At 44.0% G+C, this 109,415-nt stretch overlaps 1 protein-coding gene across 5 annotated transcripts; it reads left to right on the top strand.

The window, feature by feature from the left end:
- The first annotated feature begins 981 nt into the window (after window positions 1–981).
- On the top strand, window positions 982–95,032 carry LOC138959559 (la-related protein 4-like). 5 transcript variants are annotated; one of them, XM_070331090.1, is made up of 17 exons: window positions 982–1,172; window positions 16,353–16,406; window positions 43,880–43,979; window positions 49,080–49,634; window positions 50,298–50,424; window positions 53,677–53,813; window positions 57,217–57,320; window positions 60,221–60,385; window positions 60,841–61,026; window positions 61,419–61,502; window positions 62,073–62,164; window positions 62,536–62,910; window positions 64,631–64,709; window positions 66,186–66,281; window positions 78,622–78,992; window positions 86,175–86,325; window positions 86,689–95,032. In XM_070331090.1, exons 2-17 carry the CDS (start codon window positions 16,368–16,370, stop codon window positions 87,064–87,066), a joined length of 3,039 nt encoding a protein of 1,012 aa, XP_070187191.1. In that variant the 5' UTR covers window positions 982–1,172; window positions 16,353–16,367; the 3' UTR covers window positions 87,067–95,032. The 5 variants fall into 5 exon arrangements, with proteins under 5 accessions (XP_070187191.1, XP_070187192.1, XP_070187190.1 ...); XM_070331091.1 differs by lacking the exon at window positions 982–1,172 and adding an exon at window positions 1,665–1,754; XM_070331089.1 differs by lacking the exons at window positions 982–1,172; window positions 16,353–16,406 and adding an exon at window positions 21,311–22,491 and having other exon boundaries at window positions 64,655–64,709.
- The last annotated feature ends 14,383 nt before the right edge of the window (window positions 95,033–109,415 follow it).

Below are 109,415 nucleotides of genomic sequence, written 5' to 3'. Positions count from 1 at the left end.
AGAGAGAGAGAGAGAGAGAGAGAGAGAGAGAGAGAGAGAGAAACATTCCAAGTGATTTTACAACTTATCCTGAAAAAACTCGCTTAAGCCGAACTGCAGGGTAATTTCTCCGGGAAAGGTTTGGCTTATCCGAACTCGGATAAGCGAAACGATTTTTCATTCCCCGGGCGAGTTCGGCTTAACGTGTTTGACTGTATATCCTTGTTTATTTTTTTGTTTACAAAGAGAATCCTTCTTCTCTTCTTCTTTGTTCATGGGCTGAAACTCCCACATTTACTCATGGTTTTGCACGAGCGGGAAACCATGTTTTGATTCCGGTGCCCGTGTCCATTAATTAGGCCGCCTTCTCCATTTGGTCACCTCGCCTTTACCAGAGACATAGATAAATGTATGACTCTGCCTTTACTCGGCATCACAGTGCATACTCTCATGGAATGTATCGATGCACTGAAATAAGTGTTTTATAATGTGTCTCTGTGCGCGGCTTCTTGGAAGCTCATGCCCCGGCTGCGTCCGTCGCGACTACACCATAAATGGTTTGCACCGAAAAGACTCATGCAATGATCCACCAAACGTGTGTATTTACAAACAATTTGAACTTGTATTAATCGGCTTGCTAACGTCGGTGGTATTATTTTACCTCTAGAACTTAAAACGAAATAAACTTCAGACACTTTTTCGTACCAGAGACATACACATCTATGTCTCTGTTCGTACAAAACACTAACGCGCGCACAACGCGACCTTGAGACACACCGGTTTCCGACCCACTCGCGCCGCGCCACAAAGCGGATATCCCTACGAGGGTTGTGAACCGGTCGTGTCCTGGCGCATGAACTCTGATCCTGAAAATTATTAACAATCGGGTTATAACGTGTTCAATTGAAAATTTTATTTTTATGCTTATTATTTATTTACAAAAGAAATTATCCCGTACCAATTAAGACATTATTTGCTATGTCATGAGAACGGTTGCCATGTTGGATGGGGTCGCCCATGTGACACAGTGCAGTGGTGTTCTCACAGTCTTGGATTTGGAATAGGCCAGTGTTTTTCGTTTTTCTATCTTCATGCAGAACCCATTTCCAATGATTTTAGTGTAGATCAAGTCGGTGACTAATATTTATCAACGTCGAGTCACCGTGTGTGTCTAAGCCTCATTCGGAAGGAAGGTAATGGTATGATGCAAAAGCATTTTTCTTGCTATGCGTATTCAGTCTGTATGCCCGCCATGTTACATTGCATGCTTGCTGAATCTCCCACACGTGCTGTTTGTAGGTCGTGTCTGTAGCACTGATTTGTCAGATAAGAGCAACATGCACGGCTAATAGATCAACACATGAATCTGCCACGTCCTTTAATTTTTTAATCTTTGTGAAAGGTATTACTGGTTACCAGCATTTGACATTGACTGTACAAGCATGAGGCACGCTCTTGATCCTACAATAAAACTCTTATTCCAGACATTCATAAGTTTTGCGACTTGCTGGGATGCAGTAGTTTAGAATTCGGGAGGGATAATTTGATGCTCCGATAGGTTTTCTAGACTCATAGGGACATAATCAGTCATTTAATTCACTACACGTGGCCAGGTCTCCGTTCATTACGAAGTGCAAGGCCACAGGGAGGGGATCTTTTTTTAGTCACCCAGAACGGAAGAAGATGGCGGCGCCCATATTCTGTGGTCATTTTTGACATTTTGACACTTTAATCCATGATTGCTGCTCTATTGATGGTTTCAAGTAGCTCAGATCGTAAGATTATCAACAATTCTTTTAACTAGAATCTAATTTACATATTAAGATTTTTACTTGCAGTCGTTTTTACAGCGTAGGAAATATTCGACTCGGCCTAAGCAAACGAAGGACGACTGTCTGTCGTTGGGCTCGGTGGAGCATTCTGAGAGGCACATTGTCAAGAAATATGCTGTTTGTTGTTGTAATTTCTATTGTGTTGTTTGTTGTTGTGATTTCTTGTGTGTTTACCTATGTTATATATATAAATTAATAATACAGATTTTAGTTGGCAAGCGATTCACAGAGCGCGCTGTGCAGCGTGGCGATTCACAGAGCGCGGCGCGTTGTGCAGCGCAGCGATTCCCAGAGCGCGGCTATTGCTCTCACCAGCGCAGATTGTTGACGCGCTTTATTTTTGTACATGCATGATTATCAGCAACATTTTACACTCTTTCTTTGGACACTCAAAAGCAACTTCAGGGCTGCAAGACTACAAAATTGCACTTTCTGCAGACTGAATATATATACGCGTTCAAATCAACCGGAAAAAAACCCCACTGAAAAAACGATCTGCGCACGCGCGAATTCCCAAATGACTGCTGAAGTGTTAACTGGTGTGACACCGATTAACAGTTCCGCGGCACTGTACTCGGATAATTGTTTAAAAACGTCATCCCAGTTTAAAAACTCAGCTCCTTTCCATATAGTAGAAGCCATTGCAATGACATGTAGTGATATGACTGCCAAATATTCAAGGCCGGTGTCACGAACTCGGAAAACTCTGCCTGAACAATCCTTCTCATTGTGGTCAATGCGCATGCGCTAACATGGGGAGATTAATCAGGTCATGAACAACCTAACCCTAACCCTTATCCTAACCCGAACCCTAACCCAGGGTTCGATCGGTCAAAGGGTCGCATTTTGTAAGTCCAAGATTGGCGCAGGCGCACGCAATGAGGATTGTTCAGCAGAGGTAGGCACGTTTTTACATCAGCGCAGCGATATATGGTGAATTCAGTTGAAAGAGTGAGAGAGAGAATGGAGCTCTGTTTTTTGTTTTATTGACAGTTTTATTTCTCAAATAGATCAGATAGATGTAGTTGTTGTGATTTTGCGATTGTGAAGGAAATGTATCGGCAGAATACATCGCGCGTTGTAAATCGCAACGCTGCACAACGCGCCGCGCGCTGTGAATCCACTTCGTATTCTTAAAGTTGGATAACTTTTATGCAGAATGTGGTTATTTTGTTGTCAGTTCAGTTTAAATTTTGTTGCCGATGCATGCTGCTCAATTAAGGTCTGTAGTTTTGTACTATAGCGGTTAATCTTGAGTGCCCTGTGGGGGGCAGATGGGCAAATGTACTATACTGTATACAACCATTCACCGATTCAGACAAAAGACAGTCGCCAGGTTTGCTAACAAAAAGAGCGTAGACAATGTTTACAGGCACTGACACGTTTTGCAGATCTGTCTGGGTGTGTATCATTCAAACCGCTCTCACCATTTGAACTATGCACATTATTGCAGACCTGTTTACAGTTTAGTTTACCATATGTTTTGGCCAGAGTTATTAGGCCCCCCCCCCAAAAAAGGTGTTAAGGTAACATAGCCAAAAAAAATAGTGTAGGAAGGTAGGCAATCACGTTTTTTTTTGTTTAAATTTTTTTTACTAATGTGTACAAATTAAACCTACTTGACAGGGAAATAAGTGTGCGACTCAAGCGCTTTCGCTTTGATTGCGTTTTCTGCACTGGGTTTTTATTTTTTTTTATTTATTTTTTTTTTTTAAAACCTTTTGGACAAATGTAATAAAAAGTTATAGGGTCGGCCCCTAAAAATAGGGTAGGTCGGGTTACCGTAACCACACCTATTTTTTTTTTAGGCCTTATGGATTCAGACACCAAATTGGGCAATTGCGGTCAGCTGGTGAAAATTCTGGTCATGTCAATGTTTGGATCGTGGTAGAGGTTCCGCTAGTGCATAACTATGAACACAGGCACAGAACAAAGCATGCATGCACACACAGAAGACACGTACAGATTCACTTAAACATTTTTAGGGTTTAGCCTTGGAGAAAAAGACAATAGGACATTTGTCCCCCCTCAACCAAATTCTGATGGGACATTACATAGTCGAAGGCAAAAAACGCAAAGCAGGCTAGGCGGTCCGAAAATGCTTTTGTCGAAAGATGCAAAATAATTCTATTTGGTGCCATATGATGATATATAGAATGTGCATGTGTATCAGGTTAGTAGTGTGTGTGTGATTGTGTGTGTGTGTGAGAGAGAGAAACAAGACAAAATAGTTCAAGCAAGTTGTTCGACATTTTCGCTGCTTTCGACGCCATCTTCTGTTGTTTCAATGCGAACATCACCTGAGGTTGATGGGCGAGGCAGTTGAAAGGATATCTTTCCTTGACCGGGAAGTAACTTTACTTTTTGAGTCACTTGAGAAAAAGTGACTCTATGTAATCGGTCAGTGTTAGTCTGTCCGGCCGGCCGGCCGTCCGTAGACACCACCTTAACGTTGGACTTTTCTCGGAAACTATCAAAGCGATCGGGCTCATATTTTGTTTAGTCGTGACCTCCAATGACCTCTACACTTTAACGATGGTTTCGTTGACCTTTGACCTTTTTCAAGGTCACAGGTCAGCGTCAAAGGAAAAATTAGACATTAAATTACATATTCTTACTCCGAATCACATAAAAGCATTGACGCAGTCTAACATGCTAAGATCTGAAAAGGCTACCCGTCTTAAAGAATTTTAAAGGGAAGCAACCCAACACAAAAAGTGTAAACACAGGCAAGGTAATGACTGTCTACCCGGGGAGTTACCTCCCATCCGGGGTTACATGACGTCACTTCCCCTGTAAACACCACGTGTAGCTCATACGACATTTCAGCCTACACTTGGAAGGTCGTGAAAATTTTGGCTCCGTGAGTGACTGCTTGCAGGTGTTTTTTGGGCACCCACCGGTCACCTAACCCGTCTTTTGGCTTGCCACTACGTTTTTGGTGAGCTCTTTCCAATTTTGTCTTATTGTTGACAGGAATTTTCATTGTTATTGACAAATTTTCGTCCTTGTTTGGACTTGTTAAAATTTTTTGCTCAGTAACTTTGTGTTGTGCTGTGTTTTGCGCGTTAGTCATTATGGCTGATAGCGATAAGAAACGCGGTAAGGGTGATGCCAAGGGCCGGATTAAGGCAAAGTCTTCCTCAGATAAACCTCTGCCTAAAAGTTCTCCGCTCGTTTTGGTTTCTGACAAAGATAAAAACGTACTCTTGTCGGTTCCCATTTCTGCCCCCGTTAGCCTTAATGCTGGGGGGCAGCCTAGCATTCCCGTTACAACTGTGTCTGTGTCAGCTCGCCCGGTCGCAGTTTCTAGCGCGGGGCAAGCTGACATGGTTTCGTCGATTTTGCGTTCGCTGGTTCCAGAAATTCGTACCCTGGTGCGTGACGAATTACACCGAGCCACGCCGGCTCTCAGCGCTCCGCTTTCATCGGCAGTGGGTGGCGTTCACTCCTTGGCATCTTTTGTGTGCCTGTCGGAGACGCCCGCCCGTGATGTTGGTTCACTCTCGTCTTCTACTGCTCTTGCTTGGAGCTCAGACGGTAAGTCGAACTGCTCCGCCGGCTTTCGCGAAGCCACCGGACGCTCTCTTTTGAGCAACAGTTCTTGGTCGCAGGCTCGCTACCTGCAAACTTCCTGCCAGTCAGGATATGCTGCTCCGTCTAGTTCCGATCGTACAGCGAGTAGGGCTATGACGGAGCAAGGGCGGCTTCCGCTTGCGGAAGTCGCGTTTCCGGGTTTTCCCGGAAACGAAGGTCAATCTGGCACACCCACGAAGGTCCCTGCTGGTGTCGACTGTGGACTGGCCTTTCGGCCACCGGGCTTCCGGCCCCAGTCCTCGCAGCAGACGTTTCCGCTGTACGCGGCTCCGTCGGCAGCGCTTCCGGCTCCGCCCGGTTTTCCTAGTCTCTCGCACACTGCTCCTACACGAATGTCAGTGGGTGAGAGACCGGGTACGTCCTTTGAGCTTCCGGGACAGTCTTCACAGCACTTGTCTAGTGCGATGTCGACTTCCGGTTCAGTTCCGGCGGCAATGGTGACTGCGTCTTCCGGCTCTGCGTTTCCTGTTGATCAGGATATGAGCCAGGATGATTTCCGGCTTACCGGTTCTCCGGTTTCCGGTTTTCCTGCACACCATACTGCCGCTGGTTCATTGGGCTATGATCGGGACGCTTCGCTCGACTATGCAGACACGCAGTCTGTAGTCAGTGAAGCTGCTCGTTCTGGATTTCCGTCTCAGCTTCGACTGGCGCTTGAGGACGCGGCGGAAGTTACATCCAGATACTTTGCAGAGGGGGCAGTGGCTTTGCCTACGTCGGCTTCTGCCGCTCCCTCCGCGATGGCGGATTTTCGGTACGAGAAGGAGGATGCTTCCCGCTTTCGTTTCGCCGAATCCCCATCAGTCGCCTACCAGCTTTCTCAGGTGCTGGCGCGACCCTCTCCTGCGGGACGGTCGCAGCCGGGCATCGCTGTTCCTCTGCTGGTACCTTACGGACCGGCTCCGGAACTGGCTCGGGCTTGGCTGGCTTCGGATACGCAAGCGTCTTCTTTTGTGCCCACACATCACAAGAAGTTTGCTTTACCGAAGACAGGTCGCTCTTGGCTTGCTCCTTTTGCCCTTCCGCGTGCACCGCTTCCGGTCACGCCGGAGTTGGCTTCGTTGCTGGCAAAGCCTATCAAGAGTGATTCGGGGATTGTTCTCCCCGAACATACCCTCATGGCATCGGAGGAGATTAGTCGTCAGCTTTTAGAGTTGGCTTCGATCTCCGAGACGCTCCTGCGTTCCCTTACCAGGGCTATGACCGAGACGCTGGACCCCTTTGTCCTCGCAGTCGAGCAGGACGCTGATGACATCTCAACTCTTCTTTCGGCTCTGGCTAGAGTCAATGAAGAGCAAATGAGGTTGTCAGCGATGCAGTACGCACATACGGTCATGAGCAGGAGAGATCTTTTTCTGGGTCACTCTCAGTTCACGGACCAGTCCACTTGTGACACACTGCGGGCGTCTCCCATGACAGAGGGCTCTCTGTTTGGCCGTCTGGCGTTCGACGCCAGGAAGACTGAAATACAGATGAACAGGGATTCTCAGTTCTCTGATTTCTCTCTGCAGGCGTTCAAGCAGGCCAAGCCTTCACAGGCTCAGCCCGCTCCGCCTAAACAGCCTCAGGCCTCTGGTTCTTCCAGGCCTGCCGGACAGAAGAAGGCCAGATCGGCTTCTCGTGGCTCGAGAAAAAGATCGGCGCCCGGCAAGGGGCGAGGCGGCTCTGGTAGCAAGCCTCACCCCCAATGAAGTGCTCCCGGTCCCACCACCCCCCCGCCCTCCACTCTGGTGATGGCGGGGGGCCCTTCAAGGGCACTTTCTCACTGGGCGGCCCTAGTGCACAGCCAGTGGATCGTGGGCGTCGTGGGATCGGGCTTTCGTCTGCTTTGGGGCGAAAGAAAGGCACCTCTGTCGCGGCGTCTGCCGGGCTTCAAGCCTCCCTCCTCGCCAGAAGCAAGGTCCGTCCTCCAGGCGGAAATCGTTGCTCTGGTGCAGAAGGGCGCGGTGGAGAGGGTCTTAGACCACACGTCCCTCGGCTTTTACGGGCGGCTGTTTGCCGTCCCAAAGGCCTCGGGGGCGTGGCGTCCCGTCCTGGACCTATCGCATCTCAATACTTTCCTGAGAACGATACGGTTCAAGATGGAGACGCCCGCGTCGGTCAGAGACTCCCTCCGCCCGGGAGACTGGGCGACCTCCATAGACCTGACGGATGCATACTTCCATATTCTGGTGCATCCGTCCGACCGGAAATGGCTCCGTTTCCGGTGGGACGATCAGGTCTACCAGTTCCGCGCTCTGCCTTTCGGGCTGTCTCTCGCACCTTGGGTCTTCACCATGGTCGTGAGACAGTTATGCGCACTGGTGAGGTCGCAGGGTATACGGCTGAGAGCATACCTGGACGATTGGCTGGTTCTGAACCAAAGCCAGTCTGGGTGCTCCAGTCATACCCAGGCGGTTCTTCGTCAAGCCCACCAGCTGGGTTTTTCGATCAACCGGACAAAGTCGGAGTTGGTGCCGTCACAGACGTTCACTTATCTGGGGATGTCTTTCTGCACGGTTACATGGACGGTCCGGCCTTCTCAGAGGAGGGTGGACAAGCTCCAAACCATTATCCGCGCCACTTTGTCTCTCCCGAGGGCTTCCCTCCGGACGCTGGCCTCCATCTTGGGACAGATGGAGTCCATGGCTCTCTTGGTGCCTCTGGGCAGGGTACACAAACGCCCGTTTCAGCTTGCACTGAAACCGTATGTGGACTCTGCCTGCGTGGACTGGGACGTCCTCATCCCTTTGCAGGGATGGTTCCAGTCAGCGACCCTTCCGTGGTTGGACACGGCATGGGTCTGCAGGGGCGTGCCGATTGTCCTGCCCCCCCCAGACACAGACCTCTTTACGGATGCGTCTCTGATGGGCTGGGGTGCACACACAGACCGACAGACTGCGTCGGGCCTGTGGTCGGCAGAGCAGAGCCATTGGCACATAAACTTGCTGGAGCTAGAGGCCGTGGCCCTGGCTCTGGCGGAGTTTCGGCCCTCCCTTCACGCCAAGCATGTTCGTCTGTTCACAGACAACACGACTGTGGCAGCTTATCTGAACAAGCAGGGAGGGTCGCGGTCCCCGTCTCTCTCGGGCAGGACCTGCGAGATTCTGACCTGGTGCTGGCAACACCAGATCACTCTCTCGGCCAGGTACCTCCCGGGGAGTTTGAACACTCTGGCGGACGCGCTCAGTCGCTCCGACAGAGTGCTTCAATCAGAGTGGACGATCACTCACGGGGCACTGCTTCGTCTCTGGGCCCTTGTCCCAAAGCCTCTGGTGGACCTCTTTGCCACCCGCTTTTCGAAGAGGCTGCCGATCTTCGTCTCGCCATTCCCGGACCCCGAGGCTTGGCAGACGGATGCATTGGCCTTTCCGTGGACAAGGCTCCAGGCCTACGCCTTTCCTCCCTTCCAGTTACTCGACCGAGTGATCCGGAAGGCGGAAATGGAGGGTCCGGATCTTCTCCTGGTTGCGCCCCTGTGGCCCTCACAGGCGTGGTTCCCGGACCTTCTGAGGCTCGCTCACGGCCCACCAATCCCTCTCGCTCTCGCAAGAGGAGAGTTGGTTCAGCCTCGCACCGGCATTCCACACGAGGATCCCTCAATCCTGAAACTTCACGTGTGGAAGTTGTCCGGTCTTCACTGAGGCGTTCCGGTGCTTCTGAGCAGACATTGGACCTGGTGGAACGCTCTCATAGGGCTTCCACTTCGTCGGTGTACTCGTCTCACTGGAAGGCCTGGGCGACCTGGTGTCAGGCCCGTGGTTTGGACGCGCTGGCTCCTCGTTCCATGCACGTCGCGAACCACCTTGCGTTTCTTTCCTCTCAAGGAGCGTCTGCTTCCTCCTTGAGGGTGCGAAGATCCGCCATCGCCGTCACGCTACGGCAGCTGGGACGCTCGATCGACGTCACTGGCGTCATCTCAAGGGTGATCAAGGGCGCTGCTCTCAAAGAGTCCGCTTCTCGTTCTTCCCTCCCGAAGTGGGATCTCTTTCTGGTACTCGAATTTCTTCGTTCCGCAGAATTTGAACCTTTGGCCGCGGCTAGTTTCGCTAGCCTTACGCGCAAAACGCTTTTTCTCCTGCTTGTAGCTACGGCTCGCAGGGGAAGTGAGATTCACGCCCTGTCAGGGGACCCGGCGGACATCTCTAACGAGCCCGACGGCTCTATTAGCTTGCGTTTCCGGCCTAACTTCCTGGCAAAGAATCAGGCCCCTGACCAGGCCTCTCCGCTGGTCTGCGTCAAGCCTTTGACTTCCATTCTGGCTCCCGGAGACCCGGACGCGGTTAATTGCCCGGTCCGAGCTCTTGGCATCTACCTGGCCCGCGCTCAGCCGCTTAGGTCCAAATTTCAAAAGCTTCTGTTCATCTCTATGAACACGTTACGAAATAGGGATATTGCCAAAACCACAATGGCTCGTTGGGTGTCCATGCTCATCAAGCAAGCTTACGTGTGGAGCCTGGAAAACAAAGGGGGGGGGCTGCCTGCCTTCCCCATGGACTCTGCCCGGGCCCATGAAACCAGGGCTTGGGCGTCCTCTTTGGCCGTCCTTCGGTCTCACAAGCTGGACGAAGTCCTACGCACGGCGTACTGGCGTTCCGAGGACGTGTTTCTCAACTATTACCTCAGGGACGTCTCCTCCGTGAGGCAAGATGGCTCTAGAACTTTCCCCGCGCTCATAGCAGGGGGTCAGTTCCTTGCAAGGGTTTGAGGTGAGTTTGGATTTTTATTTCATTCCCACCGCCTTGTTGAAGCTATCTGCTTTTATGTGATTCGGAGTAAGAATATGTAATTTAATCGAAAATTTTTAAGTAAATTTTCATTTCATTAATATACTTACCCGAATCACATAGTGTATTCCCTCCCGCCAACCCCGCATATGATTTTTTAGTCTATTAAGTCGTATGAGCTACACGTGGTGTTTACAGGGGAAGTGACGTCATGTAACCCCGGATGGGAGGTAACTCCCCGGGTAGACAGTCATTACCTTGCCTGTGTTTACACTTTTTGTGTTGGGTTGCTTCCCTTTAAAATTCTTTAAGACGGGTAGCCTTTTCAGATCTTAGCATGTTAGACTGCGTCAATGCTTTTATGTGATTCGGGTAAGTATATTAATGAAATGAAAATTTACTTAAAAATTTTCGATTTTATATCTTTGACAAAGTTCATCGGATGTGATTGAAACTTTGTAGGATTATTCTTTACATCAAAGTATTTACATCTGTAGCCTTTTACGAACGTTATCAGAAAAACAAGGGAGATAACTAGCCTTTTCTGTTCGGCAACACACAACTTAACGTTGGGCTTTTCTCGGAAACTATAAAAGTGACCGGGCTCAAATTTTATGTGAACGTGACTCCCAGTGACCTCTACACTTTGACGTCTGCTTTGGTGACCTTTGACCTTTTTCAAGGTCACAGGTATGTCTTGAATTCTTCAGGTATGCATTGTGTTGTGAATAGCAATTTCTTCCTGTCCATCTGATGCCTCATATAATATTCAGAACTGCGAAAGTGACTCGATCGAGCGTTTGCTCTTCTTGTTTTCTTTGGAGGCATTGCTATTTTACGTGGGTCTGTGTTTTTATTGATATCGCTTGTGTTGACAGTTTCCACAGGTAAACGTGCAAGCACAGATTGGTCTCGCACAGATAGTTCGCAGGATTGGTTGAATCAGGGATCGCGCTAGCTTTTTAAAAAACGCGTAAGTCATACGCAACGAAACGAAAAAAACGCGTCACGGACCAATATTTTTGCGTACTACGAAAACACGTACAGACACAAACAAAACACGCACGAAAGACTTAAAGACACTCCTTACCTAAATACGGCGAGTTTTCCTGTCGAACTCCGCGCACGCCTGTCGAATAACACCCCTGCTGTCTCCAACCTTCGGGCCTTGCGAGTTTGTTTCCCGCTCTAATACGACTAGACACACTTTCCGCCTTTTGGAAGCGCGAGATGGGAGAGCAGCTAATGTCTGTTTCATTATCCGACAAGACATTATCTGGTAATACCCTCGTTACGTTCGTTTGCGATACTTCGATGCAAAAAGAAACGGACTTTAGTTTTGACGCGCAGATTTCATGTGTGTCGTCACTTCTCGAGCCCTATAGTCAGTTTCAGGATCGGGTGATTATTAAGTCAGAGCAAAAGCGCTGCCTGAAGACAAGAAAAAGTTACAATATTTTTGCGTATGGCTTACGCGGCGCGGCGAAAAAAACGCGTCAGCGACTTTTAAAATGCGTCAAATACGCAAAAATCGTGCGTAAACGCGATCCCTGTTGAATACTAATGAATTACATTTTAAAAACCAATCACAGCGCGTTTCACAAACTCGCAAGTTGCTTGGCTTGGCACGCGTTTTTGCTTAGGTCTTTCCAAAAACTACTCCCGTGAAAAGTGTGCATGGGGTGGCACGTAATCTCAGTGCGCCCTTTGACGCACTGAAGGGAATTCCAATGGGACATTTTGAGATGTTATGCGCCAATGGTACAAGGTATACTTGTAAATGAAACCCTGCGTTTTGCAGTGATAGATTCACATCAGCTACGCTTAAATTTAGTTCATCTAAGACGCCATTTTGGAAAGTTTTCTGATGATTTGGACCTTTTAAAAGTCCACTGCTCTGAAACTAGGCCAAATAATTAAAATAAAGGAATTTTAATCAGTGAGCGGTTTGCTTCGCCCAGCTCTCCTGCGTCAGGAATCCGGACTTCCGTTTGTCATCATACTTTATTTAGTTTTCATAGATACTCGTTTGTCAAAGCAGATTAAACACTAATTCTAATTTAAGATCTTTTTCGTATGTGTTATCTGTGCAACACACAAAACGAACTCGGTAGCTTTTGTACTCAATTTAATTCAACTTCAAATCTGTATCTTTAGGAACACTCAGGGGCAAAAGCTTAGGACAAAAATTATGCAGAAAGGCATCACAATAAGAATTATCAGGGATTGGCTTGGGATTTGTCCACTAAAGGTCCATTGACTGACTCGGCCATGAGTCAATCAGTCATTTTGCAAACCAATCAACTCAACTCAACTCAAATTTTATTGGCTTCAATTTTCATAGAAGAATTTGTCTTGCGCTTGGGAGAAAGTAAGAGTATAACATATAAAAACAGCATTCATATCACATTTCATGTATCACACACAGTAATCACTAGTATAAGCCTACAATTATCACATTTGTACCTGTATCATACATGCAAATAAATAGTATCACATTTCCACGTATCACACACAATATATACATTACATAACATACAGCAAGCTTCCATCTCCCGCGCCCCCCCCCCCCCTCCCACACATATATATCCTCGCACGTGCGTCGACTCCATACAAATGACATCATCAGTCCATTAACTAAAATGCACAATAACTAGTAGTGGGTACATAATACTTAATACGTGCTCAACTAGACCTGCTAACTAAAATAATAACAGAAACAAAAACAAGGACTGGGCACAACATTTACACGTGTGTGACCTACTTACATCAGGTGCCTGTGATCTATAAATAACAATGATTGCGTTTAAAGTAAAACATGAATAATGCCGATGTTTACTAACAATAAATACATAACAACTAAGATAAAAATGTATGTGCTTTCATAATATGATTATTTTATAAAACACAGTCAAGAAAAAAACCTTCCGCCACAGGACTGCCGCAATTCTGCATTACGGCAGTGAGGAGAAACTTCTGAAAGTTGTTTACATAAATTACAATGTACAAATGAGAGGAAAATTTAATACCATTTTTTATTTTCCTGTGTATTTTCCAAATCCAATAGACCTTTCATGAAGAGGAATAAAAGGTCTGAGGGCACAATAACAAACAGAAAAGTTATCAAAACAACTTGATGGGCAGAAAAACAACTTTTTTTGATCAACTCCACAGACAATGTCTGTCTTTCCTCTCTCATACACTCACTAGATTGGCATATTGACTAGAATGGCACTTCAGGGGTTACATTGGCATACTGAAGTGAAATAGTACATTTAACTTGACCAGAATGGCACTTCAGGGTTAGATTCAAGATTGGCACATTATTTATTTTAAGTTAGGAAGGGGAAAAAAAAGAACAAGACAGCAGTTGTTTAAGAAAAATCATACTAAGATTAAGAAAACTAAATGTCTCCCATCCAATGATGTTGGTTGCATTGGTGTTTTTTTCTTCTTTAGTAACCCCTCCAACCCCCACCACCACAGCTGTTCACATCGGTTGTCTGCAATCTGATAAATGTGGCTTCAAAGTTTGGTTCAAACTTATTGCACAAATAGAAGATTCTTATTTTTTTCTATTTCTCTGTGAAATTTCATTTAATTTGGTTAATGCAAACGTGCACTAAAAATAAAAATCACCTGCGGCAGGTGTGGGTACATCCCCCCGCGGGTTAGGGGGAAGAATTTACCCGATGCTCCCCAGCATGTCTGCTCCCCAGCATGTCGTAAGAGGCGACTAACGGATTCTGTTTCTCCTTTTACCCTTGTTAAGTGTTTCTTGTATAGAATATAGTCAATTTTTGTAAAGATTTTAGTCAAGCAGTATGCAAGAAATGTAAAGTCTTTTGTACTGGAAACTTGCATTCTTCCAGTAAGGTAATATATTGTACTACGTTGCAAGCCCCTGGAGCAAATTTTTGATTAGTGCTTTTGTGAACAAGAAACAATTGACAAGTGGCTCTATCCAATCTCCCCCCTTTCCCCGTCGCAATATAACCTTGAATGGTTGAAAACGACGTTAAACACCAAATAAAGAAAGAAAGAAAGTGTGGGTACAGCCGATTCCCCAAACATCGTCATCTGTCCGGGAAACAACTTTTTTTATCTTTTTCGGCGCTGGATGTGGACGCTGGGGTGTTCCTAGAAATTTGGCTTTGCTGGTCAAATGACCACCTCTCCAAAAAAACACTGGTCATTTGACCAGCTGATGCAAAAAGTGTCGGTCATGCGGCCCAGTCACGATTGATCCTTAGAAAATAGTTTAAACTGTATCATATTTGTTGCTAATTATAATTTGCTCATATTGTTTAAACTTACTAATAACATATATGCTGCTTAAGAAATTATAAAAATCTTGAATATTTGGTATTCATTAGCTTTGTACATTGACTTGCAAGCGCACACTCACACATATTTGAGTTAAAAAAACCACACAAATTTAAACATAACTATTTAATGAACAAACTACTGCAACAATCATTGAACATTTAATGAGTGACAACTCAAAACTGGCTTGTTCACACACTCACTGACACACACACACACACAAACACACACACAAGCCAGAAAAAATAATAAAGATATATCTAAATAACAGCAGTGATGTACATTTTTCTAGCAGCCTTTAGGACAATTGTCCTGAAGACTGAAAATCAATAGGACACAGTGTCCTGAGATTGCAATTTCAATAGGACAAAAACACGACTCGTAAAACCGCATTCAAAAAGATTTTTCAGTTTAAATTCTTCCACCTTCCGCGACTGTCATGACTAGATACTCAAAGGATTGAATCACATTTCAAAGTTATTTGAACAGTTGTCGGGTTTTTTTCACTGCCCATCTGTCGACAATGTTTTTCAGGTAGGCATCTGACGGTTTTCTTTTTTTCTTCTTGATCCAACTTGAGGATAAATTAATTCAAAGAATCAGATCCCATATGGTGCCTCGTTCACTCAACAAACTGGTCACACGAAGTGCATACTTTCGCTTGGCAAAACCGAAACCAGCTTTCCCCACGCAGTGTTTACTTTCGCTTGGCAAAACCGAAACAAGCTTTCCTCTTGAAAATTGAACAGTCCGCATGTCCGCTTCATTGTCAAAAACGATCGGACCCTTGACCACTTCTTCTGTAGGTTAATCGGACCTGTGTCCTGCTGGGGTTAAAGCTATAGGTCCTGGGGAAATTGGATTGGTCAGAGACCGGAGACCGACTAAAATGTACATCACTGTAACAGTTTAAATTGTTCTATCTTAAACAACTTGATCTTCATACCCTCAAGTTAAACTATCATTTAAATTTAAATGTTCATACCAAGGAGTACTTGGTTCATACTCACTCTCTGAATCTACTTTCGTTTCATCGGTTGCCGCGTTCTCTGTCATTCTCACAACTTCCTCCCTCACCTGATTTGTTCACATGCTGCTGCACTGCTCGATGAGGTGCTGAAAACGTAAGCTTTCGTTGCTTTGGGTCAGTTTTTAACTTTTTTTGGAAAGACATGAGGATGACGTACGGTTTGCTTTGCACACAAATATGTCGTCTGCTTCAATCAATGTCGCAAAAATCGTAAGTTCTCAAACGGCGAAGTTGAAATTGGTTCACTACTTCGGCTATCATTGACTTCCGGTTTTTCAATCGAAAACAAGTGATCGATTTTTATGTGATAAGAGCATGATTTCAGTTTCTGGTTTCACTCGAAGTAGAAGTTGTACACATAACAAACTGTTAGGTAGCCTTACTCTTCTGTGCAGAGTGGGATTTTTTTGGTCTGAATTAATTTTACAGATTGACATAAGTACAATGGTGTCCTTACATTTCAGGTGGCCTGTCACGACAGGTATATTTTTTGTAAAGATTATTAAATATGAAGAGACAACAGACTATGTCCTCTTGTTGGAGGTTTCCTCTTATTGGACACGGAGGGTTTCGTATTGCGGGCACCACTGTATATCTATTACAAATAAAAGCCTGAGCAGCTCTGTGGTAGTGTATTTGATCGCTAACATTTTACACAGGGATTTCCCCAAGATGTTGAGTGTTGGGTCTCAAGTCGTGGGTTTTGGTCACTGGCTACAACTCCGATCAAAGGGTCGAGACGTTTTCAGACGAATAGAAGAGAACACTGATATTAATACCCACACACACACACGGAGGCACACCAACACACTTTTACACATATTTGAACATTTTCATTGGTGGGTAAAACAAAAGTTTCAGTTTTGTTTTGTTTGGTTGCAGGTTATTCGTCTTGACATGACATCGGACCGGCAGGATTCCGATTTGAAGAATTCTGTGAGTAACACCACAAGGAATGCTTTTCTGTGTCAACTTTTTAACATATATTTGTATTTGTCATATTTTTACAAGCACATGATCTTACACGCCCCCGACCACCATTATGTGCGGTGATACACGTGCCCTTTGACCTTCTCTACAAATCCTGGACTAAAAATAGCATACAGGATTGAGGTAAAGCTGTTCAAGGGCACTAACGCACTTTATTAGAAGGGGATGTGAACTTCACACGATCTGACCTAACCTTGACCCCTGATCTGGTCTACATACCACACAGGACACAAACCAGTCACCTGTTTTTACCCCCCCAAAACCCACCACCACCCGTTTTCTTTGGATACACACTTTAACTACATACGTGCCGACGAAATGTTGATCATTGCTTCAATACTTTGAAGCTTTTGCTTGAATAATAACCAGGTAAAATTAGTATTTCGGTGTTCAGTCAAATGTTAAAGTTTCTACCACAGACATACATACATACATACATACATACATACATACATACATACATACATACATACATACATACATACATACATACATACATACATACATACATACATACATACATACATACATACATACATACATACATACATACATACATACATACATACATACATACATACATGTACATACATACATATACATACGCACGCACGCACGCACAGACAGGCAAAAGTTAGCATCGCATACGCTACACTTACGTGAGCCAAAAAGAGGTTAGTCTCTCGTGTAATACAGATGACTTACTGTTATTACTATTCTTGAATTGTTCCAATTCAGAGATTTTCCATTATCTCAGTCAGAAGGATTCATGACTGAGTTTTAAAAATAAGTTTGAAACTGATTCCTTGACAATAAATTTTCTTGTAAAGGTCAATCACATCTGACCAGGTTATGAGTCTGCACTGGTTTTCATGAAATTGATGAAAAGCATGGGAGCTTCTGTTGCAGCTAACCCATCTTGGTAAAAAAAAAAAAAAAAAAAGTTATTGCTGACTTGATATTTCACCAGTTCACGGTTACCCTCTTTTTTTGCTGAAACATGCAGATTGTCATCAGAAGTTTATGGAACAACAAACAAAGGCAGTTTGTATTATTTTAGCAGAATGATAGTCCAAGTCTGATGCTTCATTATTTGGGACAAGAACAAGTGGATGTTTTCTCACTAATAAAGTTGATTTTTCTTTCCAAGTCTTGTTCAGTGCAGGTAAATATCACCTGCTGAATAGGTTAATGGTTTTGAAAAGAGATTATGCAAATTGCAAAGAGAAGATAGGTACAGCAGAAGTTCATGTTGGCTGGCTGAACGGTTTCTCTGTTGAGGTTAACACATTGTGGGTATGTGAGGTGAGGTCAGTGTGTGTGTATACTGTCTTACTGACATGTATGTAAATGGGAGGGTGTCCTTGTGATTTCAATTCAAAGAATAAGATTCCAATTCAGAATTGGAATCTCTGGAACCTCAGATGTTTGTTTGTCAGGTTGCCTTGTGGGTGGAATGTTCTCCGGTGCTAAGGGAAGCAATGGAAGCTCCAGTATGTTTTCTATGCATGGTTTTTATGTGCTATTGGGGTGGTTGTCTCCCTTGATTCACACGCAAAACAGAGTGGTCTGATGCAATTGACCTGAATTTTGCACGACATGGTTAACTCCATCAGTTTTTTTTTTTTTTTTTTTTTTTTTTCCATCAGTTTTGGGCTTCTGCAAACTTTGCACAGATAACAAAGCATGGGAGCAGTCATGGTTTTGCTATTTTCTGATGCATGAATTTAGGGATGACCCTCTTGTCACTGCTTGGCAATTTTAGTTGGGTTTCATTTATCAGCGAGGAGTGGACAAAAGCATACTTTTGGCATGGGATGGGTTCTTTGTTTTTTTAATATTCAGTTCATTTTGAATATTTGTGGGTGTCTATGTAGGAAATAGTGTCATGGAGATTATTCACAAGTTGATTTGAGTTTGGTTCATTATCAGGTCACACACACACACACACACACACACACACACACACACACACACACACACACACACACACACACACACACACACACAAATCTAACACTGACATTGGTGCATCAATGAAACCAATGTTTGGAACTGTTAGTTTCTGAGAGCTGGCAGTGAGCAGTGTCTGGCTATTTAACACTGAACATTATTGATCATAATGTGAAGGGATGACACTGACAGAGAGAGTAGGAAAGTTATGTAGAGTTGCTGTGAATTGCCTTCAGGGGCGGAAGGTTCGATGGGGTGTCAAAAGTTTATTTGATGTGAGGATGATATACTAGGGAATAAAATGTGCTACATGGGTGTAAAATGTTTACCCTTAGCTGTCTGGTTGTGCATATTTTTTGTATGTGTACTTGTCAGAGAACGGTTAAAGTTATGTACAGTGGAGTCCAGCTATAACGAACCTGGGTATAACGAAATCCCTCTTTTAACAAACTGCCACAAATTTCCCGGCAGACAGCCTTCTATTTCTTACTTGTTACTTTCCGGCTACATCGAACCTTTTGAACTCATTTGCATAACGAACCCCTCTTTCATCGCCCCAGAGCCGTTTTGTCTCTAAAAGTCACAAGGCTACAACGAACTGATGTCAATAATTGTCTCCAAAGACACTTTATACACAAACACATGTGCACATCGCGTGATGAGCGAACTCTGAACAAACTAACAGCGGGAGGTGCACGGAACAGATCGAACCAAAACCGAAAGTTGTGGTGACGTCATGACATTTTGCGATGTACGTCAGCGAAGCTCGTGCACATGTGGTCTCGAAATCTGGAACTGTTTTTTTGTTTTCTCCGATCCGTGACCGAGTGACGCGATATAGAACCACGCGTTCGTTTGAATCAATACTCTCCTCAGGCAGTGAAGTCTCCTAAATTGCTCAACACTGTGGACAGTCCGGAGTGCAGTTATGTCCCGTGAATGAGTGAGTCAAAGTTTTATCGTGAAAACTGACGATTTTCATGCACCTCACGCTGTTAGTTTGCCTCTCTCTATGGATTATATTATGAAGCTGTTGAAAACATGTAGAGATTATACTCTCCAAGGAAAGATCGATGGGACGATCATTTGAAGGTGATTGGGAAAACTTGTCTTGAGGCCATTTAGGGTTGAAAACTCTACAGCGAATTACTGATATAACGAACTAAAGATTCGTTGTACCCGGACTCCACTGTAACACTATTCTGTGAGATTGTGAATGACCCAGAAATGTAATGTCACATGCTGATTTAACACCATCAGTCTATTCATCCTCTTTCTGTTTTTTCTTCTTCTCACTTCTGCAATAGTGATCCCAATGATTGCAATAAGCAATAAGCAAGTGTCTGCAGTCTTTTAACAAAAAGTAAACACTGATTGTTAGATCTGGCCAAGGTTTTACATGTACTAGGGATAAGTCTTTAAGGACCATCCCTTTGTCACATGTATACCGAAACAGCCTGAGTGCTCTCTGTGCACAGTGGGTAATTAGCCACATTTGCCACAGTGGGCCCAACTGTTAAGGCAAAAAAAAAAGTCTGTTTACGGTATCCCGACCGACCCCATTTTTTCGCGCAACCTTAGACTTTTTTTTTGCATTTGGGGAGATTTTTTTTTTGGGGGGGGGGGGGGGGGGGGAGCAGAGCAAAATAACTTAAAAATGTGTTTTTTTGGAATAAAAAACCCAACCTACCGACCCTATTTTTGTTGCCTATGTTACCGTAAACAGACTATTTTTTGTGTGTGCCTAAGATGGGAAGGAGTGTGCCTCTAACTTTAAAGGCACAGTAAGCCTCCCGTAAACCATCACAGATACTGTCAGGCTTTTACACACAGTACAAACACCCTTCAAGAAAGAGTCAAGAATATGCTCTATTATGTTGTTGTTCTTTTCACCTGTCCACACCCCATCCCAACGAACACCTGGGAAATTAAAATCACCCATAATACATACTTTGTCGTACTGTGCCACTTCATTTGACTTCATCATTTGGAATAGTTTGTTATCATTCTCCTCAGAGCTGGTGTTAGGACTACGATAAATACAGCCCAACAGAACACTTTCCTTGTTTGCACTGTTAAAGGTGCAAAAAACACTTTCCTCAAAGTTACTTACGTTAACATCATCGCACTCTCGTGCGTTCAACTTACTATCCACATACAAGGCTACACCTCTTTTGTGATTCTTGTTCATAAACATATCATAGTTGGGAATTATAAACTCTCCCTCATTAAAAGTTTGTGAATTTTTTGCCTTAATTTCTGTGAGTGCAATAATCTTTGGCTTAATTTGGTCAATGCGAGTCATAAACTCATCCTTCTTGTTCAAGAAACCATCAACAATTGAGTAAACAACTTTACATGCGTCTGTACCACTATTTACCTTCTGTTTTTTTCTTTTTGTTTCCTTTAGTTTTATGTACACTATTTACATTTCTTTTGTTCAGTCATTCGGGACGGCCATTGGACGTGCCTTTGCAGGCAGCAGTGGCGTCGTCCTTCACGGCAGTCTGTTCGTTGTTGTCAACAGTCTTGGTCTTATCGACAGATATGCTTTTAGTTCAAAATTTGGACACTGGCTAAGTCCATTTGCCGTCCAAGGCCGAAGGAAGGATCAACGGAATGAAGTTTCGGTTGTCTTTGAGTTTGAGCGTGGGTGGGAGTGGCAGAACCAGATTGGTAGTTACGTCAGCAGTCAGCTGACCTCAGTCAGCGCCGTACACATAACTGTGCTGGGATTTACTGTTCGCTTCTGAATTGCCGTGTTCAGCTATGGCATCTCTTCGATCTCAGTTGCATACATGGACTAGCAGTTTATTGTGCACGGTGTTCGTTTGATAAACGCCGGCAATAGGAGCGAGCGTGTACAGCTTTCATGGCGACCACCGTATGCTGATGGCACAGGCGCACCACGGTTCTCGCATTTAGTTCCTCCACCGAGTCGATCAGTGCTGCTACTTGTGCTGGCTCAGCTTTGATAATTGCTGTTCGCAATACCGTCGTCTGCTTGTGGAAACTGCAAGGTTGGCTTTGCGGGGGTGTTGCTGATTATTCCTGGTGGGGGCTTTTCGGCTTGGATGAGCGGTCAGTGGTAAAAATACAATCGTGGATCGTCGCCATCTGGCAAGCGAGACGTGGACCCTGATTGAATCGTGGATCGTCGCCATCTGGCAAGCAAGACGTGGACCCTGATTGTTTGCTCGTGCTACTCGTGCCGCACAGCTCCTCGGCTTTCCTGACAGTCCCAGATTGCTGGCTTCACTGGCGCTCGTCGTCGTCACTTGCCTCTGTTGTTGACGTTGTGTCGGTGTATTGTGTCGAGTCGCGTGGACTGTCTCTGTTGTCTCCGCGTCGTGCAGTTGGTGGGGAGGGAGACGACAGAGAGGAGGCAAGCAGCCAGCCAGCCACACGCACACACAACCACTTTAGCTGTGATAGCGCGACTACTACTGCAAGCCTGCGCTTTGAGAGCGGCCAACTTTCCTTCCTTCCATGTGGCAACGTACACACACAACACTCTCTCGGCTCTACTGCCTACCGCTCTCATTCATTATGACTAGCAGTGGCCGCGACGCAGCACGGGCCCTGTGCTAATATTTATTTGTGCCACTGTCAATCTGCGTGTCCCCCTGTCTCCTGGCAGTTTGACTCCTGTTTTGACCCTGTGCCTGTGTTCTGGACACAGCCCTCGCCCTAGAAGCTCCGGGGGTGTTCGCTTCGGGGGGCTGGAGGAGAGGTGACACGGTGTGACTGTCCTACTGGTCATGTCACAGCTGCCGTTGCTGTGCGCTCGGGCCACACAAGCCGTTGCCTCGTACCTACCATATGGTAGCTCGCTCTTCAGCATCCCGCTGCTTGTCCGCTCGGCCACCAAGCTGCCCTGCTGCCGCCCACTGAAGACAGGTCCCTGCCGTCTGTGCTCGCCGTTCTGGGGTTCGAATCCCGCGAATTTTCGCCACCTAGGCTGTTAGAGAGTCGGGGGTTGTCACCTGGGTTGCTTGTTCACATGCTGCCTGGCGATGTCTACTACTATTCGGCCAACTCGTGCGTTCTGTGCGTCAAGAGAGGCCAGCTGAAGAAGGTGAGTGCAGTCTGACACAATATGCTGCTTTCTCTCGCTGGCACCAGTTGATACACGTGGACCTTACCATTTTCTTTCTATGTCATATATTATTACTTTTTACATTTAGTCAAGTTTTGACTAAATGTTTTAACGTAGAGGGGGGAATCGAGACGAGGGTGTGGTGTGTGTGTCTGTCTGTCTGTCTGTGTGTGTGTGTAGAGCGATTCAGACCAAACTACTGGACCGATCTTTATGAAATTTTACATGAGAGTTCCTGGGAATGATATCCCCGGACATTTTTTTCTTTTTTTCGATAAATGTCTTTGATGATGTCATATCTGGCTTTTTGTAAAAGTTGAGGCGGCACTGTCAAACCCTCATTTTTCAATCAAATTGATTGAAATTTTGGCCAAGCAATCTTCGACGAAGGCCGGACTTCGGTATTGCATTTCAGCATGGTGGCTTAAAAATTAATTTATGACTTTGGTCATTAAAAATCTGAAAATTGTAAAAAAAATAAAAAAAATTATAAAACGATCCAAATGTACGTTCATCTTATTCTTCATCATTTTCTGATTCCAAAAACATATAAATATGTTATATTTGGATTAAAAACAAGCTCTGAACATTAAAAATATAAAAATTATGATTAAAATTAAATTTTCGAAATCGTTTTAAAAACTATTTCATCTTATTCCTTGTCGGTTCCTGATTCCAAAAACATATAGATATGATATGTTTGGATTAAAAACACGCTCAGAAAGTTAAAACGAAGAGAGGTACAGTAAAGTGTGCTATGAAGCACAGCGCAACCGCTACCGCGCCAAACAGGCTCGTCACTTTCACTGCCTTTTGCACTAGTGGCGGATTATGTTCAGTTTCATTCTGTGAGTTCCACAGCTTGACTAAATGTAGTAATTTCGCCTTGCGCGACTTATTTTATTTCTGGAGAGGCTATTTTGTCACGATTTCGTCCCTGAAGGACATCGGTAGACAAGCAAAAGTGTCGCTGTCACTTAAGGATGGAAGTTGTCCCATTCACAAGCCAGCATACAGGGGCGTTTGTGACAGTTGCTTTTTACTGTCCACACGGAAATCTGCTCTTCGTGTGTCTCATAGTCGTGCAGGAATGCGTGTAGTGAAGCTGGGTGGTAGTGGTAGGGACTGGATTGGTATCCATAAGCCTCACGTTTTTGTTTTTTTAGCGTCCCATCTCATGATCAAATTTGTTTTAGGTCAATCATATTAACATACTCAAAGTTGAAAACGACGTTAAACACCAAATAACGAAAGAAAGAACATACTCAAAATCGTTGACTCAATATCAATTATTGTACAAATAAAGTGACTCAGTCTTAAGTTTTTGTTAGTCCAGCAGATTTTTGAAAGTGTTAATGGTTTGTGCATTTTTAACAATGTCAGATTGTGTGTTTGTGTATTTGTTGATGTGTGTGGAGTTGGGTAGTCCAGACACAGGAACGTTTATCACACAAGCTGCGAATCCAAGAAACCCTTAGACAGGTATCTCATCAACAAGGCACCCAAATGGGAACCCATGTGTGTGTGAATGGACATGTATGCAGTTTCATCGGTGACAACTAAACTTGCAATTTGCAAACAACATTTCTTTGTTTTGATTGCGCAAACAATACTGAGTTAGAATGGTCCATTAGTATAAAAAAAGATCCCCCCAAAAACTGGATATATATAACAACAGTATACTGCAAGAGAAGGGAAGACTGCTTTTAGGCATCTGTACTTGCTGTATGGAGATAAAACGTGGGGAAATGCAGACTATGTTCCTTGAATAAAAATGATGGGACTTGGTAGGTGTAACATTGAAGAGTAAGAGAGAGCCTTGAATCACATCTCCAATGGGAAAATGCTTTACATTTTTTCTGTGATTTTGCAGATAGTGGATTTTCTTTTTAACTCAAGCATGGTTGTCGTTTGGCTGCTGTTTTTATCCTGTTGGGTTTGTCCCGTTTCATGTCCAACAGTAGTTGTGCAATGTGATTTCAGAAAGTTCCTCCTTCCGCTATTTTCCTGTGACTCACAAGAAACTAACTTTGACTTCTGTCCTAGGTCATTGTTTGTGCCTTTTGACAGGAAAACCAACCAGCAAATAGAACTTTGTGAAACTCGGTGATTATGGTATATTAGCAACTTCTAAAACTGCACAGTCAGCATTTTGTATGATCATGCTTGTAAAGTTTTCAAAAGTCCCTATTTTTGATAATCTCAGTATTATGTCTACAAAGTGAAATGATTTAGTGTGCATTGGTAAGATTCTCCAAGCAGTGATCAGTCATCACATTCTTTGAAACATTGTTTTAAAAGTCCCTTTTGTCTCCCTTGTAACTTCTGTTTGTTCTAGCGTTTATGCATTTTATTTTGTAGATATGGGGGAGAGAGAGAAAAATAATGTTCAGTTCCTTGGACGTGAGATTTGAATGTCATGTTAAATGTATCACTATCAGTTGGTAGTTGTCGATTCACGCATTTTGAAACGGTTTTAGTGATAAATAAGAATAAGAATATTTTATTATCTCATAGAGAAATTCAGGCGTGGTACATAACAATAATACAAACAGGACATTGTTTTTACATAAGACATATAGCACTATATAACAGGGCAGGTTATAAACACACCTCCCACATACCTTCTGGCCATTCCTTGCATTGTGCTTACGCATTCAGTCATGAACACATCCATGTCTCACTTACACATCGCACACATGGACATTCTTATACGCTCAACTTACCCATTCACACATGGACATTCAACCACGCTCCACTTACACATTCTTATACGCTCCACTTACACATTCACACATGGGCATTCTTATATGCTCCACTTACACATTCCCACATGGACATTCGACTACGCCCACTTACACATTCCCACATGGACATCTTTAAAGCACTGCGCTACATATTCTCGCACACATATATATGCGTATAACGGACTATGGCTAAACATCATTGCAAAAAATCATAGCATACAATATATCACAGAAAATATACGGACGTACATAAGGCAAAAAAAAAAAATAGGTGTGGTTACGGTAACATAGCCAAAAAAAATAGGGTAGGTAGGTAGGCAATCACTTTTTTTTTTTTTAAACTTTTTTTTCTAATGTGTACAAATTAAACCTACTTGACAGGGAAATAAGTGTGCGACACGGGCGCTTTCGCTTTCATTGCGTTTTTTGCACTCGGTTTTTTTTTTTTTTTTTTTTTTTTTTTACAAATGTAATAAAAAGTTATAGGATCGGCCCCTAAAAATAGGGTAGGTCGGGTTACCGTAACCACACCTATTTTTTTTTTAGGCCTAAAACCAATACATACATGTACATTACTACTGATTGCACTGGCAGAAGAGGGGCTGAGTCGGGTATGTGGATGTGTTTACATGTTGCCAAGGGTGATGGATTTGGGGATAAAGCTGTTTTGCAGCCTGAGTGTCCTAGCTTTGTGCGTGCGAAGTCTACGGCCAGAGGGACGGAGTTCATAGAGGTGGGCAAGGACATGGGACCTATCTGAAGCTATCCGCCTACTCTTTCTCACCACAGGCTTTTCATACAGGGACTCCACACTTGCTTGCTGCCTGCCAATCACCTTGCTACTGACATTCACCATTCGCACTAAGACATTCCTGTTCTTCACACTCAGACCTCCATACCAGGACACAAAACCAAAAGTGATGACAGACTCGATGAAAGAGCGGTAGAAAGTTTGAAGGATAGAAGGGTTCACATTCAACTTCCTAAGTTTCTGAAGGCAGTAGATGCGTGACTGACATTTTTTGTGTATGAGGGTGGTGTTTGCATTGAAGGACAGCTTATCATCGATAACTGTGCCAAGATACTTATATTCAGTCACACGCTCAACAGTCACACCATCAATCATCAGGTCAGGGACAGGGGCAGGGTTTCTTCTAAGGCAAAAAAAAAAAAATAGGTGTGGTTACGGTAACATAGCCAAAAAAAATAGGGTAGGTAGGTAGGCAATCACTTTTTTTTTTTTTTACCTTTTTTTTCTAATGTGTACAAATTAAACCTACTTGACAGGGAAATAAGTGTGCGACACGGGCGCTTTCGCTTTCATTGCGTTTTTTGCACTGGGTTTTTTTGTTTTTGTTTTTGACAAATGTAATAAAAAGTTATAGGATCGGCCCCTAAAAATAGGGTAGGTCGGGTTACCGTAACCACACCTTTTTTTTTTTTTAGGCCTAAAGTCTATCAGAAGTTCTTTGGTCTTTGTCACATTTAGGTCTAAAAAGTTGTCTTTACACCAGGCGTTGAAACGTTCTACTTCTGCAAAGTAAGTTGCGTCACTATTGGAGAGATCTTCTAGCGCTGTATCATCTGAATATTTGATAAGAAGGGTGGAGTCAGTGCCACTGCAGTCGTTAGTGTAGAGTGTGAACAACACAGGGGAGATAACTGTACCCTGTGGAGAGCCTATGGAGGTGGACCTAAGGGAAGAGAGAGCTGTCTGAAAGCGGACTGCACTGACTGGGTTCTGTTAACGAGAAAGTTGATAATCCACAGGATAAGCCTTGGAGTCACGCTGTTGCGGAGAAGTTTCTGGGCCATGAGGCAGGGTTGGATAGTGTTGAAGGCAGAAGAGAAGTCTATGAAAAGAATGCGTACAAAAGAGCCAGGTTTTTCTAAGTGTGTGTATGGTTGTGTAAGAGTGTGAGTGTGGCGTCATCTGTGCATCTGTTCTGCTTGTATGCAAACTGGAAGGGATCCTGATGGGGCTTGACCTGATGGAGCAGTCTAAAGAGGACAATGCGCTCAAAGCACTTCATAACAATAGAGGTGAGAGCTACAGGGCGATAGTCATTCAGGGTTTTGGGCTTGTTGTTCTTGGGGACAGGGCTGATCGTAGAGTTTTTCCAGAGTCTAGGCACAGTGCAATCTTTCAGAGACCAACTAAACAAACGGCTAAAAACAACGGACAACTGACAGGCACATGATCTCAAAACTCGTCCACCGATGTTATCAGGACCAACTGCTTTCTTTACATTCAACTTGCTAAAAACCTTCTCAACAGTCTTGCCTTGAACTTCAAAGTCCTCCTCATCACCTGCCATATCTACCTTAACACTATTGTGACTAGCACTGCCACGGCGTTTACGTCCTGCCTGCCCAAGCTTGCCACCAAGAAACTTCCCAAAAATCAGTAACTGTAAAGAAATCTGTCTAGCAAGCTTGAATTAAGTCCAATCACCACCAAATTGTGTGTACTAATTCAAAAATGGATGCCCAGTTCAGTCGTGCTATTTATAAGTTTGTCACGCGATTTGTTTTAGCAAAGGGGGGTGAAAGGGGGGTGAAAGGGGGATAATTTGTGTTTTTTAACGTTTTTTTGTGTGTGTTTTATTTTCTACTGCTTTTTTTAAAAGTTATTTTTTAACAGAAAGTATTATAAATAATGTTATAACCAAACAAGGTGTAAAACCTATGAATTAGCTGAAATATTGTTAACATTGTACACAGAAATAAGGAGACAGTACAAAGAAAAAAACAAGCAAATCACGCATTCACTCACAGCATCCTGACTCAAATGAAACAAAACTGTAGATCTAACACTCACCAAATGATGTCTAGGTAATCCATATTGAATATAAGTCACATTTTCACAACAAAGTACCAACTGTACACCTATGAACAATTCCAAAAGGATTTGAAGGCTCCAGCCATCCATTGTTATCAGTGCTGCCACGCCCCCATAGCTCCTGCACGATTCCGAGATACATGTTCGTCTAGCAGTATCACCGCCAACCACGTGTAGTTTGCCGACTCGTACTAGCAACAACGGGACTGTTTCTTCCTCACTTTCACTGCTTGTATCGCTTTCGTGAGGCGAAAACGATACGTCCGAATCATGCTCTACGGGATCCTCTAGGTCCAACATCCGAAGAATCTCCTCCCGAGACAAGGCTCGCCTTTGATTCATTTTTTTTCCTCAAAAACGCACACAAATCAGGCGGATTTGCAAATGGCAGAAGGGGACGCCAAGTGTATCAAGGGAAACAACTCAATTTATTTGCAAGCTTCAAAAACCGGGAAGCAATCACGAGTCGTGTACCTTGTATGTCTAATACTAAAATAGTCGCTTCCCGTCCGTGGGCGTTGCAGCGCTATTACTAATATAGTCGCATCCCGTCACGAAAGTGTTAAGCTGGGAAGTCACGCTGTCTAAATCATCCTTCAAATCATCTTTCTCGAATCTACAATAGAACTCGTTTAATTTCTCAGAAAATTCAACCTGTTCTTTCATCGGCATGCTATTGCTACTGGATTTTGATTTGGCCTGTCCTGACAAAGTTTTAAGTCCTTTCCATGCGTCTGCTAAGCTACCTGATTCAAACTGTGACTCTACTTTCTCTTTGTACTGTCTCTTCGCTTCCAAAATTTCTTTCCTCCATTTGTTCTGTACTACTTTCTTTTCTACTCTGTCTCCTGTCTGAAATGCTACCTTTTTCTCGTTGAGTGTGGCTTTGAGAGACTTTGAAATCCAAGGTTTGTTGTTGGGGTACAATTTCACTGTCTTAGATGGGACAATCATATCCTCACAAAAATTGACATAGTCAGAAATCACTTCAGTAGCTTCGTCTACACTAACACTAGAATCAAGAAACATGTCAAGTTATAGGGGCAGTAGGAGTTTAAAACAAGTCGCGTAAGGCGAAATTAGAACATTTAGTCAAGCTGTCGAACTAACAGAATGAAACTGAACTCACTGCATTTTTACAGCAAGAGCGTATACTCGTAGCATCAGTCCACCGCTCGATGCACAGGCAGTGAAATTGACAAGAAGAGCGGGGTAGTAGTTGCGCTGAGAAGGATAGCACGCTTTTCTTTATCTCTATTCTTTTTAACTTTCTGAGCGTGTTTTTAATCCGAACATATCACATCTATATGTTTTTGGAATCAGGAAGCCACAAGGAATAAGATGAAATTGTTTTTAAATCGATTTCGGAAATTTTATTTTAATAATAATTTTTATATTTTTAATTTTCAGAGCTTGTTTTTAATCCGAATATAACATATTTATATGTTTTTGGAATCAGAAAATGATGAAGAATAAGATGAACGTAAATTTGGATCGTTTTAAAAACAATTTTTTTTTTTTTTACAATTTTCAGATTTTTAATGACCAAAGTCATCAATGAATTTTTAAGCCACCAAGCTGATATGCAATACCGAAGTCCGGCCTTCGTCGAAGATTGCTGGGCCAAAATTTCAATCAATTTGATTGAAAAATGAGGGTGTGACAGTGCCGCCTCAACTTTTACAAAAAGCCGGATATGACGTCATCAAAGGTATTTATCGAAAAAACGAAAAAAACGTCCGGGGATATCATTCCCAGGAACTCTCATGTCAAATTTCATAAAGATCGGTCCAGTAGTTTGGTCTGAATCGCTCTACACACACACACACACACACACACACACACACACACACACACACACACACACAGACAGACAGACAGACACCCGGCATGTAAACACACACACACACACACACACACAGACACACACACACACACACACCACAACCCTCGTCTCGATTCCCCCCTCTACGTTAAAACATTTAGTCAAAACTTGACTAAATGTAAAAAAGGGTCTTCCTCATTCACCCCACATAGGAATAAGGTAAGTATCTGTGGGGTGACATACTCTGCGAGCTATGGGACAGCCTTGGTTTTGCCCCAGTAGCTCAGCGACCAACGTGGTGGTGTCGGTGTGGATTTATTAGAAGTGGGAATGCCATTCATCATGACAGACAGAAGCTTCTGTGTTGTGTTTGGCAAGCTCATTTCCTCCTCTACATCATGCTGGCCCAAGTAGCTCGTTAACCTCGCCTTGCTTGCTCGCCACTGCGGCTAATGTCAGATCACTGTTGACAATCACATCTACTTTTTGCGCTCTGTCCTCACTACGCCTCGCAATGCTTTCAGCCCCACTGTCTGCCTGTGCGTTTTGCATGCGCGCGCGTGTGTTCATGTGTGTGTGTGTGTGTGTCTTTTTGTGTCCTTTTTTGGTTGTGCATATGTGCAGTTTATTGTCCCCGAGTACGCTAGTACAAGGGTCCAGCAGACTTTAATTGTCTGTCTGTGTGTCTGTGTGTGTGTCTCGACTTAACAGCTATGTGTGTGTGTGTGTGTGTGTGTGTGTGTGTGAGAGAGAGAGGGGGAGAGGGAAGGAGTGAGGGAGAGAGAGTGTGTGTGTGTGTGTGTGAATGTCTGGAGAGTACTCGGGTCCAGCGCGAGCGTTTTTTATTCGTTTCTGCGTGTCACTGAGCAGTTTGGTAAACGTTTGCGCGTGCGGTTTGTTTTCCGTCCGAGGAAAGCATGATGCTGTCATAATGTTGATGATATCAGCGCTAGTTATAGTTCTTACAAAATTCCCTAAAATGATTTTTGTTTGTTTGTTTGCTTAACGCCCAGCCGACCACGAAGGGCCATATCAGGGCGGTCCCTAAAATGATATTTTTCAGATAAGTGGATGGCTGGCATTTACTAGGATTGGTTTTCAGTGGAGGATTTCAGGTCCATCTATACACATTAGACCATGTTCTGTGTTGAGTACCTAATATGTGATTTTTAATTCTCTCTCTCTCTCTCTCTCTCTCTCTCTCTCTCTCTCTCTCTCTCTCATATCTCTATATATATATATATATATATACGACTAGTGTCTGTGTGTCTGTCTGTCTGTGCGCGATGCATGGCCAAAGTTCTCGATGGATCTGCTTCAAATTTGGTGGGCTTATTCAGAGAGACCCCGGACACAACCTCATCGATGAGATATTTCAACACGTGCTCTCAGCGCACAGCGCTGAACCGATTTTGGTTCCACCTGAGCTACCCGGGCCCCCATACTGACACACCAAAGCCGCTAGACCACATCACAACGCCAAAGTTCTCGGTGGATCTTTTTCAAATTTGGACACCGTATTCAGCTACACCCCGGACACAACCTCATCGACTGAGATATTTCAAGACGTGCTCTCAGCGCGCAGCGCTGAACCGATTTTGGTTTTTCTGTTCATTTCACCATTCCCAGTAACTCTTCCTTATCTTCTTCAGTGTTTTGCGTTTATCTCCCTACCTTCGTGTGGCTTCAATCCATATTCCCGTTACTACGTTACTATTTTTAGAATGTCACTGCGCTGTCCAGAACGCTTCCCTTGCACCCGTAAGTTGTTCTTACTGTCAAAGTGAAAAGGTCGAATCAATTTATAGCCACGCGAAAAATACACTGTCACCTATCTCTATATATTTATAGATATACAAATACATATATATATACGGCTTCTCTGTGTGTGTTTGTGTGTGTGTGTGGGCAACACCTGTGGATTGTAGAGTTCTGTTTGTGATGTGGTCTGGCGGCATTGGTGTGTGTCTATATATGTTCAGGCCTTCCTTCCAGAAGCCATAACAGTTATTCTCAATCCCGTTTGAGTGGACTTCGGCTTCACATATGATTGTGGTGTTTCGGCACTCGGTTACATTTGGCCACGCTGTCTGTCTCTGTCTCGCGATTCACCCCGGCTTTGCCGGGTGTTCCTCTAGTAATATATATATATATTCAAATCACCAACGAGCTTGAAATCAGAGTGACTCTGGGGAAAAAAAAGTCAGGTTCACTTTGCCTCTTATTAAGATGATCCTGGTTATGAACCATCATAACTTACATCCCAGCGTTTGTAGTGGGGTTGTTAATGGGAAATGGTGCTCCGGATACTCGGTGTAGCTGCAGGTCCTTCGGAACATGGTGATCGTCGGTTTTCTCTTCTGTGCATTTCTGTCAGAATGGCACTCTTTTGACCCTGTCTTCGGATGACCAACACGTCTTGGTCCATCCTGAACTCAGGTCAAAATGAGTTCGGCTCATTTTCTCCCTGACCGGACCTTACAGTCCTACGCGAATTTATCAAAACAAAAATACAGAGTTATCTCCCATATGGTTTTCGCGAGCACTGATCTCAAATTTGAGATCAGTGTTCGCGAGACGAAAATGATTGCAGATTGGCCGACTTCGACAGTGATATCCGTTCTGTTCTTCACAGTTATGATAAAGACATCGTTCTAAGGTCAAAACAAGTCGACATTTTGGGACTGCTGCCGGAAGGAGACCGTAATATATGGTTTCATCACTGTCAACTGGTTACAGAAAAAATCGTCTGCTCCAGTTAGCGCCGAAACCAAACGGTTGATTATCACGTGACACTTTTGCCATATTTAGAGTTGTTTGCACAGTAAATACAGCCGCAAAAAATAGCTCGCTTGAAACTGTCTTACTTATCAATTCCTTTGTAATTTAAAAATTACAAAACACCATGAAAAATCATTATCGACGATCGCGAATCTGCTTATATCAATAATACATTACAAAAAGCTCTAAATATGTTTAAAAAAAAAAAAAAATCGGTTACCCAAGGCATCCTGTCAGGGAGAGAATGAGCCGAACTCATTTTGACCCGAGTTCAGGATGGTCTTGGTCCAGAGCAAACTGATGTCCTTCTTCCCCTCCTCACAACCCTCCCCCACCCCCGCCTCTCTCTCTCTCTCCACCCCCCCCCCCCCCCCCCCTCTCTCTCGAAAAAAAACACCCCAAACAAACAAGGAGAGCAAGAGAGGACTAAACTCGAAATATCTCTTGTCAAATTCGTGTTGTGATTGTATGTCTCGGAAGATATTCTGCGGTCACCTTTGGGGAGTTATCCAAACCGTAGGTTTCAGCCCCGTCACTGTCCTTGTCCTTACTTCAACAATCGTGTTATCCTCCACACCCTTGCTACCAGTTTTCCTCCTAATTTTTCCCTTTATCCTGTAGCCTTTTTGGTTGTGCAGCACACGACTGATTTTTTTGTATTGTAGTAATGCTTACCGATTGCGTGCCTGTAATGATCTTCAGCTTGAGTTTGAAAAGTCATGTAGCTGGTAATTAAGAGCCAGCCGCGCAGCAATGTCGACAGATGGAGGGTCAGCGCGTCATTGTCAAGTTAATTGCTAAGGGCAAGAGCGTGTTCAGGGGATTCCCAATACAACCGGAAAGCCGTCGTTTTATGTGTACGTGCAAAGTGGTCTTGTGACGAAGAGACTTTCTGTTCCTGCGAGGAAGTTTTGTTTTGTAGTCCTTATTTCCTTTATAGACATGAGTTCCGTTATTTAGATTAGTGTTAAACTCGCATGATGCTTGTGAACATCTCAGCACTGCAACGTCATCGCATCCCCACCACCATTAGCATTACCGCTACTGTTGTGAACTCTCCTTCGCGCAGCGATCTGTTGTGTCTGCTTGGTTCCCTTGCCCCCCAGCAAGTATTTGTCTCAAGGTTCGATTGGCCAATCTGTGGTATCGGTGTCGACATCACCCGCCCGTCCCGAATGAACTCGCTGGCTATCTTCATTTTCCTCTGCTGAAACGCTGAGGTTATGGTTGTCGACAGCGATCATTCCGGCATGGGTGGCCCAGTTGTTCACACACAAAAATGAATGTAAATGATCACACATAAGAACAGAGATCATAAGAAAATATATTAGTAGAAGTTGACACATGAATTCAGATGTGATTTATTAAGTGTCAGTGTTTTAGTCGAGGAGTTGGTACACATTGATTCAGATGTCTGTGTTTAACAAGTGTCATTGTGTAGGCCAAAGAGCCAGTCACCTGTCATTATCTTTCTGTCTAGTCTGGTTTTCACTGAACTGTGTACGATGTTTATCATGCTCCCAAGGACGATAAATTATACTTCTGTCAGTCTGCATGCTCGAGAAAAGGGAATATGTCTGTGGGTTGACGTGTACGATGAATTGTAAGTTGTAACCATGCGCTACTCTTCTAGCCTCTGCATCTAAGAATACTCCCGATTGACTTGGTGAATGACGTCAACGGGGGCTGTCGCATACACGTTTCCCAGTGCAGGCAATTTGCCTGTGCACAGCTATTTTGCCTTGGGCTCTGAGAACTTTTTCTCTAACCTTTGTTATAGCTCTGAAATTAATGTTTATGTACCGGCAGATTCCAGCAGCATGGTGTGTGTTGCATTGCTGGCATCTCTAGTCGTCACCAGAGACTGCTTCGATTTGCTTTGCTTTGTGTACATTTAGAAACTATACAATGTGAAATTGTAAAGGTCCTTGTCTACATTTTTATACCGAAATCGCCATTTGACCATTAAAATGCAGAGTCTATTATCTACAAATATCAACAATACACCCCCTTTCGATCAGGAAAGACGAAGCCAGTGTAGCCGTTTGAAAATTCATTGTAGTATTCCAGCGTAGTACTCGTAGTAGGATATCCTTATTTGGAAAATGCCAAGCGCAAAACTCCTCTCAAATCCCGTGCATTTAAAAAAAAGCGTGGAGAGCGCTCCAGTGTCAAACTGTTGCTGCACTTGTTTGGGCGTGGCTATAAGCATAGTGACATGAATTTGATTGGTCAGTATTTTTAGGCAAAGCACATGTTCTCAGCAAACAGAAAACAAAATATTGGAAGCGTGAGTCACGCTACCCAAAAATAAAATCTTTTTTTACATATTTTTTTTTCTATAACTTTTTTCCCCACATGGTTCATTCATCATTTGACATAATTTTGTATCGAAATCTAACCATAAGATTATTGAAAAAAAGCAAAAATGTAGACGACCACCTTTAAGATCTGTTCACTGTTCTGTAAACTGACTTTCCTTTTGGGACTCGCTTCCTTGTCAGACCTGCTTTCTCAGATTATGGGCAGACTTAAAAAAAAAGAAAAGGCGTGGAATGCAGTGGGATGGATGCATATATGGAACTTGTTCTGTCTCTCCATCGATTCTCGTGCATGACACAGACAAGTGACGATATTTTTTTCCTGTTTTTAGCTTCGTTGAAGCGTTTTCACGTACGCACGCATGCTTCGTTAAATACCAGTCTGATCTCTTACCTGTGTGACAGTCGATAGATCGGTTACCTTCGCTGCAGGTGCAGTGCTTGTTTTTTTGCGTGTGTGAGGTGAGGTGTCAACAGGTTTGACGGTGCAGGTTTGCGTTGAGCTGCTGCATTCTCTTGTCACCTGCTACCGGTCCTTCTCTAGCACTCGTTCTGCCTGTGGCCTTGAAGGAAACACACTAAAACGTTTCATCTGGTAGGCAGTTGTCACTTGTGCGACATTATGCTTCGGTATTCTTGTCAACCCATGCACCTGCCATTTCCTGAGGCGAGAAAAATGTATGGTGAGCGTATTGTTGTGGTCATGTGAATAATCAACAGTTTATGACCGCCCTCGCCCAGCCATTATTTCATAGGCGGTTGTGTCAGCCTTTTGTTCATTATTCATGGAGTGGCGGCCAATTTGTCTTATAATAGGATAATCAAAATACCGACATGTGTACGCCTCTTGTCGTTTTGATCCGGGTTACGTGGAGCCTGATTAACAGTGCTCTTTTTTCATTCACGACGAGTGCATGTCTTAAATTCTCACGCAATCAACTGGTTTATGCTACTTCTAACTTGCTACCTTATAATTTGTTTCAAAACAAGACTGAGCAAAATACCAATGAGTTGAGTTCCGCAGTGAATACTAATAAGTTCCGCAGAAAGTACTAATAAGTTCCGCAGTCTTTTTGTTTAATTTTACCTAGGTGACGGGTTAGTGTTTCATTTTCCGTTTTCAGTGTCAGGTAATGCTGGGAACATGTCTGCTAATGGAACTGGCGATTTTACTTACGGTAGTAGTGGTTGTGTGAGAGCTTACACCTGTGAATGCAGATAAATAGGACACTAACAGGATGAATCAATGAAAGGAGATTCGGACAAATGGACTGCACATGGCGACAGATCAGAGAAAATAATTACAGAATATGAAACTCAGATTGTTAAACTTTATGTTAGTTGTCTTGGCAATGAAGTCAGTTGTCTTGGCAATGAAGTCAGGAGGTAATCTTGAGCTGGACAATTCATGCTTTCACGATGAACAGTACTCGTGTAAGCCGCAGCACCACCAGTAGGTTCTCCAACTGTTGGACAAAACTAAATCGACATGTCCAACACCAAGACGTTTTTTTATAAAATGCCACGGTAGTAAAATAAACAAAATGAAAAGAAAAGGATGGATGAGGGGAAATAGCGGAGGGAGTTAGATGAGATGTCTGTGCAGAAAATGGCACCTAATTGGTTTTCCCCAAAGGCCTCTGTCGACCTACCTTGACTGTAGATGGCCACGCGTTGCTCAGACACTCGGGCCTAATGATATGTGTTGCTTCCTGTGTGATTGTGACAGGATGAAGAGAGACAGAGTGTGTGCGTGCGTGTGTGAGAGAGAGATAGAGAGGGGGGGGGGGGGGGGGGGTGTGGGGTGTGTGTGAGATGATGAGAGATGATGAGAACTGGAGTGTCAACGAAGACAGAAATCCCGAGGGGAGACATAGGCCAGTTACATGTACCACGTTTTTGCCTTGCCCGCCAACATAGCTATGTTGCTGCATAAACCCCGACTTTCCGCTGGCTACCAGGGTTTGAATCTGAGAGCCCAATTGACAGTGTGACAGTGTTAGGTAAATGGCAATGCACATCCCCTTGGCAACGCATTTTTTCCCCAGACAGAGCAAACCAATACACGATCAGACCACAACATGTTCACAATGAGGCATGTAGGTGAAACAGAAGAAATTACTTTTAATTATTGTTTTTATATCTACCTTTTTTTGGACTTTGTGAAGATTAGAAGCAGTTTGGGTTGTTTGGCGGTTAGGATGCAATTTGTTCTTTGTTCCGATTAGTCGCCGCTAATAACTTTTGTTTGGGTTTCGAGTTTGAATTTGTTGTTGCAGGTGTTCTTTTATTTTCCACTTCTTGTTCTTATTTTATAGCTAACCCCGAGAGGTATGGTTTTTAGGTAGTCCAACGGGTGAATGGGAAAGGATGTGTTGAAGGGAAGAGGCCGGCGCCACTTGGCCAGGTGCGCATTGGAAAAAATGCAAAAGTTAGACCAGCCATCTCGCTTCTTCCCCGTTACATCGCACACAGCAACAGTAGCACAGATCCTAGGTTAAGTACAAGAGCCTCCTGAAACAACCTCAGAGCTTTGATCAGAGGCAACACTGAGCTGGTGCTCCTGTTAAGTGTCAAGCGGGCTATATTTGACTTGCAGGGTCACTTGCTTGCCTGCAGCTCTTGCCGTAAATAACCCAGTTATTCCCCCGTAAGTCCGGGGCTATTGATCTATCATGTGGGTTGATATTGAAGGCGAGTTGAGATTTATTGTTGTATTGACTGGACTAGGTGTCAGCGATTGGATGATATGACATTTAAAACTGTAGTAGCCGATTTGGAATTGAAGTGATTTGAGGAGGTCCTCAGAGAGAGAGAGGGTGAGAGTGTGTGAGTTGCACGTGCGTGTACAGGAGCGCCCTGAGCGTTGTTGTAGTCGTATCTGGTGGCCTCTCATAGATAGGTCTATCACCTATAGAAATCATAGATTAAAAAGAGGTAAGGTCCGATGATCCTGCACTCATTTTTTCCCCCGTTTTGCACTGTTTAAATTCGATGGGCTGAGTATTCAACAACAAAAAACACACACGCCACGTTAGTAAACACATACCAAAGTGGATCACATTCTTTAATCCAGCCCTTTCCGCCAGTATTTCTTTCTTCTGTTTCTTCGCGTCTTCATCCTCCTGCCTCTCCGCCTCCTCTTCCCTGTCCTCCCAATTATCCTCCCTGTGCTACTCCTCTCTGCTTGTTTTGCTCCCTTCAGCGCTAGTGTTGGCCAAGGGACATTTTCCTCTCGCTTACGCAAGAAGTCAATCGCCAGATAACATGACCTGTCCTGGGTCAGCTGCTGCAAAGACCATGAAAATATGCTGGCTGCTGGCATTTGTTTGAAGTATTGATAAGCGTGTTTGGCTGACGGATGACTGTAACTGTCACCGTGTTGACAGTTGGCACACAGACACTACAAGCTGTAGTCAGTTGAGGGGGGGGGGGGGGGGGGATAGTTGAAGGATGTCAAGGTAGTTGGAAATATCCCGAGTGATTTGTGTGTGTGTGCCTGTTTTTTTTTCTCTCTGTTCTTTATCTGTTTTTTCCCTTCTCCTGGTCACTTGGGGAAGAAAAAAAGACGCAAAAGCTTTATGTCCCAATACTGTTGTCAACAAGTGGCTTACAATCGACAGGTCTCTTGGCTTACTGTAAGAAGTGTTCAGACGAAAACAACTTTCTTTTGTCATTCATCCGGCGGGTTACGCCATTTGTCACAAACACAATGTGAAGGGTTGTCAGACATGGAAAGTGCTCTCTCTCTCTCTCTCTCTCTCTCTCTCTCTCTCTCTCTCTCTCTCTCTCTCTCTCTCTCTCTCTCTCTCTCTCTCTCTCTCTCTCTCTCTCTCTCTCTCTCTCTCTCTCTCTCTCTCTCTCTCTCTCTCTCTCTCTCTCTCTCTCTCTCTCTCCCTCTCCCTCTCTCCATCTCCAAACAACATTGTGTATGGTGAATTGGGAAGACATGTGCTGTACAGTGTATATTAACTCTGCAGTCAGATGTGTGAAATACTGGTTTACACTGCTGAAGCAACCTGATTCAAGATATTCCAAGATTGCATATAAAGCATTATGTAATTTGGCATCAAGGGCCACACAAATTGGGTCTCACATGTGCAGAGTCTTTTATGTTGTAATGGTTTTGCTGCTGTGTGGATGTACGGAATGGTTGGGAATGAGAAGTGTTTCTTACAAGAGTTTAAAAGACGTTTAGAAGATTGTTTTTGTCAAGAATGGTTCTCCTTTTTAGAATGCACAGGCATGGGAATTGTCCGCCGAATTATTTTTTTTGTTCCGCCGAAAATGCAAAAGTGTCCGCCGAAAAAATAAAGGGGGGAGGCACACAAAAAAAGCACTGGTTACTTTGGCCTTTGCGCAAAAGCCCGCAAAAACTTTCTGTACTTTGTTCACGCACTGCTACCGCCCGCCTCAGTTACTTGAACTTTTATGTTTGAAAGTAAACCAGATTGCACAGATTGTGTTACAAGTTACATTTTCCTGTTTGTCTCAACAGATCAATTTTTTTTAACAAATTTAAACCATATAATACATGTATATATTTTTTTTCTTCAAAAAAGCAAAAATTGGTACATTTTTGTACTAAAAACTCTGGTTCTAAAAACAGAATTTAATGGCAAACTTGGAGCTCAGATGACACCAGATTGCACCATCTGGGTTTTGCACCATCTGGGTTCTTTGAAGAAATTTTTTTTCCGAGGGAGCATGCCCCCGGACCCCCCTAGTAAGGCTAGGCGCTTTGCGCCGTTGTTTTGACGCTTCGCGTCTTCAGTTATAAATATTCAGCATTTTTTACAATTTTCAATTCCCATGCCTGAATGCAGTGAACCTTTCGACATTTATAATTGTTACAAAACATGCTTGGAAAAAGAGAAATACATTGAATTAATCGAAGATATTATTATTAAGTACAGAGTTGCTCTTACTCGTTTACGCGCAGGAGTATCCGAAATCAACGCTCACAAGTTTCGGTATGCACCAAACCAAACGACAAGAAACTGTCCTCTCTGTACAGCTGATAAAGAAGATGAACACCATGTTGTATTTTTATGTCCTTTTTATCAAGACCTTCGAGCAAAGTATTTGAAAATCTCGAACTATAAGACGCCGCAACGACAACTTGTGTATTTCTGTGGCAGTAATGAGGATAATGTGATGAACAGCTTCAGCAGATTTGTGTTCTTCATGTTACAGAAGAGACGAACCCTTATATATATTAGGGTCTGATGCTCCCAATAGGCTGTCTGTGAAGGGATACTTATTTCTCTCTCTATCTCTGCTAAGAGATTTTAACAAATCTCGGAAGAAAGTCTCTGCTGACTTTTAATTGTTTCTTTCACAATTTCTGATGTTTTATATATATATATATATATATATATATATATATAAATCAGGTTCAGTGACATGTCATCAGGGTCTTAATGTATTTGTTGAATTTTATGCGTGACTATAATTTATAACTGCAGATACTATTGCTGTTATTTTAACCACTATTGTAAGGGGCTGTGGCCTTAGACAATTAAAGATTTGTTCTTGTTCTTGTTCTCTCTCTCACACACACAAAACCAAAAGTTGAATCTGTGTGAATGAGTAACTGTCGCGACTCGTGAGTGACTGGGCAAATATATTTTTTCGTTTTTGGGAATGAATGGCTCTTTTTGACTCACATGCGAAGCAAAAGTGAGTCTATGTACTCACCCGAGTCGTCCGTCCGGACGTCCGTCCGGAAAACTTTAACGTTGGATATTTCTTGGACACTATTCAGTCTATCAGTACCAAATTTGGCAAGATGGTGTATGATGACAAGGCCCCCAAAAACATACATAGCATCTTGACCTTACTTCAAGGTCAAGGTCGCAGGGGCCATAAATGTTGTCTAAAAAACAGCTATTTTTCACATTTTTCCCATTTTCTCTGAAGTTTTTGAGATTGAATACCTCACCTATATATGATATATAGGGCAAAGTAAGCCCCATCTTTTGATACCAGTTTGGTTTACCTTGCTTCAAGGTCAAGGTCACAGGAGCTCTTCAAAGTTGGATTGTATGCATATTTTGAAGTGACCTTGACCCTGAACTATGGAAGATAACCGTTTCAAACTTAAAAATTATGTGGGGCACATGTTATGCTTTCATCATGAGACACATTTGGTCACATATGATCAAGGTCAAGGTCACTTTGACCCTTATGAAATGTGACCAAAATAAGGTAGTGAACCACTAAAAGTGACCATATCTCATGGTAGAAAGAGCCAATAAGCACCATTGTACTTCCTATGTCTTGAATTAACAGCTTTGTGTTGCATGACCTTGGATGACCTTGACCTTGGGTCAAGGTCACATGTATTTTGGTAGGAAAAATGTGTCAAGCAGTTCTTTGTGTATGATGTCATTGCTAGGTTTAGTTAAGGTCAAGATGTGAGTCGTATGGGCTTTGCCCTTCTTGTTTATTCTTGCTCGCTCACAGCACAGCTGCATAACAGAGTATACACACATAATAGTGTGTGTGTCTGACAGAGAGAGGGACAGAGAGAGTCAAATGGCAATCACGTTTTGAAGGGGCAACACTGCAAACTCAGCTGACAGGTAGCAGCTTGGAAAGGATAGGGTGCTTTGGGTTAATTATTGTTTATGCTATGCCGGCAGATAGCCTCCAGATGGGCAGAGGTACAAAGTGTGTTCCCGCCATATGGGCGCATGGTGTCAAATTGTTGAAACTGCAATTATTTGTAATTCGCTCTTAACAGGGGGGAGGGGGGGGGGGGGGAGATTTGCTATTGCTGACAAATGCAAAAAGGGTGTTTCTTAATTTTATGTGAGTTTCAGTTTAGTTTCATCGCACAAGGAAGCTAGTCAACGCTCTAAACTGTTGTGACCAGAAGCAACATACATTAGACCACCACCACCAACCACCCTCCCCCCCTCCCCTTTAAGTGTTGCAGCGCTTTTTTTCCCTCTGTGATTGAGAAAGTAAAAGTTATACTCGCTGTTTTTCTAATTAAAGTGCTTAAGTGTTGGTTTTTGAACTTCCCTGCGTACACAATCACATTGACATGCTTTCGTTGGGGGGGGGGGGGGGGGGGGGGTATAGTTTTGGTGACTTACAGTGTTAAAACTGTAACTAATGGTATTGCTTGATAAACTGTTCCCTAAATCCCTAAATGTAAGGAAGTCAACACTCCCTTGATTATTTCACAACAGAGACCCACTCGAGAGGACATGACGGCATACGCACTGAAACACAGTGATACGGAAAAGCAACGCTGTTCCTACCAGTTGCGTAAAAAAGCTCAAGAGAAAGGTTCGGGTCATTCACCTTGAACGGCTTTCCACCAACCCACCCCCACTACGTATACCTAGGTGGAATTTAGCACCGTTAATCTGCACTCGTGTTGCTAGCTACTCATGCAAGCTAGGTCAAGATTTTTAGCCGGCGAGATAGAGGTCACGTGTATGTCTGATCAAAAAGTGGAGACAGATTCGAGACACTTAGAGAGACTGACTTATTTTGACACAGCACTTTGTTTCTTCTGTCTTTCACCTGTGCATCATTGCATGGACTGTCGACTGAGAAGGGTGTATGGATACAGAAGTGCGGGTGTACGGTGACTAATTGTACGGTAACTGTGTCATTTCGGAGTGTGACCAGGACAGCAAGGTGAACTTGGTGATCAGTAAAAAAGAATGCCATTCAGTGAATTAGGATTGTCCTATTCAAAAGGGAGTTTCATCATCACTGCAGAAATAGGGACAGCATGGTAATTCACGGGGTGCTGTACTCTCTCTTTCTGAGTCTCCCTCTTTCTCGCTCTCTCACTCTCACTCACTCACTCACTCTCAGAGAGTGGGATAGAGGGAGAATCAGAAAGAGAGAGAGAGAGAAAGAGTGTGTGTGACTGTGTGAGAGAGAGAGGTTTTGTCATGTTTACTTACAAGTTACATGAATCGTTTAATTCAATCAATCAATAGGAAGCTTATATAGCGCGTATTCCGTGGGTACAGTTCTAAGCGCTTGTCGAAGAGTTGTCAACACAGGTCACTCCTTGTCTCATTCCCTCTCCCCCACTCTCTCTACCCGTTCCTCACTCCCTTCCGTTCTCACTGTTTATGTAAGTTCCAGTAGGCTGTCCTTTCCAGCTCCTACCCCCCTCTGTCCCTGTCATGTCTCTTGCTATCATGTCTCTTGCTATCATGTCTCTTGCTATCATGTCCCAAGGCCAAAACATATTGTTGCTTCTGCATCATACAGTTATGGCTATTGAGTAATATGAACAATGTAAACTAGTATTGATGGCTGGTGGTTCTATCAGCGTAATTAAGAGTGAGGTTTCTTGCCTCCTTATTTCCACAGCAGTAAGTTAAGCGGTATTATTGATCATGGATGACCTATTCTTACTCTTAAGTGGTAGTGAGGTGATTGACTGAGAGAGGATTCAGGGTGTGTGCTTTGCAGGAAACAAGTCTATCCGTTTCGCTTTGTGGATTTGTTTGTTTATCAGTGCAGAGTTTGAATTGCTCCCTTCTCCCAGACACCAAACCCATTACTAGTACCTGGAGGTTGCCAGTACAATGTACAGTGGTACCTGGCATGTGGGGCCCTTCCAATAAGATAACACCTTCCATGGAAGGGCAGGTTCTGTTCTCCGTGTTTCTATTAATATTATCTTGACCAAAATAAATGTGTCATGGCAAGCCACCTGCAATGTAGGGATACTTTGGGCTGATCCCAAGGATGTCTGTCTTTTCATTGTTCACAACACCCAAATGTCATTCTGTACGATAACAGTTGTTGTATTTAAAGGAATTTATGCATGTTTTTAAATGGCCCATTTTCATTTGTGTGTTCACAGGTGCAAAAGACTGGAACTGGGTTAAACCCTAATGCTGACACCTTTTTCTATCACAAGGCAGTAACTCCAACTGTAGACAAGGGCTGGGAACCTGGTGAAGGTAAGATATCGGGGAAAGTTTTAGAGTGCGAGACAGTTCACTGTCATTTTAAATTTGTATGATAATTGATAATGTTACTCTTTAGAGTGCAGGGGTCGACACTAACTTATTTGGCCTGGGGCCACACTGGCCCCAGAGATGGAAATTGCTGGGGCGGAAAACAAAAACCTGGGGCCCACTCTCAGTATTCACGTGCGGCAATGCATTGTCTGTTTTTCTTCATCGTACACATTCTTTCAACCATTTGACATTGAAATTACGACAGCGCTTCGCGCTTTTGGCTGCATCGGTCTCCTTTTTTCGTTTCTCTCCACCCTGTTCTTCATCTTCATTTCCATGTTTTTTCTACACCAGGGATATGTTGCCACATATTGCGTTTGGCATTTGAAGGCGATACTTATCTGTCACGCTAGAGAGCGCAATCTGGGAGTTATTTCCCTTGCGGCATTGTCCTTCGACGATTTCAATGTTTTTTTTTTCTTGACTGCGGCATTGATCGTAACGCAAATTTCAGTGATGACTTTGACTGGCGATTTTTAGTGATTGGCTCTGGCATTAGAATTTTCGGTTTGTCATTGTTGGAATTTATCCTCGGGCGGAGTGGGCCCCAAGCTTCGGCAATGTTTGGGGCGGAACACAAAACTCTGGGGTGTTCCGCCCCCCGCCCCCGCTAGTGTCGAACCCTGGAGTGTGTATAAGTACGCAAGATTGCAGGTGAGCAGTAAAGGGTTCAAGAGGTATTTTCTTTTCTTTTCTTCATTGTGAAGGACAGGCAAGGCTAAACTGTTGAATTTCAGATAGTGAAAATGCTGCTGAAACCTTATCGTACCCCAAAGCAAAACAAAACCAAAACAACTTTTATTTTAAGCACAAGGTGAATAAAATAACAAGGCGAATAAAAATAACTTGAAAGAGGGAGATACTGATAGTGTGTTTACAGGTTCTTTAAGGCTGCCAGCTTCCTGACAGGTTTTATTGCTGCATATATAATATTCATGAGAAATGAAAGTCATTTAAGTGCCCTGGGGGGAAAGGATGCTGGGGGGGGGGGGGGGGGGGGGGGGGTTCTGTCTGACTTGGGTGTTGGATGCAGATCCTCACATGAATGTGATCCCAAGTTTGTCAACTTGCCTGTCAGGTGGCAGCTTTTTATGGGGCTTGCCAGGGTTGGCTGTAAGGTCAGCGCTGGTGATGAGGTCTCCTTCTGGACAGTTAACTGGCATTCTTGGGTCTTCCCTTGTCTGCCAAGAGGATGTTTTTGTTCAACAGCTCATTTTTTACATTTAGTCAAGTTTTGACTAAATGTTTTAACGTAGAGGGGGGAATCGAGACGAGGGTGTGGCGTATGTGTGTGTGCGTGTGCGTGTGTGTGTGTAGAGCGATTGAGAGTAAACTACTGGACCGATCTTTATGAAATTTGACATGAGAGTTCCTGGGTATGACATCCCCGGACGTTTTTTTTCATTTTTTCGATAAATGTCTTTGATGACGTCATATCCGGCTTTTTGTAAAAGTTGAGGCGGCACTGTCACACCCTCATTTTTCAATCAAATTGATTGAAATTTTGGCCAAGCAATCTTCGACGAAGCCCGGGGTTTGGTATTGCATTTCAGCTTGGTGGCTTAAAAATTAATTAATGACTTTGGTCATTAAAAATCTGAAAATTGTAATTAAAATTATTTTTTTATAAAACGATCCAAATCTTATTCTTCATCATTTTCTGATTCCAAAAACATATAAATATGTTATATTAGGATTAAAAACAAGGTCTGAAAATTAAACATATAAAAATTATTATCAAAATCAAATTTCCGAAATCGATTTAAAAACACTTTCATCTTATTCCTTGGCGGTTCCTGATTCCAAAAACATATAGATATGATATGTTTGGATTAAAAACACGCTCAGAAAGTTAAAACGAAGAGAGGTACAGAAAAGCGTGCTATCCTTCTCAGCGCAACTACTACCCCGCTCTTCTTGTCAATTTCACTGCCTTTGGTGGACTGACGATGCTACGAGTATACGGTCTTGCTGAAAAATTGCATTGCGTTCAGTTTCATTCTGTGAGTTCGACAGCTTGACTAAATGTTGTATTTTCGCCTTACGCGACTTGTTTTGTGGTTTCACTGGCTAATCATTCTGCTGAGCTCAAACTTAATGTCTGCCATGCATTAAACACACAAAGAAAGAGGACTATTTTTATGTTATATAAAAAAGTAAAACGATTGGAATTTTTTTTTGAAGGAGTCAATCAATCAATCAATATGAGGCTTATATCGCGCGTATTCCGTGGGTACAGTTCTAAGCGCAGGGATTTATTTTTTTATTTTTTAATATTTTAATTTTTATTTTATGCAATTTATATCGCGCACATATTCAAGGCCGAGGGATTTATTTATGCCGTGTGAGATGGAATTTTTTTTTACACAATACATCACGCATTCACATCGGCCAGCAGATCGCAGCCATTTCGGCGCATATCCTACTTTTCACGGCCTATTATTCCAAGTCACACGGGTATTTTGGTGGACATTTTTATCTATGCCTATACAATTTTGGCAGGAAAGACCCTTTTGTCAATCGTGGGATCTTAACGTGCACACCCCAATGTAGTGTACACGAAGGGACCTCGGTTTTTCGTCTCATCCGAAAGACTAGCACTTGAACCCACCACCTAGGTTAGGAAAGGGGGGAGAAAATTGCTAACGCCCTGACCCAGTGTCGAACTCGCAACCTCTCGCTTCCCAGCGCAAGTGCCTTACCACTCGGCCACCCAGTCAGTCACATTATGTGTGCATTTGTATGTGGTACTTTGAACAAATGTCAGGGTAGTTGATCATGCACATTGGTTTTGGCAGGGTTTTTAAAGAATTACTCCTCTCTGGTTAGAACCGCTGACAACCTTAACATCAGGGCAGGAATGAAATACATGTTAACGTTGTTTTGTTTTTACATTTAGTCAAGTTTTGACTACCCGGTAAATGTTTTAACATAGAGGAGGGAATCGAGACGAGGGTCGTTGTGTGTGTGTGTGTGGAGAGCGATTCAAAGTAAACTACTGGACCGATCTTTATGAAATTTTTCATGAGAGTTCCTGAGTATGATATCCCCAGACGTTTTTTTCAGTTTTTCGATAAATGTCTTTGATGACGTCATATCTGGCATTTTGTAAAAGTTGAGGCGGCACTGTCACACCCTCATTTTTGAGTCACTTGAGAAAAAGTGACTCTATGTAATCGGTCAGTGTTAGTCTGTCCGGCCGGCCGGCCGTCCGTCCGGCCGGCCGGCCGGCCGGCCGTAGACACCACCTTAACGTTGGACTTTTCTCGGAAACTATCAAAGCGATCGGGCTCATATTTTGTTTAGTCGTGACCTCCAATGACCTCTACACTTTAACGATGGTTTCATTGACCTTTGACCTTTTTCAAGGTCACAGGTCAGCGTCAAAGGAAAAATTAGACATTTTATATCTTTGACAGGAAACTATCAAAGCGATCGGGCTCATATTTTGTTTAGTCGTGACCTCCAATGACCTCTACACTTTAACGATGGTTTCGTTGACCTTTGACCTTTTTCAAGGTCACAGGTCAGCGTCAAAGGAAAAATTAGACATTTTATATCTTTGACAAAGTTCATCGGATGTGATTGAAACTTTGTAGGATTATTCTTTACATCAAAGTATTTACATCTGTAGCCTTTTACGAACGTTATCAGAAAAAAAAGGGAGATAACTAGCCTTTTCTGTTCGGCAACACACAACTTAACGTTGGGCTTTTCTCGGAAACTATAAAAGTGACCGGGCTCAAATTTTATGTGAACGTGACTCATTGTGTTGTGAATAGCAATTTCTTCCTGTCCATCTGATGCCTCATATAATATTCAGAACTGCGAAAGTGACTCGATCGAGCGTTTGCTCTTCTTGTTCAATAAAATTGATTGAAATTTTGGCCAAGCAATCTTCGACGAAGGCCGGACTTTTGGTATTGCATTTCAGCTTGGAGGCTTCAAAATTAATTCATGACTTTGGTCATTACAAATCTGAAAATTGTAATTAAAATTAATTTTTTATAAAACGATCCAAAATTACGTTTATTGTATTCTTCATCATTTTCTGATTCCAAAAACATATAAATATGTTATATTTGGATTAAAAACAAGCTCTGAAAATTAAAAATATAAAAATTATGATTAAAATTAAATTTCCGAAATCGATTTAAAAACAATTTCATCTTATTCCTTGTCCGTTCCTGATTCCAAAAACATATAGATATATGTTTGGATTAAAAACACGTTCAGAGAGTTAAAAAGAATAGAGATATAGAAAAGCGTGCTATCTTCCTCAGCGCAACCGCTACCGCGCTTTTTTGGATTGTTAATTTCACTGCCTTTGCCACGAGGGGTGGACAGACGATGCTACGAGTGTACGGTCTTGCGGAAAAAATGCAATGCGTTGAGTTTCATTCTGTGAGTTCGACTGAGCTTGACTAAATGTTGTATTTTTGCCTTACGCGACTTGTTTTGATTGTTATTGTCATTATTTTGCAAGAAGTCTAGGTGTGATTTATAGTACAGTGTAATTACAGGTTGACTGCATGTGGTTAAACTCCATGTCTCTTTTGATTACACGCTTCTTGGGTGGGGCATTGGGAACTAAGATTCAGAGTCTACCTGGACTGATCATGAGCATCTGACTTGACTTTGCCAGTCTGTAAAGTCTTGTGGACTGATCTGTCTCAATGTTGTTAGTTTGAGTGATGTCTGATGATATGAGGAAATCTGACTTGAACCCTGTTGTTGGCATTATCAGCTTGGCTAGTATTTGCAGTGTGAGACAGTCTGCATTAAACTTATTGCATACACCGTTACAGTGGAACCCACTTTTGAGGCCACAAATATCTGAGAAGATAAGGGTATGAAAAAAGAGCGTTTCTTAAAATAAAGGTCAAAATACCGATTTAATGAACAGAAAAATTTAGAAAGCAGGGTCTTGAAAGACGATTAAGTTTTCAGTTGCAGGGGATCATTAGAGAGGATTTCTTTCCACTGTGCTTATTTTCGCCCCCACCCCCGAGTTGATTCCCAGAATATTTCCCTTTGCAGAATTTCTAACCAATGGGGACATAAAGCAGGATGAGGTGGGGGGCGGGTTCTCACCTGGAGATTCTCCGGTGTCGGACAGCCCCCCTGCCCCGATGGTGGAAGACGGCCTGGATCTTGGGCCCCCACCCCAGGAGTTTGTGCCAGCCAGGTCCCCACCCCAGGAGTTTGTGCCAGCTAGACCCCCACCCCAGGAGTTTGTGCCAGCCAGGCCTCCACCCCAGGAGTTTGTACCAGCAAGACGTCCACCCCAGGAGTTTGTGCCAGCCAGACCCCTACCCCAGGAGTTTGTGCCAGCCAGGCTCCCACCCCAGGAGTTTGTGCCAGCCAGGTCCCCACCCCAGGAGTTTGTGCCGGCGGAACCCATGGTGGGAACCCAGGATGGCATCACCATGGTGATGGGAGGCGAGGCTCCTGTGGTGCTGGTGGATGAAGAGGGTGGTGTGGGCGCCGATCAGGTCATGGTGGATGTGCCTCTGCCCCAAGGAGACCTGGTGGGCCCGCCTCCACCGCCACCCGCAGTGTCCACAGCTTCAGCCCCCTTGGCCAATGGATATGGTGAGTGGTTCAAGTCTTTTGTGGTCTTTTATCCCTTGTTTTGTGTACTAGCTTGGTTCGAATGTGTGGTACAATGTATGCATAGTATCTTCTTCTTCGTTCATGGGCTGAAACTCCCACGTTCACCCATGGTTATGCACAAGTGTGTTTTTACGTGTATGACCGTTTTTACCCCGCCATTCAGGCAGCCATACTGATACACTGCTTTCGGAGGAATATGCACAGTATGAAGTTGAACTACTTTTCTTCTCAGTATCATGAGATGCTTGGTGTGGAGTGTTTGTAATGTGTTCAGTGGTGATGGGTTGGCAAGACAAATAAATCGGAGGTGTTTTACTTGAGAAAAAGGCACAATGTTACCTTTAAAGTTTGTTTTACTTGGAAAACAAATAACCTTGGGTGTTATAGTATAGTGCTCTCTTTTTCTTCCTTTTTATACTGATGCTCATGCATGTTTTTGTGGGTTTTTTCTTCTCCAAATTCTGACTGCTTGAGTGCAGGCATACACATGCATATACATATCTGTTGTGTATTTGGAGGGAGTTCCCATATGCTTTTTAGGGGGGCTCTCCATTGCTTCATTTTTTTTCATGACAAAAATGAAAACAATGACAGGTGGTTGCAGCATAGGTATGAAAACTATGATTTGAATTCTTCCATCAGGGCCAGGCCCACAGGACAGTCAGGAGGCGGGAGCCCTAGGAACCCAAGTACCTGAGACCAGCGTGCCCACTTCTCCCACAGAGATTCGGAAACTGCTTTTGGCCCAGCTGGAGTACTACTTCTCAAGGTTAGTAATAGTATTCTGTGTGAGTGTGACTGTGAGACTGAGGGTGAGAGCACACTCTTGTCTAATCAACTGTTTTCTCACATCCTCGCCAGTGTGTGTGCGGGCGGAAGAGAGAAAGAGAGAAAGGCATGCCCAATCAATGTCTTGCTCACATCCTTCAATATAGCTATTCTGATGGACACGTGGGGGAATTCGGGGGCTGTGATTGGATGGTCTCGACATCATCATCAAAGCATAATGCTACGGAAGTCGGCCATTTTTGCCAATATCCAAAAGCATATTGGCAATAACAAAGACGCATGGTTCCGGTTTACCCATCTGTACCACACGATGTTAACAATCGACAACAGCATACACTGACAACTTGAAATTATTCTCGGGAATGATTTTCAGCTTTACAAATGTCGATAGCATACCCTTTTCTGCTAACTTCCCGATGAAACAGGACTAAACCAATTATTTTCTTATCCTAAACACCATAAAATGCCCAAAGTTGAAAGATGTACAAACAGGGGAGTAAAACGGAACAGCCGTTTTTGTGTGCCTGTGTGAGCTCAGTTGCCCACTGACACAAACTTTCGCATTCGGCTTTTCTTATCTCGTAACTCCACACTAAATACCCCACTACCCATGGCACTAACATTCATGTAGTCGTTTATAACTGAGGTTGAAAAATTCGCTTCATGACGAGACAAGTATAAATGCCATTCACCCAAACTGAAAACGTCGCTGCCGTCTGCTCGCGTTGTACGGATTAGCTGTTCTCTTCTCCTCCCCTTGTTGCATCCTAGTTCTTCAGTTGTTTCTAGTTTTCCGTTGATGTTGTGTTTTGGTCTTCTTCATAAGTAGTCTTGTTCAAAATTTAAAAAAACCCTTCTTTTTGTTGTATACGAATGAACTAATAAAACGCTGTTTAACAGCTGTGTTGTCAAAATTGAGTTCCAAAGTCAGTGTGGCGCCTGCGCAAAACTAATGCGCATAAGAAACGGCGTCTGCTATCAAAACCTGAGATCAACGCATCGACGCAAAAACTGTCATTTTGTAAGTTTGGAACAACAAATCTAGGTCAAAACAGCTATATAATTGCTATTGTATTTTCAGCGTAGCAGTAGGGTCCGATATTTAGACTCGAACAAGTATAATGCGACGAGTCTTCGACTCGTCGGCATTATTCTTGTCTCATCTAAATATCGGACCCTATTGCTACACTGAAAACACAATAGCTGTTACCAGGCTTGGGAATTGTCCGCCGAATGGCGGCAAATTTTTTTTGTTCCGCCAAAAAAGCAAAAGTGTCCGCCGAAAAAATAAAGGGGGGAGGCACACAAAAAAAGCATCGGTTACTTTGGCCTTTGCGCAAAAGCCCGCAAAAACTTTCCGTACTTTGTTCACGCACTGCTACCGCCCGCCTCAGTTACTTGAACTTTTATGTTTGAAAGTAAACCAGATTGTGTTACAAGTTACATTTTCCTGTTTGTCTCAACAGATCAATTTTTTAACAAATTTAAACCATATAATACATGTATTTATATTTTTTCTTCAAAAAAGCAAAAATTGGTACTAAAAACTCTGATTCTAAAAACAGAAACTAATGGCAAACTTGCAGCTCAGATGACAACAGATTGCACCATCTGGGTTCTTTGGAGAACATTTTTTTTTTCTTCAACATTTTTTATTCAGGCATGCAAGAATTAATTGTCAAACAATTCAAGGTACATAAATATTTGACAAAACAACATGATACATAATTTATATGGCAGCTAATAATGCATTATATGGAGCCCATTTAAGGGTAAACTGATATTGTTTCATATGAATACTGTAAACATATTGGTCAATTTTATGTAGATAAGATAATTCTTTCAAAAATACACGTAAACATGGTCTGATGTTATTGATTCTACATTTATAAACAAAAAATTTAGCGTTCAAGAGTATGAAATCAAAGCCTTGATCTGTCTTTATGTTACTGTCAAAACCAAAAAGTATCAAGTTATCAGTAAGGTTTAGTCTAATACAGTTGTCACATTTCCATTTTAGAAAGAGTTCAGTTATACATTTTCAGCCTTTTTTACAATTTTCAATTCCCATGCCTGTGTTACTCATTGCCTAGTTTCACATAGTAAACAAACTTCCCGAAAGAGCAAAGTGGAAATTGCTCATTTTGAATTTGGCCTTCATAAAACTGGCCTATTGTGTTGTTAGTGACCTTTTAAGTAGTATCTTACTCAGTTGCTGTTGTATTGTGTATGGACTTATGAATGATAACCCACTGGGGCCTGTACAGTAAAACATCTGTGTAAAGACCAGTTTAAAGTTTAGTTATTTCACGTTTATGTCCAGATTTTCTCTTCTTCTTTTACTGAACCTGTCTCCTCTCTGTTCTAATTTTTGAGTCACTTGAGAAAAAGTGACTATGTAATCGGTCAGTGTTAGTCTGTCCGGCCGTCCGGCCGGCCGTCCGTAGACACCACCTTAACGTTGGACTTTTCTCGGAAACTATCAAAGCGATCGGGCTCATATTTTGTTTAGTCGTGACCTCCAATGACCTCTACACTTTAACGGTGGTTTCGTTGACCTTTGACCTTTTTCAAGGTCACAGGTCAGCGTCAAAGGAAAAATTTTGACAAAGTTCATCGGATGTGATTGAAACTTTGTAGGATTATTCTTTACATCAAAGTATTTACATCTGTAGCCTTTTACGAACGTTATCAGAAAAACAAGGGAGATAACTAGCCTTTTCTGTTCGGCAACACACAACTTAACGTTGGGCTTTTCTCGGAAACTATAAAAGTGACCGGGCTCAAATTTTATGTGAACGTGACTCATTGTGTTGTGAATAGCAATTTCTTCCTGTCCATCTGATGCCTCATATAATATTCAGAACTGCGAAAGTGACTCGATCGAGCGTTTGCTCTTCTTGTTTTTTTTTAGACTTTTGAAGATCTTCAGATAGATACTGTAATTTCATACGCAGAGAACAAGCACTTCAGATTTATAATTATGTTTCATGGCACTCTGAAACCTGTTGTAAGACCTCAACAACACAAAAAGTGGAAAAAATAAGGTTTCATTTCGGAGGCAGTAAATTATTGGTAGCAAATGTACAGACTTTATAAAAAATATAATCTTTGGAAACAAGGTTTGAAAACAAAGGGTATTATTACAATAGGTTTCACTGTAGTAACAAAAACAGCTTATTCAGCCATTGGCAGTTTTTCATGAACAAGGCTGGTGCGCTTTGCTTTTCAGGGTCAATTTGGTCCAGGACCACTACCTTCAGTCACAAATGGATGGTGACCAGTATGTACCCATCTCCACCATTGCCAACTTCAACCAGGTGGTCAAGCTCACCAGAGACTATGATCTCATCGTGGAAATACTGAGAAGTGAGTTTTTCATGATTGAGTTAAATGCTTGAGTGTGGGTTTTGTTTGTGTCTGTCTTGTCTGTGTGTGTCTGTCACTGTATGTATGTGTCACTGTCTTGTCTCTCATTGTGTGTGTGTGTGTGTAAGAATAAGATGCACTGCACTCATCTTATTTTCATTGATTTTTGTTTTCCGTGGTTGGTGTAGCAACACTAATAGGGGAAGAACTGTGTGTATGTCATAAGGAAACTGAAAGCAGTGCGACTCTTTCTTCTCTCATTTGATACACATACATGTTTCCTGCTCCTGATTGACAGGGAAGAGTGATGCAGAAAAATAATTGCTGTTGCCTCACCCTCGCCCCCACCCCCTCCTAAACTCACCCCTTTTCTGTTGTTTATTGTTGGTCAGAAGGGTGATAGATTGTAAAGGCAGTGTATTGATTTAATGTGAATGCAAAAGGAGAGAGTGCATCCAGGGGTGTACCTTAACTTTTTTTGCTACCGGCCAGGGGGGCCGGTAAGTCAAAAATTGAACCGGCCCCCCCAAATCCCAACCGGCCCCCAACTTGCCGGGATTTCTTACAAGCGCCCCAGCGGCTCGTCGCTTGCTAACCACATACACAAAAGACGTACATTCATACTTATAATGCATACATGTGGATTTGCACTACTAATAACTACCACAAACACACAGAAAACTTGATGACTAAAATGCTATGTTTTAATATAATGATAATTAACCTTGTTTTAATAAAGAATTTAAAATAAAAGCCGCCACAAAGAAACAAGAAATCAAAACCACATTCACACCCTGTCACACAATCACACACTAAACCTCACTAAAAGTTACCCCCTTTATGTACCCCAACCACACAATTTACAAAGTAATTTACTATGGAACTTTACTTACCACATAAACACACACTACAAAAGAGTAAATCAGCATTTTTTTTAATTTAAATTATGTTTTTTGTTGTATAAAACCAAGTATAAAAAACTGACTACAAACAAAACATTTTTCTAAGTTGCTTTCTTGTTTTGTTTCTTTTTCTTTATGTCTGTGTTATTAATATTACTGTAAAAGTTGCATACCAGCCAAATTTACCACAGCTTAAGTCATAAATAATCAAAAGCATTACATTTCATTTCTATTTCCTAATGAAAACAAACAGATGTTCAGATTTCCTGATCCTAGAATTGTTCACAGGTGATCTTTATGCTTTTGATTCAGCAGAGTTGCATCCCTTGTCCTATTGTTGAAGGTCTGTCTTTTCTTCTTTATATAGTGGATCTGGGTGGGTTTTTTTACTTCCTTAGTTGAAGGAAAATAATTGACAGCAGTAGTACTGTCACTACTTGTACTAAGTTGGTCAGCAAAGCTGGTGTTAACATATTTGGGAAAACGGTCTCAATGAGTATCCCTGCAGTCAATGACATAATTATATACATTTCCCAGAAACTGGATCAGTGGTACATAGCAGGCACATCAAAGGAAAAATACAGAGGGCTAGGGGGAATATGTTTGCTCTGGATGGGCGGTCAGATCAAAGGCAGATGCATTGTAAAAGCTGGTTGGCCTTGAGACCTGGGTCAATGACCGGTACTTGCAACCTGAACACAGCTGCCTGTCGAGACACTGACCTTCTTACTCACTCGGGGTCAATGACCGAGTTTTTATCTGAGAGGAAACAGTTTTACAACATGTGAAAGTCTCTGAAGGATTGGTGAGCGCAGGATAAGATCAGAGAGGGGGTGAAGTGAATAGCGCAAAGAGGGGGGACGGATAACTATTTTGACTCGTGGCACTGGAGGGGTGATGACACGGTCAAGTGAGGCGGAGGGGGGTAGCTGTCTAGCCAATGTGTCTGACATTGATTGATGGTAGTCCTGAGTCCTCAAAGTGGGGGAAGGGGGGGGGGATGAGTGGGCAGTAGAGAAGTGACAGATTTTGAGATCGCCCGCAGAGATATTTGTTCGCCGGCCGTTCCGATTGACTACGTTGCCTAACGACTTTGTACTTCAGCAAAATTTGAACTCGCCCGGCGGGCGATTTCAGAGGAATTTCGAACTCGCCCCACGCGATTTGAAGTCGCCGCGGGCGAGCGGGCGAGCGCCAAAACTCACCCCTGAGTGCATCCTCACTCCCTCACTGGTTTGCCATCTATTGATCAGCGACACTGATGGGTTTGCTGCTACGGTGGCAGCACCAGTGCCTGCTGCGTGGGTGGGGACAGAAAAAGCCTCCATGCCATTTAGCCAGCTTTGACTTTCCCCCCCTTTCTTTTCCTCTCTCCTGAACACTTCATTCCTCCCCTGCTTTTTCTCGAGGAGCAGGGCGCGGGGTTAAGAAAAAAGGAATGAAAAGGCCTTTGTCACTGATTCCTTGTTGTCCCTGTTTCTCTGACTGAGGAACAAGCTCATTTTGCCTGATTACCTTTGTCAGTGTATCAATCTTAACCCTTTTAGTTTTAACACTCTGGCCTCGGAGATGTTCTCAGTTGATGCAGGATGGATGAGCTAATCTGTGTGGAAATGATTCTAGGAAGGGTTAAAAGAGCCCTGTATTCTGGAGTGTAATGCTGTTTGCATCTGTAGTGGTTACTGTTTGTAGTCACTTTTAAAAAAAAAATGTTTCAGCCATGAAAAAGAAAAGCAAGAAAATTAGCTTCCTGAAAGACGACTTGGAAACAGAATATTTGAATAAAGAGACCAGTTCTGTGACTCGCTGAGCTCTGTTGTTCTCGTAGGAGTGAATGTCTCCGTGGAGCGCACAAACAGGTGTTTTTGCTATGCTGTGATACTGGATTTATGGCTGTTAAAATCGGCTTATCTTCCGACATGCTCAGTACAGGGAAGGTCGATCTGTTTGCACTTCAGCTGCCTATCACTATAATAATAATATGGGAGATTTATAGAGCGCTTTACGTTCTCTAAGCGCTTTACAATGAAAAAACCCATACATATACATACAAAGCAAAGCAGATGTGGTATGGCTGCCCTGGTTGTTTCTGGTTAGTTGATGTGAATGCTGTGTGTATAATTGTGTGTGTGTGTGTGGTTGATGGGTGGGTGCTTATCTTATTTACTGTCTAATTAATTATGTTTCCCATTATTGTATTTGTGTCATGGCAGTGTTTATAACTGATATTCATTCATCTTTAGATTTTTATGCTGTGATTTCTGGGAAGAGGTAGAGCAATAGTTATAAGGGATGAGGTTTGTAATACAAACATTTCAAAGTGATTCTTGATGAAGTAGAATATCCCTGGTCAGTTCTGAGTTGAGCTTTATCAGATTTGTCAACATGATTTAAATTTTGTAAGGTAATTAGATTATTTTAGTTATGGTTGGACACAGTTTGGATTTAGGCTAGAGTGCATGTAATTTTTTCAAGCCAGCTAACGGTCATTTTTATTTCAGGCTCAAAACTGGTACAAGTGGACGAGACGGGAACCAAAGTACGGCCCAAGCACAATCGCAGTGTTCTGATGCTGCGCGAGATCCCAGAGACCACATCCAAATCGGTCAGTACTGCTTGGCAGTGTTCGTTATGGGGAGGGTTGCAAGTAGTACGTGCGTTAGAATTGGTACAGTGCACTTCTGATCTACATGGGAAATCTTGTTTCTGTGCGAGTGTCTTCTGATTCAGGTATTTTCTTCATACTTTACCATTATTCTACTGCTGTCCCTTAAAAAAAAAAGTACTATGCAAAGTAAATGATTTGAGTTTGAATAGAAGAGAAAAAAAACAACCTAGATTTTGTGGGAAAACCCTGAGGTGAGGGTAACAGGTTGGGGATGTCAGGGTAATTGATATTAGCATAGAAATTGGATATTAACTCACAGAAACATCTGCACCGAGAACACATTCTACGGACAATAATAACCGTGCACTAGCTTTTAGAAATCCCGTCGAATCTCAGTGTTACGGCTGGCACTTGTGTGTAAATGTATGTATGTGTGTCGTTAATACCCTATCAGAAAAAATGTGTGTGTTATTCTGTTCACAAACTCCCGTTTCACACACACACACAACACTCGAACAAAGCACAAAGACTAAACACAATTCCTGCCCTTTGCCCTCGTACCTGTATTCAAGTGATCACACATTAACCAGCAATCACAACAAAATATAAATATAATATCTCATCCACTCAAAGACTCTTTCATTCAATATAACATTATTATCTCGAGTAAGATGAAAGGAAAGTCTCTCCCTCGATGATGTCGTCCTTGTTGACTCTCCGTTCAAGAATCACACATACTAGACTAATTCACATGTCGACTCACAATTCAGTGGCCGTACACCTATTCTGGATTCATCCAATCCGTTACTACACCACTTAGCTGGTTATCTTCACTTGCTAACTCACAATACAGTGGTTACAAGTTATTCTGGATTCGCACAATCCTATTCCACATACAAAGTTCTGTGGGTGCGCACACTCTTCCAGGTCGCACATGTATGTTTACTCACGAATCAGCGGGTCCGACACTTGCACCATATCACATATGATATGGGGTACACACCAGGTGCAAGTTCTCCAGCGCTGCGCTACAACCCTGCGCCGACACTACTGGTCCTGGCCGCAAGGAGGGGACGCTCCTCTCCTCATCTCCTCTACCCCTCGGTCGAGCACGTCCTACTCCCACCGGAAAGCTGTATAGAAAGTTTATGCTACCGTAAGTTTCAATTCTAAGATAAACTTCTCCACACAATAATATCCCGCAGTGGGGCACTGCGGTTATGAAATTAAAGGCCCCTCCTGTTTTTGGAACCGCAGGAGCTTTCTAGTTTGCTGTTAGGTAGATTTTTGGTTCCTCTTTCCTGTCATGCTCTCTTTTTCTTCATGAATTCTTTTCTTTTTTCTGCCTTCTTGCTCATTCACCTGTATTTTTTCCAAAAATCTCTTCTCTTGCCGCTTGTCTCGCGATTCATGTATAGTTTAATCTGTTAGTGTTCTGATGTAAGTCCAGCAGTAAATAGGTTAAGCCTATTTTAACATACTGGAAACTGGTAATCTTCCAGTAGGTATTAATTTAGTTTTACTAAAGCCTGCTGGGACACAAGTAATGGGTTAGTGCATTTGTAAACAGGAATCGCTTGACAAGTGGCCCCCTTCATCCCCCCCTTCCTCGTCCTGATATGGCTCTGCGTAGTCGGCTGGACGTTAAGCAACAAATAAACAAACAAACACAATAATACTTCCATTCTTTCTCAGTATTATTCAATTATCCCAACTATTATTTACACCAGCTCATTTACAAGTAACTTCATTACAACAGAACATACCACACTCTATTCAAAATGGCTGACACAGCTCACGCTTTCCACCCATTTCACAACATGACTCTCACAGTCATTTCACAAGTTAAGGTTACTGAACAAAAATACAATTCAATAAATACCTGTATTCTCACAGCATTTGAATCATACCAGATTCATTCACAGTAGCCACTAAACAGTTGACTCACTGCTCCTTGAGAAACATCTTACAACAGCGTAGAGTAAACACACCCTCTCCCGAGAGCGATTTCAGATGTTCTACCGGCTATCAAACATGGCCGCTTCAAGGTTATCATATTTTAGTCATCTCTGATTGGCCCGTAGCAGCCAATGACAATACAGGTCACAAGAGTCAGCTCACTATCTCAACATGTGACATTCCTATCACGCCGTCGAGCCGTGAAACTAAAAGTATGGCTAGCCAATCTGTACACATTTGTTTAAACCATCTAACACTAAATTATGTACAAATCCATTTGTCACACTCAGCTATGCGAGTCTAAAGGCGTAATATTCCGGCGGCTTCTCAGATCCTTCATTCTGTCATCTGGTCGCTACCTTCCTTTACGACTGGTTACACGACGCACTGCACAACATAAATAGCGGACATCTTGTCTTAGATATCTGTCTGCTATGTTTAAAGTTACAGTGTTAGTCGATTCGACTTATGCGAAAAACATTAACGGTATTCAAATGCTTATTCCATTTACCTGTTAAGTGCTCTTCTCGGGCTTCCTTTCTCCCGGTCGATTCCTGTGACAACCCCTCCCTGTCGCTGGACAGTGGTTAAGTGTAACGATATCTTCCTTGCGATTCACAACATCAACTCTCTCGGTCAGTGAGCTGAATTTACAATCCGTGCACCACACTTCACTACGTCACTCTATTATCTCTGGTTAGCGCTCTCAAAGCATGGAGGATATCACTATCAACTTTGCCTGTTAATGTTATTCGTGATTTCCTTCACAATGTAGCACTTTTGTGGTTTCTGTATCTGGTTTTTAATTTTTTCTCCCTATGGGGTGTCCTACACTTACCAAAGAAGGGAAAAGGTTTTGCTGACTTTATTTTTTAGTTATAAATCTTTGCAGGTTGAGAACGCGCTATCATGATATTGTGGATTTATTTTGCGTTCAGGAAGTAGAGGAGCTGTTCAACAGTGAACACTGCCCCAAACTGGTGAGCTGTGAGTTTGCGCACAACGGATACTGGTACATCACTTTCAACACAGACGAGGAGGCCAGGGATGCATATGTCTACCTGAGGCAGTATGAAGTCAAGTTCAAAGATAAACCAGTGCTGGTGAGTGCTAAGCGTAGTGAGCTAGCATGAAATCTAAAATGTTTGAGTTAGTGTTTTTCTTTTTTTTCAAGCGCATTTATTGCATACTTGCTAAAAGAAATTTTTTTAAAGAAGAAAAACGAGAAGTTTGTGGATAGGACACAATTCATGTGTAAGGCCATGTCCGATGATTTTGGAATTCAAACGCTTTTTGCGATGCTAGTTTTTTTGGCAGATATAAAAAAAATATGTGCCTGAATTTTTTTCTTTTAGTTTGAAATTGTTAATGTCAGTTTTAACAAATGGTACACTTGATGATTTTGTATCAGGCATCTAGTGCAGTGTATCATTTAGTAGACCATGTGGTATGATACCAGTAGCTGCACCTTCTTAGGACTTGCAATGATATTTCTGCAAGATGATCATTCAACAGAGTGAGATAGAAATCTGTTGCCAATTCTCCCTTTGCCCTACAGGCTCGAATCAAGGCGAAACCACTGGTGCGAGCGGGCGGTAGCCCCCAGTTTCCTCCTAGCAAGAACCCCAGCCAACAACAGCAAGACCCGGCCGTGCCCTTCATGAGGCAACAGCAGCCTCAGTACCCGGTCCTGACACCCATGTCCCAGTTTGTCAACCAGCAGCAAGTCCAACAGACTGTGCAGGTAAGGGGGGACACAGATATATACCTTTCAGTTCAGTTTTTGTGCTTTGAAATACCTGCCATGGAAGCCTCCTTTTAAGACACACAGTTATGGAACAATGGATTGAGTCGGAAGAATAATGTGACATCATATTCTGAGGTTTTATTTGATCTTTTTCAGAAATGTAGATACAATGTACTAATGAGAAAAGCTAAGTTGACAAACCATTTATGGTTGAAAGAGTTTCATTGACGTCGGTGACTTTGGCATTACCTAGTTGAGAAGCTGTAGAACTTTTCTTAACGTAGGGAAGACAACCACGAAACAAAATGCTTTTGCCCGTTTTCCTTAACTTCATTTATTAACTGAATTGAACAGAACATAACCTGAATCTGTAGCGTGTGTCTTTTCAGCCATTCCTGTACAACTTTCAAACCATGATGCCTGGCTGGGGAGCCCCTGGCTCAGCCCCGCACACTTTCCTTGACCCAGGAGCGGTAAGTACTACAGCATGCTCAAGCATTTGGTTGCAGAAGTACTTTTGCCTTGCAAAGTTAAGCATTAAGTACAGTGTTTGCTTGAAACTGAAATTGTACATGGCAAAACAAAAACAGAAGCAAAAACCCAAGAAAAAACAGCAGCCGGATAACAGCAACAAGACTTCACTGCTAAAGGTAGATTCATACTAAAAATACAAATAACGCTAACTCTATATGCCATGTAGTACAAAAGTCATAGGTAATTATCACGGTGGTGGTCGACATTCATGCACCCATGCATGTGCTAAATTACAATGAGAAAAAAAACAGTACTTAGAAGTTCAATTTGAAGAAGAAAAAAAGGGTATACTGTCCAGCAAAGCTTGGTGCTCATCGCTGCATATTCTGATAAAAAGATATTTTGTTTAGGGAGAGCAGATGGGGGAATATTCCAATGCTTGTTCTTTGCCCTGAATGTTTTCCTTAGTGTTAAGTGTAATTGCTTTAAAAAAACAAGTTGCTATGAGCATGGTCTCAACTTGTTTGTGTGATAGTTTTCCAAAGTTAGGTTTTTCTTTTTCCCTGCAGATGCTTGCAATGAACGGTTACCAAGCCACTAGCATTAAGCCATCTGCCAACCACAACCGCATGTTCCCAGTGCGAAACAACAACAACAGAGGGTGAGTCATAATAAAATTTGCTGTTCTTATTCTTAATGTCAAAGTTAAAGGAATCTTCAGCATGAATATTTTATGGATTGATCAGCACTCTTGTTGTGAGTGCAGACTCCACAATTTTTGTCCCTGCTTTGAATGAACATTTTTGAAAAGTGTGAAGTAAGGAGATGCTTGTTTTATAAAATACCGATAACAATTGCACTGACTATAAAAGGGAATACTATGAAAATGAAGAAGGTACTGGTTAAACCAAGTACAGAGATGAGCTCAAGACTAGTATAACTAAGCTGGATAGTTTTTGTTCAGCCAATACAGGCTCCAAAGAGACCAAAAGGCTCACTGAAAGATGTTATTAGTTTTTGGCGATGTAACAGGCCGGCCAGATCCCACAACCGCCCGCCCTCCACCGGCTCAGACAAGAATATGGACTCACGCCCAGGCGACCGAGGTCACTCCAACAACAGCAGTGCTAACAACACTCGCGCCAGTCCCCGCAGCAACATCAGTCAGCACTCGTCTGACCCGCACCCGCCCCCCTTCTCTCGCAGTCGAAACGATGGGACGTCTTCGATCAGCAACAGTGCCAACGGCCACTTCAACAGCCAGCTTCATGCGGCGATTGCTGCGGCCGCCCCCACCCCTCTGGTCCCTGAGGAGAGTTTGCCTCCTCACCACCACGTGCATGTTCCTGCTCAGCCGCCTGTTAGCAACAAGGTGGATTCGATCTCAGCTCCCCCCGGTCAACAGAAGTAAGTGTATTTATCCCATGACCTGCCTCTTTGTCTCTGTTAGCTGAGGAGGTGATTATTCTGGATAACCCATCACAACCATATGGATAACCCATCACAACCGAGTTTCGATCTCAACTGTCATTGGTCATTGTCTTTGATTTCAGAGTACAATTGAATAATTTATAGAGGTCATCTGCATATTCAGAGTTTACAGATGGACTACTTTTTTTAACATACGACTGAAATATTTTGTGGTGTCAAAGTCAATATCATGTATAGGTACAGGCCTACATGCGTCAATATTGAGAAAATAAAGAATACTTCAAACGATACGCACATTCTGCATGGATTTAAAGAGCGGAGTCAAGATATTTCGCTGGCCGAAGCGACTGTAGGGTCAAAGGCATGTTCAACGAGTATCGCGAGTGGGATCAAGGGACGATACTCCCTAATTTGTACACAGACATCCATCTACACAGAACCGTGAGAGAGAGAGAGAGCAATCAAAACACAACCCAGTCACCTGGTAGTTCGAAAACTCAATCTGAAACTGACATCGATTGTCGGAGGCATGTCTGCGGTGCATAACTCTGGAAAAGTTGTCGTAGCTGGGAACCCGTTGAGATCCATTCCAACGCCAAAGAAATAATGAGAAGAGTCACCATGAAGTCAAATCAAACGTTAGGTTTTCTCATTTGGTTATTTGCTTTGGCTTTAAGTGTATTGCTTCGATTGATAGCTGAATCTGCTTGCAACCGTGCTGTTCAAGACTGTTCGAACTGTCGTAGACGGGCTTGTGTGAATCCGAGTCGAGTCAACTCAGCGGGGTTCAGCGACAAATGAGGGAGTGGCATCAAAATGAAAAGAAGACGAAAAGAAGTTGGAGATACAGTTAAGATATATGAGGAAGAGAAGAGGATGTGAGGTGTTATATGTATTCAACCTTAGGTGTTCAAACTCAAGACCGGGACAAAGTAGAAAGCGATGTACCGCGACCGACTCTCAGTGCCAACATACAACTTCCAAGCTTTATTGCTTAACGTCTACAACAGGCGAAGTATTGAAGCTTTGGCTCACCTAAACCCGACGACTGAATATGTAAGTGATCCACGTGATCCGAAACAGAACAGCGCGATGACAGCCAACATTTCTATCCCCGACTGACAAACAGTAACACTGCATGCGAACTGACTTGGGTCAACGATCAAACCAGCACGGCCCAAACTGAATTTGTTGCGCTGCCATTATCGTGCGCAATTCTGGTAAAAATATAAACCCGGTATGCCGAATTGAGTATAACGAAAGCCGATGTCAAATATACACAGGGATATTTTAAAATGACTTTCAAAATGTAAAAGCAGATAGCAGATAGCTTTGTAATCGTAAAGCTGTTGTTGCACTTATGGGGGACAGTTTCAAAATAAGAAATCAAATTATGTACAGCAGACTCTGTGATTTATTGGGGTTTTTTTTAGGACCAAAATATTTATGAATGAGAGAGGTTGGATAGTTGACAAGCAACAAAACTGTGCCCATTGTCCCTGTTGTGTCACTTAAATTGTATGACGGAGTTATACCGGCTTCTTGCTGAGAAAAAACAACCCAAAGGATGGATTGCTGTGATGTAGGACGTGACAGTTCACCTGTTGAATATTAGTTAATTGTTCAGACTTTTTGTTGTAACTTTGTCTCACACCATCACACATATTTAATCCAACTAACCGTGGTGCTTACTAAGCAGAAAGCACTACTCTGATTCCAGGCGAGGAAATAACTTCAGGAGGTCCAGACGGAATGATGATGGTGCTAAAAACTCCGTAAGCATACACCTTTCTTCATATGTTTGTGTCTGTGTGTGAAGGAAATCTGTAAGTATACAGGTTCCCTCAATTGTTTTTTTCTCTTCTTCTGTATGCGAAAAACAAAAGATCTGCAAGTATACTGGTTTCATTATTTGTAATGTTTTTGAGTCACTTGAGAAAAAGTGACTATGTAATCGGTCAGTGTTAGTCTGTCCGGCCGGCCGTCCGGCCGTCCGTCCGTAGACACCACCTTAACGTTGGACTTTTCTCGGAAACTATCAAAGCGATCGGGCTCATATTTTGTTTAGTCGTGACCTCCAATGACCTCTACACTTTAACGATGGTTTCGTTGACCTTTGACCTTTTTCAAGGTCACAGGTCAGCGTCAAAGGAAAAATTAGACATTTTATATCTTTGACAAAGTTCATCGGATGTGATTGAAACTTTGTAGGATTATTCTTTACATCAAAGTATTTACATCTGTAGCCTTTTACGAACGTTATCAGAAAAACAAGGGAGATAACTAGCCTTTTCTGTTCGGCAGCACACAACTTAACGTTGGGCTTTTCTCGGAAACTATAAAAGTGACCGGGCTCAAATTTTATGTGAACGTGACTCATTGTGTTGTGAATAGCAATTTCTTCCTGTCCATCTGATGCCTCATATAATATTCAGAACTGCGAAAGTGACTCGATCGAGCGTTTGCTCTTCTTGTTGTGTGTTTGTTAACAGTATACTGTAAGGTATGCAATGCCCTTGCTCTGAGTTCTGTGCTGCAGACCTGTGCACATCTACGGTTTCTCCGTAATTTTTCCGATTTTTATATGCAGAATACGGTGCTACGGATTTTTAATTGAAATTCCGATGTTTTACGCAACAACAAAAATGTTGTACTTTTTTTTCTGTTTTAAGATGTTTTGACCAATTAGTTGGCCGTTGCGCTGAAAAGACGTCTTCCGATTTACCGGAAGCGCGCGTGTTCTCAGCATTGAGTCTTTGTTCTTAGACTTAGTTCGTCCAGCGTCTGCGTGGCAACTTGTGATTGAAGTGAAACATGGAAAAGAAAAAAAGAGTGCGAGATTCAGATAGTGAAGAGGAGACACCAGCTCTGTCACCAAAGAAGAAGAAAACGGCACAACAGTGCTGGAAGTCCAGTTATTCTCAAGACAACCCGGAGATCGTAAAATCCAGCAAAGGAGACCTTTGACCTTTGAACTGTCGTTACAGCTTACTACTGAAACATTTTAAAGACTACTGAAATTTGGTTTGTTTACTACTGATAAGCGTTTTGAGTGTGCACAGGTCTGGTGCTGTTTTGAATAAACATTGTCTGGGGTGTTTATAGTGTGAGTGTGTGAACATGTGCGTATGTGTATGTTCAGTGTACGAGAGGTTTTGAGTGTGTACTTGAGGTGGTTGTATCTTGGTGTGTGCAAATGTTGGCATTATTGTGTGCTGTTAGTAAAAGCCCTGTGTGTGCCTGACTTTCAGAGATCTAATGCCAATCATGGCGGCAAAGACGGGAAGCCTCATGAACCTCACTTTGAGCTAGAGGCAACGTCCTTCCCTCCTCTACCAGGGTCAACAGTGAGTACTTTGATAATGTTGTATTACTTAGTTGGTTCTAACTGAAGTTGCATTAAATTACATATTCCTACTCCGAATCACATGTAGCATTGACACAATCGGAGATGCTAGGTTCTGTACAGGCTAACCGTCTAAGGGAAGCAACCCCAACCACAAAAGTGTAAACGTAGCCATGGTAATGCCCATACACCCGGGGAGTTACCTCCCCTCGTGCATGCCACGTCACCACTGCTACTGAACACGTGGTTCCTATCATTCGACCTTACAGCTTTCGAGGGAGCAGGTTGTTGTATTTTTTGGGCTCCCCTGTGGCTGCGCTGTTGGTGTTGTTTTGACACCCACCGGCCACTTTACCGTCTATCTTGCCTCCTGCTTCGTAGTTGGTGAGCTCTTTCCATTTTGGTCATTATTTTGACAGGAAATTTGTTGTAGTTGCTGATTTTCGTCCGTGTTTGGACCTGTGATATTTCAGTGACTACTGTTGGCCGCCATTTTTGTTGTCAGCATGAGTTGACAGATTTTTGTGGCTAGGCCATGTATTTTGGAGGTAAACGTAATTTTACCTTCTTACTTGCTTTCTGCTTTGTTTAGCTGGTAAGCTTGTTCCTTCTTGTCTTTAGTTTGACAGGAATTTACCTATAGTTGCTGACTTTTTTGTCCGTTTGGACTCCTAAATGCGTTTCAGTAACTTATCTTGTGGCCGCCACGTTCGGTTGCTCAGCTTTCCTGACAGCTTATTTATGTGGCTAGGCCTATGTTATGGTGAGGTTCTCCTTACTTTACCTGCGTTTTTGCCTTCTGCTTTGTTAGTTGGTAAGCCTTTCATATTTCGTCATTTCTTTGACAGGAATTTTTGTTATTGCTTAATTTTCGTCCGTTTTGGACTTCTAAATTTTGCCCAGTAACTTATCGCTTGGCCGCCATTTTGTGTATCAGCGTCGCTGACAGTGGTTTACTTGGCTAGGCTTTAGCAGGTATCTACCAGTCCGTAGGACTTGTCGTGGTTTCGGATTTAACATGTTTTTTATGTTTTGTTCGTTACTCTTTCTGCCTCGAACAAACACTTTGTGGGGCAGTCATATACTGTTGTACGTCCTGTTTCTTCTCCTCGCCTTCTCTGCCGTTAGCAGATCAGGTGTTGCAGGTGTCTGCGTTATCTTTGTGAAGAAATTGTCGCGTGCCAAGCCTGCGTCTTCCGTTGGTCCCGCTGTCTGTGGGCGACGTCACCTTGTTGGCTTCTTTGACGCTTCCGGCCGAGACGTTGTCTAGGGCGGATGTTTTGCTTCTTCGTCTTCTACCGCTGTGGTTGGCGATTCAAGTAAGTCGAGCTGGTCCACAGGCCCTCGTGAGGCCGTCGGACAGTCCCTGCTGGGACACAGCTCTTTTCGGCGGGTTCACGACCCGCAAACCCCTGTTCAGTCGCACCCTGGCTTCACTGAAGACCATTGTGTGGCTGAGCAATGGCGGCAGTTGGTTCCGGCTACTTCTCCGACGTACGTACCCGCTGGGGTCGTTTCCGGAGTTGTCTAGCCGTTTCCGACTGCTGCGCTTCCGGCACTCGCCGGAAGCATAGGTCCCCCGATGTACGCACCCGCTGTGGTCGTTTCCGGGGTTGACCAGGTCCCCCGATGTGCGCACCCGCTGTGGTCGTTTCCGGGGTTGACCGGACGTTGCCCCCCGGGCATTCGTCCTCTGTTCAGTTGCACCCTGGCTTCCTCGAAGACCATTGTGTGGCGGAGCAGTGGCGGTAGCCGTTTCCGGCGCTGCGCTTCCGGCACTCGCTGGAAGCATAGGTCCTCTGACGTACGCACCCGCTGTGGTCGTTTCCGGGGTTGACCGGACGTTGCCCCCCGGGCATTCGTCCTCTGTTCAGTCACACCCTGGCTTCCTCGAAGACCATTGTGTGGCGGAGCAATGGCGGTAGCCGTTTCTGGCGCTGCGCTTCCGGCACTCGCTGGAAGCATAGGTCCTCTGACGTACGCACCCGCTGTGGTCGTTTCCGGGGTTGACCGGACGTTGCCTTTAGGGCATTCGGGCTTCCGGCCTCCGTCCTCGCATTCGGCGCTTCCGCTTTTCGCGGTCTCGTCTGGTGCTTTCCGGCTCCGCCCGGATTTACTGCTCCTTTCGCTTCCACTTCCTTCAGGATGTCGGTAGCTGAGGAGCAACGCCAGCCCTTCGGGCAGGTGTTGTCTTAGCCCTGGCCGATGTAGTCAGCGTTTCAACCTTCGGTTGTCGCGTCGACTGCCGTTCCGGTGCCGGCGGCTGCAGACTTGCCGTCTTCTCTCTCTTAGCCTGGTCAAGGCATGAGTTAGGACGACGTCGGGGGGGGGGACGGATTTCCGGTTTTCCGGTTATGCCGTTTCACCGGCCTTCCACCAGTACGTGGACTTCGGTTTTTTCGCTGGTTGTGTCGGACATTCAGTCTGTCGTCAGCGATTCCACACGTGCTGGTTATCGGGAAAAAGGCTTAACGCTGTCCTCTTAGCTGCGGCAGAGGTCACGTCGAAGTTTTTTCCCGGACGGGGCTTCGGCCTCCTACACTTCCTGTCTGGAAGCATAGGTCCTCCATCACAAGCGCACGTTGTGGCTTGTCTGGGGTTGATCGAGGACTGGCCTACGGGCGTTCGGGTTCCGGCCCCAGTCCTCTTCTGTTCTGTCTCACTCTTGTTCCGTCGTGGGCATTTGTGTTTCACAGGGCGGCAGCCGTTGTCGGCGTGGCGTTTCCGGTTTTACTGGAAGCATAAGTCCTCCATTTCAAGTACACTTTGCGGTTTTGACTGGAGTTGACAGAGGACTGGCCTACGGGCGTTTGGGCTTCCGGCCTCAGTCTACTCTATGCAACTTTCGCTTCCGTTTTTTGCGGTTTTGTCTGCTGCATTTCCGGCTCTGTTCGGATACACTTCTCCTCTTCCTGTCACTCCTTCGGAGGTCGGGGGGTGAGGAACAGCGGCTGGCCTACGGGCATTTAGGCTTCAGCCTCAGCCGGGGCAGTCTTCACTTTACCTGTTGGGTGTTGAGTTTACTGCCTATTCAGTTCGGGTGGCCCTGGACGTTTCCCCTATTCACGACCGTCATTAGGGGGATGAGTCAGGTCTTTTTCCGGTTGGATGGTTTTCCGGTTTCCGGTCATCTCATTCATCAGTTTACCACCAGCAACTGTGACTTCGGTTGCGTTCGTAGCTGAGCTATTCTGGTTTTCAGTCTTTGGTCAGCAATCGAACACGTTCTGGATTTCCGTCGAAGCTCGGAGCTTCGGCTCAGGATTTCCCGTTGGGTGCATCGACATTGGTGGCTTCCTTGTTGGTTGACTTTGTTGTCGATGTCGGACTTCCGTTCCGTGAAGATAGGATGTTTTCCTACTTCCGGTTCCTTAGTCACCCTTTGTAGGTACCACGGTTTGCAGGTTTTGGCTAGGCCATCTCCTCCCGAAAGTGGTATCTCTAGTGTTTTGGTTCTGCCGCTGTTTCTACTATGGTTCAGTTCCGGAACATGCTCAGCCTTGACTGGCCTCGGCTACACGGGCTTCACCTTCTGTTCCTTCTTGCTTATTCAGCCTTTGGAACTTGCCTCCTTTCTCTACTCTGTTGGCCAGCCCTTGCTAGGGTGAGCATGGAGCAGATGAGGCTGCCCTTCCTTCACTACGCTCGTACGGCGGGTGTCGGAGGGACTCGTTTCTTTCGCATTCTCAGTTCCCTGAACAGTCAAAGAGAGTCGCTTAAACTTTGCCTGCAGTAGAGATTCAGTCGAGTAGAGATCAGCAGGTCTCTGACTGCTTTACAAGGGTTGAAGGAAGGTAAGGCTAGCATACTCAGAAACATGCTTAGCAGAAGCATGCTCATTCCTCTGGTTAAGCTAAGCTGGCAGCCTATAGGCAGCCTTGGCTGGGCAACAGCCATTCCACGTTGCGGCGATGGTGGTTGTTGCCTTCCCGTTTCTTGTGGCTTCGGACTTCGTCTTTTCTTTCCTTTGTTCTCTCTTTTTTGAGAGATTGGATAGGACGATTTTCGTTGGGTGGGGTTCTCTGGATTCAGGTTACCCCTGTTTGGCCACAAACGTTTGGACTTTGGTCCTTGTTGTCTTTCATCGAGTCGGACTCTGTCTTTCTCTAGTGATCAGACGCGTTCTGGTGTTTCGTCCAAACTTAAGGTACGCTTGAGTTGGCCTCGGAGGTAACATTCAGATTTTCCTGAGGGGGCATTGTCTTGGACAATGGATGTTTGAGGAGTAGTTCTTTGTGGCTTTCCTCCTCTCTCTCAGGTTTTGGCTACTCTTCTCCTTCGGGCAGAGGTTTAGCTAAGGTTTGGTCCTGTGACTTCAGTCTTGGGCCTTTCCTCTCTTCTTCCTCATCTTAGTATGAGGCGAGTCCGGATGACGTCCGTTGGGTCGGGTTTCCTTACAGTCGCCCGGCTACAAAAGGCAACTTTGTCTAGAGCGGTTGTCCGTTTTTCTCCGCGTTGGACTCTGTCTTCAGACAGGGACAGACGCGCTCTGGGTTTCTGGCCAAACTCAGGTAGGCTCTTGATTTGGCTAGGAAGTTAACTGCCTGTTTTTTCCCTGAGTACTCTGGTTTCGGGAGTCTTATGGCTGGCTGGCTTCACGGTTTACGTTTACCAGTCTTGGTTTTCTGCTTTAGGTTTTTGATTCACTCTCGATTACCTTCAAGCAGACTGTTTTGGGAACATTCTGGCTTTTAGCCATTTTGTTATGGTTGCCAGTCACATCGGTTTTTGACCACCGTGGGTCCTCACTTCCGGTAGCTTACGCACAGTCGTAAGTGGCTGCTGTCGGGTGCTACCTCTCTCCCTGCGTTCACAGGGACTGGTAGGGGACGACTGGCGACCTTCAATTGCGAGTTTTCTCTTCGAGGTGGACTCTGGTACGTAGTGCTTGGATGTCTCTCTCTCGCTCTTTCGTGGGGATTGGTCACTCTTATTTTGAGCTGACTTCTTTCTCACAAGCCTTTTGGGCTTTACTACATCCCAAGGTTTGCAGACTTTGGCATGGTTGTCTTAAGGTCACCGCGGGGGTTCGTCCTTCTCAGTTGAGGGGACAACCTTACGCACGGATCTTCTCAGGACATTAGCATTTCCTTCCAATAAAAGGGGGGGGGGAAGCTTGTCTTTCCCTTGGCTCGCCAGGGTTATTAATCCAAGGCTTGGGTCTATTCCTGTGCTGTTTTTTACGGCTAGGAGATTGGAAGAAGTGCTGAGCACAGCTTTCTGGATCTCTGAGGTTGTCTCTTACGCTTTTGCCTGAGATACTTCTCGGCTGTCAATCAGGACTTTCCTCGGTTCCCTCACTGCCTGTTGGCAGTGGGCCAGCCCTGCCAAGGGCTTTTTGAGTGGGTTAGATTTTCTTTCCCACTGGGACCGCCCTGATTCTTTGGCAGCGGTCCAGGTTTTCGGCAAGGTTTTTTGAGTGAGTTGGATTTTTCTTTCCCACCGCCTTGTTGTTGCAATCTGCTACATGTGATTCGGAGTAGGAATATGTAATTTAATCGAAAATTTTATTGTAAATTTTCATTTAATAAATATACCTACCCGAATCACATAGTATATTCCCTCCCGCCAACCCCGCTTTTGATTTGGAGAATTTATTCTTTAGGTCGAATGATAGGAACCACGTGTTCAGTAGCAGTGGTGACGTGGCATGCACGAGGGGAGGTAACTCCCCGGGTGTATGGGCATTACCATGGCTACGTTTACACTTTTGTGGTTGGGGTTGCTTCCCTTAGACGGTTAGCCTGTACAGAACCTAGCATCTCCGATTGTGTCAATGCTACATGTGATTCGGGTAGGTATATTTATTAAATGAAAATTTAATATCATATTCTTACTCCGAATCACATTAGCATTGAGTCACCTGAGATGCTTATCACTGAAAAACGCTTACCCGGCTAAAGAATTTAAAGGGAAGCAACCCCATCACCAAAACGAAAGTGAAAGTAGCTTTGGTAATGGGCCAGTACACCGGGAGTTACCTCCCATACGGGTGTATGCCACGTCACTTCCTCTAGGAACACGTGCCTATTATCATACGTCTTTTTCACCTCGGAGAGGACGGTTCACTTTTTGACGCTCTGTGGCTGACCTTGTGTGTTTGAGTGACACCCGCCGGCCACGTTACCCAGCTTGTCTGCTCGCCTTGCCTACAGTTTGGTGAGCTCGTTCCCGTTTGTTGTTGGTTGTTTGCGCTGTTTCGTTACTGTACGTTGTCCGTTTTTTACGGACTTGTGTGTCAGTGACTTGCGTGTTTCGCCATTTTGTTGTGTGAGTTAGTTAGCTAACTCGTGTGACTTTGCTAGTAGCTCTGCGTGCCCTCTTTCTGTTTGGGCAAGTGTAGCTTTAGTATTTTGTTGACGCGTAAGCGTGTGTGTTTACTGTGTTTTCAGTCGTTTTGACTTACGTTTCAGTAAATCTTTTTACTTTGCCACGTGTTGTTGACGTTTGTGTCAGTGTCTTGCGTGTCGCCATTTTGTTGTGTGAGTTAGTTTTCTAGCTCGTGTGACTTTGTTTGTAGCTCTCCGTGCCTCTGCTTGTGGGGCAAGTTTAGCTATAGTATTTTGTTAACGCATTAGTGCGTGTGTTTACTGAATTTTCCAGTCGTTTAGACTTATGTTTCAGTAAATTTTTTCGCGTTGCCACGTGTTGTTGTCAACATGTCTGATTCAGACAAGCGCCGTGGCAAGTCGGACCCCAAGGGGAAAATTAAGGCTAAGTCTTCCTCTTCCAAGGCAACGTTACTTGTTACAGACCAAGAGCGTAACACTTTGTTGGCTGTACCAATCTCGGCGCCTAGCGCTGTTACTACTTCTGCTTCTTTTGCGGCGCCTAGCGCTACTGTTACTTCTGCACCTGTCTCTACATCGGAGACTTCGTCTTCTTTGTTAGCACCTGGACAAGGTGCGTTGGTTTCCTCTCTGTTAAAGTCACTGGTTCCAGAAATCCGCAGCTTGGTGCAGGCAGAATTTCAGCGTTCCGTCGCCAGCAGTTCGGCGTTTCCGGCATCTGGCAGTGACGTCCGGGCATTGGCTTCCGTGTCTTTGTCCTCCACTTCCGGCTTGGAGCAGCGTCCTCCCTCTTCAGCGTCGGTTGGTAAGCAGAGCTGGTCCGATAGCCCTCGTGAGGCGCCTGGACGTTCTCCTTCGGGGGACAGCTCTTTCGCATCGGGTCACGACCGATACCTTGCTGATCTTTCATTTCCGGCGATAACCTACGAGGCCCCGGACTTGTTCGAACAGCGGCGGCAGTCGGTTTCGACTGCCGCATTTCCGGCACTTGCCGGAAGTGATGATCCGTCCGCTCCGGCACGCTACGGCGGTCGCGGCAGGATGGAGTATTCACTGACTTCCGGTCCTTCCGGATCGCGAAGTCAACCAGTGCAGTCTTCACTTCCGCATTTTGCGGTTCCGTTGACTACACTTCCGGTTTCGGCCGGAAACGCTTCTTCCTCTTCTGGTGGTTCCTTCCGGATACCAGATAGTGGATTACAGCGTGCGCCTTCCGGCTTTCAAGCGCCTAGGCTTGAGCAGGCATCACTCCACTCAGTCGGGGGAGTGACGTCAGCTCATCCAGCTCCGGTTTTTGCGGATGGTCGTCCTGCTTACCCTTTACCTTCACAGGGTTTTGGGCGGCAGGATGACGTTAGTGCTCAGGCTTTTCCGGTTTCCGGTTTGCCAGGGCATGCTTCTGCTTCCGGAACTGGTGACTTCGGTCATGGTTCCACGTGTGACTATTCTGATGCTCCATCAGTGGTCAGCGAGGAGTCGCGGGGCGTGTTTCCGTCGAAGCTCAAGTCTGTTCTTGACGTCGCGGCGGAAGTAACGTCTCGTTATTTTCCTGAAGGGGTGGTGGCTGCGGACTCTTCCGCATCATTCGTTCCTTCTGCCATGGCGGACTTCCGGCCGGCACAGGAGGATGTTTCTTCCTTCCGGTTCGCCGAGTCTCCGTCAGTGGCTTACCAACTTTCGCATTCACTGGTTCGTCCAGCACATGCGGGGAGTGGTATTCGGCCAGTGCCTGTTCCGTTACTGCTTCCTTTTGGTCCAGTTCCGGAATCAGCTCAGCAGTGGGTGGCTTCAGCTGCCCAAGCCTCTTCCTTCGTGCCTACGGCCAATAGGAAGCTTGGCATGCCCAATCAGAGCCAGAATTGGCTGGCGTCTTTTGCACTCCCTAGGGCTACCCTTCCGGTTTCCCGGGAATTGCTGCCTCTTCTGACTAAACCGATCAAGCGTGATTCGGTTTTGCCGGTTTCCGAGGCTTCCCTCCTCTCTGCTGAGGAGGTTGGACGTCGGCAGATCGAACTGTCCTCCATTGCGGAGACTCTCGTTCGGGCTCTGTCTCGGGCATTGACCGATTCGCTAGTTCCTTTCACTCTCAGTGAAGAACAGAATGCGGACGATGTCTCTGCGCTTTTGACCGCATTGGCCAAGGTCAATGAGGAACAATTGCGTCTTTCCTCCCTGCAGTACACCCAAGCGGTACTCTGCAGGAGGGATCTCTTCCTCTCGCAGTCCCAATTCACGGAGCTGGCTACTAGGGAGACCTTGAGAGTCTCCCCGGTCTCAGAGGAGTCTCTCTTCTGTCCGCTGGCACTGGATGCCAGACAGAAGGAGATTCAGTCAAACAAGGACAGTCAGTTCCTTGACTACACTCTGAAGGGGGTGAAACAGTCTCAGCCTTCTAAACAGAAGCAGGCTCAGACATCGTCTAACCCCAAGCCAGCTCAGAAGCGGCAGGCTTCGCCGGCCGCTCGTGGTGGGAAGAAGAGGACGGCATCGGGGAGGGGGCGTGGCGGCTCTGGAAGTAAGCCACACCCCCAATGAAGCGCTCCCGATCTCACCTCCCTCCCGCCCTCCACCTTGGTGATGGCGGGAGGCCCCTCCCGGGCACTTTCTCGTTGGATGTCGGTAGTAGACAGCCAATGGATTGTGGGAGTGGTGAGTTCGGGCTTCTGTCTACTCTGGCGGGAGGAAAAGGCGCCTCTTACCCGAGTGCCTCCGCGGTTCAAGCCCCCCTTCTCGCAGGAAGCACGTTCCGTCTTGCAGTCGGAAATTGCCTCCCTGGAGCAGAAGGGCGCGGTGGAGAGAGTTCGGGTCCACAGCTCCCTGGGATTTTACGGGCGTCTGGTCGCTGTTCCCAAAGCATCAGGAGGATGGCGTCCCGTGTTGGATTTATCTCTCCTCAATACTTTCTTGAGGGAGATAAAATTCAAGATGGAGACGCCAGCCTCTGTCCGAGACTCTCTCCGCCCAGGAGACTGGGTGACCTCGATCGATCTCACGGACGCATACTTTCACATTCTTATGCATCCGACCGACCGGAAATGGCTTCGTTTCCGGTGGGGAGATCAGATCTACCAGTTTCGCGCACTCCCTTTCGGGCTGTCTCTCGCACCGTGGATTTTCACCATGGTGGTGAGACAGGTCTGTGCACTGGTGAGGTCCCAGGGTATCCGTCTGCGGGCTTATCTGGACGACTGGCTCATCATGAACCAGTCCCAGAGCGGCTGTTCGCAGGATACCCTGACGGTTCTTCGAGAATCCAACTGGTTGGGGTTCTCGATCAACCGGGTAAAGTCGGAGCTGACCCCGTCACAGACATTCACTTATCTGGGGATGTCTTTCGACACGGTCGCTTGGACTGTCCAGCCTTCTCAGAGAAGGGTGGACAAGCTCCAAGCTCAGATTCGCTCCACTTTACCTCTCCTGTTGGCTTCCATCCGCTCGCTCGCCTCCATCTTGGGGCAGATGGAGTCTATGGCTCTTCTGGTTTCACTGGGCCGGGTCCACAAATGTCCGCTTCAGTTCGCGCTGAAGCCGTTTGTGGACTCTCCTCTGGTGGACTGGGACGCCCTCATCCCTTTGCAGGGATGGTTCCAGTCTGCGACCCTTCCGTGGTTGCACACGGAGTGGGTCTGCAGAGGTGTTCCGATCGTCGTGCCCCTCCCCGACCTGGACCTCTTTACAGATGCGTCCAGGGAGGGTTGGGGGGCACATACAGATCTTCAGACTCCTCCCTTTCCGTTACTCAGCCGAGTAATCCGGAAAGCGGAGATGGAGGAGCCGGCCCTTCTTCTTCTGGTCGCTCCTCTGTGGCCGTCGCAGGTCTGGTTTCCAGATCTTCTTCGGCTTGCCCAAGGGCCCCCCATTCCTCTCGCACTCGTGCGAGGGGAACTAGTGCAGCCCCGAACAGGCATTCCACACGAGGAGCCCAGTCTTCTGAAGCTTCACGTGTGGAAGTTGTTCGGGACTCGCTGAAGCGCTCTGGGGCGTCGTCTTTGACTCTGGACTTGGTGGCTCGCTCGCATAGAGCGTCCACCTCTTCAGTTTATGCTTCCCACTGGAAGGCATGGACTGCCTGGTGTTCAGCTAGAGGGGTGAGTTCGGTGGCTCCGCGCTCTATTCAGGTCGCTAACCACCTCTCTTTCATGTCTTCACAGGGCGCCTCAGTCTCCTCGTTGAGGGTCCGGCGCTCCGCTATTTCGGCGACTCTTCAGCAGATTGGTCGTTCTGTTCGAGTCGGGGGCGTTATAGCTGCAGTCATTAAAGGGGCTGCTCTTAAGGAAGCTAAAGCTCGTTTGCCCGCTCCCAAGTGGGACTTGTTTTTAATCCTGGAATTCCTTCGTTCTGCGGATTTTGAGCCTTTAAGCGAGGCCAGTCTGTTCAATGTCACTCGCAAAGCGCTGTTTCTCCTTTTGTTGGCTACGGCCCGACGGGGTAGCGAGGTCCACGCCCTGTCGGGTCAGCCTGGAGATATCTCCTTTGAGCCGGACGGTTCCGCATCTTTGCGTTTCCGGCCTGATTTCCTGGCCAAGAATCAGTCTCCGGGGCAGGCCTCTCCGCTGGTTAGAGTTAAGGCTCTGACCAGCGCGTTGGCCCCGGGTGACCCCGATTCGGTCAATTGCCCTGTGAGGGCACTTCGTCTGTACTTAGCCCGGACTCAGCCGATTCGGTCTAGTTCTCAGAAGTTGTTGTTTATCTCTCTCCTTACTAGGCGCGAGAAAGATTTGTCGAAGGTAACGTTGGCCCGGTGGGTGTCCTCGCTCATCAAGCAGGCTTATGAGTGGAGGCGCACAAAGAGGGGGGGGGTTATGCCCTCCTTGCCACTTGACTCGGCCCGAGCCCATGAGACGAGGGCGTGGGCATCCTCTCTGGCAGTTCTGCGCTCCAGACGTCTAGAGGAGGTGCTGACAACTGCGTATTGGCGTTCCGAAGATGTTTTCATAAACTTTTATCTTCGGGACGTCACAGCTCTTCGACAGGATGGCTCCAGAGGCCTTCCAGCGCTCATAGCAGCAGGCCAGTTCCTGTCCAGATCTTGATGGTGAGTTTTGATTCATTTCTAGCCCACCGCCTTGTTGATGTTATCTGCTAATGTGATTCGGAGTAAGAATATGATATTAAATGGAAAATTTCCTAAATAAATTATCATTTAATTAATATACTTACCCGAATCACATACTGTATTCCCTCCCACCTGCCCCGCTTATGGTTTTAAGATTTTTTAAAGCCGTATGATAATAGGCACGTGTTCCTAGAGGAAGTGACGTGGCATACACCCGTATGGGAGGTAACTCCCGGTGTACTGGCCCATTACCAAAGCTACTTTCACTTTCGTTTTGGTGATGGGGTTGCTTCCCTTTAAATTCTTTAGCCGGGTAAGCGTTTTTCAGTGATAAGCATCTCAGGTGACTCAATGCTAATGTGATTCGGGTAAGTATATTAATTAAATGATAATTTATTTAGGAAATTTTCCATTTACAATAAAATTTTCGAATCAAGAACTGTCTGCTTTGGGTGTGGGGAGATGATTTTAAGAACATGCTGTAGAACACATGTGGACACATGTTCTACAGTGGACACATGTTCTACAGCATGTTTTTAAAATCATCTCCCCACACCCAAAGCAAAAATAAGTATCAATAGTTCTGTTAGAAATTCCATGAAATGCTAGATTTCGTCAGTTTTTCTAATGCAACACTTTCTATATAACATTAGCAGCTATATAAGAAATAACTGGTCACAAAAAGCAATTTGAATTAACACCAAAAAGTTTTAGAGGGAGCTTTCCATCGGATGGTGTTTTCCTCATTTCTATTAAAAACCAGTTGGTGAGTGTCGAACAGAAAATGTATACCAATTGAAAGAATACCTTTCATTGTCTCATCTTTATTTCTGCGAAGTCCATCGCATTGGGTAATCTAAGCTCAGTATGCATAATCATGCAAGGAACATGCATAAACAACATCATAACATGTTAAGATTCTTTCCATTTTATGCTATGTGAAGCTGTGAGGGTCATTGAGAGTCGTTGTTAACACGCAGTGATCTGTCTGTCAGAACAACTCCTCATCAAGTGATGCACCCGAAGGCAACAAGCTGTCGGACGTTGTGAAAGGAACCGCTCGCCCACACTCTCGCCTGGAGGAGAAGCCAAAGCCTGCTTTGGCACCTTCCGGCACCCCTACAGCCTCACCTTTGTCAGCCGCAGCCTCCACGCCTGTTGCTGCTCCTGTTTCTGTGGCCGACTCCACGCCGACCTCTCAGCTGACCGGCAGTAACACAACCATGACCGCTGCAGCTGTGGTGTCTGCTGTTGGCTCTCCCTCCATGCCCAAGGAGACGGAAGCGTCTTCGTCCCCGAGCGCTGCATCACACAATGCTGCCCCTGCCAGTGCCACTGCTGTCGAGCCATCCGCCCACCCCTCAAAGTCAGTTCACCAGTGGTTGTCTTCAAGTACACTAAATTACATATTCTTACTCCGAATCACATAAAGCATTGACACAGTCTGAGATGCTAAGGTCTGAAAAGGCTACCTGTCTTAAGCAATTTTAAAGGGAAGCAGCCCCACCACAAAAAAGTGTAAACGGAGCCATGGTAATGACCAACCACACACCCAGGCAGTTACCTCCCATTGGTGTGTACTACGTCACTACCGCTCCTCAACACGTGGTCAAGATCATACGACTTTTTCAGCTTCTGAGAGAAGGTGTGGATTTTTGGCGCTCTCGTGGCTTTTGCTGTTTGGTGTCTGCTTGACACTCACCGGCACCCACTTACTTTACCTTCTGCGTTGGTAGTTGGTGAGCTTGTTCCTTTTTACATTTAGTCAAGTTTTGACTAAATGTTTAAACGTAGAGGGGGGAATTGAGACGAGGGTTGTGGTGTATGTGTGTGTGTGTGTCTGTCTGTGTGTGTGTGTAGAGCGATTCAGACCAAACTACTGGACCGATCTTTATGAAATTTGACATGAGAATTCCTGGGAATGATATCCCCGGACGTTTTTTTCTTTTTTTCGATAAATACCTTTGATGACGTCATATCCGGCTTTTTGTAAAAGTTGAGGCGGCACTGTCACACCCTCATTTTTCAATCAAATTGATTGAAATTTTGGCCCAGCAATCTTCGACGAAGGCCGGACTTCGGTATTGCATTTCAGCTTGGTGGCTTAAAAATGAATTGATGACTTTGGTCATTAAAAATTGTAAAAAAAAAAATTTTTTTTTAAACGATCCAAATTTACGTTTATCTTATTCTTCATCATTTTCTGATTCCAAAAACATATAAATATGTTATATTCGGATTAAAAACAAGCTCTGAAAATTAAAAATATAAAAATTATTATTAAAATAAAATTTCCGAAATCGATTTAAAAACAATTTCATCTTATTCCTTGTGAGTTCCTGATTCCAAAAACATATAGATGTGATATGTTTGGATTAAAAACACGCTCAGAAAGTTAAAAAGAATAGAGATAAAGAAAAGCGTGCTATCCTTCTCAGCGCAACTACTACCCCGCTCTTCTTGTCAATTTCACTGCCTGTGCATCGAGCGGTGGACTGACGATGCTACGAGTATACGCTCTTGCTGTAAAAATGCAGTGAGTTCAGTTTCATTCTGTTAGTTCGACAGCTTGACTAAATGTTGTAATTTCGCCTTACGCGACTTGTTATTCTTTGTTGACAGGAATTTTCGTAGTTGCTGACAGCATTAAGAAACGCGGCAAGGCTGATGTTTTGGGCAGAGTTAAATCAAAATCTTCTTCATGAGCTTCCAAGCCTCCTGTTATGGTAGTAGTCTTGGACGAGGCTCGTAATACGGTCATGGCCGTACCTATTTCTGCTCCTAATGACCTTTCGGTTGGGGGGCAGCCAAACTCTTCTGTTCATTCTATTTCTTCTCGCTCTCCCTCCGTTCCGGTTTCAGAGCAAGCATCCCTGGTGTCGTCGATACTGACTTCCTTGGTTCCAGAGATTCGCACTTTGGTGCGTGAAGAAATGCAACATTCTAAGCCTACGGCCAGTGTTGTGTTCCTGCCCGCCGTGGGGGACGCTCGGTCGTTGGCTTCCTTGATGGTTCCGGCCGTGACTTTGTCCAGGGCGGATCTACTTGCCTCATCGTCTTCTACCGCTGTGGTTGGCGCTTCCGGTAAGTCAAACTGGTCCACCGGCCCTCGTGAGGCTGCCGGACATTCTTTGGCGCGGGATCACAACCCGCAAACTTCTGTTCCGCCTCACCCTTGCCTCGTCGCGGGCATCTGTGTTTCGGAGAACCGGCTGCTGCCCTTCCGGTTCCTACCGGAGGCATAGGTCTCCTGCTGCAAGCACCCGCTGAGGTCTTGTCCAGGGTTGACCGTGGACTGCCATATGGGCATTCGGGCTTCCGGCTCCAGTTCATGCAACCTGGGCTTCCGTATTGTACGGTTTCGTCGGTTGCGTTTCCGGCTCCTCCCGGTTTCACTGCTCCCATTCCTGGCACTTCCTCTCGGATGTCGGTGAGTGAGGAACAGCGCCCGCCCTTTGGGCAGGTGGCCTCGCAGCTTTGGCCGGGTCAGTCAGTGTTTCACCCTTCGGGTGCTGCTTCGACTGCTTTTCCGGTTCCGGCGGTTACGGACGTGCCCTCCTCCTACTCTTATCCTGATTTCAGTCGATGGGTTTCCGGTTTCCGGTCATTTCGTTCACCGTCCGACCACCAGCAACTGTGACTTCGGTCCTTCGCTGTACCATTCCGACGTTCAGTCGGTTACCAGCGAGCAGGCACGTTCTGGTTTTCCGGCGAAGCTCAAGGCTGCCCTTGAGGCTGCGGCTGAGGTTACCTCCAGATATTTTCTGGAGGGTGCATCAGCTTCTTTGGCTTCCGCTTCGGTTGCCCCGTCGGCGATGTCCGATTTCCGTTCCGCGAAGGATGATGATTCATACTTCAGTTTCGCGGAGTCACCTTCGGTAGCATACCACCTCTCGCAGGTCTTGGCTAGACCATCTCCTTCCGGAAGTGGGATTCCCACTGTTCCTGTTCCGCTTCTCGTTCCTCGTGGGGCAGTTCCGGAACAGGCTAAGCCTTGGCTGGCTTCCGCTTCACAGTCTTCGACCTTTGTTCCGTCTTGTCATGAGAGGTTCACGTTGCCGAAGACTAACCGGAACTTGTTGTCTTCCTTTGCGCTTCCGCGTGCATCGTTACCGGTTACGCAGGAAATGCTTCCTCTGCTTGCCAAGCAGATTAAGAAGGACGCAGGTGTGGTGTTTCAGGATCACACGCTGGTCGCTTCTGAGGAATTGGGTCGTCAGCTTTTGGAGCTTGCCTCCATTTCAGAGACTCTGATCAGAGCTCTCTCTCGTTCTCTCACTGAGTCGCTGGATCCGTTCACACTTAGTGCAGATCAGGACGCTGACGATGTTTCGACTCTGTTGTCTGCCCTTGCCAGGGTGAATGAAGAACAGATGAGACTGTCCTCTCTTCAATACGCTTACTCGGTGATGTGTCGAAGGGATCTTTTCCTCTCACACTCTCAGTTTACTGAGCAGGCGACGAGGGACACTTTGCGTGCTTCCCCGGTGGTGGAGGGCTCTCTCTTCGGACATCTCGTCTTTGATGCCAGAAGACAGGAGATTCAGTCAAACAGACATCAGCAGTTCTCTGATTTCTCTCTTCAAAGTTTGAAACAGAGCAAGCCTTCTCAGCAAAAGCAGGCTCAGGCCTCTGCTCAGTCGAAACCGGCAGACAAACGACAGTCCCGTTCTGTTTCTCGAGGTTCGAGAAAACGAACGGCTTTGGGCAGGGGGATGGGCGGCTCTAGCAGCAAGCCTCACCCCCAATGAAGTGCTCCCAATCTCACCCCCTCCGCCCTCCACTTCGGTGATGGCGGGGGGCCCCTCCCGGGCACTTTCGCATTGGCTGGTCTCTGTACAAAGCCAATGGATTGTGGGTGTGGTGAGGTCGGGCATCCGCCTGCTTTGGCAGGACGCGAAGGCACCTCTGTCCAGGTGTCCGCCGGTCTCCAAGCCCCCCCTCCTCGCAGGAAGCAAGGTCCGTTCTTCAGGCGGAGATTGCCTCCCTGCTACAAAAGGGTGCGGCGAAGAGGGTCTTAGACCACAGCTCCCTCGGGTTCTACGGGCGGCTTTTCGCCGTTCCCAAGGCCTCAGAAGCGTGGCGTCCCATCCTGGATCTATCGCATCTCAATACCTTCTTGAGAGAGATACGATTCAAGATGGAGACGCCAGCCTCGGTCAGAGACTCCCTCCGTCCAGGAGACTGGGCGACCTCGATAGATCTGACGGATGCATATTTTCACATTCTTATGCATCCAGCCGACCGGAAATGGCTTCGTTTCTGGTGGGGCGATCAGATCTACCAGTTCCGCGCTCTACCCTTTGGGCTGTCTCTCGCACCTCGGGTGTTTTTCGTACTGGTGAGGTCGCAGGGTATTCGTCTGCGCGTTTATCTGGACGATTGGCTCATCCTGAACCAAAGCCAGACAGGCTGCGCGCAGCATACCCAGTCAGTTCTTCGAGAGGTCAACAAGTTGGGCTTTTCGATCAACCGATCAAAGTCAGAGCTGATTCCGTCTCAGACATTTACCTACATGGGAATGTCTTTCAACACGGTTTCTTGGACTGTCCAACCCTCCCAGAGGCGGGTGGACAAGCTCCAAGCTCTCATTCGCTCCACTTTGCCTCCTGCGGGCTTCCCTGCGGACTCTGGCCTCCATCTTGGGGCAGATGGAGTCCATGGCTCTCCTGGTACCCCTGGGAAGAGTTCACAAACGGCCTTTTCAGTTTGCCCTGAAACCGTACGTGGACTCTACTTGTGTGGACTGGAACGCTCTCGTCCCTCTCCAGGGATGGTTCCAGTCTTCGACCCTTCAGTGGTTAGACACGGAATGGGTCTGCAGGGATGTGCCGATAGCCTTGCCCTCCCCAGACTTGGACCTCTTCACAGACGCGTCCTTGCTGGGGTGGGGGGCTCACACGGACCAGCAGACTGCTTCAGGTCTGTGGTCGGCAGAACAGAGGCTGCTGCACATCAACTTGCTGGAGCTGGAGGCTGTGTCTCTAGCTCTAGCCAAGTTTTGACCCTCACTTCAGGCCAAACATGTTCGTCTGTTTACAGACAACACGACAGTGGCAGCTTATCTCAACAAGCAGGGAGGGTCGGGGTCTCCGTCGCTCTCGGGCAGGGCTTGCGAGATCCTGGTTTGGTGCTGGCAACACCAAATCACTCTCACAGCCAGGTACCTGCCCGGGAGCTTGAACACTCTGGCGGATGCGCTCAGTCGCTCCGACAGAGTACTTCAAACCGAGTGGACCATCACTCACGGAGCTCTGTCTCGTCTCTGGGCCCTGGTCCAGAAGCCTCTGGTGGACCTCTTTGCCACCAGGTTTTCAAAGAGGCTGCCAATTTTTGTCTCTCCATTTCCGGACCCGGAGGCTTGGGAGACGAATGCCTTGGACATTTCTTGGGTCTGGAGGCTTATGCCTTCCCTCCCTTTCAGTTGCTCAGCCGAGTACTCAGGAAGGCGGAGCTGGAGGGACCATCACTGCTGCTGATCGCCCTCTCAGGCTTGGTTTGCGGACCTCCTGAGACTCTCCCATGGCCCTCCCATTCCCCTTGCGCTCGCGCGAGGAGAATGGTGCAGCCTCAAACCGGCATCCCCCACGCAGAGCCCCAGCTGCTGAAACTTCACGCGTGGAGGTTGTACGGTCCTCGCTGAGGCGTTCTGGGGCATCAGAGCTGACTTTAGACTTAGTGCAACGCTCTCACAGAGCTTCTACTTTGCGGTCTATGCTTCACATTGGAAGGCCTGGGCATCCTGGTGCCATGTGCATGGTTTGAATGCCTTGGCACCTCGTTCTATGCATGTGGCAAACCACCTTTCTTTCATGTCCTCGCAGGGAGCTTCCGCTTCCTTTTTGAGGATAAGGAGATCGGCCATCTCTGCGACCTTACGGCAGATAGGTCGGTCCATTGATGTCAGCCGCGTCATTTCGGGGGTCATTAAGGGCGCGTCCCTTTCAGAGGTTAGGACTCGTACTCCTGTACCTAAGTGGGATCTCTTTTTGGTCCTAGAATTCCTGCGTTCTGCAGATTTCGAGCCTTTAAGAGATGCTTGCTTCCCCAATCTGACGCGTAAGACCCTGTTTCTTTTGCTGTTGGCATCTGCTCGCAGAGGGAGTGAGATTCACACTCTTTCTGGAAATCCGGAGGATATTTCACATGAGTCTGACGGCTCAGTTTCCTTAAGGTTTCGTCCAGATTTTCTGGCGAAAAATCAGGCTCCAGAGCGAGCATCTCCTCTGGTTCATGTCAAACCATTATCTATCATCCTGGCTCCTGGAGACCCGGATTTGGTTAATTGCCCTGTCAGAGCCCTTAACATCTACCTTGCACGTTCGCAGTCGCTTAGGTCAGCTGCTCAAAAGCTCTTGTTTATCTCCCTTAATACGGAGAGACACAAAGATGGGTGGGTGTCGGCTCTCATAAAACATGCGTACGTGTGGAGCCGTTTGAACAAGGGGGGGACGCAGCCTGTCCTCCCCCTTGACTCTGCTCGAGCCCATGGAACTTGGGCTTGGGCTTCCTCTTTGGCCGTTTTGCGGTCGAGGAGACTGGACGATGTACTGCATACTGCGTACTGGCGCTCTGAGGATGTCTTCTTAAATTTTTATCTGAGAGACATCTCTGCTGTTCGTCAGGAGGCCTCCAGAGCTCTTCCTGCCATGATTGCAGGAGGCCAGTTTTTGGCAAGGACTTAAGAGTGAGTTGGATTTTTCTTTCCCACCGCCTTGTTGAAGCTATCTGCTTTATGTGATTCGGAGTAAGAATGTCATTTAATCGAAAATTTTATAAGTAAATTTTCATTTGATTAATATACTTACCCGAATCACATAGTGAATTCCCTCCCGCCAACCCCGCTTATGGTTTTTTAGTTTTCTTTAAAGCCGTATGATCTTGACCACGTGTTGAGGAGCGGTAGTGACGTAGTACACACCAATGGGAGGTAACTCCCTGGGTGTGTCATTACCATGGCTCTGTTTACACTTTTTTGTGGTGGGGTTGCTTCCCTTTAAAATTGTTTAAGACAGGTAGCCTTTTCAGACCTTAGCATCTCAGACTGTGTCAATGCTTTATGTGATTCGGGTAAGTATATTAATCAAATAAAAATTTACTTATACAATTTTCGATTTATTGTGATAAATAGGTACAGAAATAGGATTGAAAAGCAAGCTGTGAAAGCTGTCAAAAAAACATTTGGCTGTCAGAAAGTCTGCTTGTTGCAGCGTGTTTCCTCTGTTTCATTATATATACAGGGATAACACCTTTTCGGTGCTCACCGGAAATCCGGTTTTTGAAAACTGTTAAAACCGAAAAATCCGGTTTCTTGAAGTAAAGCTTAAAACAATATTTTTAGTTTGGATAGTTGATGGAGGCAAAATGTGTATTATTTTATCATTTATTAACATAAATTTTGGTACCAGGAGAATCTGTTCTTTGCCCCTGTCGCCCTGGACCCTGGCCTTTCAGGTTTTTCACTTTTTTTGTGTGTGTTAGCCCTATATATGTATGTTCTGTGAGTATGGTTGGGCAGGAATGAGCAAAGTGTGCCTTGTGATTACAGAACCAGCAAGACCTCTAGCCACTCGACAGCTTCTGCAGCCAAGCCAGTTGTGGAAGCGACAGTGGCTCCTAAACAAGCCACAGTCAGTACCGCCGCTGCTAAACAGACTCCTGCGTCCAACCCTATGTTAGCAGCACCCAACCCTTCTGCTGTAAGTGCCGTGCCTGACGGCAGTTAATATCTGCCTTATGTTACATTTATTTGTTTGTTCATTTGGTAAACTGGTAGAAAGTTTTCAAGCTAATCTTAATTTTGTTTCCACATTCACAGCCAGTGATTACAGTTTTCATAGAACTTTTCAGACAGTATGCTTTGGGCACAAAGTTCCAATTTAGGAAAAGACACAGATTTAAGACGAGATAATTTATTCCTCAGAAAGAAATTTGTGTCAACAGACAGTGACCTACCTTTGTTACAGCATGTTTCCTGTGACAGAAGGAATTGACATGGCTTTTACACATTGCTGTGAAATTGATAATTTGAAATAAAATGGTTTGTAATCTGTTGTCGGCAGGAACCGCCCAAGCTGAGCTATGCCCAGATGGTGGCCCGCAAGCAGCAAGCGGAGAATGCAGCCAGGCAGCAGAGCGCGGAGGAAGGAGCCAGCTCCCAGGCCTCTTCATCCTCATCCTCTGCTGCCCGCTCCTCAGCACAGACCACGCTACGTGAGCAGAGTCAGACCCAGACCTCCGCCTCTGTTTCTGCTTCCTCCGCCCCGCCCAAATCCGCCAGTGCCAGTGCCCGCCCTCCTGCCAGGGAGCCCCAACGCAAAGACTTTGACCCCAAGGACCAGCGCTTCCCAGGAGGCCGCCGGGCCAAGGAGAACCGCGACAATCGCCCGCGGTTTGACCGTCGACGGAGTGACCGCGATGTCAAGGTGCCGGCCAAGTGACGCTCCTCAGGTATCACGAACTAGTCAGAGTGTGGCAATGTCTCCTGGAATAACGAGCGCTGCAAAATACAGGTTTTTGGTGGGGGGAAATCAATGGGACTTTCAGATTGCTTTGGTGCTGAGAGGCTCAGCGCTTATATGGGAAGAGGTTTTGATTGATCGACGATGATGACGATAACGACGATGATGATGACGACATGCCCTCCCTCATGGTCTTGCCAATATGAAAGTTTGGAGAAGAAATATGGTAACAGAGCTTTACTGCCTCCTGTCTTGATTGGACGAGGAAGGGGGCTGGAGAGAGAGAGCGAGGGGGGGCAATGTCCTAGACACCACTGGGTGGATGCAAGATGAAGTTCCATTTGGCAGTGACAGCTAGGCAGTACTCAAATTGAATCTTTGGCTTCCATTATCACCAATAGCGGAGGGAAGCAGGGATGCGACTTGCTGGCTGTGTACGCGGTGGATCAGGGTGTGACTGTTTCACCCCTGTAGCCACGGAGACCAGCAAAAAGCTTGAAGGCTGTGAGCGGACAGCAAGACCCCGAGGCCTGAGCGGCTTCCTCCCCTGCACCTGTGGGTGGTAAGCCGTTGGCGGCGGGACTCTAGTAGTCAACTGATGTCATGCCGGCAGTCAAGTCCGGCATGCATTTTGTGTGATCTTAAGCTCAGGTGGATGGCAATCCGGTGGCACCTACACCGGCTCTACTGTCCGCTCATGATGTCATTGCTGAAATTTTTTTTTTGCCACGTGTATTGAACATAAAAAAAAAATCTTGCCAAAAAAATTAGTCTTGTCTTGGCCCCCTCTTCCTTGTCTCGTTCTCATGATTTTTGGAGATGTTGTTATTTGGATGGTATTTTCGGGTTTTAGAGTAGCTCAAGTTTGATTATTTTCCTTCACATGGAGAAAGGGTTTAATTCTTTTTGTTTTGTATGTAGTGTATATATACACCATAAGAAAAGGCAGAAAACTCATCTTTCATGATTTCATGTGGAGAAATCTTAAAATTGATTTGAAATTTGAATGTTGTTCTTTTTTTATGTTATTTTGGTAAATGGGTGTAGGGTTAAATCTTAGAAAAAAATGATAAGGTTAAGATATTTGGAATGCTCCCGATCCTCTCCCCCTCCCACCTGCCCTCTCTTCCTAATGGGGTGATGACTAGACCTTGAAGGATGATCATGCACTGTCACACAAACATCAGAAAAGAGGAAGTTTTAGAGGCGTTTCTTTCTGATCTTCAGGTTATTAAGTTATGTTCCTGAAAGATTTTAGGATTTCCAACAGATGATTTTGAAATCAAACCTTTTACATGGTCTCCTTTTTACACTGAAGCTGAATTTAACACACACAAAAGCGGAACAGATTCTTCATGAAAATGGAATCATTAGGTTCTCCTCTGTATTTTAGGTATGTGACTTTGTTTGATCAGCAATGGTTTGCTGGTTGGTAGTATGATTTTGCTTTTAATTTTTATGCAACCTATAATTGGATGTGAATTTGCTTGGTTTTATTTGCTTTCTCTGTCCCCTTTCCTATTTTTTTGTTGTGGTCCCCAGTATGTATTATTCATGTACATAGCATAATGATGGAGAAAACAAAAAACCGATAAAAACCACTAAAATCAATGGATAAAATCAACATTTCTTCATTTTTGTTTCTGCGCTTGAGAATGAATTACATGTTCATTCTTTGCTTTATCATATACTTGTTTGGTGTGCATGATCTGTATCGATTGTTTTGCGTGTGAAACATGTGTCTGTTGATGCTGATTGGTTGATGTGGTGCAGACTTTGTTTTGTTTTCTTTGGTTCTGTAGGAATTGGTCTGTCCTTCAAAGAATCAAACCCAGAATGTGAAAATACCACTGAAATTGAATGGCAGTTGTGAAAGCTTTCCTAGGGCTTACACTTTGTTTTATTCCCTTCAATGGAAGGTGGAGCTTGTTGTTTTTAAATTTTTTCTTTCCTTTACCAATCTTGCTTTTTTTTTAAGTCATTACAGGGGAGTGATCAATGGTTTTGTTTTATTACTGACAGCAAATTTGTTCAGGGAGAAATCTTCATAATTAAGTGGTACCATGTGAGCTTCTCTCCGTTAGACTATAGCGTTTAAGCATGTTGCTGATAGTTAAATGTCTTGTTAGCATGGGTGATTTAAATGTTCTGAACATGGCGTCATTTTGAGGCACACCAAACCCGTAAATAGGTTAAGAAAAGTTGGCAGGGTTAAAACTTGTGAGCATTTGTACAGCTGACTGTAGCATTCACCATGCAGACATTCTGGTTTCATAGACTGAAAACCCAAGTTCCTTTTAATTGCTTTACTTTGCATGGATTTTGACAAGACGTACAACTGTTGATACCTTTCCATTTCTGCTGTTGTCTAGTTGACGCGAGTAAGCGTACGCTGTGTGATATTTGTTTGATGACTGATCATATCTATTACGAAAACTAAGTGTGTGAAGCATTATGGTTGCGGAAAGTTATTTGATTACTAGTGGTTGATCTGTTTGTAGCTGCTTAGGAGCATTGGATAATTATGAATGGAGAAACCCAGTGAGTGAGCCGCAGGGAGAGTTTAGGAGTGAATGCTTGTGAATGAATGTATTTGAATTGATGTGATTGAGAGTTTTTGCTGCCACTATTCTTTTTGTTCAAGAAAAGCTTATAGCTACAGAAATGGTTTGTGTACCTTGTCAAGTTTGACACAAAATGTTGAAACTGCTTCTTAGCTGATGTCAGCTCATTTAAAGGATTTGTTGGTTTTGAAAACTTCAGTTGTGCAGGGGTAGAAATCGTTCACATGGAAACTTTGTTGTGGCATTATTGTTTTTGACAGGTTCTTCCCGATTTGCTTCGAGTTTGAGAAATTGTATATGTACCCACAGCTGAAACACTCTTTATGAATTTCTTTCTCCTTGGGTGTCTTTTATAGGCTATTGATGAACTCTTCAACAATATTTCTCATTGTAAGATGTTTTCAGAAGTTTTGTTGTTTCAGTTTTGTTGTTTCAGTTAAAGTATCTCAGAGCCTAGGTCCTTGGAAAGACTATTGAACAGTGATTCTCTTATATTCCAAGAGCAGTTATATTTTATTTTATTAAAACTTTCTTCTTTTTTTTTTTAAATGAAATAAGCATGTATGCTTGGCTCTACAGCAGACTCATGTCAAGGATACAATCTCATGACTTTCATGCTCTCTCAAATTTTTCCAGAAAAATGCAAAGTTGTTGCTGTTAACTTCTGCATTCAGAGGGGGGAAATCAGAACAGAATGAGAAGCATGGATCACGAGTTGCTCTCGTACATTTTTAAACTGCCGTTAAAGCAAGCATGTGACAACTAGAGGTGCATTGAAGAAAAGCCAAAAGGCTTTGGGGAAGAATTGTGAAGCAGCTTTATTGTCAGGTTGTGTGAGATAAGGTTATGAGGCGTGTTAGGACATGCAGCAGATTGAAGCACATAGCTTTATCCTGTAGCTTTGCGGCATTATTCAAGAGTACCAATAAATAACCATGTCCAAGCAGGACTTTGGGTAGTTTCTTGTACATGAAGGGTGAGAGAGCCAGAAGCTCAAAATGTGCAATAAGTGAAGTACTACATAGTAATGTCATTTAGGAAGGATGATTCCCATGTTAGGTATCTTCTGCTGTTGGAAAAAGTATTGTTAGTCTTATGAACAACATGGTAACCTCTGCCATCATTTTCTTTGCTCTGAAAACATGGATCAACTCGTTCATGTGCGTTTGATATTTATTAGGATGAGCTTGAGGTAGTTGTCAGCATTTTGATTTGTGAACTTTCTAAACTCTATAACTCATTTGATTCTTCTTCCTCGATCACTCCTCAGTGAACTAACAAGTTAGACAGAATCGTGAGATAGCATTGAGAGCTGTATCGTAATGAGGGTAAAAGAGTTTGGAAAGAGTATGCTGCATGTCGGTGTGTGTTTTCAAATGCCAAGATGTAAACTGATTTTTGTTCTTGTAAGCATAAACAGTATATTACATGTTCCTATACTCTTAAACAGATTGTCATACATGTACTTGTATAAAAGATATGTTTGTGTATAGTGCAAAACAAAAAAAGAACAGTTTGAAACTTGTGTTGATATGTAATGTATTTTGATCTTGTCATGTGAACTTTAACATTGGGGATGTGATGTTCAGTGTTCTGTCATTTCTGCAAATGATGTGCTTCTAACAGGTAGGACCATGAAAACAAGGCCAAAAAAGTATTTTGAAGGGAAAGAAACTTGTTTCAAAATGACAATTTTAGGAGCCACCAGTACTTGTGTCCAGCGTCACGTGTAACCACAACCAGTTGATTTTTGCACCCTAGCTTTGCACTTGTTCTACTGCTGTGATGGTGGGTTTTTTTTTTAACTGACATTGCATGCCAGAACCTGCAAAGCTTGTTAACAAGCAGATTTATTGAAAGGGTTGTAATGGGGTTCAGCCCTACAGGAACAGGAACTTATTCAACATTTTCGAGTGGCATGGGCAAAGCAGGTGCAAACTACATACTTTGACTTGGTGTTCAAGGGGCGTTAAAAAATAACAACCAAGTTTGACTTGGTGGACTGGTGACCTATGTTCTCTTGAATTCGCACATTCTTTGTCTGTCTCAGTGTCTGGGCCACCTTCAGAGGGTTACAGTGCTCCTTTTGTTTCCCTTTCCTTGCTGTTTTTGTCCTTTATCCTGCTGATGTGATGGCAATTAAAACTGTGATACAGGGACATCTTCTTAGACTGGATGGAAAAAAATAGGTAGAGTTGAAATTAATTCAAGTCGGTTTTTACCTGTTCACTTAGTGTGCAAGACAATGAACCTTGGTACTGTCCATGTTCAAGCTACTTTGTTCCATTAAGAAAGATGATGCGTATAAGATTAGTGGAAGAAATGCCTTGCTGTAATTAGCTTTTGCGGTAAAGTGCCGTAACCAAGGATGACATTTTCTTGAATTTTGAAGGTCAAAAGGTCAGTGAACATGTGCCATCGACCTTTTTGTAGCCGATAAAGTTACACTTGTTTGAGTCTGTTTTCCTGCTGCTGACAAGGCACCTAGAGCTTAGTGCACACACCCACATTTCAGCAAGTCCAGCATTTAAGATTTTCCAACCAAAACTGAGTATACAAGAGTTACAAGAAAGGAAACTTAGCTCAAGCTTAAAGAGCTGCCGAGTGCTTGTTTTCCATTGCTACATAAGCAATATTGCTGCATATCAAGCGGTCAACTAAAACATTCCAGACATTCATGTAATCGGGGCATTGACTTGCCCAACACCAGCAACTAAATGTTAAGTACTAGCATTAATGTGAGCTGATTCTTATGAGAATGTTCATGGTAGGTGTTAGCACTCATAATTTCACCTGAACCCCCCTCGGGTTAGGGGGAGTCCCATATTGGTTGGGACGAGAAAGAATTTACCCGATGCTCCCCAGCATGTCGTAAGAGGCGACTAACGGATTCTGTTTCTCCTTTTACCCTTGTTAAGTGTTTCTTGTATAGAATATAGTCAATTTTTGTAAAGATTTTAGTCAAGCAGTATGTAAGAAATGTTAAGTCCTTTGTACTGGAAACTTGCATTCTCCCAGTAAGGTAATATATTGTATTACGTTGCAAGCCCCTGGAGCAAATTTTGATTAGTGCTTTTGTGAACAAGAAACAATTGACAAGTGGCTCTATCCCATCTTCCCCCTTTCCCCGTCGCTATATAACCTTCGTGGTTAAAAACAACGTCAAACACCAAGTAAAGAAAGAAAGAATTTCACCTGATAAACCAGAACAAGCAGAACATTTGACAGAGAAAGAAATAACTAGTTACATGAACATAGTCCCGCAGTGGGGCACTGCGGTTATGAAATTAAAAGCCCCTCCTGTTTTTGGAACCGCAGGAGCTTTCTAGTTTGCTGTTAGGTAGATTTTTGGTTCCTCTTTCCTGTCATGCTCTCTTTTTCTTCATGAATTCTTTTCTTTTTTCTGCCTTCTTGCTCATTCACCTGTATTTTTTCCAAAAATCTCTTCTCTTGCCGCTTGTCTCGCGATTCATGTATAGTTTAATCTGTTAGTGTTCTGATGTAAGTCCAGCAGTAGATAGGTTAAGCCTATTTTAACATACTGGAAACTGGTAATCTTCCAGTAGGTATTAATTTAGTTTTACTAAAGCCTGCTGGGACACAAGTAATGGGTTAGTGCATTTGTAAACAGGAATCGCTTGACAAGTGGCCCCCTTCATCCCCCCCTTCCTCGTCCTGATATGGCTCTGCGTAGTCGGCTGGACGTTAAGCAACAAATAAACAAACAAACAAACAAACATGAACATAGTATAAATCTGGACACGTGGTGAAACTCTTAAGGGGGAAACCTAGCTGTTTGAGTAACCCTTCTAGCATTAGCACTCTGTTTGAGGCCCTTTTCTGTGCATGCTTAGAGAAAGGACTTTCCTTCTTGTTCTTCTTACTCCTCTGCTCTCATCCCCATGTGTGTACATTGTTTGTTGCCTTATGTATAAATGCAGTAGTTTAAAGCCGATTTGCGTGTGTTTGCATTTGGACTTGGAGTAACTTTTGGCGTGTACAGTTTTTGAACTTAATGTCCTTCCGTTTGGCCCTTGTCCCCAAGTTTACCCTTATTTTCTCTTTTTCTCAAGTTCTGGAACGATATTTTGGTCTAGGGTTTGCGGTGTGTTTTTTGTCTGATCTTGTTCAAAGCAGTGTTATATTCTGACAGACTAATTGAAAAGCTGGTATAATAAAACAACTCACTCATCCAAGCACAGATAAGTGGATGCAAGCTTGCTTCTTGATATACAAAAGTGCAAAGCTGTTGCTTTATTGGGAAAAATGGCGCTTTTTATATGTTTTCTTTTAATTTTTGTTAGGTCTCTTTCTCCGGGGATGCAGGATGCATTTGAAGACTTCCAAAGTCAAACTTTGTTGCGCACACGGCTAAATAATCCCAGCCCTCCCTCCTCTTGTATTTTTGTCACTGTTTAAATGCCTGTTACTTAAGATGGCAATAAATATTAGGTGATATGACATGATTCTGAATCTGTACAGGTTGAAAAACGTGATTTACCTTTAAACTAAGGTGGTGGACTTTTTTTTTCTCCCCCTTTCCAGATTGTCTATATCTCTGGCATATGTTACCTGGTTGGCTTGTGCTTGTATCGCCACATTATGTCATGAAAGAAAACAATTCTTTATAAAATATTTCTGCGTGTATCACGTGTGCTTTTGATTCTGAACGAGATGATTGAGTTAGCATTAGCAACTTTTTTTTTGTCTTTCCCTTCATTGGGCACGGTGCAAATGTGTTGACGTTTTTCTCCGATGCGATTGATTGCCTTAAACAAATAAAAGAAAAACGTAAATAAAACAGGAACATTTTGACCTAAATATTGAATGACCCCCTCCTCTCCAACCATGTTTAAAATGAATGTTTTACTAATGGGGTATTTTTCTGTCGTTGTGTCTGCAATTGTTCAACATGTTACTGACACTGTTTTCATGGTCATGCCACCTGATATGTTATATGAAATAGACTGTTCACCTTTTTTTTCAAAAAAGAAAAAACTCATGTACATGTCAACATGAGGTTTGTTGCACATTAAATGATGTTCAGTTGCTTATCCTGTTTACAGTTTGGGTATGCAGTATAATTCTGTGTGTACCCCTTGCAACCCCTATGATGATCATGTAATAAACATCTGTTGTCTGTCTCTCTTTTTCTTCTCCTCTTCTTCCTCTCTCTTTTCCTGTCAACCTTGTTTTCTGTCTTGTATAGAAGGGTTTGGGACTTTCTTTATTTCGAAGTTAAAATGAAAATTTTGTGCGCTTTCAGAGACAATTAAAAACAGAATTCATGCTTTTTAGCTTGTCAATTGAATTTTGGTTGAAAATATTTATTGAAATTTTCTTGGAATAGCGGAAAATAAAAATCTATCTTTGTAACATAATGTTCACTGCGTGCACGTTAGTGTGTGTGCGTGTGTGTGTGTGTGTGTGTGAAGATAACTTCCATTACCGCATGTAAGTTGTAACTCTTTAACCAGAATTGTTTCCCATAAATGCAAGGCCAAACGTACATGAACTCGCACAAATGTATATCTCCAGTTTCAATCATTTTCAGTCTTTTGTATGTATGAGGCAGAAAGGGGTTTTATTGACTTGCCGAAGTCACTGGGATGATGTTAAAAATGAGGAATGTTAAGCCGGTTAATTGTGCATATATATGCAAAACACTTATCGTTGGTGTTTGTTTTCTCAATGTAATTGAACTTTGAAACTTTGCACACCTTTATGATGTGATGACACGCAGACATGCAGAATGTCTGGTTAACACTAGTCAATTTTCAAGGTCATGGTGCAGTCGAGTTTTGGTGGAAAATTATAATTTTCTCAGATGTTATTAACTCATTGTCTCCCAGGTACGAATATATCCGTACCCACTCATATGGCTCTATCTGACCAGGTACGAATATATCCGCTCAGACTGTTAGCTTCAGTCGCTTCCTGTAACGTCCATCTAACGTCTGCATTCCAGCTTGTTGATACACAGTTACTACACAGTTACTACAATTCTGAGTGACCTGCTGCAGCACAGCTGGTCTCGACAAAAAAAAAACTTGGTCAACATAGGTGGGGTAGAAAGTGTTGATGCCAGAGCTTTGAAATTGTGCACAATTATAGTTTTTGATGACCTTCAGACAGCTCCCAAGTTTGGTTGATCCTTGTCAAATTTCAAGGTCATAGGAGGGTCAGAATTGGCAAATTATATTTTTTCTAATATTTTTCATCCCGCAGTGGGGCACTGCGGTTATGAAATTAAAAGCCCCTCCTGTTTTTGGAACCGCAGGAGCTTTCTAGTTTGCTGTTAGGTAGATTTTTGGTTCCTCTTTCCTGTCATGCTCTCTTTTTCTTCATGAATTCTTTTCTTTTTTCTGCCTTCTTGCTCATTCACCTGTATTTTTTCCAAAAATCTCTTCTCTTGCCGCTTGTCTCGCGATTCATGTATAGTTTAATCTGTTAGTGTTCTGATGTAAGTCCAGCAGTAGATAGGTTAAGCCTATTTTAACATACTGGAAACTGGTAATCTTCCAGTAGGTATTAATTTAGTTTTACTAAAGCCTGCTGGGACACAAGTAATGGGTTAGTGCATTTGTAAACAGGAATCGCTTGACAAGTGGCCCCCTTCATCCCCCCCTTCCTCGTCCTGATATGGCTCTGCGTAGTCGGCTGGACGTTAAGCAACAAATAAACAAACAAACAAACAATATTTTTGCAGCCAGAGCTTTGAAACTTTATACATTTTCAGGGTTTGATGACCCTCCAGATATTAGGCAAGCTTGGTTGGTCCTAGACTTTCAAGGTCACAGGGGGGTTATGTTTGGGTAAAAAATATGGACAACTCTGATGTTTTGAATTTACGGCTTTGAAACTTCACCTCCCCCAGAATCGGCGTATGGCTGCCTGAATGATGGGGTAAAAACAAATCCACTCGTTCAAAAACATGAGTGAACGTGGGAGTTTCAGCCCATGAACAAAGAAGAAGAAGAAACTTCAACCACCACCCTTGGTTTGACGACCTCCAGATATGATTCAAGTCTGGTTGACCCTCTTCAAATTTGAAGTTCACGATGGGGTCAAGTTCGGTTTAAAAAATGAACAAAATATTATTTACAATGATAATTAAAAGCTACGGTCATCAAAAGAAACAGTTGAGGAGAACCTCGCCTAAACATTAAAACTATTCCACAAGTTAAGACCATAAGAACATGTCATGTGATGGACAAAAAACAACGTTTCTACATAGACACGTAAACATAATATTTTTGACAGTTATTGCAGCATCAACTTTCGCATCAGACTCGGTAACAGCGCCAATGCGGTGAACTTTTTAAGAGAGATGTGGTAGAGAGAAAGAGAGAGAGAAAGGGGGGGGGGGGGGGGCAGAGAGAGAGAGAAGTAAGTAAATGCAGCTTCATCCTCTTCGCATCACTAAGACTAACCCCGAAAAATACACAAGTGGTTAATGTGTGTCCAGGTGGGTGTGAAATTAAGTGTCAGTTAAGGGAACGGAAGACCGGTCAATACGTGAAACCCAAACCACGACATGACTTGGGCCAGACCACAGGCGGAAGGTATCGTTCACTGGACCACTACTTACATAGAAAGTGAACGATACCTTCCGCCTGTGGCCAGACAAGCGATATAGGGTAGGCAACAGCTGGGAAAACGCATATTCAGCAGTATTGATAATAATTACGAAGAGGGAGGGAGAGAGAGAGAGTGGGCGGTGGGGTTAGTGAAAGATGTTATTTGGCTGACTTTGGTGGTGTACGTGCATGGGCAACGAATGACGAAAGTGGAATCGATAGGGTCGATGTGTCGGGTTTTGAAGGACCAGTCCTTTGACAAACAAATAACAAAACCCCTCTATTAATCAAAGGCTATGCTTATGACACAGCTGAGTGGTTCAAAGAGATAGGTTTCTAGAAAGTGTCTTAAAATTAATTACTGCGGAAAAGCTGGGGCAAAACACCACATAAAAAACATATTTTGAGGACGGAAACATCAGCGTTGGATATGAATTTCAGTCTGTTCATTTATCAGAGCGACATCAAGTTGCACCACGCGTTGTAATACAATTAAAGTTCTGTCAACATTTTCCCCCGTACTTATGACGGCTTACTAGTGCCAAAACATGGGGTTACCCATTATCACGTGATAATTACTAATTAACGCTGTCAGTTACTGTTTTCACTCGTTAGTTACTCATTTTCCCGGGATAATTAGTAATTTTAACGGGAAAATGACTATTTTTTTAGTTTTGGCCCTAGCAATCCGTCAGGAAGTAAGCCAAAACTAAAATTTAGTAATTAACCGGTGAAAGTTAGTAATTTTCCCAGGAAAATTAGTAATTAACACGTGATAATGGTAATTATCAAGGGAAATGGTAATTATCAAGGGAAAATTACTAATTTTCCCTTGATAATTACAATTATGAGGTTTTGGCACTAGTAAGCCATATGACGGCTTAGTAGTGCCAAAACCTGGTGTTACCCATTATCACGTGATAATTACTAATTAACGCTGTCAGTTACTGTTTTCATCTGTTAGTTACTCATTTTCACGTGTTAATTACTAATTTTTAGTTTTGGCACTAGCAATCCGTCAGGAAGTGAGCCAAAACTAAAAATTAGTAATTAACAGGTGAAAGTTAGTAATTTTTGCGAACAAATTTTCACGGGAAAATTAGTAATTAACACGTGAAAATGGTAATTATCAAGGGAAAATTACTAATTTTCCCTTGATAATTACAATTATGAGGTTTTGGCACTAGTAAGCCCTCATACGTACTTTCACTTTGTTTCTTTCTCACGAGGTCGTTCAGTTTAAAGATACCGTTTCCTTCCTGTTTAACCGATCACGTAAACCAACACGGATCTGTTCAGGTTTCTAAATGGGATAAGAGCATCCTTCCACTTGGTCAAATACCAAAGTCCAGCATCCTGACTGTGTAGACTGAGTGAGAATCGCTTGCTCTCAGTGCCAGAGCATCCTTCCACTTGGTCAAATACCAAAGTCCAGCATCCTGACTGTGTAGACTGAGTGAGAATCGCTTGCTCTCAGTGCCAGAGCATCCTTCCACTTGGTCAAATACCAAAGCCCAGCATCCTGACTGTGTAGACTGAGTGAGAATCGCTTGCTCTCAGTGCCAGAGCATCCTTCCACTTGGTCAAATACCAAAGCCCAGCATCCTGACTGTGTAGACTGAGTGAGAATCGCTTGCTCTCAGGGCCGGTGTAACGATTACATCTTTCCCCTGTGGTCATACTTTGATGCCGGGTCACTGTGCATGCGTGAACAAGATGAAGTAATCTCACCACGTGTATACACGAGGTCAGTTTTCTGCCTCGGTCATATTTCGATGCCGGTCAGTTTCCTTGGTTGGCTGGTAACATGTCTTGAACTTGTTTTCCGAGCACTCATGGAGCTGCTCGCGTTTTAAGAGACAACTGCCTTTGCCATTTACAGTTACATTGCTATTTTACTGACTATAGTGTCCGGATTTGGTGACATTGAGATCTTTCTTATGATTGAAAAACTCGTCCAACGACATCGGACAAATCTCGGATCTTTCACATGACTAACTGAGAAGTAGTGAAGCAGTTTTCTCAGTACTTGGGTGAACTCGAATTAAATTAACAAATACGTTCACAACAGCCAAAGACATTATTATTTTATTTATTTTTGAGATGTACAGCCTCTTGAGTTATGAGTTTGTTGATCTTTTCAAACGCGTTGTTTTTTTATTTAGTGTTTTTTAAGCCATAGTTAAAATGTAAAGCATGTAGAGCACAGATCTGTATGGTAAATTTACTTTATATTTAAAGCTGTCATCATATTAACCCCCCCTCCACACACACTCACACACAGACACACATGGTAGGCATGTTCGTTCAAATTGTTGGAGTAGCACACAAAAAAAGCTAGTCTGTCCGCTCACAAGCAAGGTGTCGAGTGAAATGCGAAAGCTGACCACAGCGGAAGTGGCGTCATAGTTTTGGGCATGCGCAGTGACCGGCATCGAAATATGACCACAGGGTAAAGATGTAATCGTTACACCGGACCGGTGTGACGCCGTCATCTTGGCCCTGCCGTCATATTACGATTCTCGGCCTCGTTGATCTTGTAGTAAACTCCACACTGAACAAAAAAACACCCTTCGATAGTACTGATGAGCGACCTTGGGTACCTTACATTCATGGGGCCAAATTTGTCCAACCAATTTTTACATTTAGTCAAGTTTTGACGGCACTGTCACGCTCTCATTTTTCAACCAAATTGGTTGAAATTTTGGACAAGTAATCTTCGACGAAGGCCGGGGTTTGGTATTGCATTTCAGCTTGGTGGCTTAAAAACTAATGAGTGAGTTTGGTCATTAAAAATCTGAAAATTGTAAAAAAAATATTTTTTTTATAAAACGATCCAAATTTACGTTCATCTTATTCTACATCATTTCCTGATTCCAAAAACATATAAATAATAATATGTTATATTTGGATTAAAAACAAGCTCTGAAAATTGAAAATATAAAAATTATTATCAAAATTAAATTGTCCAAATCAATTTAAAAACACCTTCATCTTATTCCTTGTCGGTTCCTGATTCCAAAAACATATAGATATGATATGTTTGGATTAAAAACACGCTCAGAAAGTTAAAACGAAGAGAGGTACAGAAAAGCGTGCTATCCTTCTCAGCGCAAGTACTACCCCGCTCTTCTTGTCAATTTCACTGCCTTTGCCGTGCGCGGTGGACTGACGATGCTACGAGTATTACGGTCTTGCTGCATTGCATTGCGTTCAGTTTCATTCTGTGAGTTCGACAGCTACTTGACTAAATGTTGTATTTTCGCCTTACGCGACTTGTTTTAATTTAACTTAGAAATTTGATTCATTCTAAAAATGTTTCCCTTCTCATTCAAGGGACGTAACCACTCGGTACACGTTTTCGAAGAAATCGATTTTTTGTGTGAAATCTATTAAATTTCACCACCAATGTTCTTCACATGCCAGAAACTGACATGCTGTTCGTCCTTAAATAATTTCACTTAATTAATTTTACCTGGAAACAACATTTCAGTCTGGAGTATAAATCGAGGGGGTAATAATCATGACGGCAGGGCGGTCAAGATGACGGCGTCACACCGGAAAGCTGGCGGCAGCAACAGAATGAGTCGCGCTGCACGAAGCAGCCAGGTTGTCGATTTGGGAAGAACGTCGTATCTCATGCAAAAACCTGGACACACCAGTGATCGCTTACTCTAGAAGAATTGGATCTGGATTCTTACTAGGTGTTGGTCGTGGCCGGGATACATCACATGAGCCGATTTCGGCTATACGTGAGCGGAGCACAATTAAGCCCCAGAAAGTATGTCCCGGCCTCGACTGATTGTCGAGGGGGCAGTTGTCCGGGGGTTGGCGGGGGCAATTTTCCGGGTGGCGACTAGCCTAGGCTAGACCCAATAATAATGCCACGGATATGGCACAAATCCTAATCTAGTTCTAAACGTCTTGCAATGCTGAAAAATAAATCGCCAAATACAAACACGACGAACAAATGTATCTATGGTGATCAGGGCTGGACCTAGTGTACGGGAAGTAAGGTCAGTATGTTCAAGGCCAGATACGTGCCAGTGTCACGACACACAAGTGTTGAGGGTCATCTCATGCAGTTCGGTCACCGTACTCTGTACCCGTGTCAGGGTGCGTTGGTTGTTGGTTTTTCCTGTCCCTTCATACTGATTTGGCTATTCTTGACTTCAGGGTGCGTGGCTAACGATGTTTGACCGAAAGCGCAATCAGTCACCGGTAAGAGAGATACTAGATTGTACGGTTGCATAGTCGTGTCAGTTGCGAAAGAGCGCTGAGATCGTCGCCTATTCTATATAGTGGTCACTGGCTGCATGGTCTGTCCCACAGCTTGTCGCAAAATCCTTCCATTTGGACGCAGGCATACCAAACATCAACAGACTGCACAGCTGCTCTTTTAAACCACAATAAAGATTCGACCAGAGCATCCTTCCACCTGGACATCGGCATACCAAACATCAACAGACTGCACGGCTGCTCTTGTAAACCACAATAAAGATTCGACCAGAGCATCCTTCCACCTGGACATCGGCATACCAAACATCAACAGACTGCACGGCTGCTCTGTCAAACCACAATAACGATTCTACTACTAGAGCATCCTTTCATTTGGACGCCGCCGGTGTCACGAACTGAAACCTCTGCTGAACAATCCTTCTCATTGCTGGTTAGGTTGTTCACGACCTGAGTAATCTCCCCATGTTAGCGCATGCGCATTGAACGCAATGAGAAGGATTGTTCAGGCAGAGTCAGTTTTCAGTTCGTGACACCGGCATACCAAAAATCAACAGCCTCCATGCAGGGGAGGGAGGGGGGGGGTGCTTGCTGAACCACCGTGACTGAGCTCTTTACCCGGTAACCCATGTCAATCTGCACTATGCACAGGAAGCAGCGGCCAGGCTGCTGATTATTGGTATGTGACTAATTGGAAGCACCCAGTGTTATTCCATGTAAAAGCGGCATGGACGGAACTGTCGTGGTGTACACGGTCGTTGACACACACAAACAAGTCGCGTAAGGCGAAATTACTACATTTAGTCAAGCTGTGGAACTCACAGAATGAAACTGAACGCACTGCATTTTTTTCACAATGACCGTAGTCCGCCGCTAGTGCAAAAGGCAGTGAAAGTGACGAGCCTGTTTAGCGCGGTAGCGGTTGCGCTGTGCTGCATAGCACGCTTTACTGTACCTCTCTTCGTTTTAACTTTCTGAGCGTGTTTTTAATCCAAACATATCATATCTATATGTTTTTAGAATCAGGAACCGACAAGAAATAAGATGAAATTGTTTTTAAAACGATTTCGAAAATTTAATTTTAATCATAATTTTTATATTTTTAATTTTCAGAGCTTGCTTTTAATCCGAATATAACATATTTATATGTTTTTGGAATCAGAACATGATGAAGAATAAAATAAAAGTAATTTTGGATCGTTTTATAAAAAAATAATTTTAATTACAATTTTCAGATTTTTAATGACCAAAGTCATTAATTAATTTTTAAGCCTCCATGCTGAAATGCAATACCGAAGTCCAGCCTTCGTCGAAGATTGCTTGGCCAAAATTTCAATCAATTTGATTGAAAAATGAAGGTGTGACAGTGCCGCCTCAACTTTTACAAAAAGCCGGATATGACGTCATAAAAGACATTTATCGAAAAAATGAAAAATCGTCTGGGGATATCATACCCAGGAACTCTCATGTAAAATTTCATAAAGATCGGTCCAGTAGTTTACTCTGAATCGCTCTACACACACACACGCACAGACACAGACACAGACACAGACACACACACAGACACACACACACACACACACACACACCACGACCCTCGTCTCGATTCCCCCTCTATGTTAAAACATTTAGTCAAAACTTGACTAAATGTAAAAAGAAGGTATCTTTAACCTAATAACACGACTCTACTTTCACATGGTGTCTCTTTTTATCAGTACTGCACACTTCTTGCCGTGTTTTCATTGAGATGAGAAGAGGTGAGACCTAATCACGGTTTCTTAGGAATGCAATCACACCGGCCCAGGCGCCTAATTTGTTTCTCGAGCTGATAAATTGATAAAACCGGAAAGCAACAACAGAAGCCAGGGAAGAAAGTTGACCTGGGCGCTCCATGTCAGTGGTTTGGTCGTGTGCCATCTTTCTGTTCTCCCTTTGGTACAGTGCACGTGGTACACTAAGCAATTACATGTACATTTAAACACCCCTTTCATTTAAGTTCCCCCGACTGAATTAAAACCCCTTCCCGGGCAACGCGCACGTTTTCACTAACCTCCCAAACGCTTTTTATGGTTGTTTTTTTGTGTGGGGGAGGGAGGGGGGGGGGGTTGCATCTGGATCATCATGAAATCCGAGGAGAAATCGCACCTCTCACCCCCTCATCTCTTCATTGCCTATACAGCTTGCTGTCGAATTTACCTTTTTCGTTCAAGGAGAGGCTTCCTTTCCCTCCAGAAACATCAAAAAACGTTCAGCTTCAAGGGGGCTTCGCTCCCTTGCAACCCCCACCAAGGGGGCTTCGCCCCCTGGACCCCCACCAAGGGGCTTTGCCCCCTGGACCCCCATCTGTAACCGTGGCCCCCCCCCCCCTCTCCTAGTACTTACCTATTCCGGCCCTGTGACTGACACACACACTCTCACACACACACACACCGTGCGTTGCACACGCACACACACGCACGCACACACACACACACACACGGCACACACATAAGCACGCACTGACGCACGCTCACGGTACACATACAGGTCAAGTCAAATTTTATTTCAAGAAACCCCATGGGGGTACATGAAAAAAAAATATACAAGAACAATAAAGAGAGGAATGCAGGTTGTTCCATCAATACATACACATAAATTCGTTCCGTTGAAAAAATAAAAAAATAAAATAACTTGTTTTACATGTACATTTAAACACCCCTTTCAGTTAAGTCCCCCCGACTGATTTAAAACCCCTACCCGGCCGCAGTCACACAACGCGCACGTTTTCACTAACTGACTGACACACACACACTGACACACACACACCGTGCGGCACACACGCACACACACACACACACGGCACACACATACGCACGCACTGACGCACTATTTGAATAAGTACGCTGGCGTACGTCGAATACGTTATGGGTACGTTTTGTATACGTTAAGAGGACGCTGAAGCACGCTGGCATACGTCGTAGTACGCTGACCATACGTCGAGAATTTTTGTGCATGCACAAAACTTTGCTGCGTGCTCAGCGTACTACGACGTATGCCAGCGTGCTTCAGCGTCCTCTTAACGGCACACATACGCACGCTCGCCGCTCACACACACACACACACACACACTCTCTCTCTCTCTCTCTCTCTCTCTCTCTCTCTCTCTCGCTCTCTCCCTCCCCCCATGACGTCCGAAGGTGACAGGCTGTACCTGTGTGCATCAGTGTACATGCTCACTACGTAAGTTATTTTGCCTCCCTCTCATGTGTCCATCAGACGGAGCGTGTCGTGACATTCTGACCTGTGCCGTGTTTCTCAACTCCTTCCTTCCACAGCTTCTCTGCACTCTCAACTTTTCTCTCCTTTTCTCCTTCCCGCCCTCTTTGCGCAGGTTCCCCATACACCTCCTCCTCTTCCTCCTTTGTTTCATCATCATCTTCTTCTTCTTCTTACGACTGAGGGTACTACAGTGGAATCCCCCTTTTAAGACCCCCACATTTTAAGTTTCCCTCTCTTAGTAAGACTTTTTTTTTTTTTTAGACTTTCTGTTCAAAACCTCTGTCAAATTTCCCCCATTTTGAAGACTCATTGACTCCTTTTTACATTTAGTCAAGTTATGACTAAATGTTTTAACATAGAGGGGGGAATCGAGACGAGGGTCGTGGTGTAAGTGTGTGTGTGTGTATGTGTGTGTGTGTGTGTGTGTGCGTGTAGAGCGATTCAGACCAAACTACTGGACCGATCTTTATGACATTTGACATGAAAGTTCCTGGGTATGATATCCCCATACGTTTTTTTCATTTTTTTGATAAATGTCTTTGATGACGTCATATCCGGCTTTTCGTGAAAGTTGAGGCGGCACTGTCACGCCCTCATTTTTCAACCGAATTGGTTCAAATTTTGGTCAAGTAATCTTCGACGAAGCCCGGGGTTCGGTATTGCATTTCAGCTTGGTGGCTTAAAAATTAATTAATGACTTTGGTCATTAAAAATCGGAAAATTGTAAAAAAAAATAAACATTTATAAAACGATCCAAATTTACGTTTATCTTATTCTCCATCATTTGCTGATTCCAAAAACATATAAATATGTTATATTCGGATTAAAAACAAGCTCTGAAAATTAAATATATAAAAATTATTATCAAAATTAAATTGTCCAAATCAATTTAAAAACACTTTCATCTTATTCCTTGTCGGTTCCTGATTCCAAAAACACGCTCAGAAAGTTAAAACAAAGAGAGGTACAGAAAAGCGTGCTATCCTTCTTAGCGCAACTACTACCCCGCTCTTCTTGTCAATTTCACTGCATTTGCCATGAGCGGTGGACTGACGATGCTACGAGTATACGGTCTTGCTGAAAAATGGCAGCTACTTGACTAAATATTGTATTTTCGCCTTACGCGACTTGTTTTTTTTTTAGACTTTCTGTTCAAAACCTCTGTCAAATTTCCCCCATTTTGAAGACTCACTGACTATCCAAATTTACGTTCATCTTATTCTCCATCGGTGAAGCACAGCGCAATCGCTACCGCGCCAAACAGGCTCGTCACTTTCACTGCCTTTTGCACTAGCGGCGGACTACGTTCAGTTTCATTCTGTGAGTTCCACAGCTTGACTAAATGTAGTAATTTCGCCTTACGCGACTTGTTAAGATCTGATTTTCTGAGACTTGTGGAGGTTTTAAAGGGGGTGTTCCACTGTACACGAGAGCAGGCAGATGATGATGTGCGAACGCACTTAGTTTGCTGAACAAAAAATGTATCAGGTACATAAAACGGTTGCCACATGGTAAGTGCTTGTAAGATTACAAGAGATAGCACACAACTGTGTATTTTTAAATAAAACATCTATTCAGAAAGGGGTAACACTGACCGAATGAAAGGAAACAAGACCCGACAGGTCTCTGATTGATTAATGATTCTATTCCCGGCCTTTTAAAATGTTAACCGCTAAAATACCACAAACTACCGTTAGAGGCCATCCCTCAGTCAACATCCTTTATTTTTTGTTCCTTCTGTCTTTGTGTGCGAGTGTTTTTTTTTTTAATTTCTTTTATTTTTTTAATTTTCATTTTACCACTAGCAAAAGTTTCAACTCGTTCCATTTAGCTTGGAGTTGGAAGAAACGTATTCTGCAAATGAAAATTCACTATTATAGAACGAACATTTCTAACGTAGGCCTACTTCTTGTATTGCAGGCCTGACAATTGTGCGCATGAAGATTATGAATCCTTACTAACGGGTTTTTCCCCCTTCTCTTTGACATTGATTTCATTATCACGCTCATGTCTACGCTCAAAATAAACGACAAGAAGGGATCACTGGAAAAATTTGAAACTAGAAACCGGTCTACAGTAGAATTGTCTTCGTCTTGCTTTGCTTAAAGTGTGTTGAAGAGGTACAAAGAACTATGAACAGATTCAGCAATCATGAATGGGTTTTTTAATTGACATATTACATGTACTAACGAGTTAGTCACAAGTGACATCGTCATTTGCTAATTATACACGCGTCCAAGCTTGCGGGTCAGCAACTTTGCAGCAAGAAATGCAGGCCTTACATATCTAGCTAGCTCGGTAATATGATTACAACAGCTGCACCCAAAATCTGTTGTGTTAACTTTCTCTTTCTCTCAGCGGAGCGGCTGTTATCTCTTAAAGGGGTATTTGCCTTTCTGTTCACTGCAAACCATCAGAGAGGTTTGAATGTATTTGCTTTCTCAGTTGTAAGTGTTCGTTTCTTTAAACAAGTTTCTCTGACAAGTGGTTTTGTTTCTTGTTGCGAAAACACTTCCACGGATTAGTTTAAATATGACACTTGACTGTCTGGCATTCAAGTATTTGACAAACCACATTAAATTCCTGATGTGAACATGGCAATGAAACACTCTACACGCCGTATAAACGGTTGCGTCGACTGAAAGCCGCGGGATCAGTTGCATCGACTAAAAGCCGCGGGATCAGGACACGCGAGGTGAGTTTCTCCACACTTTGAACTTAGGTATTGTAGCATCACATCATCGATTTTTGTCATTGATTGCATTTACGTGTGAATGTTGAACTGTGATTATTTACACTTGTTCAAGCGCATTTTTGTAAATTTTGACTTTCAACCTTCACCACCAAAAATGAGTCAAGCTTTCGGACAAAGCTACAGACAATTAAGATGTAATCAATGATTATTTATTGACCATTGGGTTAAATTTTATTAGCTAATGTTACATGGTTACTTCATATTTTACGGATATGTAAAGACACCAAACAGTTTGACGGTTGCACACCATGGAAGAGCATGGTTGCACGTCGCGACAATATAAACCGGAGGAAGCGGCCGTGAAAAAATAACCTTTGGCCAGTGGACCAGAAAGATTTTACTTCAGGACTGTATCTCATTTGAATAGAAGTATCATTTCCAAGAAATTTCACAACGTCTAGAAATAATTGGAAACAAATGTTCTCCATGGGAAATGTATTATCGCTCACAATGTTGTTGAATTTGACCCATGTTGACAGGTGTCCAAGTGACTTCATTCGTATAATATTCATGCAATAACAGGCGCTAGTTCCTTAAGACGTTTAACATCAGCAGACGAAGCATCATTCACATCGATTGATTCATCACTGTCCGAATTTGATGCTGGTTCGTCCGTTTTGTTCTCGTCCGCTTTGCATCGCCAGTTTTGCATTCGTCGGCTTTGCATTCTATTGTGATAGTTTCATTCTTATGGCCAACAATGTGGTATCCCTCTGCTACTGTCTTTGGAATTACTTCGAAGTCTTTTGAACAATATCTGAATACCCCGGCTTTATTGTCAAGCCGAAGAATGCGAAGCTTCACATTTTCAGTGGGGTGTAATGATAAATCATGATCGATAGCGGTGATGAATTCTTCACATTTTTCGGAACAATACCAGCTGCACATGAAGCGGGGCTGATTCGCATCCATGGTTTATGCAGTGGACAGGTGATTTCAGGGGCCGGACTCCATCTGCCATAGAAAATTAGAAATATCAGAGTGCGAGTACCATCCTAAAAAAAGTGCGTGTCTCCATGAAACTATTGGGACTGTACACTTTCCGGGTCAAACAGTGGCCGGCAAAAGTATTGCACCACATAGAAATTAAAGAGAGGAAAGGTCTGACAATTTAGACACTTTTCAAACGGTCTTTTTAATACAATCAAGTATACTACACTCATGAATTTTTAAAGACGAAAGTCCCCTCTTTCTTGTGATACCAAATCTGTTAGCAAATGAAGAGTTCTTACATATCTAATTAGGACCGTTAAAATGTGAGGTAATTTCCCGATTCGTTCAAAGCAATTTTAGTTATTTCCGTTCTTCCCATTTGGTGCGATACTTTTGCTGGCCACTGTACACCATTACATGGCATGATGTTTGTTGTACAATGTTCAGAAGCGATTTTGCAGCCTTAAAGTAAACCTTTTAAACTTTCAATTACTTCCACGGCGCACAACCGATGACTACCGTGGCGCACAACCGGTCTGTACAAGGATTTTCCGTGGTGTGCAACCGTCAAACTGTTTAGTGTCCTTGCATATCCGTAAAATATGAAGTAACTATGTAACATTAGCTAATAAAATTTAACCCAATGGTCAATAAATAATCATTGATTATATTTTAATTGTCTGTAGCTTTGTCCGAAAGCTTGATTTTTAGTGGTGAAGGTTGAAAGTCAAAATTTACAAAAATGCGCTTGAAAAAGTTTAAATAATCACAGTTCAACATTCCCACGTAAATGCAATCAATGAAAAAAATCGATGATGTGATGCTACAACACCTAAGTTCAAAGTGTAAACAAACGTTATGTGATAATCTACTAATTAAGAGAAGAGATTTGTAATTTTGTGGAGAAACTCACCTCGCGTGTCCTGATCCCGCGGCTTTCAGTCGACGCAACCGTTTATACGGCGTGCTCTATATTTGAATCTGTATTTGTAAAGTTTGGCT

Source organism: Littorina saxatilis, linkage group LG2 (genome assembly GCF_037325665.1).
Source record: "Littorina saxatilis isolate snail1 linkage group LG2, US_GU_Lsax_2.0, whole genome shotgun sequence".
Taxonomy (NCBI): domain Eukaryota; kingdom Metazoa; phylum Mollusca; class Gastropoda; order Littorinimorpha; family Littorinidae; genus Littorina; species Littorina saxatilis.
Note: the sequence above shows the minus strand (reverse complement) of the source record. Positions and strands in the feature narration are given on the sequence as shown.

Excerpts from the sequence above, each read along its gene's own strand:
- LOC138959559 (XM_070331087.1), top strand. The coding sequence starts at position 22,417 with ATGCTGCCTGGCGATGTCTACTACTATTCGGCCAACTCGTGCGTTCTG. Across the intron at positions 53,814-57,216 it reads CATCGTGGAAATACTGAGAA|GCTCAAAACTGGTACAAGTG; the intron begins GTGAGTTTTTCA and ends TTTTTATTTCAG. Across the intron at positions 64,710-66,185 it reads ATGATGGTGCTAAAAACTCC|AGATCTAATGCCAATCATGG; the intron begins GTAAGCATACAC and ends CCTGACTTTCAG.